This window comes from Piliocolobus tephrosceles, chromosome 2 (genome assembly GCF_002776525.5).
Source record: "Piliocolobus tephrosceles isolate RC106 chromosome 2, ASM277652v3, whole genome shotgun sequence".
Taxonomy (NCBI): Eukaryota; Metazoa; Chordata; class Mammalia; order Primates; family Cercopithecidae; genus Piliocolobus; species Piliocolobus tephrosceles.
In genome coordinates, this window is record NC_045435.1 from 168,972,288 (window position 1) to 169,082,627 (window position 110,340).

Here is a 110,340-nt window from a genome sequence, read left to right on the forward strand (position 1 = left end):
ACATAATCCCATACTTCTTGCAGGCTTTGTTCATTTCTTTTTCTTCTTTTTTCTTTTCGTTTCTCTTCTCGCTTCATTTCATTCATTTGATCCTCCATCGCTGATACTCTTTCTTCCAGTTGATCGAGTCAGTTACTGAAGCTTGTGCATTTGTCACGTATTTCTCGTGTCATGGTTTTCATTTCTGTCATTTCGTTTATGACCTTCTCTGCATTAATTAGTCTAGCTGTCAATTCTTCCACTCTTTTTTCAAGATTTTTAGTTTCTTTGCACTGGGTACGTAATTCCTCCTTTAGCTCTGACAGGTTTGTTGGACTGAAGCCTTCTTCTCTCATCTCATCAAAATCATTCTCTGACCAGCTTTGATCCGTTGCTGGCGATGGGCTGTGCTCCTTTGCAGGAGGAGATGCGCTCTTATTTTTTGAATTTCCAGCTTTTCTGCCCTGCTTTTTCCCCATCTTTGTGATTTTATCTGCCTCTGGTCTTTGATGATGGTGACGTACTGATGGGGTTTTGGTATAGGCGACCTTCCTGTTTGATAGTTTTCCTTCTGACAGTCAGGACCCTCAGCTATAGGTCTGTTGGAGATTGCTTGAGGTCCACTCCAGACCCTGTTTGCCTGGGTATCAGCAGCAGAGGTTGCAGAAGACAGAAAATTGCTGAACAGCGAGTGCACCTGTCTGATTCTTGCTTTGGAAGCTTCCTCTCAGGGGTGTACGCCACCCTGTGAGGTGTGGGGTGTCAGACTGCCCCTAGTGGGGGATGTCTCCCAGTTAGGCTACTTAGGGGTTAGGGACCCACTTGAGCAGGCAGACTGCCCCTTCTCAGATCTCAACCTCCGTGTTGGGAGATCCACTGCTCTCTTCAAAGCTGTCAGACAGAGTCGTTCGCGTTTGCACAGGCTTCTGCTCCTTTAGCTGAGCCCTGTCCCCAGAGGCGCAGTCTACAGAGACAGGCAGGTTTCCTTGAGCTGCTGTGAGCTCCACCCAGTTCGAGCTTCCTAGAGGCTTTATTTACCTACTTAAGCCTCAGCGATGGCGTGCGCCCCTCCCCCAGCCTCGCTGCTGCTGCCTTGCGGTTAGATTGCCGCAGACTGCTGTGTTAGCAAGGAGGGAGGCTCCGTGGGCGTGGGACCCTCCTGGCCAGGTGTGGGATATATTCTCCGGTGTGCCAGTGTTATAGCGCAGTATTGGGGTGGGAGTTACCCGATTTTCCAGGTGTTGTGTGTCTCAGTTCCCCTGGCTAGGAAAAGGGACTCCCTTCCCCCTCGCGCTTCCCAGGTGAGGCGATGCCTCGCCCTGCTTCAGCTCTCGCTGGTCAGGCTGCAGTAGCTGACCTGCACGGATTGTCCGGCACTCCCGAGTGAGATGACCCCAGTACCTCAGTTGAAAATGCAGAAATCACCGGTCTTCTGTGTCGCTTGCGCTGGGAGATGGAGACTGGAGCTGTTCCTATTCGGCCATCTTGCTCCGCCCCACCTTCACTCGTATTTTCGTTCTAATTGGCTGGGTCAGTTTGTTAATTTTGCTGTTACTTTAGCTAATATTTAGTTTGATTGATCTATCAATTATTCAAAGAGGTATTAAAATTTAGAAAGTATCTATTTACATTTAGACTTATTTTCATGTAATTCATTAGGGCAACTAAAAGAAAATACCCTAGTCTGGGTAGCTTATAAACAACAGAAAGTTAGTTCTCATAGTCCTGGAGGCTGACAAATCCAACACCAAGGTGCCAGGAGATTCACTGTCTGCAGAGGGCCTACATTCTGACACATACATGGCATCTTCTCACCATGTCCTCACAAAGTGGAAGGTTCGTGGGGTCTCTCTAAGGTTTTTTTTTTTTTTTTTTTTCTTTCTTTTTTTTAAGAATATTAATCCCATTTATGAGAGTTCCATTCTCATGACCTAATCTCACAAAGGCCCCACCTCCTAATATATCACATTGGTGATTAGGCTTCAACGTATAAATTTTGAGGGGACACAAACATTCAGACAACAGCAACATCTGTCTCAGTTCCTGTCGCAACAGCAAAATAGTATAGTCTGGGCGACTTAAATGACAGACATTTATTTCTCACAGTTCTAGAGTTTGAGAAGTCCAAGGACAGGGAGCCAGTAAAATCATCATCTGTTGAAGGCTCTCCGATTGGCTTGCAGACGGTCCCTTTCTTGCTGTGTCCTCACATGACAGAGAGAGGAAGAGCTCTCGTTCTTCTTCCTCTCCTTATAAGGACACTGATCCCATCATAGAATTTTAACCTTTCCTTAATTTGGCAATCTCTCCTTCTCTCTGGGTACTGTAGAAATAAATTGGATCTTCTTATTGTATCTGTCTAGACACCTTTGTGACTTCCTATGTCTTGCAAAATGATTTGTCACATCTACCTTTTTCATATTCTCAAATTTGTTGAAATCTTATGTCCTGCTATACAATCTCATCTTTCTGTCATCCTTGGCTTATTACAGCTTTGGGTTTTGTTTGTTTTGACTATCTTCACTTTCATTGTATTATAGTCCTGAAGAAAAGTACTAAGTACTATCTTTTATTTTTTTTTTTTAGACAGAGTCTTGCTCTGTCATCCAGACTGGAGTGCAATGGCACGATCTTGGCTTACTGCAACCTCTGCCTTCCAGGTTCACGCAGTTCTCCTATCTCAGCCTCCCATAGTTGCGATAACAGGCGCCTGCCACCATGACTAATTTTTGTATTTTTAGTAGAGATGGGGTTTTGCCATGTTAGTCAGGCTGGTTTTGAACTCCTGACATCAGGTGATCCACCCACCTTGACCTCTCAAAATGCTGATAATACAGGTGTGAGCTACCGCCCCTGGCTGAAAAGTATTATCTTAAACTACAAAACATCTAGGCATAACATAAACACACTGTTGGTTGACTAACCAAAACTCAGTAACTGCTCTTATGTGGTAAAATAGTGGTTTTCAAATTTTAGTATCCCTCAGATTCACCTGGAAATCTTGTTAAAACTCTATATGTGTTCCCCACATCCAGAGTTTCTAATTCAATATATTTGGGATGGGGCTTGAGAATTTGCTTTTCTAATAAATTCCCATGTGACCCTGATGATGGTTTTCCAGGGACTTCACTTTAAGAACCATTGCTAAGGGTTCTATTTTGTTCAGTTCTTGAAGAACAATGTGTTCATAAAGGGAATGTCCTAACCCAAAGAACAAATATTGGTTAGTTGTCAATTATAATAAATCCAAGCTCCTTTCTCTGTTATTGGTATGCATTTGGTTATATTACTTAGATTTGGCTAAAGAAGAATCATATTGGGAATTTCTAGGAAAGAGTTTCCTGCTTACTTTTGTATATGTATGTGAATGTATTAATATGTATCTGTGATGTGCAGAAGTACATGTACACATACAGCCCATGTGTACACTTATGTGAAGACTGACTTGTGGCTATAGAATCTATGAGGATATTTATTTTTGTTCTTTCCACAATTTCATACTCAAAACATGCCTTTGTTTTTATTGTTGTCCTCTTCTGCATGGAGGGTTTTATTTCTTTTCAATAGCTCCAAGACTGCCACAGCACTGAGGGGTAACTGGTATAACACAGCTTTATGGGAAACAGTAGCAGAGGACGATTTCACTTTGCATCATGGTTCTAACATGTGAGTTAAAATTCTGGGTTGGAAATTCTTTTCTTTAAGAATGTTGAATATTGGCTTCCACTCTCTTCTGGCTTGTAGAGTTTCTGCTTAGAGGTCTGTTTTTTATCTGATGGGCTTCCCGTTGTAGGAGACCACGGTGTTCTCTCTGGCTGCCCTTAGTAGTTTTTCCTTCATTTCAACCTGGGAGAATCTGATGATTATATGTCTTGGGGTTGATCTTCTCATGGAGTATCTTAATGGTGTTCTCTGTATTTCCTGAATTTTCATGTTGGCTTGTTTTGCTAGGTTGGGGAAATTCTCCTGGATGATGATATTGTGAAGTGTGTTTTCCAGCTTGTTTTCATTCTTCCTGTCTTCTCCTGGTACTCAAATCAATTTTAGATTCAGTCTTTTTGTAAAGTCCCATATCTCTTGGAGGCTTCGTTCATTTGTTTTCACTCATTTTTTTCTCTATTCTTGTCTGCATGTCTTATTTCAGTAAGGTGGATTTCAAACTCTGATATCCTTTCTTCTGCTTGGTCAATTTGACTATTGATACTTGTGTATGCTTCATGAAGTTCTCATGCTGTGTTTTCCAGCTCCATCAGGTCGTTTTTGTTCCTCTCTAAACTGGTTATTCTAGTTAGCAATTCCTCTAATCTTTTATCAAGGTTCTTAGCTTCTTTGCACTGGGTTAGAACATGTTCCTTTAGCCCAGTGTAGTTTTTTTATTACTCATCTTCTGAAACCTACTCCTGTCAATTCATCCATCTGATCCTCCGTCCAGTTTTGTGCCCTTGATGGAGAGATGTTGCAATCATTTTGGGGAGAAGAGGCACTCTGGTCTTTTGGGTTTTCAGCATCTTTTCATTGATTCTTTCTCATCTTCATGAGTTTGCCTAGTTTCAGTCTTTGGGGCTGCTGACCCTTGGATGGGGTTTTTGTGGGGGCCAATTTGTGGGGGCCATTTTTGTGGGGGCCATTTTTGTTGTTGTGTCAGGTCCCTCTTCTGTAGGGCTGCTGCAGTTTGCTGGGGGTTCACTTTAGGCCCTATTCATCTTCCATTCCTACTTCTTTACATGCTTCATAACTTGTTGAAAACCATATATTTAGAATAATATAATATGACAACTCTGTAAACTGTATTTGCCTCTTCCCCAGGCTTTGTTGTTGGTGGGGTCTTTCCTATTGTGCATTTGTTTGGTTATTTTCCTCAACTAATTATATTAATCTATATTCTTCATTAGGTGTGACCACTGACATCTCTTCAGTTAGCTTAGTGGTCATTCAATAAATGGATATCGTTTTCCTTAAATATGCTGCATAAGTGTATCTTCCAGCCTTTTCCAAAAGGTCCTTTGTGTGTTTGGGGGCACTATTTCAAAGATCCAATAGATGATTTGAAATACTGGCTTAGCTATCTCTCATTGCTTGCACAGAAACTTAAGGTCAACCAGAAGAGAGAGATTATTTCTTTTTCAGATCTTTTCTGGGTATGCGCACAGTTCTGTAAAGGTACATTTCCTTCTAAATTTTCAGGAATATGTCAGAACTTTTAAAAGCCCCAATTAATATCTCATTCTCCAGATTGTCTTTTTAAGAGATTTTGGTCAGCTTCTTCTATGCCCCAACTATTATTATTAAGGCCTCATTCAATTGTCATGTTAAACAATTATCACTAATTATTTCCCAAAACTGTTACATAGCAGGGGTAGGGGAGGGCAGGGCCAAGATGGCTGACAAGAAGCAGCTGCAATCAAAGGCTCTCACCAAGAAGAACCAAGACAGTGTGTGAATCCTGCACTGGGAACCAAGATACCCCCAGGTTCTATCAGGACTGACTAGGCAGTTGGTGTGACTCACAGAGAGCAAGGAAATGCAGGGTGGTGCATCGCCTCACCTGAGAGCCACACGGGGCAAGGGGAGCTCCCATGTCCCAGCCAAGGCAGGTGGTGAGTGATCATGCTACTCAGCCTGGAGATCTGTGCTTTTTCCATGGATCTGTGCAACCCATGGATCATAAGATCCCACTCATGAGCCCATGCTACCAGGGCCTTGGGTCTCAATCACAGAGTTGCACAGATTCTCAACAGCTACTTAGTTGGCATCTGCCTAGGACTGCTGAGTTCCCAGGGGGAGGGGAAGCCTTCATCCCTGCAGTTGCCTGCTGCCTCAGACAATTGAGCTCCCCAGGAAAAGGACAGCAGCCCTCACTGCAGCTGCCCGCTGCCTAAGATACTGAACTACTGGGAGGAAAGGGTGGCAGCCATCACTACAGCTCCAGCCACCGTATTTCCCCTGCTGGTGCCTGGGAGACTCAAAAGGCATTCCCCACAGTGCAGCACACCAGCTGTGGTAGATCATGGCCAGACTGCCTCTTTAGGCCACACCCTGATGCATCCTTCCTTAGTGGGTGGGGCCTCCCTGCAGAAACTTCAGCAACTCCAGCAAGGGACTTAGGGCCAAAATTCTGGTGTCCCTGGGCCTGAGCCACTAGGGGGAAGGGTAGCCATGGTCTCCATGGACAAGCTGACTTAGTCTGTCCCCCTGCTAGCTCTGAGGAATCCAGGCAGACCAGATGATTGGGATCCCCCCCAGAAGAGCACACCTGTTTGACAAAGGGATAGCCAGAGTGCTCTGTTAAGTGGGTCTCAGATCCCGTGCCTCCCAACTGGGTGAGAACCACGACCAACAGAGGTCACCAGGCACCTTATACAAGAGTGTTCGTGGAGTTCCGTTCCAAGATGGCCAAATAGGAACAGCTCCAGTCTGCAGCTCTCAGCGTGATTGACGCAGAAGGAGGGGGATTTCTGCATTTCCAACTAAAGTACCTGGTTCATCTCACTGGGACTGGTTGGACTGTGGGTGTGGCCCACAGAGGGTGATCCAAAGCAGGTCAGGGCATCGCCTCACCTGGGAAGTGCAAAGGGTCAGGGGATTTCCCTTTCCTGCCAAGGGAAGCCGTGACAGACTGTACCTGGGAAAAGGGACACTTCCTCCCAAATACTGCACTTTTCTCATGGTCTTAGCAACCAGCTGACTTGGAGATTCTCTCCCGTGTCTGGCTTGGCAGGTTGCACACCTGTGGCGCCTTGCTCACTGCCAGCACGACAGTCTGAAATCGACCTGCGAGGCCACAGCCTGGCTAGGGGAGGGGTGTCCACCACTGCTGAGGCGTGACTAGGTAAACAAAGTGGCCGAGAAGCTTGAACTGGATGGAGCCCACCCCAGCTCAGCAAGGCCTACTGCCTCTATAGACTCCACCTCTGTGGGCAAGGCAAAGGTGAATAAAAGATAGCAGAAACTTTTGCAGACTTAAATGCCCTGTCTGACAGCTCTGAAGAGAGCAGTGGATCTCCCAACATGGCATTTGAGCTCTGAGAATAGACAGACTGCCTTCTCAAGTGGGTCCCTGAACCCCATGGAGCCTAACTGGGAGACACCTCCCAGTAGGGGCCGACACACACCTCATACAGGCAGGTGCCCCTCTGGGATGAAGCTTTCAGAGGAAGGATCAGGCAGCAATATTTCCTGTTCTGCAGTCTTCACTGGTGATATCCAGCCAAACAGGGTCTGGAGCAGACCTTGAGCAAACCCCAACAGACCTGCAGCTGAGGGACCTGACTGTTAGAAGGAAAACTAACAAATAGGAATGGCATCAACATCAATAAAAAGGACATCTACACTGAAACCACATCTATAGGTCACCAACATCAAAGACCAACACAAAGATGGGGAGAAACCAGAGAAGAAAAGCTGAAAATTCTAAAAACCAGAGTACCTCTTCTACTCCAAAGGATTGTAGCTCCTCACCAGCAACAGAACAAAGCTGGATGGAGAAGGACTTCGATGAGTTGACAGAGGTAGGCTTCAGAAGGTCCGTAATAACAAACTTCTCCAACTTAAAGGAGCATGTTCTAACCCATCACAAGGAAGCTAATAAAAACCTTGAAAAAAGGTTAGATGAGATTTGATGTCCTGAAGGATTTGACTGTGTTATAAGTTGGGTTTAGTTAATTGGCTTCATTTCTGAATGCTTACATAGCGCCAAGGCTTTGATCAGCACTTCTCAGCTGTAAATTCTGACATTACTGACCTGGAAACAGGCCTTTAGTTTTATGTACTGGCCCCTTGAGATCAAGTACTCACTGCATTGGAGAGGCTGAGGTGTTCCCAGTCCACTGGCAACAATACTCCGCAGAAAACTAATGAAGCTATTCAGGACTTAAACTCAACACTTGACCAAACAGATGTGACAGACATCTACAGAACACTACACCCAATAACAACAGAATACAGAATATACATTCTTCTCATCTCCACACAGCACATACTCTAAGATCGACCACATACTTGTGCATAAAGCAATTCACAACAAATTAAAAAAAAAAATCATACTCACCACAGTCTTGGACTACAGTGCAATAAAAATATAAATCAATACTAAGGAGATACATACAAACCCTACAATTACATGGAAATTAAACAACTTGCTCCTGAATGACTTTTGGGTAAAGGATAAAATTAAGCCAGATCAAAAAAAAATTTGAAACTAATGAAAACAAAGTTGAAACACACCAGAATCTCTGGGACACAGTTAAAGAAGTGTTAAGGGGAAAGTTTATAGTGCCAAACACGTACATCAAGAAGTTAGAAAGTACTCAAATTAACAACCTAACACACCTGAAGGAATTAAAAAAAAAAAAAAAAAGAGGAAACCAATCCCCAAACTAGCAGAAGAAAAGAAATAACCAAAACCAGAGCTAACTGAATGAATATGAGATGTGAGAAACCATACAAAAGATTAACTTAGACCAAAACTTGATTTTTTAAAAGAAAAATCAAGCTTGCTTTGATAGACCACCAGCTAGATGAATAAAGATAAAAAGAGAAAATCCAAATAAACTTAATCATAAATGACAAAGGGGACATTACTATGGACCCCATGGAAATACAAAGAAACTCAAAGATTGTTACAAACACTTCTATGTACACATACTAGAAAATCTAGAAGAAATAAATAAATTCCTAGAAATATATGATCTCCCAATATTAAACCAGGAAGAAATTGAAATCCTAAACAGACCAAAAACAAGATCCAAAACTGAGTCAGTAATAAAAAACCTACCAACAAGAAAAAGCCTTGGACTAGCCTATTTCTACAAGATACATGAATAAAAAATAATAACAGTCCTATTGGAACTATTGCAAAACATTGAGGAAGAGGGACTATCTTCTAACTCATTTTAGAAGGCCAGCATTATTCTCATACCAAAACCTGGCAGAAACACTACAAATGAAAATCTTCAGGCCAATATCCCTGTTGTAAAGCCCCTCAACAAAATAAGCAAACCAAATCCAGCAGCACATCAAACAACTAATCCACCATGATTGAATAGACTTTAATCCTGGAATGCAAGATTGGTTCAACATATGCAATTCACTAAATGTGATTCATCACATAAACAGAACTAAGAACAAAAACCACATGATCATTTCAATAGACATAGAAAAGGCTTTTGATAAAAATTCAATATTCCTTCGTGTTAAAAACCCTCAACAGCTAGGCAGTGAAAGAATATACCTCAAAATAATAAGAGCCATCTATGACAAACTCACAGTCAACATCCCACTATTAATAAAAGAGCGAATGCTACAATCATTCCCCTTGAGAACCAGAACAAGACAAGGATGACCATTCTCACCACTCCTGTTCAAAATAGTATTGGTGTAATTCCAACAGTCTGGGAAGCTGAGGGATTGCTTGAGCCTAAGAGTTTGAGGCCAGCCTGGGCCACATGGCATAACCCCATCTCTACAGAAAATGCAAAAATTAGCTAGTATTGTGGCATACACCTATAGTCTCAGCTACTTGGGAGGCTGAGGTGGGAGAATCATCTGAACCTGGGAAGTTGAGGCTACATTGAGCCATGATTGTACCACTGCACTCCAGCCTAGACAATAGAGTACAATCTGATCTCAAAACAATAAAAATTTTACTGGAAATCCTAGCCAAATCAATTAGTCAAGAGAAAGAAATAAAAGGCATTTAAGTAAGAAGAGGGGAAGCCAAACTATCTCTCTTTGCAGATGATGTAATTCTATGCCTATAAAACCCCATAGTATCAGCCCAAAGACTACTAAAACTAAAAAAAAAAAAAAAAAAAAAAAAAAAAAAAAAAGAGTTCAGTAAAGTTTCCAGATACAAAATGGATATACAAAAATCAGCAATATATCTATACATCAATAATGACCAAGCTGAGAGTCAAATCAAGAGCACAATATCATTTACAAATATCCTAATAAAGAATAAAATATCTAAGAATACAGCTGACCACAGAAGTGAAAAAATCTCTACAATGAGAATAAAGAAACTCTGCTGAAAGAAATCAGCGATGACACAAACAAATGGTAAAACACTCCATGCTCATAGCTGGGAATAATCAATATTGTTAAGATGGCCATACTGCCCAAAGCAATTATAGATTCAATGCTCTTCCTATCAAATGACCAACGTCATTTTTCACAGAATTAGAAAAACCTATTCTAAATTTTATATGGAACCCAAAAAGCGCCTGAATAGTCAAAACAATCCTAAGGGAAAAGAACAAACCTGGAGACATCATGCTATCTTACTTCAAACCATATGATAAGGCTATAATAACCAAAACAGCATGGTACTGGTACAAAAACAGGCACATAGACCAGTGGGCCAGGTTAACAAACTCAGAAAGAAAGCTGCACACTTATAACCATCTGATCTTCAACAAAGTCAACAATAAAATGCAATGAGGAAGGACTTTCTATTCAATATAGGGTGCTGGGACCACTGGCTAGCCATATGCAGGAGATTGAAACTGGATCCCTTCCTTTCACCATATAAAAAAGTAAACTCAAAATGGATTAAAGACTTCAATGCAAAACCAAAACTACATGCCCTGGAGGAAAACCTAGGAAATACCATTCTGGACATAGGCCTTGGCAAAAATTTTACGGCAAATGCTTCAAAAGCAATTGCAACAAAAACAAAAATAGACAAGTGGGACATAATTAAACAGCTCCTGCACAGCACAGCAAAATAAACTGTCAGCAAAGTAAACAGACAACCTATATCATAGGAGAAAAATATTCACAAACTACCTTGCATCTGACAAAGGTCTAGTATTCAGAATCTATAAGAAACTGAAATCAACAAGGAATTAACAAATGACCCCATTAAAAATGGGCAAAGGACATGAACAGACACTTCTCAAAAGAAGACTCACATGCAGCCAACAAGCATATGAAAAAATATTCAACATCACTAACCACGGAGAAATGCAAATTAAAACTGCAATGGGATACCATCTCACATCAGTCATTATGGCTATTACTAAAAAGTCAAAAAATAATGGATGCTGGTGAGATTCCTGTACTCACTGGTAATGGGAATGTAAATTAGTTTAGCCACTGTGGAAAGCAGTTGGATATTTCTCAAAGAAGTTAAAACAGAACTTAAAACCATTCGACCCAAAAATCCTATTACTGGTTATATACCCAAAGGAATGCAAATTATTCTACCATAAAGACTCATGCATGCCTATGTTCATCACAGCACTAGTCACAAGAACAAAGACATGGATTCAACCTGGATGTCCATCGATGGTGGACTGGAGAAAGAGGATGTGGTGCATACACACCATGGAGTACTTTACAGACATAAAAAAAGAATAAAATCATGTCCTTTGCAGTAACATGGATGGAGCTGGAGGCCATTATCATAAGTGAATTAATGCAGGAACAGACAATTACATACAGTGTGTTCTCACATGTAAGTGGGAGCTAAACACTGAGTGTACATGGACACAAAGGCAGGAACAACAAACACCAGAGCCTACTTGAAGGGGGAGGCTTGCGGGAGGGTGAGAGTTGAAAAACTACTTATCAGGCAATATACTCACTACTTGAGTGACAAAATCATACCAAACTCCAAAAACATAAAATTTGCCCATGTAATAAACATGCACGTGTACCCCCTGAACCTAAAATGAAAGTTGAAAGAAAAAAACTAAGCCTGTGTTTTCAGCTAAGTAATTTTATTAGGAAATATTCTGTTTATAGAATTTTGGTAGTCCAGCCAATTTCTTGCATTTCTTCTTTCTGTTTTTGTCTTTCAGTCCAAGGTGGCATTTTTTGTTTGTTTGTTTGTTTTTTTGTTTTTTGGCAATCGTAAAAACTTTAAGAACATTGTGTCTCTAAAGTATATGTCACTGGATTCATTCAATTAGACATTATGTTGACATATATGATAATGTGTAAGATAATATGTTTATGGTTTTGGGAAATATGACATACACATCTTTAGGTGGAATTTTTCTGTTGATTACATTATGGCTACTGTGACTACAAAGCTGTTGGTTTGCAAGTCTTCTGTGAATCTGGGGGTTGGGGTATGGAATCAGAACAAGTTGAAATTCCACAGCTCACTGTTCTTATGATAGTTTCACAGTTTTTAAAATGACCTTTAGATTGTTTGAGATCACTGGTTAATGTTCAGAGTTCTAAAATTTTGGTTTTGCCCATTTTTTCCTGGGTTCTGACTGCTTTCTTTGAGGCACAGATTTTTGGAGCCCTTACTCTGAATTTTTTTGTGCATGTGAAATTGTATATAGACAGAGACTATTATTTGAAATGAAAACAAATAAGAACTATGTCAAATCTATGTACATTGGTAAGTACCAAATAGTTCATATACATGAATGACAATGTACTTAATTTAAAAATCCCAAATATGTATTTATTAATTTTTATGTTTAAGTATATTACTGTTTTCCATATTGTCTACATGTGTGCATATATAGTGCATATATGTATACATGTTTTAATACTTGCTAATAAGTATAACTATATTGATTTTTAAACGTACATGTCACCAGACAAAATATATAATTATGCCAGACAAACAGGTGGTCTTCTAGTTGTTTTGCCAAATAATCTCAATGATACAATGTTGTATTATTCATGTCTATTTAATTTGATAATTTAATTTAATTTGATACTGCTGTCAGTGAACCTAAAATGCAAACACTGTTTATAAACACTCATGGTTTAAATACTTTCTAAATCACAGATCTTCAAAGAATAGTAATAATCACATAATTATATTAGTTGGAGAGTTCTCCTGAAGTCTCAGAAGGAAAATGCATTTTGCATTATGCTTCACCCAAATATACAGGTGTCTTAATTTTGGGAAGAAAATTCAGACTTTCCATCGTGAGGTCTCATACTTATGAAACACTCTCTCTTTAGAAGTGTTTCCTAGTGGGTTCACTGTAGAAACCTGCAGATCATTTGTAGGTTAACCTTCATCCCAGTTTTACAGATCAAAATATGAGCCTCAGAGATGTTGTGTTATCTATTAGATTTATACATGGAAGAGCTATAAAGTGAATCCAGGTATCCTAAAGAAGAGGAATAGCAGGAACATTTGACATAGACAATGGATTAGGAAAGAGGGGTATCAATTAGAGTAGGAGAAAAGAGGGTCATTCAGGGTCAGATATATTTCATGTACATGGCGATTTTCAAGTTAGATGTGAGATGAAGTTGGAGGCTTTGTTACACTCCAACTATGGCATTCATTTTTCTTCTCTCTAGAGAGGAACATGAATGTCCTCTTCCTATTTTTGGATACTTTGTACTGAGTGGTAGCTTAGAGATTTGTCCCAAACCTGGAGTCCTAGGCAATGTCTCTAAAAATACATAAAAATATTCTTTTGTATTATATGTGCAGCAATGAAGCATCAGCAGAGTAATAAATTCTGAATACTACAGTTTCCCAGTCCAAAGGACTGAATATATCTCTCTGAAATTAATATGTTAAAGTCCTAACTCCCAGTGGTTTTAGGAAGTAGGGCTTTTGGCAGATGATTAGGTCACAAGGGAGGAGTTCTCAGAATTGGGAGTAATGCCCTTATAGAAATAGACCCAGAAAGATCCCTCCCGGTTTCTGCCCTGTGAAGTTACAGTAAGAAGTTGGTCATCTGTGAGGAAGTGAACCGTCGTCAGACACCAAATCTGTTTAATTTTGGGCTTCCCAGCCTCCAGAAGTACAGAAACCAAGAGAAACAGAAGCAGAAACCCCCAGTTTATGTTGCTATAAGTCACCCAGTCTATGGTATTTGTTACAGCAGCTCAGACTGTTTAACATACTGAGTATGAGTTTAAGGTCCCTATTAGATAGTTCATAAATGGGAACATATACATAAACAAAAGGGAGTACGTAGTAGTTATAGAGACCAACATTTGAAGCACGTTAGTCTCTGGAAACCACATGTCATTGGCTACCTGGGAGGTGAATTTGAAAAGGCTTCATTCTCCATTCAGCCCACAATCCATGGTCTCTCAAAATTACTGCTAGGAAGAATCTAAGATGGGCAGATACAAGCAACCACAACAATATACATTCCATTTAGAACTTTGAAGCTAACTAGTTCTATGGATAATTGTATGCATACCAGGATGTAAAGCTTTTAATTCTCCCATGGTGTTGGAATGGCAGCAAAGGCTCAAAGTAGTGGCCCTGCTTCCTGCAAGCAGTGTGCCACCTCAAAGCAATGTTCACACCTCAAAGCAATATGTCACACCTCCTATATTCCAATAATAGATCAATTGGAGCCAGTTCCACATGAGGTTTCTGATACCTAAGGCTTTACCACTACATGTTAAACAAAAAATGGAACAATAAAATAATTATATGATGGTGCATAAAATGGTTTCAGAGCATTGTACGTTGCCCTCTGTTGTACTAGTTTCATTACTTTGCACTTTGTACAAGAGGACACTTACTGAGAGATCTTCTCAGTCATATAGAAAGAGAGAAAGCCTAAGTGGAAAGTAAATTAGAACATTATGTTTTGTAGTAGGGTTTGAGTAAGAGGAAAGTACCTCTTTGGTATCTCAGAATAGGAGGGAAAAGTATTCACAATGTATGAAAGATGAAACAACTTGGATACATTTCGATTACAGGATCTAGAAGCAGAATGGTAAGGATACTATGGTAAGTCACTCTCTTGTGTGAGCCAATTTGCCAGGTTTAGCTATGGACAACACAACAGCCTTGGGTGTTTGTAATCCCCTCTGAACAAAGTGAAGGGATCTGGACTCCTGTGAAGGTACATGGGTAGGGAGTTACTTCTTCCACTGACCATGATGTCAGTGAAACCCAGGGTGGTGGTGGGGGAGTTGCATTTCCTGTGAATAAGGGCACAGGTTTCGCATCTCACAGCAGCAGCTGGTCAAGACAGATAAGAACCTACTGGCATTAATCAATGGAAACAATAAAGGATAAAGGCTGCCACTTCATGAAAGATGAGCTTGGCCTGTCCAAAATAAATTGTGTAACTTCCCCATGGAGAAACAAGAGAGGTTCAATAGATCACAGGCAAATAGCAGTCTCATAAGCCCTCAGCCAGATTAGCATGTTGGAAACCTCCCCTTTATCTGGATCAGTAAGGAGCAAATTAGCCTCCCAGAACTGGGCCCTCTTGTACCCACTAACTTAGGATATAGGTTACAGAACACTGACATAAAAGTGATGAAATGTAATATGGAAACAACAGTGTCTCACTCCCACAACTAGTATATTCAGATTTTTTAAAGAGAAATAGTGCCTCAAAAGCTTCTTCACCCAAAACTGCCCTTTCAATTTTCTCTTTTTTCAGTCACTGAAAAGAATATTCTATATTCTCTGTTTTTACCAGAATCATGAGGTAATATAGACACCTCAAAGTCCAGAATATTTAACGAGTAATATTAATATAATGAGTTTTAACACTAACTTAGTAACATTAAAACTTCAGTTTTTGTATTTATAAATTATACTGCAGGGTTTCTTCTGGTAATAAAATTCCCTGGTAGTGCATATAATCTCAAACACTCTTTTTTTTGAATTCTAAAGGAAGTGATCATATTTTGATATACAGATATTAAACTGAATTAAAATTGTAAGCTTACGATTTTAGACAAAACAAAAAAACTAAAATTTGGAAATCTAAAACTGGAAAACAAAGCTGAAGCATGTGTCTGTTGTTAAGTAAGTAGATATACACACAAATACTTTTCATTACATATCAAGACCTGAAATTATGTCACAAACATGCACCAGTAGTTGAAGAGAGCTCTTACTTCCTCAGAAGGAAATTGCTAGATTAGATATATCCAATACTAAGAATGAATAAACATTCTTTTAAAAGACTATTCACCAGTTAGAGTACTACCTACATCATACGAAATTAATAAAAAATGGTTTGCAGCATAATGTCATCTAAGTAGAACTGAAAATTAATGGTACATTAATAATAAAAATAAGAATAATAATGGTAAAATATGCTTACTTTATCCTAATAAAAACTTTAAAATGAAGGAGTTATTATCCCAATTTTAGAGGTAAGAAAACCAAAGCTTAGATAACCTTCATTAATGTTTCTGTTCAAATTGAGCTACAAAGTTCAGGTGCCTGAAATCAAATCCTTGTCATATTTGGATTTCAGAAGCAACAATGATTTACTTTTACTTATTTCTTATGGTCGATAATATAATCAAATTTAATTATCCAGCACTTACTTTTGCTACAGATGGATGAAATCAATATATTATTAGAACAGTAGTTTGATTAATAATTTTCAAAATGCTGTTCAGAGGCAAGGAGGTGAACTGGGTACTTATTTCTTCAACTGGAACTGGATCAGTTACAGATTTCACATGAGTTTTATGACCTGTACAATAAAACAGAATGGTGCCCTAAACCAAGAAACTAACAAAAATGGACCAGCTTTTAGATTAATTGGGCTTCACAGTTCTGTTTGTTTAAAGCTGATATCCTGTGATCTTGAATGGGAGATAATCTGGGAACACTGTCTGATGACTTGGCAGAATCCTAGAACATATTGTTTTACAATTTGGCCACATGGAAACACCTAGATTATTTTATGTTCTGAGACATTATATACAGTAACAGTGAAAAGAATTAATTCCTTCTCTTAAGAATGTAGTTGCTTCAATAAAACATACCTATATTTTCAGCAAGATAAGAAAATGTAATATGATTTTATTACATTTGGTGATTTCGTGGGTTTAAATCAGACAATAGCTCGAATCACCCAGTTTTTCAAAGTTCAAATACTAGTTCCCTCTCACATTTATAAAAGAAATAATAGGTGGGTGAAGTGGCTCATGCCTGTCATCCCAGCACTTTGGGAGGCCAGGTCAGGCGGATCACCTGAGGTGGGGAGTTAGAGACTAGCCTGACCAACATGGAGAAACCTCGTTTCTACTGAAAACACAAAATTAGCCAGACGTGGTCACACATGCCTGAAATCCCAGCTACTTGGGCAACTGAGGCGGGAGAATTGCTTGAACCAGGAAGGCAGAGGTTGAGGTGGGCCGAGATCGTGCCATTGCACTCCAGTCTGGGCAACAAGAGTGAAACTCCAAAATTAGAGCATTATGTCCCTGGATATGAGAACTTCACTGCCAGTTTTACCACAAAGGGAAGTTCAAATAAATCTTTCACATGGGATCTTGCGTTTTAACTTATGCACATCTATACGTAAGAAAAACTCAGTTACAAAATACAAGCTCACTCATTAGTGTTTTGATTGGCCCTTGTCTTCCTTACATTATTTACTATTACTATGCCACCAATAGTTATTAAAGTTTTCATATTACATGGCTTTATATTCTTTCTAATTACACTGTTAAAAAAATACTCTTCATTAAAAGAAAATCTCAAAATCTCATATACATACACAATCACGTGCCTGGAAGCCAGAAAAGTTTTCTGTTTATTCCTTGTTTTATTTTTTTCCCAGACCTTTACCAAGGTGAGCAGGGGCCAGGAACGGGCATGAAGGAGGTCATCCAGGAAGGCTTCCTGCCCCAGATGAATAGTGATTACATACATTTCTGTCAGACAAGGGTGAATGAGTTAATTAGTCATTTTAAGAAATTAAAAAATCCCATGTTTATGAAATAAAATATTTTTTAAAACATGCCAATGATAGCAATTTAGAAATGTTACATGAATATTAAACATCCTACATATTGGTACTACATGATTATTTAACGTCTTTTTAAATACATAGTAAATGATAATTTTATATATCTGTTAAATTATATATGTGAATGTGGATGGATGTATATATACATACACAGAGGAGTAAATTTACTGTTTACCTTTTCAAAATTCTTTACCAAACATATATTGGATGTCATTTGCTAAGACAATGGTTCTCAAGTCTGGTCTCCAGATCAGCAGAATCAATATCACATTAGAAATTGTTAACATGCAAATAAATTCTCTGGGAAACTCTGATACCTACTCAGTCAGAAACGCTGTGGATGGGCCCAGCAATCTTTATTTTATCAGGTTCTCCAGGAAATTTATATACACTGTAAAATTTGACAACAATCCCTGTGCCAAAAGATCCCTAGCTTATAGGTCATGTGTCGTGGATATACCTGCTCCAAATTTTAACTAGAAATGATATTTTAAAATAAGTTTTAAAGGCAAGTGGTTAAATGATTTCAGAATAACTGAACTCTGCATCTTAATTTGTTTTGTGTTGTTGTAACAGAATACCACACACTGGGTAATTTATAAACAAATAGAAATGATTTCTCATAGTTCTGGAGTCAGAGAAGTCCAAGATCAATGCATTGGCAGGTTTGCTGTCTGGTAAGGGCCTGGTCTCCACTTCCAAGATGGTACCTTGAACCCTGCATAATCTGGAGAGGAGAAATGCTGATTCTTACGAGACAAAAGAACAGAAGAGAGAAAATCTGTTCCCACAATCCTTTGTATAACAGCATTAATTCATTCACGAGAGCTCCATCCTCATGACCTAAACACTTCCTAGTAGGCCCCACCTTCTAACACTGTTGTACTAGGGGTTAAGTTTCAATATGAGTTTTCAGGGGACAAAAACATTCGGACCATAACATTATGCAAGTATGATACTCAGATATCAAACAGACTTTCACTTTAAAGGGGAAAAGTGAGTAACATAATAATAGATAATGTCATTGTGCTGCTTGCTATCAATATGCCAGACATGGCTCAAAGGAGTTTTCATATCAAAACTCATAAAATTCTTAAAACAACCCTTTGAACTATATTGAAACTATTTAGGAGTGTGGCCTCTGCGGACTAGTTGGTTCCCCCTGTTAACAGGCCTATTTTACAGATGGGAACATTAAGGCATAGAAAAGTTATGTGACTTGCCCAAAGCACAGAACTGCTCAGAGGAAACTGAGGCACAGAGCTCAAATGTGGCAGAGCTGAGATACTAACTCTAATGGGACATTTCCATAGTCTCCACTTTCAATCATGAGAAAATGCTGATGTTTATAATAAATCATTTTAAATACTTAAATTTTATTCATGAACCATTCTCTTCTGAGGAGCATTTTATGGATATGACAAAACTACTGGTAGGTGGGTACAAATGGAGACATTTAGGACTAATTAGGCCAGACTACATTTGAGAATTTGGCCAGCAAAGTAGCCTGCTTGTGTGTTTTTAATTTGAGAGACATTAGCTGGGCTGCAGTTTTGGTTCTATACTGATATGGTTTGGAAGTATGTCTTCTCTCAATCTTATATTAAAATGTGACCTTCAGTATTGGAGGTGCAGTGTGTTTGGATCATGAAGGCAGACCTCTCTTGAATGGCTTTGTGCTATCCTCGTGGTAATGAGTGAGTTCTCACTCTATTAATTCACATGAAAGCTGGTTGTTTTTTATGCCACCTTCTCCTCTCTCTCTCTTGCTCCCTCTCCTACCATGTGACATACCTACTCCCTCTCTGCTTTCCACCATGAGTAGAAATTTCCAGAGGCCTCACCAGAAGCTGAGCAGATACTGGTGCCATGTTAGTATAGCCTGAAGAACTATGAGCCAAATAAATCTCTTTTCTTTATAAATACCCAGGCTCAGATATTTCTTTATAGCAATGTAAAACAGACAAAAGCACCTACCTTCCCTCATTCCTGGATGTCTTATACCTGTAGTACTACGCATTTATCTTACTTGTCTGGCCCAAGCAGGCAGTTGAGTCATGAGTCTTGGTTATCAGGTTTAGTCCTAGTCAATATGAGTCCTAAAACAAAGCTCACAGAGACCTACAAGTTCATGATGGGATATATCTCCTTTATTTTTTTACTGGCATGGGATTACTTTGTTCCCTTCTCGCCCCTTCCCATATGAGGAGTTTCTCTGTGGGAACTTTACATCATTCTCCTTAGAAGTCAGAGTGTAATCTGCTATGAGTTATGGTGAACAAGGAAACAAACAGAAATCTGTAGGAGTTGCCTGATAATAATTCAAATCCCCAGGGTATACATTTTCCATTTGAGTCACATATCAGATAATGATTCAATAAATATAGTTGATGCAAATCTCAGGCAGGTTTTTTGTTTGTTTGTCTGTTTCTTTTTTCTTTTTTAATAGTCTACTAATCTTTGTTAACTGAGACTCCCTGTTCTCCAACTACCCAACCCATAGGTGGCCTGCAGCACCTGGTAAACAGAAAGGATAGATGTAATTGAAGGACTCCTTTTATTGCAGGACAATTGACAAATGTCACCAGAAAATAAATTCCCACCATTCCCAAGTGAATGGATTTCAATCTGGTGGAACAGGCTAGACTACATGGAACTATACTGATTCTGACTAATGTGACTCAACAGAGGAAACAAAAGGCCTGAGATACTTAGAAACTCTAGTGAGTATACAAGTCAAGGTGCTTTACATATCTCAAATTCTTTTTTTACTTTCTCTCCCTTCATTTGTGAAACAAATTTCTCCTAAGACCTTTCTTTAGTGGGGCACCAGTAAGTCCACCGGTGGCTACAACTGTAAATACTCTTGAATTCAGTGCACATGGATTTTCCTTATTATAACATCAGCAGTGTGTGGTTGGTGACTCATTTGCAGAGTCTGCGGGAGTGCAGGGGCTCGTGTAGACTCAGCTGTAACTGAGACTTAAGCCCAGCTTGGCCAGACACCCACTACATTTTTACCTCACTGCACTGTTGTGGGCTCAAGACTGAGTCTCGCTCTGTCTCCCAGGCTGGAGTGCAGTGGGGACATCTTGGCTCATTGCAAGCTCCACCTTCTGGGTTCACGCCATTCTTCTGCCTCAGCCTCCCTAGTAGCTGAGACTACAGGCTCCCGCCACCACACCCGGTGAATTTTTTTGTATTTTTAGTAGAGATGGGGTTTCACCGTGTTAGCCAGGATGGTCTCGATCTCCTGACCTCGTGATCTGCACCGCCTCGACCTCCCAAACTGTTGGGATTACAGGCGTGAGCCACCGAGCCCGGCCAAATGCAAACATTCTTGATTCTGCTTCCTTTCCCTCCTTGTTTTTTGTCTCTCTGACTATATTCTCTTTGATAGCATATTTAATATTTACTCAGTTCAATTAAGCATATTTTAGTTTACTTGTAGGTTAAGTTGATCCCTAGTTTTGTTACTGGAAAGGGGTCCTGATCTAGACCGCAAGAGAAGAGTTCTTGGACCTCACTCAAGAAAGAATTAGAGGCAAGTTCATAGACTAAAGTGAAAGCAAGTTTATTAAGAAAGTAAAGGAATAAAACAATGGCTACTCCATAGACAGAGCAGTGGCATGGGCTACTTGACTTAGTATGCTTATAGTTATTTATCAATTATATCTACACAAGGGGTGGATTATTCATGAGTTTCCCGGGAAAGAGGCGGGTAATTCCCAGAACTGAGAGTTCTTTCCCTTTTTATATCATGTAGGGTAACTTCTAGATATTGCCATGGCATTTGTAAACTGTCATGGTGCTGGTGGGAATGTCTTTTAGTATGCTAATGCAATATAATTAGCATATAATGAGCAGTAAGGAAGGCCAGAGATCACTTTCCTTGACATCTTGGTTTTGGTGGGTTTTGTCTGGCTTCTTTATGGGGACCTGTTTTATCATCAAGGTCTTTGTGACCTATGTCTTGAGATACCTCCTGTGTCTTCCTTTGACTAAGAATGTCTAACTTCCTGGGAATGCAGCCGTATAGGTCTCAGACTTACTTTATCCAGCCTCTATTCAAGATAGAGTTGCTGTGGTTCAAATGCCTCTGACAGTTTCGTATGACAATGACTCTGCCACCTACATCAATTCATTCTATAAAATATTACTTATTTAGGCATCGCTTATATTAGCTAAGTATGCAAAATAAGAAAGTATTCTACAAATTATATAAACCAGTCATTTGTTAGGCCCACAAAACTTCAATACTTAACCCTTACCCTTACAACTTCAGCTTTGTATCTTTTTTTCTATTAAAAAGCTTTAAAATCAAGTGGTTTAAAAACACGCATAGTATATCCTAAAATATTTTACATAAAATTAAAAATGTTGAGTAGGAAGTGTATGTTAATTACAAAATTAGATACATCTTTAAAGTCTTATTTTTCCTCCCATGTTTCTTCTTTACTACAATATAACTAGCTTGTTTACAAACAAAACCAAAATCACTAAATAAATAATATATAGCTGTTAAAATACTTAAGGCTGATCTATTTTTTTCAGGATATTAAATGAACTTTGTATCTTGCTCCTTTCCTTTGCCTGTTTTATGTTCCATCAATAAAATGCAGCTGTTTAAAGAGACCAGACCAGAATAATATTCAAGAGGAAATACGTTGTCAGGAATGTTTGAAGAGAATTGTTTATACAAAAATATTGAACAATAGAATAGGAGAGGAAGCTTGGAAACAGATCTACAAATTTATGAAAAGTTAATGGCTGGCAAAAGTAGCATTACAAATCAGTAGAAAAAATGAACTCTTTGCTGTTATTGGAGTGATTAGATATTTATATACAATAAAATTAGATATCTACTCATAACATACATTTAAAAAGTTCCAAGGAAGGTAATGACCTGTGTATGAAAAATAAACCTGCAAATCAAAAGAAAAAAAATACAAACCTTGAAAAAATTTATAAATATGATGATTTAAAATTTCTCTAGACAACAAAAATATTATTTCACAAATAAAGTGAATTGAAAGCCATATCCTGAGAGAAGATATTTACAACGCATACAAACTTATAAAAGATTTGGTTGTGTAAAAAGAAACTTCTACAAATCAATAAGAAAGTTGACAGCAAACAAATACAAAAATTATTAAAGTATGCAAAAAGATGATTCACATTAGAGGAAACATGAACATCTGATTAACAAATGAAAACATACTCAACCTCACCATTTCATGCAGATGAAAACAAGAATGACATTCCCAATTAAAAATATTGAAAATTCACCAAAACAAAACATAACCCAACAATACCAGATCTGATGGGGGATGTAAAGCTGTAGTAATGGTCAGACACTGGTGTTCAGATAATAAATTGGTATTATTTATTTGGAGAGCAATATTACAATATTTCATAATGATGTTTAGACCCTTAGAAGCAGCAATTTTACTCATAAGGATAATCATAAGTGGTTTTTTTTTTGACATGAGCATAAGGATACATGTACAGAAATATTCACTGAAGTTGATTATAGGGGAAAGTTGGCATATTATTCAAGGTTCTCCAGAGAAAGAGAACCAATAGGAAAAAAAAAAGTGAATGTATATTGCGTATGTGTGTGTGTGTGTGTGTTTAAACAAAAATTGTGGGAGGTCATTGATTTAGAGTGAGCTCACGCACTAGACTCCAACAAACCAGATTAAACCACAGCAGAGTACTCATGCCAAATGTCACGTAATCATACTGCAACTTTAAGGAAGCAGATAGATCCCAAGCAGACCATTTTTTTCCCCCTGAAAACAGGAAATTTCAATCTGATTGAGTCAGCATAATAAGGAAGTCCCTCTGCTTTAACTCTTACAAAAAAGTAACCTGAAGCAACCTAATGTTAACCAATCATTTTTTTTAATTGTTCCATTTCCTTGTTCCCACTTTACAAGGTCCATTGCCTTTTATTGTCTAGTCAATGAGAATGATGAGAGTTTATTTCCTGGTGACATTTGTAAGTTGGCCTACAATAAGAGGAGTCACATCAGCCTTCAATTACATTGCTATCCTTTCTGTTTACCAGGAGCCACAGGTCACATGTGGATTGAGTAGCTGGAGAACAAGGAGTCTCAGTTAACATAGATTAGTTGATTACTAAAAAAAAAAGAAAAAACAACTGCGTGAGATTTGCATCAAGTATATTCATTGACTCATTTTCTAGTCTGCAACTGCACTGGAACTTACTTCATTTTCAGGAGCCAATGTTTCTATAATGATCATAACAAACTTTTTGCTAGAATAAATTATTTAAGACTGAATTCTGATTCTTTTGATTATTTCAGATTGACAGAGCTAAAGACAATGGAAACAGTATCAATAGAAAGAAAGCTACAGGCCACAGTACCACAGTACCAGAACATCAAGCTATTTGGCTGCAGATGTGTACTACTCTTCAAGATAAGAAAAAGCAGTAATCCTGAAGGCAATTCAGAGGTCATCAGGTCTGCCTCCTTGGTTTTCAGTGGGGGAGAGAGCCATTGCCTTGGTTTCAGCAGGCTAGACAGTGGCAGCCTAGAGCCTGGAGAATGAGAATTCCACTCAGCTGAGCCTTGGGAGTGGATGTGACTCTCACATTGCAGAGCTTTGAGGGCACAACCCCCACCCAAAAGAGCCTTGCAGGACATGGGTCTCGAAGACAGAGCATCATACTAAAAAGAATTATTCTTGAGCCTCAAGATCTGATGGCATTTGTTTGCTAGGTTTTGAACTTGATTTGGATATGTTACTCCTCTCTTCCTCCCAACTTCTCCATTTTGTAATGGGAAAGTCTATTCTATGCCTGTTCCACTATTATAATTTGGAAGTACATAACTTACCTGGTTTTACAGGCTCACAGCTGGAAAGAAATTTTGTCTCAGGATGAATTGTACCTTGAGTCTCATTCATATCTGATTTAGATGTTTCTTAAGTGAGACTTTGAAGTTCAGAGTTGATGATAGAATGAGTTATGGATTTTGGTACTATTGGGATAGAATTAATACATTTTATGTGCAAGAAAGACATGAATGATGGGGGCCAGGGGTGGAATGTTATGAACTAAATGTTTGTGTACCTCTCCTGCCAAATTCATATGTTGAAACTCTCACCCCTAATGTGATGGTATTTGGAGTCAAGGCCTCTGGAAGTTAATTAGGTTTATAAAGGTGGGGGTCTCATGATGGGATGAGCGTCCTTACAACAGGAAGAAGAGAAACCAGAGCTTGGACTCTCTGCCATGTGAGAACACAGTAAGAAACTGGCTGTCTCCAAGACAGAAAGAGGTCCCTCACCAGAAACCAGATCTGCTGGTACTTTGATTTTGAACTTCCCAGGCTCCAGAACTATGAGAATCAAACATCTCCTGTTTAAGACAGCTTATGATATTTTGTTGTAGCAGCCTGTGCCGACTAAGACAAGACTGAAGAGATATGGGTGTCAATGACTGGTGACTACACAAAAGGAAGTGAGGAGCATGGTATGTATTTTCTCTAAGAAAATGTCGATCATCTTAGAGAAGATTTACATCAACATGAAGAGACCAATGGTAGAAAAATACAGAATTAAATGCACTGCAGGTGAAGGTTCAGATGAGTGAAAAGAAAAAAACTTGTTTTTGGAAACTGGAGGAATGGAGATCTTTTCCATAGCATGGCAGACAGCTCAGCTGAATTGTATCATGCAGTAAATGTAAAGTTACTTACTATTTTATTCTTTTGAAATTAATAAGTATCTTATAAGAAGCTACTTTGAGACAATGTAAGTAAGTACTGCATACTGCTTTTCCTTAAAGGTTCATCACTAATTTTAGCAGCCACTGATGTTTCCTTGCTGGAATAAAATTATTGTGATGATGACTGTCAAATGGTCATTTCCTACCTTCATCATTTCTTCTATATCTTTTAGTTGACTTCTACTGCAACAAACAAGCAAAAACTCCTTTTCTTCTTTCCTTTTCATCTAATCCCTCCCTTTCTTCTTTCCTGCTTTCTCCTTTACTTTTTGGAGCAGATAAGTTCTTGAGGGAGCCATGAATCATATCAAAAAAGTGTCATATTATTTTAGCTACTGGATTGATGGTGACTATTGTTTTCCTTGTCAGAAAATAATTACTAAAGAAAGTAAATATAGACACTCTCTTAACTGATCTTAATTTACCCAACTCCTTGGGTTGACATTTCCTATTCTGTCGGTAAAACCTAATTATTAGCTCAAATTATGCTGAATACGCTTGACAATTACATCAAGAGAGTCCCTATTGAGTCTCTAGTTCTAGGGTACATCTACTCTCTCAAAAGTTCTACAGCAAATAAAGGTGATTTGTATTTATTTGTAAATCAGTTTATACAAAAGATTATTGTAGTTACAGAAAGTAGATATTTTTACTTGCTTTGATTAAATATTAATATAAAAGATTGTTTCTATGTAAATCATAGTAAAACTTTATTGTTTTACACTAAGATACCTTTGAAAGTGTCTTAGAATTCTTACTCTATTGAAACAAAAATAAACTGTGTATTTTTCTACAAGAAAGACAAGGCAGAATAGTAGACCCACATTTGGCCCTTGCCCCTACTTAAAAGACTGATAAATAAATAAATGATAATAACAAAATAATAAAATTTACCCTTAATTTATTTTAAGTATATTCATCTTTTTTACAGATATGCTTCTTCATCTTTTATTGACTTTTTTACTTACACAACTAATTACTAATACCAGTCTCCTCAGATAAATGAACTTTGGTTATTTTGATAGCTTTCAGGACCTGAAACGTATATCAATTCACACTGTAAATTTGAAAGATAGATAATTCAACAGTTTTAGGCCATCTACCATGTATACAAGTTTTGGTGATGACCAAATCACCATGAGAAAATTTCTGTGTAGATAAAGTAACTTTTCCATCTGAAAACGCTAGACTAGTTCCTAGAGAATAATCAGGCAAGCCATGCTGCTTGGGGGGGAAAAAAAAAACAGAGCTTTAGAGAAGTCCGCCACCAGGATTCCTAGAGACTGAGAGAGAGCTATGAGGAGGAAAGGACACTTGATCTTTCCCACCTCAGCCTCTCAAAGTGGGATTACAGGTGTCAACCACCACGTCTGGCCCCAACCTGAACTTCTTAATGTGACTAGGACACTGTATGATGTAGCCACTCTTTAGATGTCCCACCCCCTGCACGTCTTTCACTCATGAAGGAACACAAAACCAGTGGCCTAACCACATTTCAGACCCCTGAGCTGACTTCTGTTTATGTTCTTTCCTTTGCCTGAAATAATCTTCTCACTTCCCTTTTGTCCAGCAAGCTTTCTTAGTTTAAAAGTTACTTCACCTAATTTCCTGACCATTAAAACTGAGTTCAGTGTCCCTACTAACCCTCTCCATAGTACTCTGAATCCTATAATCACACATTCCATAGGTATAATTGACCTTAAGCACCTTGTAGAAAATAACTTTTGTTGCTTAGTGAGACATCATACCTAGCATAACTCCTGGCCCAGTATAGAAGCTCTGTATGTACTTGTTAAATAATTGATGAGCAGTTTCAGTGCCCTTAAATCAATCAACTTTACATTTTTTATATTAATTTCAATTATAAAGAAAGTTTACAAATACATTTATGTGAATTATTTGAGTGAATCTTATTCATAAAAACCAAAATAGATTTGCAAAAAAAAAAAAAAAAAATTTGTGAGTAAATTATTTTCTGCTTGTGACTTGCGATAATGGGGAGAGAATTCAGACAGTACGATTTAGCAGAAATGTGCTTAGTAGGTGCCATGGTTTAAAGGCATGTGTCCCCCCAAATTCATTTGTTGGAAACTAAGACCCATTTTGATAGTATTCAGATATGGGGTCTTTAGGACGTGATTAAGTCATGAGGGCACCATTCTCATGAATTGGATCGGTGACCTTTTAAAAGGGCTCGGTTGGGTCCCTGTTGACCTGCCTTCCACCATGTGAGAATGCAGCAACAAGGTGCCATCTTGGAAGCAGAAAGCAGCCCTCACTACACACCAGAATCTGTTGGTGACTTGATCTTGGACTTCTCAGCTTCATGAACTATAATTAACAAATTTTAGTCATTTGTAATTACACTGTCCCTGTCTAAGGTGTTTTGGTATAGAAGCCCGAGCGGACCGGGTAGTAGACTAAGATCTAATTAACTCTGTAAAGTCAATATAACTGAGAATTTCTCTAAGATATCTCCAGGTGGTTGCAGTCTATTGGCAATGCCTGATTAAAGCTGAAATTTTTCCTAGCAACTAACTCCTTTGCTGAAATAAATAGGTCAATGTTTGTTCCCTATCACTGCCAGACAGAATAACCTCAATGTGTTAATGATGGAAAACTCCCAGAATCCACAGGTAGAAACAAATTGTCCTTAGTAAGCAAACAGATCAATTTTCCAAATCTAGTCAGAATTCAATGTGGGTAAATTTATAATCTGCATTTTGGCATAAATCTGACGTTTCCTACCATATAAACATTAACAGTAGATTAACGTTAACTTGAATGCTTGGTGTGTGGTGTATGTGTTGGGGGTTGTTAAGTACAGAGCTCTGTGACCAGCTGTACTTGTTGCTTATCATTCTATGGCCCTCTCAGTTTGTAAATCATGAGTTCAAACCCTGTATTGTCAGTGGTTTCATCTGGTTTCAGGGACCCAGATTATTGTTCCTCCCTCTCTATTTTCTTGAGAAGCAGTTTCACTCTTGTCACCTAGGCTGGAGTGCAATGGCGTGATCTCGGCTCATTGCAACCTCCGCCTCCCAGGTTCAATCAATTCTCCTGCCTCATCCTCCCCAATAGCTGGGATTACAGGTGCCTGCCACCATGCCCAGCTCATTTTTGTATTTTTAATAGAGATGGGGTTTCACCATTTTGGCCAGGCTGGTCTTGAACTCCTGACCTCTGACCTCAGGTGATCTACCTGTCTTGGCCTCCCAAAGTGCTGGGTTACAGGCAAGAGCCACTGAGCCCAGCTACTGTCCCTCTCTTAAAATGGCTTGCCACATTTTGACACTATAAGGCTAAGAAAAAAAAAAAGACTCTAACACAGAAGCCAGAGACTGTGTTCGCCCCTGTGCCTTAATTTCCTTTAATCTACACTTCTGTGAGATGAACATCATTCCCTAGCTTGGCATCTTGCATAGACATCTTTTTTTTTTTTTTTTTTTTTTTTTTTTTTTTTTTTTTTTGAGGAGATAGTATTCTTCCTAGGGTTTAAATGAATTTTATTTGCTATTCAAATCATAATACAGAAATTTAATTTAGCCCAAATCTTCCTCATTGGCTTTGAGACACTTCCCTGTGTTTCGAAACCCATTGATCTTTATCAACACGTAGCCCTTTTCATTTTTTACACTGGTTCTACTGCAGGAACCTGCTCATGTCACTGAACCTGCATTAGAACACGGAATCTTCACATTGACCTTATAAGGTAGATAACATAATCAATTGACAATGATACTATTGATTATTGAGGGAAATGAAGGCACAAGGAGGAACACAGGGCTTGAAGGAGACAGTGCCAGGTGCAGAAACGTGGTCCTAGGAAACTCAGGCAGTGTACGCTGGGCTAGGGACAGGAAAGGAGAGAGGCAGGATATGCAGGGAAACCCTGTACACTTTTCTGGCACTTTAAGCACTAGGAGCACTTCATTGTGTCCAGACATTTTAAATCATTCCATTGTTACTGATGGCAGGGATTCTCTACAGAGTCTTTTCTAGTTACCCTAAAGTTACAGTCATTCTTTTTGAGCCCAAATGCAGTTAAAGCTTTAGTACTTATGCCTAGAGTAGCTAGCTAACTTGATGCTGGGAGCCCTGACACTGATTTTCTGGCAATTTAATTGCCTGTGGCTGGTGCTTTTTGTTTTTTCCTCTCCCAGCCTTGTCTCTGCTTTCACTTACACTCCCCTCACTCCTCAACCCTCCCCCAAGAGGTACATAGGAGAAGTACTGACATCCCTTAAATCTTGTCTTCCTCCTCCCTCCCCATTCTCCCCCTTCCTCACTGACCACCTACCTAGAACTTTCTTCCCAAGACCAAAAACACAGCTCCATGCCCCATCCATTGCAGCTTTTCCTCCTCAACATTTCCCCTAGTCAGGGACATGCAGTTTGACTTTCCATTCACTGTTATAACTCACATAGCAGAAATAAAAAAATAGGCAACATTTCCTCAAATCTCATTAAGATTACAGTTAAACTTTGAAAAACAATTCCTGGTATTTTATTAAATGTCGAATTTTTCATGTGTGATTATTTTTCTCTATGTAATTATGTAATGAGAAGATATTTGTCTAGTATTTAAGTAGGTTCTGCAGAAAATATGTGTTTTGCTCAGATGTTCTTTGCAGAGTTGAAGAAAGAAAAAAATGTTTAGATCAGTTTAGTTTTATTTTACTTAAAGATTCAGAATCCTGTTCAGAGACAGACAAATAATGAAAGTAAGATGTAGCTGTCACAGAGATAATGTCAGTACTCTAAGCCTTATTCTGGGTCAGTTTTGGCACATTATGGCCAGTTTGGAAATCCTATTTCCACCCTCTTCTGTAACTGGCATAACAATGCCATTGGGATTCAGCTATGCAAGTACCTCCACTTTTCTTGACATGCTATCTCTACCAAGCACACGCTCTGAGTGAGTTCCATGGGTACACTTCATCATTGGAATTTGGCATCTGGAGATTTGTTTAGGCTTGTGGGAAATCATCTAGACTTGGCTTTTCTTGAAGATCTCCTGCATACTAATGTTCTCACCACTTACCATTTGGAGCTATTGAGGTCTAGGGCACTAACACCATGAGGAGAGCTGCTGTTGTAAGAACTGTGCTGAACATGAAAGAGAGACTCTTCCACATGCCCTTATTGCTTAAGCACACTTTTCCATTGCATGAGGAATATTGTGGGTTGTTCTTGTCATCTTTCAACTCAATCTTCATTACAAAAGAGATTACTAAATTCTTATAAGCTTCTGACAGGTGGAAAACTTAGTTTCCAACTCTGGTACAGATTTTACTACAAAGTGTCATGTACTTGCTCCTTTTTGAAGATTTGAAAGGAAAAGGCAGTTAAACATGATGGGGACAGGAGGCAGAGAAATTCTAGGCAGAAAAGGGTGAGTCCCCAGTGAAAACCCTACCCTTAAGCTGAAATGCCTGAAACCCCAGCCCAAAGTGAGAATTTATATCCATGTTTTTCTCCTTGAATGTTGCCTTTTCCTAAACTGCCCATGGCCCTCCCTGCCTGCAATCCTGTGCCTATAAAGACCCCAGACTCAGTCAGAGAGGAGTGGAGACTATGGCTGGACGTTGGAGAGAAGCAGCTTGACTTCAGAGGGATAGCTTGACAGTGTAATTTCAGAGAAGAATCCAGCTGGAGATGGCCAGACTTCAGGGGAAGATCACCTACCCCACTGTCCCCTTTTCAGCTCCTTTTTTTCCACTGAGAGTCACTTTCCTCAGCAATAAAGTCCCTGCATTTACCATCCTTCAGTTGTTTTTGTGACCACATTTTTCCTGGACGCCGGACAAGAGCCTGGGAGCCATGAGTGAAGATATAAAAGGCACTCACACTCGTCCTTTGCCCTTGCTGGTGGAGGGCAGCTGTCCCACGTGACAAGACAAAGGGCTCACTGAGCTGTTAACACTTAAGCCGTCCACAGACAGCAGAGCTAAAAGAGCACTGTAACACACCTTCTGGGGCTTCAGGAATCACAGGCAACCGCACCTGGTTGCTACCACAGGGCCTGCACGGAGTTTGCTCTTGCCCGTGCCACAGCGGTCAGCCAGTTCCAGTGCTTGTGCACTCCAGTTCCTGCCTTGTTTGCCTGCGCACTCCCTCCCAGGAGGAGTTGACAGTGGCAGGCTGAGTAAACAAGACACCGCTTCTCGAGTCCCAGGAAGGGGTCAGGGAAATATCCTGCTTCAAATGTACCATCATTTAACTGAATGAGTGTTCAAAATACCATCTGAACACATTTTGTTTAAAAAACAAAAGTCAAATATATAAAAAAATTGAGTTTTTATCTCAAATATTTGAATCTAATAGATCATTATTTAGGTTTATTCTCTGTGAATATATATATCTAATATATTTCATTAACATCTGAGTAATCTCAATTACCATTTTCTAGAAAGGATAGAGTATAAAAGCTATACATTTCATATATAAATATTAACTTTCAAAAGTTATAATAGTACGAGTTTTAGAGTGAAAGAGTGTTGAAAATGTGCCTTTCTTTGGACAAGAATCATTTTGTTCTTTACTAACAATAATTTAAAAATTGGTAATTTAATATCTTGTGAATATGAATGTATCATTTATGGTACAGCTTAGCTTCTAGGAGAAGTTAAGTGTAGCATGATTTCTTGAAGATTAAAAAAATACATTTAACTTTTTAAAGATAATATACATATTGAATATTATTTGAATATAACAGTAAAGAAAATTATCTTTGAACTTTTTTGAATCTATGGCATTTGCAAAATAACATTAGCTCTTATGCATGAAATAAATGGTAACTAGATTTAAGATATAATTTATATAAAAATTAATAAGGCCTTAGTTAATATTTGGTAGTAAAATGGACAGTGGATCAGAGATCATAATTCAAAGCAGTTTTTCATAGGAAGTTTCATTAATAAATGCAAAAACTCAGATGTCCTTTTTCTCAAATTCACAATGAGTATTAAAAAATGTACAAAAACCTTTATAAATCAGTTATACAGAAGATAAACTATAATTTGAAAAGCAAAAGTATACAACCAGAGCTACAGGTATTACAGCTTAATTCACACAGGTATTTGTTTAGATAGTCTCAATCAATTTACGGACTTCAGATTTCCTGAGGAGACTTTCACTAATCCACTACCACACTCCTGATTTTTGTTCCTGGCTGCCAGTGCTTTCAAAAAACATGAAATCCTAGATAAAAACAAAAATACACAAATGAATTTTCAGCAACAAAACAGAGATCAATTATCAAATGCAGAAATACTAAGGGATCTAGTGAAACACAATAACATATCTGTTAAAAAAATTAAATGTAATAAACACAGAAAAGCTCTATAATTATATAAGTTCTACCTTTAGCTCTCCATTTTAATAATAAATTTTATAATTCTATTAATGTATTGATACCTGTATGAATTTAATTAATCTTCCGGTCATTTTCTCCAAATGTGACTTTTTCTCTATCCCCATAATTCTCATCTTTGGCTGCATATTGGAACCACCTGGAGCACTATATGAACTTCGAAGTTTGACTCAGTTGAACTGAGGTATGGACTAGTACTTACAGTTTTTAAAGGTCCCTAAGTGATTTTAATGTGAAGACAATTTCAGAATCACTGGTATATCCAATTATCTCCTGTAATTTGGTAGTTAGGTCTACACACTTGAGTGAATGCACACTCTTACTGTAGTTCATACTCCTATATTAGATGGTTTAATTTCATTACTATGAGTCACGGTAAAGTTTCCTTGTTTCACTAAATTTTTTCCACATATGCTCACTTTCAACTTCTTCCTCAAAACATCTAGGAGATGGCTGATTTAAAGGGAGTCTAAAATCTCTCCTTAGTACGCCTCCTTAGTCCCTCTCTTGCCATGTGAATATTCATAGAATCATTAGACAGAAACTAGTCACCTGTGACCCCAGAGTGTCAGGATCAAATAGAATTTCAGAGCTAGGATTAAATGGGAATCCTGATTTAAAATCTATAAATTTTAAAACGTCATTTTGAAATATACACTTTACTGAATCATTTCAGAATGAACCTAGAGAAAGCATCTATAATCAAGATTAATAAGAACAGACTTACAATGAGGAAACAGGCACCAATCATTACAGCTTTCATTTTAACATCAAGGTCTAAAGGGAACTGGATTCCAAAGTTATCAGCGTCTGTAAATGCCTCTCTCAAAATTCCAGTCCAGTGCTTGGAAATTTTGCCAACCACACACTGTTCATCAAGAGATTTAATCTAAATTGAAAAAAAAGTATTACATATTTTTAGGAAACTTACAGCAAAAGTACTTTCAAATTTGAAGATGAAACAAATGTGGTATTAAAATTATGTACCATATGTAACCATGAACATGTAACCCTCATTAGATAACTAGAGGCTCTGGTATCTATGTATAGATACATGAAAAAAACTGTTTCATTATATAGAGAAATTATATGAAAGTAGTTTTTTTGAAATATATAACAATTTGTATTTTATATTAATAGACATTAATAAATTATTTGAATTGACCCAAAATAAAACTTAGGCAAAAAAGGATATAAATATGAAATGTTTATGTGATGACATTTCTAGAAGCCATCAGGAAGGTAATGAACAAAATTCTTATTAGACTTCTGCTTTAGGAGAAGCACAGTTTACATAGACCGAAAGATTAAATATGATGAAAAGGCTTATTACCACCCACTGTGAGTTACCAAACATGAAATGCTAAGCGCCTAGAAAAGATTAGCAGTTTGGAGTAAAGGCAAATACCAGTAAGTAACTTGATGAAATGCCCCACACTGAAGTAACAGTGGATAACTAGTGGGGTGTGAATAATAAAAGACGAAGAGTGTATAAACAAATGAGCTCCAAAGTAGCAATTTTCTAATTTTACAATTCTGCCTGAGGAAAGTTCAGGGCCATCATATAGGGCTGAATGGACTGTGCTCAGACTAAGGCAACTCCTCTAGGAGGGCAGGTGGGGACTGAATGTAGCTGAAATTCACAAAACTATGTACATCTATAGTTGTGTTAACAGAGGAGTGTCTTTTCAGCTAAATAAATGTGGGGAATCTAAAAACACTTGACTCATTTTATTTTAGTACAAGTGGGTAGTTTGTAAAATACCAGAAATAAACATCTAATATGAAACTGATAACATAATACTGTTTTAATAATGAATAATCAAATATTCATTTCATTCCCTCTCCTTCTGTATGGCCAGTATACTTCCTGTTCCTTCATAATTAGGCTTGGCCATGTTACTTGTTTGAACAATGGGTGTTAGCAGATATGACATGAGTAGTGTCCTTAAACTGGGCTAAGTGCTTTGGCTTGGTTTATGATCTTCAGTGACAAGCCACTAGAAAAGCATGACTCAGGTAGCTGCTGCTGCTACAGCCACAGAACAAACATACCTGGAGCAGACTGAGGTTAACACGCAGCCTAAATCACTGCTTAAATACATCTACTGAAACACAGTTGACCTGCACACCCCTAAGTATGAGCATAAACGCTTGTTGCAAGTGGCTGAGTTTTAGTGATTATGTGTAATGAAATACTATGTGGAGAAATAAATGAATACAAATCCTTTCTTGTACATGTTAGTATTTTTCTGCTAATAGCTGTCATTGAAGCATTTGAAGCTAGTAATGAAAACTCTGGTTTATTTTTTAATTCTGAAATTCTGACTATTAGAAGGAAAACTATCAAACAGGAAGATTCATCTTTATATAGCTGAGGTCTGACAGAGGAATCAAATACTATATGATTAAAGAAGGCAGACAGATCACGGAAATGAATGACACTGGATATTGAAAAACCTCAGTAAGGGCTGGAGACAGTGATAGAGTTCCCATGTCATTATTACAAGGGGCAGCCCCACACATCTTTAGTAGATTTTTGCCCTTTCTGTGGAAAGGTGGGCCCAGTTAACCTAGTTTTCTGATTTTTCAAGAGAAACAAGAAATCAAGATTAAGTCATAAAACCTTCTGATTTTTAAACATTTGCAATGAAAAAATTTGGATTGTAAAAGTAGACTATCTGTTGTTGAAGAACTACTGTAATGAAATTCTACAATATATTACAGTAAATACACAAATATTAATATGTTGCAGCTTCCAGTGACCTAATTTAATATAGGAAAAACGAGAGACCACAGAGAAGCATAATTGGGTAGTATATATTATACTAATTTTCTCAAAACTATCTTTGCATAATTGGGTTTCTTGAAGGAATTCAAAGATGTCAGACATTCTAAACATGGCCTTGAGCACTGGCAGCTGATATTTCAGATTTAAGAAGGATCCATATGCTTTGGCAGTCAGACTGAGATGACAAGGTTAACATTCTGTTTAAACTGGATAATATACAGTGTCATCACACAGAAACCACCACATTTAAGTGTGAGATGATTTGCTTATTTTTATTTGACTACATAGGTCTGCTTCTCTTTTTTCCATTTATCATGACCAACAGTGACCTTTAATCAGAGTGATAACTACCACTCTGACCAAAGTTAAATATATGAGCAAATTATCTCTCTATTGAGACATTGGCACACAATACTTATTTAATGCATTTATAACATCCTGCAAAATTACATTCTTCTTATATTAGGAAAGCAAATCTTATAAACATTATGACATCTCTTACCTCAAAATCAACATCTCCACAACAGCTGCACACAACACATGGACCACTTATTTTTAGTACATCCTCTCTTTTCTCATTTTGAATTGTAAACTTTGGTAGACATGGGTGCCAGGTCTGAATAACATAACCTACTGGTACACCAGGAGGAGCTTGGATTTCTATCTACAAGGCAAAATAATATATGTAAATGTAATAATCATAATGCCTACATTTGATGAAAGGTTCAATGACAGGGTAGAAATTCTTGCTGAACTACTTTACAAAATGCCCTGGTAATTGCTCACATACCTCCTGAAGGCAGCAGGGACAACAACAGCTGCTACATCTTAGTGGTCTCTCCAGAGTTATGACTTCTTGACCCATATTGTCAATAATCCTCAAGGTAAAAGGTCTAGATGGCCCACAGCAATTTCGGGTACAGCAGTCAGTATCTTCTGCTGCAAAGTAAACCCTCTGTCCAAAGCTGTTCTTAATTTCATATTTGTTATTAGTTTCAAAACCTGTTAAAACTAAAAACATAAAAGACGAAATCATAATCACCTCTATGTTAAAAATATTGAATTTATCCAAAGATATTATAATATCTAGCTATGCCAGTTTTAGATGATACTCCAAGTGGCATAAGGAGAAGGAGAAGAAATGATGTTCAGAGATGATCCAGGCAGAGAAAAATGGCAAAAAAAAAAGGAGGAGGAGAGATTACCAATGTATAGAGAAATTAAATCCTTATATGAGACACAGGAAACAAGTTATATTTTCCTAATTCCATAAATGTCTGTCAGAAGAGAGACTTTTCTGCTGAGGGTTGGGACAACGCTGTGGGTGGGCACAGTGGTGCTAGGTGCATAGATAAAATGTCCACTAATGCACGATAGTTTTTGTGTAATGTGGAGGGGAATACAAGAGGATTGTTATTTATGTGCTATGAAATTTTATATTAAATCAATTGGTTTGAGACTGTCTTATAAACCATACTTATGTCTTATTTTTTGCAATGCTTTTGAAAGAAGGCAATGTACATGCATAAAAACCGAGGAAGTGAAAATGAAAGGTGAATTAGAATGTCACAGTGGACCCAGGGCATCCTTATTCAACTCAGCAGTAGTTGTTCAGAAGTGGGAGGTGGGTATTAGACAAAGGGTGTTTGGCAACCAACACTTCAACTCACAGAATATCTAGACCATGGGAATCCTAAGTGAACTCTGCACCTTAGCTGGGCTAATCTCTTCATGAGGGAAACAGATGGCTGCAAAATGCTGATGCTCACATGCTTTTGTATCAAGGGCTTTCCATATCTAACCACACACTTGAAAGCTCTCCGTATTTAAAGCCAGAAAGGAGCAATAACTGTCCCACTTGTACATAACCCTCAGTAACTGGGGTCATAGATGTCAGAAGCCTGACTAAAATGATGAGTGATTAAAATAAATATATGGAGGAACAGTCACTCTACAATGCCTATGTGGAAAGACTGTGAGTCAGAGAAAGATGGCCTTCACAAGTCTTAGCACCACGAACGCCTTTAAGAGTCCTTGGTGGGACACAGACAGACCCTGTACTCTGCATTTATAAGAACCACCTCTGATTTCAACATCTGAAATACTCAAATATTTAATGAGAAAAAAGTTAAGCTGATTTTGACAGGGCATTTATTATCTAATTAATTGTTTCATTAAGTAGCTTAATCTCAAAAATCTCCAGCTTATTTGTAAAACAACATTGCTTTACATAATCTTTAAGTTTCTTTTCATTTACTTAAAAATACAAATTGTTTATGTCTTTATTGTCTTCTGTGTTTTGAACTGAGAAAAAAACCTATTTTATGCTCAGATTCTAAAAAACTGAGTAATCTTTGTCTTTTTTATACTACTCATGAAAAAATAACATAGACTTTCAATTTTGGAGAAAAAGAAACAAAAAAACCTTGAGACATTTCTTTTTTGAAAAATAAGCATAATTAAAAACTATTAGATTTGGAACTTTCTATTTCATAATTAACACATTATTTAACAAATATTTATAAAGTCCATAAACCTACAAAAAAAGATATATAGTGTGCTGTGTAATGTTTGGTTATATCTGTTTGGATTTTATAGCCTTATTAATATATACTATAAAACATTTAAAAATTCAGAATACAGGCCGGGCGCGGTGGCTCAAGCCTGTAATCCCAGCACTTTGGGAGGCCGAGATGGGCGGATCATGAGGTCAGGAGATCGAGACCATCCTGGCTAACATGGTGAAACCCCGTCTCTACTAAAAAATACAAAAAAAAAAAAAAAAAAAATCTAGCCGGGCGAGGTGGCGGGCGCCTGTAGTCCCAGCTACTCGGGAGGCTGAGGCAGGAGAATGGCGTAAACCCGGGAGGCGGAGCTTGCGGTGAGCTGACATCCGGCCACTGCACTCCAGCCTGGGCGACAGAATGAGACTCCGACTCAAAAAAAAAAAAAAAAAAAAATTCAGAATACAAAGCTGTCTTCCAGAGAAAGCTTTGTTTACATACACTAAAAAAAAAATCAAGTAAATTATAAATATCTAATAATGTGCTTTATAAATAACTTCAATGTAATAGATGACAATCGTATATTTTAGCCAAATCCATTATTTTGCTTATACAATCATGTTCTAATTTTTACCAGTGGAAAGAAACTCTGGAGACAGATGAAAACGAATTTAACAGACATATTCCTAAAAACTGGCAGAGTTTTTATTAAACCTTTTATATCTAGAAGGAAAACACTATTGTTGATAAATCTACCCGGGGTCTTCTTCCCCTGGCAGCCATTATAAAACATTAATTGGCTTCCTAAGTTTATTCTTGCACCTAAGGAGCCCTGGACCCAGGGAAATGCCAGGCCATTCAGCAGGAGCAGGAGTGTTCTTCTATGGAGCCAAGCCTGCAGGCTAGTTGGTCAGCATCCTCCAACACTGCAGTGTCCTGCATCCAACCTGGTATACAAAGGTTTTATAGGGTTCATCTTAACTACCAAGAGAAACTGTGGGCACAAATGATAATTTTCCCAAACCTCCTCATCCGAATAAAAAAGACAACTTACTTTAGAATGTGGCTCTGTGCCATTCTTAAGCTGATCACAATTACGGAGAAAATAGCTTAAGTGGTAGAAGTCAGATAAAAAGTGATGTATGAAGACAGGAGCAAAATAAGGGTTTTGATTATTTTCCTTCTAAGTTAGTGTCAATATCCTGAGGGCAGGTGCCCAACATAATAGCATTTTACCTTTTGATTCCTAAATTTTAGAAATGAATTGCTGATGTTTATTATTGTAAATAACCGGCTTAACTGTCCCATATAAGTGAGAGTGTTGTATTTGTGGAGGTTGATGTGCCTTTATCTGCATAAACTTCTACTCTGTATAGAAACAGGATTAAAACAATGAATACATACCTTCCAGAAGTTCAATTTGCTGATGAATCAGTATCTGATCTATCTGTCACAGGAAAAAAAAAAAAAAGTGGTAAGCATATGTCAAATGAAGGTTTTTATAAGCTAACCAAATTAAAATTCATGTATTTATATTTTTTAAAGTACATGTAATCAGTTATCAATATTTAATAGCTTATATTACTTCTTAGTATAAAACTGAAGTTAATATTTTTAATTAATAAAAGATTTATTGTGTTCATTATCAATGTGGAAAAATTCAGGTCAAATAAAATTGATTTACACTGGAGTATCTTTAACAATTAGTAAATTGAGGTGGCTCATGCCTGTAATGCCAGCATTTTGGGAGGCCAAAGTGGGCAGATCACGAGGTCAGGAGAGCGAGACCATCCTGGCTGACGTAGTGAAACCCTGTCTCTATTAAAAATACAAAAAATAAGCTGGGTATGGTGGCAGGCGCCTGTAGTCCCAGCTACATGGGAGGCTCAAGCAGGAGAATCACTTGAACCCAGGAGGCAGAAGTTGCAGTGAGCCGAGATTATGCTACTGCACTCCAGCCTGTGCAACAAGAGCGAGACTTTGTCTCAATACATACATACATACATATATACATACATTCATTGATACAAATGGCCAGTAAGTTTATGAAAAAATGCTCAACATCACTAATCACCAGAGAAATGAAATCCAAACCACAATAAGATATTATCTTTGTCCAGTTAAGAATGACTATTATCAAAAAGACAAAAAAATAACAAATAATGGTAAAAATGTGGAGAAGGGGAAATCTGTTGGTGGGAAAGTAAATTAGAGCAGCCATTATGGAGAACAGTGAAGAGGTTCCTCAAAAACTAATCTTACAGCCACTATATGATTCAGCAATCCCACTACTGTTTTTTTTAAACAGTATTTTTTCAAATTTTTCAAAATTTTCAGAACAAAAATTTTAAAGGACAGGAAATCAATATGTCAAAGAGGTATCGGCAGTCTCATGCTTATTGCAGTATTAATAGTCAACATATAGAATCAACCTAAGTGTTCATCAAGAGATAAAGAAAAATTCATTGTTAATACACACAATGGAATAAAAATCAGCCATAAAAATGAATGAAAACCTGTCACTGGCAGCAACATGGATGAGCCTAAGGGACATATTATGTTCAGTGAAATAAGCCAGGCACGGAAAGAAAAATACTGAATGTTCTCACTCATATGTGGAAGCTTTAAAAAATTGATTTCTTAGAAGTACAGAGTAGAGGCTGGGCACGGTGATTCACGCCTGTAATCCCAGCATTTTGGGAGGCCAAGGCAGGTGGATCACAAGGTCAGGAGTTCGAGACCAGCCTGACCAATATGGTGAGACCCCGTCTCTACTAAAAATACAGAAATGAGCTGGGTGTGGTGGCGGGCGCTTGTAGCCCAGGTACTTGGGAGGCTGAGAAGGAGAATCGCTTGAACCTGGGAGGCGGAGCTTGCAGTGAGCTGAGATCGCGCCACTGCACTCCAGCCTGGGCAACAGGGTGAGACTCCATGCAAACAACAAAAAAAAGTAGATAGTAGAATAGTGGTTACTAGAAACTGTGAAGGGTAGAGAGGAGAGGTATAAAGACAAGTTGGTTAATGAATACAAAATTACATTTAGATAGGAGGAATAAATTCTAGTGTTCTACAGCTATGTAGGCTGACTATAATTAACAACAATTTCTTGTATATTTTCAAATAACTAGAAGAGAGGATTTGGAATGTTTTCAACACTAAGAAATGATAAATATTGAAAGTGATAGGTATGCTAACTATCCTCATTTTTCATTACACATAGTACATGGGCATTAAAATGCCAGACTGTACTCTATAAATATGCACAATTATTATGTGTCAAAAACAATTTGAAAAGTAGAAAACAGTCTTCCCTCTAGAGGAGGCTCAAGAAATATTGATAACTTCTTTAGCCATCAAAGAGATTTTTTTACAAGTTTCAAATTTGTATTAAGCATACTTAATATCAACCTTTGTCATATGTGATAACATCCTTTATGTATTTCATGGGACCTTGATTTTTAAAATATCTATTTCTGTGTATTTCTTGCATAATACAATAATGACCAAAAATTCCTATGATTGTGCCACTTAAGTACATTGTGGGAAATTAAGTTACTTAAGAGAGTGCAAGAAAGAAGTGATTTATGAAATGAAAACTGGCTGGACACACGGAGTTTCTTGTTTCTATTTGATCTACCTGATTTCTAACACCACATAAATGTTAAACCTCTTATTGCTAAGATTAATTATAATTTAGTGCAACAAAATCCAGGACTTTTTACTCCTTTATTAATGGCATTTATAAAATTGGGTCTTCCAAAGAACAAAAGCAGCATCATAAAAATGCAGTTTTATTAGTTACAATAAAAAGGTGAGTTGTATTACACATAAAATATTAACCCCTTGTTTGGTGCCACTTATTGAAACTCAAAAATAAACTTTATTTAAATTTTCTTTCAAATTATAAAGCAATTATTCAGTATTGAGATTAAAGAGCACTTTGCTCAGTACCAAAGTTTGGGGATTAAGAAAACAGTCTCAACTCTTTAGGTTCTCACCCCAGAGCGAGCTATATAACTTCTCTGGACCTCAGTTTCTTCTTTTGAAAAATGGAGAGAACTGTAGCACCTATACATCATAGACTTTCTAGAAGGACTAAATGAGTTAACACATGTATCAGGCACACAACACAGACAGGAAAACAATGCTAATTAAATGTTTGTTATTGGCCATTATCATAGATTGTATTTAAGATCACAGAAAATACAATTTTCTAAGGCATTTGTATTTTGCTTTAAAACTGAACCTGACCTAAAAGAATGAGAGTAATCTCTTAGCAGAAAATATAGTTTTGCCATTTCAGACTTTGGTGAATTATTCATTTGTTAATCTGGTTAAGCAAGCTGGAAGCACAGTTCTGTTTTTTATGAGTATTTTGTGTCTTTGAAATTACCTGACTTAAATATTCTAATCCAGGTGGACAGTTTAATGGAGGCGGTGGTGCTGGCATCCATGGTATCCCTGCAGCTCCACCTGGCTGATTATATACTGGCTGATTATACATTGGCTGATTTGGGACAGGAAAGCCAGCTGGGCCAGGACCTGAATGGCCAGCTGGTGGGGGTGGGTAGCCAGCCTGGGGCCCAGGGTAGCCATTATATCCTGGAGGTCCTGAAATACAAACAAGTGAAATGATTTATAACTGCACCAAAAATGGAATCATCAACCATTTTAGGGTTACGCCATCTATCTGTAAGTTGACATTTCAGCATAGAAATCTGTATCTGTGATGTTTAAGATATGCTTTTATCTTTCTGAGATTTTTCAATGAAATATCTGTGGTTGCACATCCACTTCTGTTTTGAGGATAGCAGGCAGTGAATAGCCTTACCCTTACCATTCAAAACTCAGATGGAAAATATGCTTTAATATCTGAGAAAATGAAAGTAAATAAGCATGATCTACAGTCACCTACATAAAGACTCTGGCAAGCCTCAAGGGAAATAGACATGGCATTGGTAGAAGGCCCAAAATAATGGCTTTGAGTCAGCATTTCTAGGGCCAAAGTATCTTGTGAAAAATGACAATTCTGAAATTCTAGCAAATGACTTATAATATATGTATAGAACTGGGGGTAGTTTTGCCCCCTCTCTGTCAGGGATATTTGACAAGATCTGCAGACTTTTTTTGGTCACAACTGGAGGGGAAGATAATACTGCATCTGGTGGGCAGAGGTCAGGGCTACTGCTAAACATCTTCAAAGACCCAGAACAGCTCCATAAAAATGAAGAATTGTCCAGCCCAAAATATTATAGTGCCACTGCTGAAGGTGAAAGCATGTCATTTCTTTCAGTACATTCCAGATATCTGCTTGGGTTAATCCTTTGCGTTATGTTTTAATCCATAATGTATTGCTTTCCTAAGTCCTTCATTAAAATAAAATTTCATTGTAATATTTAGGTTAGAAATTTAAATTTCACAATTTAACATCCTTTGGTCTCCGGAAAATATAATTTGAGAAACAAGGATGGCAAAAAATTGTAAGAGGCAGAGTAGAGGCAGAAATTTAATAAGAGTAAGTGTACTTCATATTCTCTATGAATGTGTGATTACGATGAAGATTTATATACCTGTTTGTATGGTCCACAGAGTAGCAATTCCATAGAAGTGGAATATAATTTCAAAAGACTGTGTTTCTCAATATTTTAACATTAAAGCCTATGCAAAATGCAATACTTAGAATAGGAAATGTATACATTCTTTTAAATGGAACATTTATGACAAAATTCATTTGCCTTTAAAAAATAAGGCTTAGAAAAACAGATTAAACCTCACAATAATGCATCATAAATATAGTTTTTATAATCTGTTCCTTTATGATGAATGAATATTTACAAATGATCCATAATGTGACTGGCTGTGTTGTAGAATATGAGGACACAAATCTCAAGGAGGCATCCTGCAGCCAGAGAGCTTACAGTCAACTTCTGAGAGAAAGAAAACACATTTAGAACAAAAAAAATTCATATGGATGTGATGGAGAGAATGTATGTCAGGGAGGGCAGGGCATGAGGCAGTTACTTTAGGTAAATATAACTTAAATCAAGGTCTAAAAGACGAGAAAACCTTTATATGAAGATCTAGTGACAAATGCTTCAGGAGGAAAGAAAGGCAAATAGAATACCTCTGACTTTGTAATGAATTTGACATGCTTGTAAAAGAGAAAGGAATGTCATAAGAAAGAAGACGACTAGGAAAGGCTGTTAGCAAAGTAATAGGAAGCTGTTCATCAAAGGAGGCCTTACTAAGGAGTCTGGATTTGGTTCCAATTATGATTGGCAAGTACTGGAGGATTTTGAGCAGAAGAATGAGTCCCATGGTCTTATTTATATCTTACAAAATTTTCAAGAGTGGAAAAGTATTAGAATTTACAATGGAAAACACAGATGCAATCCCTGTCCATCATTGTTTAATGAGAGACAACTTTATATCCCCACTTATTCTAGGGAGCTATAATATCAGAGTAATTAATTGATTAATTAGAATCAGAGATAAATGCTTTCAAGTAAGAGACCACGGTTTTATGACTAGAGATGCCAAAGGTTGCTATTGAGATGGGAAGAGAAAAAGGGAAGGAGTAGGAACAGCTGCCCTGAGGGGTCACCTTTATGCTGAGATCTGAAGGATGCACAGGAGTTCAGGAGGCCAGAGTCATAGAAAAAACATTTCAGAGCAATGTCCTGGGACAGTAACTAACATAGGTCTTTAAAAATCTGAAAAATTGCCAGTCTAGCTGAATAGCAGCAAGCCAGGCTCAAGAGGAGGTTAAAGAGAGAGCATGGAAAAGGCCATCCTGGGTTTAGTGTTAGCCTTTATTCTAAAAGTAATAGGATACTAATAAAATAGGGGTTATACACTCTCTGTAATATGAGCAGATTTACATTTTTAAAGATCACTGGCGTCAGCACAGAAACCAGACCACAGGCAGACCAGTGGGTATGTGGAGATATGATTTAATTTCTTACATTTTTAACATCATCATAATTTCCCCCAGACTCTGAAAATATGATCAATTACTCATCAAATGAATGAATTAAGCATAAAGAATTACCTGAAATTTGAACATTAGTATCATTTATGTAAAGAGTAATTGATTTAAAATATTTTAAATATGTTAGCAAATACTTGTCATTTCTTATTTGCAAGCATTGTGCTCAGTGTTTTACATACACTCTCATTTACTCTATAAAGCAACCTACATTGAAAATATCACCCTCATTTATAGATAGGAACACTGAGGCTTCGAGGTACTGCAACTTGTTTAAGACTACCACATAACTATTAGTACAGAAGGCAGAACCTAGCTTACCAGCACATTTACCTATACAACATTTTTTTTTTAAAAAAGCAGGCAGAACCTGAAGCCTGATCCAAACTCCCTATGCCTCAGCTTTCCCACATACACAATGGGGATAACTAACAGTATTTACCTCATAAGAGTATTCTGAGAATTAAATGTGTTAATCCACATTAATTCCACATTTAAAACAATGACTAAAGCATGCTAAGCTCTCAATTTTAAATTATCCTTACTGTTAGCATCATTGTTATCTTAAGACTTGTGCTATACATAATCCTGGACTTGAGAAACAAAATAAAGCTGTAGAGTGATATATATATATATATCAGCAAACTCTCAAGTCTGATTATATCTGAACTGTATCATTTATGTATATCCACTTTTAATTTAGTGATAGGGTGGATTAAATAATTCTCTTGTGCCTTGGATGACTATTATAGACTTACTAATGATTTTCCAAACAGCAATCCTGTAAGAATTTAGAGCAGAGGTTCTCAATCCTGGCTTCACATTAGAATGACTTCGGGTGTTAAAACATTACTATTCCTTGGGTCCCACCACCAGAAGCTATGATTTAGTTTTTCTAGAATAGTGCCTTGGCACTACTATTTTGAAGTGGTTCTGGGTGATACTTCAGTGCAGACATGGTTGCCATGAGCCACCACCTGAGAGTCTTTGAGCTTATCTAGCTGATATTCTTTTAGTTGCAAACATCTGGATGAGATCCAGGACCGCAGGGAGGTTTCTTGCTGGCAATTAAACATGACTTTCAGCTCCTAAGCACATTTGTTTACTCAGGGAAGAGCATACAATGGGTACATCCTTCTATCCAACTCACATTCCCTTTGATCTTAAATCCTCAGGATGCTCTTTCAAGATCTGGGTAGCCTGCCTGCTTGTAAATCCGGACATGCCATGGCCTTTGCTATTTTTAAAGTTCTAGTAGTTTGGATAACTGCATTTGCCTAAATGAAAATCTCTGAATTCTTTCAGGCATTGGTTGAAAAGAAAAAATGTACTCAATTACATACGTAGTCAAATGACTCAATTATTTTTCTTAGAAATACAGGGCTGAATCAGTATATATACAAAAATAAAGCTTTCATATATATTATGAAATTAAAATGAGAATTATTCCCAGGTAACTGAATTTCTATTACTTCCAGTTTTGAGCAGTCTTACCATTTTGATGTGACTCTCACTGAACACATGCCAAGCTACTACATGACTCAATTTATCAGAAATAAATTTCCTAAATGTGATTAAATGATCATAATTTTCAGAACAGATGGAGGATCAATAAAATATTTTACTTAACATTTGTGTTTTGGGATGTGCAGTCTTGTATTTCATTTGCTAAATTTAAACCTAATGCTGTTTTTACTAGCTTTCTTTATACCTTTACTGTCCTCTATAAATAAAAATTACTTCTATGGAAAATGTATAGCCAAATAAAAATAATCAAGAACTAGGCTGCCAAAATTTCATTAATACAAGTTTTAAAAAAGAATGACTAAAATAAAAACAAATGCACAATTCTCTCTCTCTAGAGACAGAGAGAGATCGATTAACTTTCATCTTTCTTCTTTAATCAACCACTTTACCTTGGAATGCTGTCGGTGGATACTGAGGAGGATACCCAACTGGCAAGTTTGTTTCCGGGTGAGAAGCATTCATCTGTGTGTCTGCAATTCAAGGAGAGGTAAATAGGTGTCTGATTAAATAAAATATATATTAGAAAGAAACAATGTATTGTACTTAGATAATAGTCACTTGTGTGGTCTTATGCTGTACTGAAATAGGGAAAGTAAAATTTTCACTTAACATAAGCTGTGCCTATCATCAGAGCTAATTTGCGATTAGCAAATTTGTTTCAAACAAATTTCCCTTTAGATAAAATGAGACAGCTAAGTTACTGGGGCTGAATTACCAGTTTTTGAAACATCCCTGATAAATGTTCAGTTCCATGTTTTGTTGACAATAAAATAAAGACAGCTTTAAAATTACATATAGACTATGAAGAAAGAGATAAATGAAATTAATGGGATGTGAGGGTGGTAGAATTATGGATGATTTTAAAGATATCTATCATCACTGCGATAAGAATTATTATTTTAAATATTTAAAATAATGAATATACTTCAATATTTATATATTTTATGCTTACTCTGGAACTACACCAATAAAGTTGAACCATATGAAATTCCCCAAATATGACTGTTTTTGACCCACAAAAATCATAATGTTTAATTACAATACACTAGCATATTAAACTTTGTTACTTGCTAAGAAGGCTTGAGTAACCTTAACATATGCACAAATGGTTCAACCTAAATATTAATATTCATGTCTATCTAGTCATTCAGTTACCTACTGCACCCAGTCTCTAAATATTTACTGAGCATGTCCTATGTCACCCTTGAATTAGGCTCTATGGCTACAATGGCTCTGCTTTCATACAGCTTAAGGTGTCGTAGACACTACATTTATCTCCTTATCTGTTTCCTGATGAATTACTAACTCTAAATCCAAAATCTTTTTTTTTTAGAATCATGGAGGCATGGCATCAATATAGAAGAACATATAGGTCAAATTTTCACTGTAACATTTTTTGGTATGTGTCTCTATTATGAACTTTGAAAGACCACTCAACTTGCTAATCATGTGGTTTTATCAGGAAGATTGGACTGTTCTCCTCACCCCCTGCCCCGGCCTTTCTCCTTCATAAATGGCTTCATCATGACTTCAGCAGAATGCAGTCCATGGTGATTGTGTAAAATCAGGCAAAAAAACCGCTCTCCTACTCGTTCAAGACTAGCCTGGCCAACATAATGAAACCCCATTTCTACTAAAAATGCAAACATTAGCCAGGCATGGTGGCATACGCGTGTAGTCCCAGCAACTCAGGAGGCTGAGGCAGAAGAATCACTTAAACCCGGGAGGTGGAGGTTGCAGTGAGCCAAGATCGTGCCACTGCACTCCAGCCTGGGCGACAGAGGGAGACTCCGTCTCAAATAAATAAACAAACAAACAAACACAAAACAACAACAAAAAACAAATAAGGGCTTTTCCCTGGACAAACACTGCAACATACCCTTTGATTTCTGAATCATTACAAAATCTCTGAAACTTCCCATCATTCTTTCCCATCCATTCTCTTCTATTTCTCAGCATCAAATGACTGACCTAACTCCCTAGTTCTCTAGCTAATAAGGCCTTGCCTGCAGCCCCTACTCCAAACTTAAGTTGGAAACAACAGCATCAGACTCAGAATACATTTCAAGAAAATATTCTGCAAGTCTGAAGTAAAGATCTAGCCTTGACAGGTATGTCACATTGTGATACCTCTTAATAAGCAACATTGTTTGAATACTAGAACACAGAACACACACACACATACACATATCCAGGAGCAGACAGACTCAAGAAGTCATGAGCTCACAATCTCTGGGCTTTTGGCACCAAAGCAATGATTCTGATTTCAGGCATTCCAGGGGGATTTCATACAAGGAGAATGAGTGAATGGGCAGGTGTTCAAATAGAACAAAGAGTATGCTAATTATGGTGTGATTTCTGCGTTTTTGAAATGCAACTTAAAATGGCTTATAAATAGTACAAGTCTATCGCATTGTCTTAAAGATATTTTATTTTTATGTCTACATGTATGTATATATACACATATACACATTTATTCACACACATATACACATTTTATTTCTATTTCGGCAAATACATTCATACATACATACAATTATATACATACAAAACTGAAAAGTTATAAGTTGACTATGACCATGACCAGATACATTTTTGTAAATTCAGTGCAATCAACTTAAAGCTTGTGGCAAATAAAACAGTGTAATTCTATACAAATTTACATTTAAAAAGCTTTGAGTTTTGTAAGTAAAAAGAAAACCATAAAACTTCACATGGGAAAAGCGAGGAGTCTAGTCCTGGAGATTATTTCATATATCTAATAAGGCTGACACTGTAGCAACAGATAAATATTTTTTTGTTACTTCAACAAAGATGAAAGAGAATAAAGAAAAGCATTTCAGAAAAACAGGATTTAATTTTTGAATTTAATTTTCCCTATGTAGTGGGAATTTTGAACATAATTTTCCCTCTGTAGTGGTGTCCCTCTTCAGAACCTTAATATCTTAATAAGACAAAGTTTTTATTACTTGCTTGATAAATATCCATCTTACTTAGAATTTTCTTGAGAGAAAAAAAGCCAGAACATAATGACTGATATTTATTTAAACATACAAACATGTGTCTGTGATGAAATATATGTTGAGGTGTGTATCTGAGGAGTTTATTACAATGAACTGAAATCTTATTATCTGTTGATTAGTATGACTGAATAATCTTTATACATATAAAATACATAAAGAAAAAAGAATATTGTTCTGGTTTGAATATATGTTACAGAACATATTTCCCAATAAAACTAGCATTTCTTAGCTTTCCAAAAGGTTTTCTTATTTTTAATGAAGAACCTAGTGGTAGTGGTATTTTTGTACATCTTCTCTATAGTCAAAATACTGAACTAGACATTGTATTCTGGAGCATAAACAACAGAAAGCAAATTATATACTTTCAGACACTGAATAAAATATTATGACAAATAACAAGTTACCAACAGATTAACATTACAGGGAGGAAAGTAAACATTTAAAATAACTTACTTTGTTTGTCCATGATTAAAACAGTTCTGAAAAAGAAGATCTGATATTAATACACTGTCGACAAGGCCACAAGTCAAATGTAACAGTTGAAACAGGATACTCCAAAACTACACAGTCACACTCATAGGACATTCTCTTTATTCATCCAGCCCAGCCTTACCTGGTCATTTAAGCCCTTTGTGCTTGACTGCATTCCCCTTGCTGTGTTTCTGAGCAGGAATTTAGAAATTGTTGGTCAGCTCATGATGGTGAACACATTCTAAAGCCTTTTGGGAAGAGGGTCCAGTGAGGCAGAAAGCCATAAAGACACACTATGAGCTAAGACTCCAAATAGTAACCAAGCTAATAACATCAACCTTCACAACTTGCACAATCTAAAGGAAATGCGTGGTTCAATTCCCAGTCTCTGGACTTGGGCCCCAGGAATGTTCTAGCAGGAAAGCAAAAAATGTTAATTATCAGGTTACACTACTGCAATTTAGGTCTTGTGGACCTGTTCTTTGCAAATTTGAGAAGGCCTGAGACTACTCTGTGCATTCGGATATTTTTTTTTTTACTAGAAAACCCACTCTCAGGAGTCGTCACAGCCATAGCACCTTGACCACCCAAGTGAAACGTTGTACTCGGTATTTATACAGAAACTTAAATAGCAGCAGACATTTTACTCAGTATTTCTGCCTTCCAGTGCCTTGATCCGATTCTAGTTTTTCCCAGTACTATCCAGTCACTACTTTTTCCATCTCCTGTAGATCCTGATGCCCTTTATCCCTTTTAGCAACAATGCATTCAGCAAAACTCTGTTACCCAACATTTTTATCTTGGACCCATGCACATTAACACAAACTGCCCTTCCTCTTCCCAGGCCCACTCCTGTGCTGGCTACCCTTTAACTAAATTCTCTTACTGTGCAGTCCTAAGTGGTTAGTAAGTCAACCGATCCCTTTACATGCTCAACTAAAATCTAGACTTCCCGAGAAGAAACCACCTTCCTCCTTGCTGTTTCAGAATTATTTTTTGGCCAGGTGTGGTGGCTCTTGCCTATAATGCCAGTAGTTTGGGAAGCTGAGGCAGGAGGATCACTTGAGTCCAGAAGTTTAAGACCAGCCTGGGCAACATGGAGAGACATTGTCTCTACTAAAAAAAAAATTAGCCAAGCATGGTGGCATGTGCCTGTAGTCCCAACTACTCAGGAAGTTGAGGTGGGAGAACTGCTTGAGCCTGGGATATTCAGGCTATAATGAAGTATGATGACTTCACTGCATTCCAGCCCGGGTGACAGAGCAAGACTGTGTTTTAAAATAAAAGTTTTTGTTTTGCTTTTATTATTGCCAACATTAAGCACAAAATTTTATAATCAACTTAAAGTCTTAAGAACATTTCAATTATAGTTACGTCTTAATTATACATATTCAAGATGTTGAGCAATGGTTGAATAATTCAAAATGGGTTTATGTGGTCCTGAAATAAATCAAAAGATGTGTTTGTGTTACTGATTTAACTTCCCAGATTTTCTTAGGACAACAGGAATCCCAGTTTGCATTAACCAGTCAGAAATTAATGTTGTAGACCTCATCAAGCCAGAAAGGTAGAAACATTAAAATTTATACTCTTTGCCATTAATCTGTAAGGTGAACAATAAGCTAATAAACACATGTAACCAAAGTAGACTAAAAGTTTTGAAGACATTTGTGTTTTAGATTCTATCATAGGAAAAACTGTATAAAGAAGACTAAATTCATACATATAAGAGGACATGATTTTTGTCAACCTCACATTTCTACCATCAAAGACTATACTTTAAAATGCCAATTTTCTTAAAATATGCTAAGAGTACTTTAACAGATATATCAGAAAAGATGAATAATTCTGGATTAGAAATAGGTAGTACCCTCTAATTAACATACTGGACTACACCTCTCTAAAATCTTTACCTGCCCCTTACTTCTTACAGGATACTTCTCTCGATAACATGCTTAGCTTAAAAAAAAAAAAAAGTTCTATGGCCTTTAACCAATTTTAACAGAAATTTTAAGAAACTAGTGTTTCAGTTATTCTCACTCTCCCTACAATGTCAGAAAAGCACTAAATAATGTCTAAGGGCAAATCCTAAATAAAATGTACGAGAAGAAACATAGGCAAGTTTTTATTTATTTATTTAATTATTTATTTATTTATTTATTTATTTATTTTTTGGCAAACAGACTACTCAACTGAAAAAAATTCATAGTTCTGGACTGCAGATCTATGTATCTGAAATAAAAAAATTTTGTCATAATTTTAAAAATAATTTTTCTTAGCATTTAGTTGTTTTAGGCTTTCAAGTCCCATGCAAGCCAGAAATAAAGGATGTGCTGCAAAGATAGGGAATAAACCCATGCTATGTATTCTGGTAAAGAGTGGTCCCCAACCTTTTTTGGCACCAGGGACCAGTTTTGTGGAAGACATGGACGGGTGGAGTTGGGGATGGTTTGGGGATGATTCAGGCACATTACATTTATTGTGCACTTCATTTCTATTATTATTATATTGTAATATATAACAAAAGAATTATACAATTCATTATAAGGCAGAATCAGCAGGAGCCTTGGGCTTGTTTTCCTGCAACTAGACAGTCCCATGTAGGGGTGATGGGAGACAGTGACCAATCATCAGGCATTAGATTATCATAAGGAGTGCGTAACCTAGATCCCTCACACACGCAGTTCACGATTCGGTTCTTGCTCCTATGAGAATATAATGCTGCTGCGGATCTGACAGGAGGTGAAGCTCAGGCAGTAATGTATGCAAGCGATGGGGAGCAGCTGTCAATAAAGATGAAACTTTGCTCACTCACCAGCTGCTCACCTCCTGCTGTGCAAGCCCAATTCCTAACAGGCCACGGACTGGTACTGGTTGGTGATCCAGGGGTTGGGGAGCCCAGCTGTTAAAAATAGGTGGAGGATCTTAAGCAGGGAACTTCAAGTCCTTGCCAAATGAGTACCAACCATGAATATACATGGTATTTGCCTTTCACAAGGTCAGAGATGATTCTCTTCTTGCACAGAAATACAGGAAAGGAAAAGAAGATTTCAAAACAACGACAATTTCTTCATATTGGCTCTTTTTCTTCCCACTTGGTTACACTGTTCTTCATCTTAAAAGATAAGTTAGTGAGGATGAGACCTACTGGCAAAACTACTGTAGTATAAAATCTGGGTCTTTGCTTTACTACAGGTTTTAGAATTTTAGCATTTATGTAATACCTAAAGCATTAAAAAAGGTATGTAACAAGCTCTGTTGCAAAATGTTAAGTGTTCCTTGTACCTGTACATGTGCCAAGTAGATAAAGCACTGTGTGCCAGGTCATTAAAGTCACCCACTATGTGGATGCCTACATTCTTGTTTGCTGTTATAATGATCCTTTGGGTTTTCTCAAGGTTAATGAGTCTATTACAAGTTACATGTCACTCAGTTTGGGGAATAACTGGGTGTGCCCTGAATAAATTAATTAATGAGTTAATTAATTTAGCATGATAATTCATAAATAATGCCTTCTACCCCACTTATTTTGTTTTCATTTTCAGAAATACTTCAGAGAAAGAGAAAATCTTTATGCTATACCAAAAAATGCATTAAAGTTATGTTGTATATTGTACCATTGGAATAATAATTACTCCAGGATGAACACAGAACTTCAAATACAATCTGATTTTTTTCTAACTCTGTTAACTAAGACTTTGGAGGAAACTGAGGCATCATACATTATTTGCATACAAGTATACCTCTTAAAATTTTTCTATCAGAAATCCTAAGTTCTCATTGTTTCTCTGGACTATTTGACAACTGTAACCTCTACTGCCGTGAAGAGGAAGAAACAGCACAGGGGATTTCCAGTTCTGGCTTCACAATTCACATTACAGTGAAACTCTTTTGACCCATCCCTTGAGGTCCTGAAATTTTTATCTTACTGCTTTCACAAAGTATTAACGTAAACTCTGGAACCCAAAGGGGAAGCATACTTAATTTTGACAGTTCCTAAAACTAAAATTTGTTAACCCACACCAGATTTGGATTATTTATTTAAATTTACTTGTTAATTGGCTAAGAACAACCTCCTTCCCTCATTCCCTCAAAACAGAGGATAAAGCATTTCACATTCTCTTCAAGTCCCAAGATAGGAATATACGTTTTGAATTATTTTAGCAAAATGCTACTGCCCTGAAAACAATCACAAGAATTCTAGGTCCCTAACTTCCTCCCAATAACTGAGAATATAGATACTAGGCTAGAGGGACGGGAGGAATTTCAAGTAGGCCAGGAGATTACACAGGTAAGTCATGAATCAAATAACTTTCATGTCATTTGGGTTATGTTTGTATGCAAACTTTGTACATTTAAAAATGTTTAGTTAACATCTAAGAAGGAAAAATATTCATCTTTTGAACTTGGGTTTTGGCAAATGTTAAGCTTAGAAAAAACCGATACATTTAAGCAAATGGGTGGGGCAGGCAGGTGGTGAGGCTTTTGAGTATACAGCACATCATACCTGTAAGCTATGGAATGAAACTGAGGTGATTGAGGCTGATTATAAATGCAAAGTACCTTGTAACAAGGAGTCATTCCATAAAAATCCTCTTGCACATTTTATGCTTAACAAACAAAATAAATATGCTTAAAACCAGTTTAGGATAGCCTTTTATAGCATTTTATAGTAAACCTTGAATAAAAATGTAGATGATACATCAACTAGGACCAAGTGAGATGGTAGTGATCTACAAAACTAAAAAGTAAAAAAAAAAGAGACAAAGGAAACAGATATTGAATCAGTTATTCTCATTTGATTGCTTTACTACTCTGAAAAGCCTTTCCTGACAACCCAGAGCTCCCTCACAAATTTGAGTTGTTTCCTTTCCTCCTAATAAATGGTGAAACTAAACCCATAGAAATAAAAGTGACTTTAATAAATGTGACACAGCTATCTAGCTGAATTAAGATGATCAATAATTCATATTCTTTGCACCGATGTCTCTAATTCACTGAAAAAAGGAAGACTGACACCTTTCAGTGAAATTTGTTAAAAGACTCTTTTAAGGTATCTTTCTTATGTAAGACAGAAAAGGCTTGAATTTCAATTTACTCTTGTACCACTTAGCTTTAACTAGGCCAGGTGCTAAGTTCATGTGTTGGAAACTTAATTTCCAATGCAACTGTGTTGGGAAGTGGGGCCTAATAAAAGATGATTAGTTCATAAGCACTCTACCTTCATGAATAGATTAATGTTGTTATCTTGGGAGGGGGTTACTTATTGCCAGAGTAGTCTTGTTAAGTTCCACTCTCTCTTGCTGTCTTGCCCTTCCACTTTCCACCATGGGATGATGCAGTAAGAAGACCCTCACTAGATGCTGGTGCCTCCATACAGTCATGCACCACAACAACAGATCACATATATGATGATGGTCCCGTAAGATTATTTTTACTGTACACTTTCTATGTTTAGATACATAAATACTTGACACTGTATTATACTTGCCTACAGTATTCAGCACAGTAACATGCTATACAGGTTTCTAGCCTAGGAGCAATACCTTATTCCACACAGTCTAGGTCTAGTAGGCTATCTGCCACCTCACTGGTCATTCCCTTGCTTGAATGAGCCAAGTTCCCCCCAGCCCAGGACTTCTACCTGTGAAGTTCCTCTGTCTATAATGCCCTCCACACACACACACACACACACACACACCCCTATAGACTAATTGATTTGAGACTTCCTTCAGCTCTCAATCTGACTCTCCTCAACACCCCCCACCCCACCACCCTAGCCTAAATAGAAGGCTGGCTATACCGTCCAGGATTGTGTAAATAAATTCTATGATGTTCTCACAACCACCAAATTGCCTCATGATGCATTTCTCAGAATGTATTCCTGTCCTTAAGCAACACATGATTTTGCTGGACTTCCTAGCCTCCAGAACTGTAAGAAATAAATTTCTGTCCTTTATAAATTACCAAGTCTCAGGTATTCTGTTACAGCAGCAGACAACATATGGAGACATCATTTTTTTCTAATGACTTATTAAAAGAACATATGGAAAACTGAAGAGTGCAACTGTTCTGATTAACTAAAAAGTGTTTTGGCTTTTTAATTTAGCACTATTCAGGGTGGTGCTATAGAGTGTGTATATACACAGATACACACATATACATATAGAAATACTTCCTATGTAAATATTCACTAAATATAAAGCTGGTGTGGTTTTTAAGGAATTAATTGAAGGCACAGAGCATGCAAAGCACTATACCAGGCACTAGAGCACAATACCTAGACACTAGGGAGACAGACAATTAAGAATGAAATAGATTATTAGAAACACTCTAAGTGCTATAAATAAAATTAATGCTGCTACAAGAAAGGGTTATGGGACACTAACTTAAACAGTGGTAGGGGGTTTAAGAAAAGTCAGACAGCGGCCGGGCGCGGTGGCTCAAGCCTGTAATCCCAGCACTTTGGGAGGCCGAGATGGGCGGATCACGAGGTCAGGAGATGGAGACCATCCTGGCTCACACGGTGAAACTCTGTCTCTATTAAAAAATACAAAAAACTAGCTGGGCGAGGTGGCGGGCGCCTGTAGTGCCAGCTACACGGGAGGCTGAGGCAGGAGAATGGTGTAAACCTGGGAGGCGGAGCTTGCAGTGAGCTGAGATCCGGCCACTGCACTCCAGCCCAGAGTCTCAAAAAAAAAAGAAAAGTCAGACAGGGAGCTGAAGGAAGTCTCAAATCAACTAGTCTACGGAGGTATGGTGGGTGGGGTGTTGGAGGGCATTATAGAGAGAGGTAACTTCATAGACAGAATTCCTGAGCTGGAGGAACTTGCCTCATTCAAGGAAAGGAAGACCAGTGAGGTTACAGAGCAGAAGAGGGAGACATTCTTAGAGATGAAGATGGAGAGGTACATAAGCGTCTGCTCACACACATTTGATGTCTCTCCACCTGTACTCTAAGCTCCTTTACAGATCTAAAGGCCGTTTGATCTATAAACCAGCTATTTTACATGCCACTTTGCTATCCAACTGCAGAAATCCACTCATTTCCCTTTATATGTCTTTTTCATTTCCCTGCATTTTCTCGTTGTTCAAAGCCCTACTATTGTTGTAAACAGGGTGGCATTAAGGGAAAGGTTTGCTCTTAGGAAAAGTTCAAGAAAGGAGGCCCCAAACTTCCTGACACGTTTAAGTGTCACTTGTAGTAACCATGTATCTCAATGCGATAAGCCAGAAAAAACAAAGACTGCCTATTCCTGGAACTGGGAAGTGGCCATGCCAAGACTTCCAGGAATAACAGTGCATGAATGAAACCACATGGGAACCAGAGAGTCAGCTTGGAGAAGCAGGACCTTTGTCAAATATTTAAAATAATAAAAGCTAACTTTCACTGAGTACTTTCTGTGGTGCCAGGCACTGCTCTAAGAACTTTACATTAACACATATAATACTTTATGGCTCTTTTAATAGTTACACAATTTCAGAGATGAGGCAATGGAAAGAACATATATTAAGAAAGTGGCTGACAGTCCACAGATGTGAAGCAGTAGAGGCCGAATTTAAAGTCGGGGAGCCTGACTGGAGCTAATGGTCTTAGGAACCGTGCCAGATACCGCCGCTATCTTTTCTAAGCTTGTATTGTAGAAGGTTTAGCATAGATGTGGGCTCCAGGCGGACTTCAGTGAATACTTACTGATAAATGACAGCTTGCAGGCTGTATTAACCGTCCCTTCTAACAGCCCCACTATGCTGGCACATGCTCCCGAGCCCAGTCTCTGCCCAGGCTTCAGGGCCGCTCCTCTGCCTGTAAAGCAGTGTGGCTAAGGGGAAGCCGAGCCCCGCCAGGCGTTTTCAGGCAGGACACCCCTTGTCATTCAAATGGTTCTGGGTGAGTCCAGGTGCCGCTGGGCCGCCTGGGGCCCCTTGCCGTGCATCTGCTCCACTTACAGGGTCCCTTTCAGAGACCTCTTGCATTTCTGGCCCCAGCCTTCACCCCACATCCTCCACCCCGAGAGCAGCAAACAACCGGCTGGCCCTCGCGCCCGTTCCCTGTAAGTTGGTCTCCACACCTGACCCCGGCCCTGGCCCCAGCGCAGACTCCGCGCAGTTCCCGCGCCCGAGCCCCCCGGAGGCGGCAGAGAAAGCCGCTAGCGCACCTGTGGCTGCCGCTGTTTCCGCTCCCGAGCGAGCGGAGTTCCAGAAAGCCGTGGCCAGGCGGTGGCTTCCTCTCCTACGCGTCTAGACTACCAGGCACAGCTGCTGCGCAACCTTCTCCGAAGTCAGCCGGAACAGGGTCTGTGAGTAACCCTTGCGCCAACACCCGCGGCTCCTGGTTTCGTTTCCTGGCTCTTACGTACACAACGCGGTTTCCTTTTCCTGGTTCCCGCGCTGGCGCCCGGGGACCTGCGGAACTACTGCAGGATGAAGAAACTGAAGGAGAGACTGCACCCACCACCAGGTGTGAGGCCCCTCCCCTACCCCCGACTTGCTTTCTTGCTCATTGGAGAGACTCTAGAGACTTTTGTCCGGTGGTTAAGGAGAGGAACTGGGACTCCGTAACTAACAGGAACTGGAAAGTCATCAGGTGGGGAGTGGCCTCCCCCGGGAACTTTCTTTACTCTGACTTTGACCTCCATCCCTCGGAAGCTCGTGACTTTTCAAGAAGAGGGAGCAGAGGCAGCTTAGACTACAAATGAGGAGGGGTCAAAATTGTTTTTCTTTATGGTGCCTTTTCTTTCTTGCTGTCTTTTCTTTCTTGCTGTCTTGCTCTTTCTTTCCTTCTATTAAATTATGTGATATTATCATTTTTTATTTTTAAGCAGTTATTTGAATGTTTTCAAGAACTCACCTTATTTTTAAATAAATATTGTTCCATTTTAAACTAATATAGTTTTTATTGTCTGTATTTAAGTTATGTGTATGACATATCCGTCAACTCCTATAATTACACATTTCCCCCCTTGGGGCAAGAGCAGCTCTAATTTACTCATTTAGCGTAAATCCTGAATACCACTATCATTAACTATAGCCCTCATGTTGTACATTAGGTCTTCCCATTTGTTCATCCTACATGTTTGTAACTTTGTATTCTTTGACCTAAATTTCCCCATATCTCCTGACCCTGCTCCAATCTGGATGACCCTGGATAAACCGGTGGTCCCCAGCCTTTTTGGCACCAGGGACCAGTTTCACGGAAGAGGATTTTTCCATGGACCAGGGTCGGGTGGCAGACGGTTTCAGGATGATTCAAGCATATTATATGTATTGTGCACTTTATTTCTATTATTGTTACATTGTAATATATAATGATGCTGTCAGTGCAGACATATTTGAGGACATGGTGGCCTTCAATAATTGCTTCTATGTGTTCTTTGTGTTCATGTTTTCATGGTTTCTGTTTTTTTAAAAACAAAACAAAAACTCCAAAGGCTTGTCTTTTAACGCAGGGCGCTTGGTCTCCATGTGGCAAAGCAGTTTTGCAGGTTTGGAGGCTTCATTGGATAGTCGGTCATCACATATTATACAAAGCAGGGTTGGAGGATGTGAACCACCTGTTGCAGTGAACCTGTAATTTAAGTAGGACTCTTGGCATTTTGCTTTAAATGTGGCTTTCTTTTTGTTGGCAGTCTTAGAGTCTTCTGTTGTCTCATCATTGGGTTTTTGCCCATTTGCAAAGAAGCTGTCCAGTAATGTGTGTTTTTCACTCACTTTGGCAAGGCTTAGCTTGTGGGCTTAGCAAAACTGTGACTAAGACAAGTGCACAGTGGGAAAGAGGTGCGGATGGAAGTGGTAAAATAATGGGTGGGCCATGCACAGACTAAAATAAGTGTTGGATTCTGACTGAAAGCCTGCCACCAGTGCAGCTGTACAATTGAAGTACATCAATTTTCCACTATAAAGCCTGCCTCCAGACACGGCTTAATTGTCACTTGTCACTTGCCCCTCACTGATAGGGTTTTGATATGAGTCTGCAATCAATGTGTTTATTATGTTCTCTGTGCAGTCAAAACTCTCTGCTAATGTTAATCTGTATTTGCAGCTGCTGCCCAGTACTAGCATCACTGCCTGAGCTCTACCTAAGATAACCAGGCGTTAGATTCTCATAAGGAATATGCACCTAGATCCCTCACATGTGCAGGTCTGTGGCCTGCGGCTTGGGGACCCCTGCTATAAACCACCGCTGTATATATTTGACCTTTTCTTAATTTCATATAAATGAGAATGTACAAAATTTTTCTTTCTGTGTCTGGTTTATTTCATTTAGCATAATGCCTTCCAGGTCCATCCATGTGATAGCACCTGGCAGAATTTCCTTCTTTTATAAGGCTGAGTAATATTCCATTGTGTGTTTCTGTGTGTGTGTATACACACACAATGGAATATATGTATCTTTCTTCATACATTTGTCCACTGATGGACACCTAGATTATTTCTATTATCTTGACTATTCTGAATAATGCTGCAATGAACATGGGAGTGCAGCTATCTTCAGGAGATGGTGATTTCATTTTCTTTTGGTATATACCCAGAAGAGGGATTTCTGGGTCATATGGTAGTTCTATTTTTAATTTCTGTAGGAACCTCCATACTGTTTTCCATAATGGCTGTACCAGCCTACATTCCCACCAACAGTGTACAAGGATTCTTTTCTCTACACCCTTGCCGACACTTGTTATCTCTTGTCTTTTTGATAATAACAATCCTAATAGGTATGACATAGTATCTCATAGTGATTTTGATTTGCATTTTTCTGATGAATAGTGATGTTGGGCACATTTTCATATACCTGTTGGCTATTTTTATGTCATTTTTGAAGAAGTGTCTATTCAGGTCCATTTCCCGTTTTTAAATTGGGCTATGTTTTCTTGCTATTGAGTTGTAGAAGTTCTTTATAAATCTTAGAAACTAAACCCTTCTCTGATAACATGGTATGCAGATATACTTTTATCCAAACTATAGGTTGCCATTTCATTTTGTTGATTGTTTCCTTTGCCGTGCAGAAATTTTTGGTTTGATGTAGAAATAATATTGTTAAACTTTGCATGCTACCCAAAGTAATATATAGATTCAATGCAGATTTGTATGAAACCACAAAAGACCTCAAATAGCCAAAGCAATTCTGAGAAAAAAAATTGAAGCCGGAGAAATAACACTTCCTAATTAAAAATTATATTACAAATTTATATAAAACAGAATGGCACTAACATTAAAACAGATATGTAGACCAATGGAACAAAATAGCTCAGAAATAAATCCAAACATACATGGTCAACTAATTTTTCACAAGGGCCCCAAGAGAACACGATGAGGAAAGGATAGTCTCTTGAATAAATGGTGCTGGGATTACTGGATTTTCACATACAAAACAATGAAATTGGACTGTTTTCTTACACCACACAAACAAATCAAAAACAAAACGGATAAAAGACCTACATGTAAGACCTCAAATCATTAAAATTCTGCAAGAAAATATGAGAGAAAAGCTCCTTGACATTTACCTTGGCAAAGATTTCTTGACTATCACACCAAAAGCGCAGGCTACAAAAACAAAAATAAATAACCGGGACTATATCAAATGATATTTTAAATATGTTTTGGAAATCAAACCAACCAGATTTGCTTAGAATGTTTAATTTTCCAGCCCTGCAGCTGGCACAGAGACATGTAATAAATAAATATTTATTGAACTGAAGTAATAATTATTTTCCTTTAAAATTTGTTACTTGCAAAAGTACTGTGATTTTTCAAACATTAAAGCTGCAAATGCAGAAAAGAAGTGAAATCTTGTCCTTTTCACTCCCTAGTTTTATTCCCATTATCTTAAACCCACGTTTGAAGATTTACTAAGAGAAGTGAGAGGAGAGAACAGAAAGGTGGAAAAGAAATTGAGAAAACATGATGGAAAACGGTAGAAGGAAAACTGAACCACCTAGGTTTGATCTCTTTCTCTTCAATTTACCATCCCTGTGACCTCATAAAAGTTACCTGACAGCCTCCGTGCCTCTTTATGAAATCTATCAATGAGGGTAGTAATAGTATCTACCTTATAACATTTTTTGAAGCTTCAGGAAGTTAAAATACATGGAAGGTTTAGGGTGGTGCCTGCCACAGGGTAAGCATTGGCTTTGGATTTACTGATGAACTTCTGCTGCAGAAGGGCAGGAGGCTGTAGAATTCCAGTAGCTTTCATTTTCTATATTTTTCAACCTCTCCTTCCCTGATGAATAGTGTATTTTTGACCCAAAACTTTTCTGTCAATTTTACACAGAAGAATTCTCCTATCCTTTGCTTAGGGTGGTACCACCTTCTCTTCGTGGAGGTAGTAAGTTAGGCTGGGTGAATTGGCTTGTGAATAGACCTTCAAGCATCCTCGATTTACTTTCTAATTCATAAATTTGTTTTTTTATTTGACATCACTAAGTCCTCAACCTCTTTGGATTTCTGTGGCGTTAAGGTGGATCTCCTGAATCTTATGTTCCTTTTTACACACTTTAGGTTGTGATTTTCTGAGTCTTGCAAAATCAGTTTCCACTTTTGCCTCTTCCTTCCATTTTCTCAAATTTGTTGCAATCTCACTCATTATAGTAAATTCTCATCTTTTCATAGTCTTTGTGGCATTTACAGCTTTTGGGTTCTTTATTTTGTTTTAACTGTCTTCATTTTCATTTTATTATAGTCTCTGAAGAAAGGTACCATGTTTAATTAGAAAACATCCAGGTACCATATAAATTATTGTTTGCCTAGATAAAGTTCACTATTTGCTTTGACATAGTAAAATAGTGGTTCCCATATTTTAGCATGCATAAGTATCACTTGGAAATCTAATTAGAACTAAATTTGCAGAGTCCCGTCTTTAGAGTTTCTGATTCAATGAGCACAGGTTGTGCTTTGAGAATTTGCTTTTCTAACAATTTTCCGTATGATGCTGATGATTCTTTTCAACAGACCACATTTTAAGAAGCATTTGCTGAAAGAACTCTATTTTTTTCAGGTATTGTGGAACAATGCATCATAAGAGGAGGGTCATAGCACAAAGGATGAATTTTGAGTAGTAGACAGTCATAGTGATTCTATTCTCCTTTGACTGTAACTTGTATAATTGAGGGCATATAATTTATATTTTCTTTCTTTTATAGTATAATGAAATAAAGCCAAAAATTAAGATTCTGTTTTATTTTCTTTTACTAATGCACAAATCTGGCTCCTAATTCTTGTGCCAAAGTGCACAGTGACTGGTGCATTTATTAAGCATATGTAAGCAAAACAGTCAGCAACTGATTACACATTTGTTTATGTGAAATCTACATGTTTTGATTACTTTTTCTTGTTTTGGTTAGTGATGTCTTTATTGCTGATATTTACCTTTATTTGAGAATAAAAAGACATAATATTTATAATTTGTAGATTATGCTTCTTACTAACACTTATATTAAAATATTTCCTGGAAAGGGAGTGAAAACTCTTAATTCAAATAGAAAATAAAAATTTTCTTTGGAGTATACTAAATCATAGCTGTTCCAGGAACATAGTAATATGTTTATATTGCATGTGTAATTTACATTTCCTTTTATTTATTTTTCAGACCCTTCTGTTCTTCCTTAATGGATGTATTAATTCTTCAAATTCCTCAAAATACAGTAAAATTTTGCTTTTAAAGTTTTTTTATGTTTTTTGATTTACATTTGTTTCTTCATTGGTCAGCTATGTTTTGGTTATCTTGGTTTTCTATGCTTCATATATGTAGTGGTTCTTAGTTCACTTATATTTAAGAATGGAAGACTGGTGACTCTTGTTATTTTTCTCTGTTGTATATACTGTTGTCCCTTTTTCTATTAGATCTCTCCCACTAGTAGGACTAGGATTGGGAACCAAGGTAGAGACTGCTTATCGCAATTAGGGTGAGCAGATGAGGAAATCACTCTTTGGATGCTAAAATGAGGAGAACTTCTTCCTTTGGCATGGGAAGCCATTCCAGAAACTTCAAAATCTTAGTTCTCCCTGTGCAATTAATTAAGATTCAATAAGAGTACTAATTTGGATTCCTGAAAGTATAATGCTGGGCTGCTTAGGCTTAGTGTTCATTGAGACAAGGAGGAGGCTAGCAGTGAGGTCGGTGTGGGACACCTGACTAGCATATTTCATTAGGCAGACTTTCAGTTAACTCTGTTTTTAGCTGTTCTTCTTACTCCCACCTTGCATGGTATTGCTGTCTTTGAGCCAGGTAGCTCCCTGGGATAAGGACTTTTCTCCATCATAGACTGTTCGCATGTACACATTTAATCTGACTGATAGGTTCACATATTCCTTGATCCATCAGTGTTCCAATATGACTTGGAACTTCAGCCTATAATTTATGAGTATCTTTTCAAAAATATCCTGTGCTTGCTTTGGCAGCACATATACCAAAATTGGAACGATACAGAGAAGATTAGCATGGCCCCTGCACAAGGATGACACACAAATTTGTGAAGCAAATTTGAGAGGTTGTTTTGTCTATCATCATTTGCATTTGCTATCATTGGACTGGGGACGTAGGAGAGAGGAGAGACAAGTTATTTTCATTGTGCCATTTTGAACTTCAAAAGGCACTTTCAGACACTTGGTTTTAAAAGATCAGTCTACGCCAGGTGTGGTGGCTTGTGCCTGTAATTCCAGCACTTTGGGAGGCTGAGGAGGGCGGATCACCAGGTCAGGAGGTTGAGACCATCCTGGCCAACATGGTAAAACCCCATCTCTACTAAAATACTGAAAAACAAAAAACAAACAAACAAAAAACCCCAACAACAACAAAAAAACAAAACTGTAGTCCAAGCAACTCAGGAGGCTGAGGCAGGAGAATCACTTGAACCCGGGAGGTGGAGATGGCAATGAGCCACTGCACTCCAGCCTGGAGACACAGGAGACTCCATCTCAAAAGAAAAACAAAAAGAAAAAAAAAAAGATTAATCTAGCAATTATATGGAGAATGGATTGTAGGATAGACTGGATGGTGTCAGGGAGAATAAGCAGGTTTAGGAATAAGATAATGACAGTTGTGAATACACAAAAAGAAATAATTTCTTCCCTTAGAATGACAGATACAATTTTAACATAAATACAATATGTGAATATCCAGACTACATTCTGCTCTAAATTATTTTCTAATTCTATAATTAGGTTCTACATAATTAAAATTTTAACTGCTAACTTTAATCGATAAATTATATTTTCTAAAATCTAATATGGAACCATGACATCTGGGTTTGCATGCAACCCATACAGAGGAATTTATTCAAAGTTAGAAGCTCTAATTCTTTATCTAATTCTTTATTTTTCTTTGTGTTTTTTCTATAACCCCAGAAAAATTATATCTGAGCTTAATCTTTTAACTCATGATTAACAGAATGTACAGGCTTTTGATTCTGGAATAAGCACCTCACTCTTACCAGAATAACAGGTTTATTGAGCTGTTTTTATATTATTATTCTCTGGACTTTGTTTATATTTCCAGTAATTCCTTTGCAGCAAAATAAAATAGTCCCTACTTCATTAGGACCTGGCAGTGCTACCCTCTCCCAGATCATCGTGGTTGTTAATACCTTTTTATGTTAATTCCAAGTTATTTTTCTTACATTTTTAAAAGTCACCCAGTTTATCTGCTTTCTTGCTTTTCATTTTGCCCAGATGCATTAAATTAGGACCCTCAACTAAATAAATTTAAACCGCCTTCTCCAAGGCCCAATAATATTCTAAGATCTAAATCCAAAGGAAATAACTAAATCCTATCTTTTTTGTTAACTTGCTGTAGCATTTAGCCTAGTTAATCACTGCCCACTTTATAGAAATCTCTCCTCTCTTAATTTCTAAAGCATCAGACTTTTGTTTTTCCTGCTATTCTCTAGGCAATTTTGCTCTGTCCCTTGTGGACTCTTCTATTCTTGAAAGTATGGTGTCCCAGGGCTTTCTTCCACTTGTGACACTTATCTTTTCCTGCTTTATAGCTTCAAGGTTTTATGTCATGCACTCATGGTTTAAATTTCTAAGTTCAAAACTTTAAGCTAGAGCATTCTCCTGGCAGGTACTTGCAAATTTTCTGGACTTTAATGTTCCATAAGCACCTCAAGACCAGTACATTAAGAAATGAATTCCACCTTCTCAACTTCTCTTCTTACTGCACTTAAGTGCTGTAAAATAAACTAGTAATGAAAGTATTACAGTATGCATTGATGGTAAATTAGATACTAAGTAATTTCAGAGTATATATTTTGTCCTATTTATTATTTTGATGAAAGGATACATACATCCTCATAAATTATACACCTACAATGCACCCATAAACATAACAATTTAAAACACTTTTTAAAAAGGATGAATATATCTTTCCCACCTTGAGTTCTCACGTTGGATTGATGCTATATCAAATCAAATAACCACTGAATTTTGTGAAATAAAATACTAACAGCTGAGATTCTAATATGTTGGGTAGTATGATAAATCCCAGGAAAACTTATCCATCTTTATGAGTTAGACATTTTGACAAATAAATCAATGAAAAAATGAAATAGATATGTACCAAAGATGGATTCATTTAGAAACAACTGAAAAGAAAGGTTGACAGTAGTCATATAGAAAAGAAACATTAATTTTAAAAATTTTATTCTTAACTTTTTTCCTATGAATTCAAATGTCACAAGGTTTTCCTAATGAGGCAAATATGAATAATTATTTTTAAAAATAGTTGTACTTTAACGATTGTGTGTATATGAGCCGTGTGTGCTTATATGTATTTTTTATATCCATATATTAAATGGGTTTATTGTTCAAAAATTTAAAAACACAGAATTATTTAAAGTAGTATTTAATTTCCCCCATTATGCCTGACCCTACATTGAAATAATTACTGTCAAAATTTTGGTATGTATTCTAGATTTTTGAATTTTAGAATGCCCTTTTTTAGTGTACATGTAATTATTTTTGTTTATTAACATTTTAAATGTATTATTTCATTTCATTCAATTTCATTTCAGAGTTCACATGCTCTGAAAAGGGCTTGTTTTTCCTTTACCAACAATATTACAGATACTTTTCATCCCTGCTTCCTTCCCTTTCACTCCCATCTACTTGGCTACCAATCTATTTCATTTTTAAGAGGAGATGATTCCATTCTATGTTTGAACAATAATTTATTAACTAAGTCACCATTGGTGAACATTAGTATGTCTTCATTTATTTTACTGAGAATATTAAAACAATGTTGCAGCAAGCACCCTGACACATCTTTGAAAGCTTTTGTGATTACTTAGCAAATCTACAGGCAAAGTTGCTTACTCCACTAAAATATACATTTATAATGAATGCACTTGAAACAAATTTTCTCTCCTGATTAGTTGTATCAATTTACCCTACTTCCAAGAGTATATACTTTCTTGAATCTTTGATAACAATGGATAATTCAGATTTTTGAATCTTCTATTCTGATTCATTTCTTTAATAGATACTTTGAACATAATTTTATTTTTACTGGCCATTAATACTGTCTTTTAGTGATTTTTATGTTCCTGTGCTTTTCGTATTTTCTTTCAGTATATTTGTCTCATATATTTGCAGAAGCTCTGTCCTCATTATGGATAAGCACTGTGTCTTCTTTTATATTGCAAGCTTTTTTTTCAATTATCTTAGTTTTCATTTGCCTTAGTTTTTTTTTTTTAATTCATTGCATAAGAGGAATGTTAATGTTGAATTCTATTTCTCTAATTTTATATCTAGATTTATATTTGTATGTGGCCTAAAATCATATTTTAGCTTTTCTAAATGGTCGTATTAGAAAACAATCTTTTCAGCTTCATGTTACAGTGTGCCTGAACACTTGTGACTTAAGCAATAACACCACTAATGGTCTCAGCTAAGAATTTTGGAGGTAGGTACTCCAGGACAGGGAAAACAATTTCATCGTATTATCAAAGACCTGTGTTCCTTCTATGTTTTTTAGTTTACACCTTTAGAGTATTGGCTTGTTGACTTGTTCACACAAGATCAATGCTCTGTTTTCAGGTATCACATTGTGTTCCCTGGAGGAAGAAGTAATCAGAAAAATAGAACCGGCAACATCTTCCCCTTTTCACAGAAAAGTAAATGCTTTACTAAAAGTCCTAATACAGTTATGATTATGTTTCATTAACAATAGCTGACTACAAGGGGCCCCTAGATACAAGGAAGCTGAGAAAGTAATAGATGTAGGGCTATAGAGTAGACCTATAATCTGGCTATCATGCTTTTAAACATATATCAAAAACATCTTACATGGCTTTTAGATGATTGTGTACCTGTGCTTCTGCTGTAGCAAATAAGGAACATAACATTTTCATATTCCTTTCTCTCTTTCTTTCTCTCTCTATCACACACACAGACCACACATTTAGCCTCTGAGATTGATATGGACAAAAGGGAGTCTGGAAATGCACTAGCTAAACAAAAGTGGCTCCATATTGGCTAAGGTTTTCCTTACAAGAGTTTATTGAATGATTATTCAATGAATAAATAGTCATTTATTTATTGACTTATTCCTTTGAAAACGTCCTTTTATCATAAATTAACTTTCCATATAGAGTAAGCATCATTATATTTCTGGACTATGTATGCCATTTTTTTTTTTTTTTTTAATTTCTACTAAGAACCAAACTATCTTAGTTCCTGTAGTTCTTCTTATTTGTACTGAGAGGCTGTGAGAGTCAGTAACTGTGTTTCTGGAACTTGGCTGCCAAGAATCAGGAAGACATTTATTCCTATTTATGATTGCATGTCTATTTCTATCAGCTGTGTTTCATAGGCCAGAATAACCTCGCTCATTAAGGTTGTCTGACTAAGTTAAATTTATGAACAGCCCTCGGGAATAACTTATTTTCCACAAAAAAATATGTGTTGTTCTGAATTTGATCACAATCATACGGGTTCCCCAGAGTTAGATCTAGGAGCTTAATACTTCTCTCAAATCTTTACACTATTTCTGTTGATCAAAAAAGTTATCTCATGGTTTTGAAAGGTGAGCTACTAATTTGAAATACATTAGAGCAGATCTATGTTTTGGCTAGCATTCTTTTAAATGTATATATTAAATAAATCAATATGACTTATAGGTGATTTGCATACCTGTGCTTCTGCTGTAGCAGTTAAGAAATTTAACCTTTTCCACTTCTCTTTCTCTCTCTCTCTCTCACACACACATACATTATATGTAATTATTTTTTAATTTTACAAGAATTGAATCATAGTTCTGCACACATGCAAAGTAAATGCTTTTCCTTTACCACCTATATTATAATTTCCATCCTGTCTATCTCTGTATATATTTTATCATCTAAAAATCTCATTCTAAGAAAAGATAACTCCATTCTATGTATGAACTATAATTTATTAAACAATTTACCATGGCGAGCATTTTATATATTTATGTATAGTCTTTTTATATAGTAGAAAGACTTGTGGGCACAAAGTAAAACAAAGTAATTTAGTTTTTATATTTCTAATTTTCTAAATCTTCAATATACAGAGGTTGTACCTGGTCATCTCTGATGTTATGTACAACTGAAACACTCTGTTTTCTTGTGAGGTCCACTCATATGTGTGGAAGTGCTTTGAAATATTCTAAAGAATTCTAACAAATAAGATGATATCATTGTTATTATTGCTTAAAGATAATAGGCTAGAGATCTATAATGGGATTCCAGAGGGGCATTATAGTGCTATAATATAAAGTTTCAGGCTAAAAGAAAGTCTATGTAAGTAAGCCAGACACTGATTACTAAAGCATTTGAAAACCAAATTTTGGATCTGAACTTAAAAATAGAAGTTATACTATTTTGTCATCATTAGAAAAGAAGTTGTTTATGACACTGATTGTATATTAGAATTACTAGTCATTTAAAAAAAAGAATTAAGTGACTTAAAAGATACTCTTGGGGATTTTGACTTAATTGGTACAGAATGAGGTCTGGGTATGGATATTTTTTAAAATAGTTATGCTATTTAAACGTTTAACCTGGGTTAAAAGTCAACATAGAATAAGTTGACTTTTCTACATTTATGTTGCTTTTCCCTGCTTCTGACCTGGACCCTAACCCTAGAGAGAATATTTATTATGGCTTTGTGTTCGTATCACTTTGTTATCTTAAAAGCCTATTTAAAATGGTGGGGCATTCGTATCCATTGTTAGACCTACTCACACTTGCTCGATGACCTTGAGTCACCAAACTGGGACTTGACTCTATGGATGTGTCTTGGCTTGGCCTACAAATTTCCTCTGAAGGTGATCAAGATGCAACATACAAATGGCCAAAATTGAGTGGATTTTCTGCATAACTTTAAATAATTTTAGATTGTGTATACTGATGATTTAACTCTTAAGTGACAAATAGAAAATCAGAGTTGGGACTCTACTTTCAATTATATACTTGATTTTATGGTGCTTTATTTAACTATTTGATAAGCCAATGTTACTGTTTCCTCAGAAAAATAGGAATATATGCGTTCACTAAATTGATGGAAATTGTCCATCAATTCAGTCTGCTCATTAAAAATAATATTTACTAAACTTTCATCATGTGCATAATACATCAACAAATATAGTGTTTCTCAGTTTATTAAAAATATAACATCAAATTTCACCCTTCTACATACAAAATTGATGTGTTTTATTTCCCAGATTACAGAAAGAGCAAAATTAATGCTCAATAGAAATTTGTATTTTCAAGATTCTGCTGGTGTAGCTAAGCAATGTCATCACAATGTGAAGTGTTGCTGCCATCTGCAGCATGAAAGACTTATTAAACGTGTATATTACCTAGGCATACGTAACTGGATTTTAAAAAGTTAAGAACTGTTTAATTTCCCTATTAGTCTTTCTGTGTATTTTCTACAGCTAACCTTCAACGTAATTAAAAATATGGTATAGTTTAAAACATTCGATGTACTTAGGTATATAATATAGGTGCCAAAATGAATACTGACATTTTATTTTATTATTTGGTTAAGCTACAATTAATACTGAAGAGGCAATGAAGTGGTAGACCAAAACCACGTTTATGACCTATTGGTATTGGAAAATCTTTTCCAAATCTTTTATGTTTAATAAAGTTTTTCAAATTAAATAATCCAATATAATGCAAACTTTTTCTCAAAGATATTTTTTCAGGCTTACACATTAGCTACTTCATCGATTATATGGAATAATAACCAAAAAGATATCCACAGAATAACACCGCAGATATACTATCAGTGGATGAAAGATTTAAAGTTGTTCATACGTTACCTTTCTAAATAGAAACAGCACATAATATTGATGAGAATATTATTAATTCAGGTCTTAAAGGAATAAAAGCACCTCTCCCGTAGGTTTTTGGATTCTCATTTTATTTTATTTTGACAGTTATTTCATCGTGCCATTTCATGCCCACTCATATTCTTCATTCTGGAAGGTCGACAAAAAGCTAACAGTTTTGTAAAAACTGGCAAGTTACTTAACCTTACTGAGAATTGATTTTTTTCATCTGTACTTTTGGGCTTATAATGTGTGGCACTGGAATCAGATGAGAAATGTATGTAAGAAGTCTAGCCCAGTGTCTCATAATGCTCATTAATGCTAGGCTTTACATATTTGTGAAACAAATAATCTTACTGTGTTTTAATTTTGTTTCAGGCAAAATATCAAATTTTAATATTTGAAATCTCTTATAGTTCCATTGTAATTGTTTTTAAAAAAACCAATATATTTACAATTAAATCAAAAATGCCTTGAAATGCATTTTCAGTAATGCTGATGATAATACGTGGCAGGCAGTCATAAAATAGAGGCTCAGTTAGCAAAACTAGTTAGTTTTTTCCATTTCTTTAACAAGATTTTTAACAAATTTTTTTTTCTTTTTAAGATATATTATAGATTCCTTAAATTATTCAATTCAAATTATTTAAATAAGTGATGCCCAAATTTAACACCTAGACAGAATGAACCGCAATACATGTCACTAAGTACAATTCCCACCTATTTTTAATGGTAAAAATTTCACAGCATAAGAAATAGACAAAATCCATTTACATTTATTTAGAGAAATTTTATTAAAAAGAATTTTTTCTTCTAAGATGAGCAAAACACAATGTAAGGAGAAATGATAAAAATCAAAGTATAGAGAAAGGAAAAAATGCTTAATTTGAAAAGTCAAAATATGATAAACAATAATTTCATTTCACCTTATTTTAGCAATTAAAGAAACAATAATATAAAACTTACAAAACAGGAGTGAAAGTAAATTATGAAGTAGTAAATGTTTATGTTATTTCTTCAATTCGTTTTCATTTTGAAAATAAAATATAACAAATCTAAAAATAATATGTCCATAAACCTCTAATTAAGGCTCAAGTGAATTAGAATTTCAGTGTGCAACCTGCCTGGGCTATCACCTGAATTCTTCAGATCATCTATCCAAACCTAGGGAAGTCTGATTTATCTAACAAGTTTTAGCTTCCTTCCTTCAAGATATTATGGCTTCGGAAAAATACTGTTTTGTTCCCCCTTAATAGTTGTCTATTCGCTCAGATTCAGTTTCCGAGTTTCAATACAGTTTCTAAACAATTTCCAAAGCCCCTAGAGGATGCTTTGGCCAAATACAGACAAAGTACATAAATTCAGAAGAAAATATTATTTGAACCATTACTTGGAGGATACCTGGGGCACAGCTGAGTGGGAAGATGTGGCCTAGCCCAAGAGAATCTGACCTCATTAAGCACATTCTGATCCTATGCATCCTCTTCATTCTTCATTTTGACTACTATATTTCTACCTCTTCTGTGCCTTTGTTTGTGCTGAGCTCTTGGCTTGGAATGTTCTCCCAGCCAAACACTACCTAGCTTTGACACCACCTAGCATGGAAGACACATATTCAACTCATGGGTTATTTGTTAGCTACTCTCCAGGGGTACTAACCTTCCACCTTAAATGATATTGGATGCTTCCATTTTTTGTGCCTTTGTGGTATATTCTCTTTATTGTAGCACTTGTAACACTGAATTGAACCTGTTCTTATGAGTGTCATGGCCATACCTTCAGTTTCTAATGACAAAAATTGGAATGAACTGATTTTTTATACTAGAATTCTTAAAATCCTTTACATTCCATAGCTAATGAAATGCCAAGTTTTGTCAATTCCTCTTCCTAACCTTGTCTTGCAAGACTGTATGTGATTTAACCCCTGGCTACTTTTCCTACAGCAGTTCATTTTCTCTCTCTCTTGTTTACTGTACTCCATACTGGCTTCCTGTGCTTCTCACACTTGCCCAGTTGCTCTCAACTCAGAGCCTTTGAATTTGCTTTTTTTTTTTTTTTTTTTTAATTGAGATGGAGTCTTGCTCTGTCGCCCAGGCTGGAGTGCAGTGGCGCGATCTTGGCTCACTGCAATCTCGGCCTCCCGGGTTCAAGAAATTGTTCTACCTCAGCCTCCCGAGTAGCTGGGACTACAGGCGCATGCTGCCATGCCCGGTTAATATTTTGTATTTTAGTGGAGATGGAGTTTCACCGTGTTGCCCAGGCTGGTTGAGAACCCCTGAGCTCAGGCAAGCCGCCCGCCTTGGCCTGCCAAAGTGCTGGGATTACAGGCGTGAGCCACTGCACCTGCCCTACATTTGCTTCTATATCTGCCTGGTACACTCTTTTCCTAAATATTCTTAAGTCTTACTTTCTTCTTTCTGGTCTATGCTCAAATGTAACAGCAGTTCTATTTCTATTTTGTTACCCTGAATTACTTTTTTCATGGGTTTGAGGGTGTAAAATTCTCATCCTCCTAGGAAAGAATTGATTGTTCACTCCTTGCATTAACAATCAAATGAGTAACAATCAAAACTAGTATTAAACCTGTTTAATCAATCAATGATTGATTACAAAAGTACACACACTTCTGAAAGACAATTGGAAACATCTTCTTCACATAATTTCTGAAAATCAGATAATCAGTAATAACTTAGTCCAGTGAACAGATTCCTAAGGGTCAGCCAGTCAGCAATTAGTATGGTGAACATATTTACATAGCTAAAGTCAATACTCCATTATTTAAACTCCACACTTTCCCAAAACCCTGTATAATTTACCTTCTTTGCTTATAAATTGTGTCTTGCAAAACCAATTCTCCCTTGCCTGAACACATAATAAGTTTAGCTTTTTGTTTTAGATATTGAGTGGTAGATTCCTTGTCAATATTTGTGATTATCTATGGTAACCTTATCATGTTGTTACCTGTTGGTTTATTATCAACTCTATTCTACCTAAGCTCCACAAAGGCAGGCACCTTGTTGCTTTTGTTTACTGCTATAACTTAATGCTGGCATTGATGCCTAGTACAGTGTATGCATTCCAGAAATATTTGTTGAAGAGAGTTTAAAGCAGGGACAATGTACCATTGAGTATAATATCCCCATTGCCTAATATGGAGCCTAGTACATAGAACTGGTTTCAAAAACATTAGCTAAATAAGTGAATGAATAAGAAAAAGTTCAGGAGTGACTCTAGAATACAATGTTTTGTATTCTTGAAAATTGCTAAGAGTAGATTTTAAGTGTTCCCAGCACAAAAAAAAGCGAGGTAATGCCTATGTTAATTAGTTCAAGTTAGCCATTCTACAACGCATAGATGTATTTCAATACATCATGTTGTATATGATAGATATTATATTTTATTGGTCAATTATAAAATAAATAAAAATGAAAAAAATGATTGTGTATTATTTAAAACATTTTTAGGAACATCCTTGAAGTAAACCAGAAAGTATTCAGATCTTAATGGGTCCATATAGTTCTCATAAACTCATTTCTCTTTTTAGAAATATTCTAGTTGAAAAGATACCCACTTTCCTTTTTGACATCTCTTTTTGAAAGACTTAAAGGCATTGCAATTTCCATGACTAAAACTGAACCCATGCTCTTTGCCCTAAACCAGATCCTCTTTTAATATTTCCTCTGTCAGTAAATGGCAAAGGCCTGAAATCCTTTCTTGCTCACAGAGAGTAGGTAGGGAGAAACTGGTCAGGCAGTCAGTTAGGGTGGGTCCTTGGTTGAGTTCTTTCAAACAAAAGAACAGCCGGCAAGCATAAATAAGGGAACTTGCACAGGAGAGCTTGTCTAAGACATGGCCACACTGCATAGATAAGACTTGCCCAGACATGTCTGCAATGGAAAATTCCATCCCCTGACACACGTGCAGTAAGAGGAACAAAGCAATATGGAGTAACTCAAGGTAAGGGCCTGCATGCACACTAGGAGGACAGGGTAGAGCTACCAGAAATTTGCACTTTATGCAAATTAGATGCCCAGCCCTCATTGGTTTCTTATAAAAGCCTCTGTATTCAACTGTAAAATGGCAACCCTTTTCTGGGACCCTTCTCTGAGGCAGAGAGCTTTCTCCCTTTCTTTTGCTTATTAAACTGTTGTTCTAACCTCACCCTTGGCATGTCTCATTCTTGATTTTCTTGGCTATGGGACAAAGAACTTTAGAAAAATTTAGTTCGTAGTTTAAAAGAGAATAGCCCTCCCCAGAACAAAACTGCCTCTATAAATCTAATGAAAGGCCACCAGGCTAAAAGGTTGAGAGGGGCCTGAATTCTGCTAAGACGCAGGTGTAATTAAAAGATTACCAGCCATTATACTGCACGTCACAAGATTTACAACTTTTCCAGTTACTCCTGTAAATACCATTACTATTATAGAAACTAAGATTGGCTTTTTGAAATGTCTTTTCAGGCTTTTGCATTTCAAATAACTGAATGGTCCTGCCTAGACCAGCAATTCCTCTGTGGTTTCCACCCAGAAGTGGACTCAGTGCACGAAGACCATTTTCCACACCCCTATGTTTGTATCCCCAACCAATCAGCAGCACCCATTCCCTAGCCCCTTGCTTGACAAATGATTCTTCAAAAACCCTAGCCTTCAAATTTTCAGGGAGACTGATTTGAGTAATAATTAAATCCAGCATCACTCCCTCCTTCTCTGACCAAGTCAAATTGCCATACCTTAACATCTTGTCCATCTCCATTAAACACTTCTCATATCTGAAATGTAATATGTATTCTTGTCATTATTGGATTAAAAGCTATCTCTTCAACTAAACTGTTACCACTATAAGAGAAGGGTCTAGATATTTGGCATGTAAGAGCAAGTAAATAAATATTTATTTAAATGAATGAATGAATGAGAGGTGTGTGAATCTGGTCAAGTCTTTCCCAGTAAACACAGTAAACAGAGTTGGAGTAAACAGAGTTGGAGCCTGTGTTCTGGGGTTGTTCTGGGGACAAGAAGCAGTAGGGCACTAGGAAACACTGTTGTACAAGTATCAGTCCTGTTCTAGAGACTAAAAATCATAAGGTCTTGCTAGTCTCTCATGGACTCACATTTGGTGGAAAAGGGAAAAGTAGAGCATAGAAGAGATAAGATCAATTTTACCTTTAATAAGAAAGGAGAGACAGAATGGGTCTCAGTTTATTGTACTATGCCAACTTGGAATCAAAACACTACATCAGGTTTTTATTTAAATGCAGCCAATTTAAAAATGAGTGATATATTCTAAGAAGGATTTTAATCTTTAGGGAGTCTCCCTTAGGTGTAAGTGTTGAATATCTCTGTCCAATAGTTTTAGGCTTCATTTAATATTAAAAAAAAAAAAACCCTCCAAAGCAGTTTATCATGGTAAAATGCTGCACTTACAAGTGATACTTTCTTTTTCCTATTTTTGCCCCATGGTGAAAATCTCAGCTGTTGCTGTTGTGACATCAGTTATAAAAATCTTATATTTTAGAAATCAAAAGTAAAGGACAAGAGAAGATAGGAAAACAAGATTACCTTTAGGAAGGAAATTTGGGACATGAAGCAGGGGTGCCGGGTGGGAAGGGGGGAAGACGATTTCCCACGCAGTCATCCTCATACTGCCTGATTTTCCTTTGCTGTCATTTCATTTTGTTACCCTACCAGAAATTTCTATAAAGCAAGGTGCCTGGCATGTTATTTGTCCTCCATTTTATTAGTTAATAAGCATCAGTTTTAAAAGTGTAATTTACTTTAGCTGATTATAAGAAAACATAGATTAAGAAAATTAAGATTATAAGAAAATAGATTAAGAGGAAAGGGAAGAAATGCCGAGCTCTCCTTCATCATCACCAGAGTTCTTCAAGGTAATACGAGAATCTCAAGGAGATCCCCAAAGATCACAGTTTAAGTTTGCAGTACTGGCAACGAGCGAAACTAGATTCCAGGTTATGTCTATTGCACATAAGACTTTTGTTCTCTTCTATGACTGCATTGCTTCCAGCATGAAGGTGATACCAGTTACACTGAAAAAACAAATGGTATGACTGGGAGAAAGGTTGCATGGGATTTTAAAATATAGTTACTTTTTGGCAGTTAATACTTAAAACCACTCTGCCTCAGGTACAAGATATGTTACGGTCGATTGAGGCAATGTATAGTCTTTACATGCCAAAGGAGGGGTGGTGGTTGTCAGAAAAGGTGAAGGTGTAAATAAGGACAAATAAACTGAAGAATACTGACCCAGAATATGGGGGAAAGAAGTTTTTCATTTTTATGTTATACAGCATAAAGCCCTTACTCCAGAGTCTAGAACTAAATTGATATTTGTGTGCTCTTTGGGGAATTTAACTACCACCCATAATGTTATTTCTAGGAAATGATCATCTCCTAATTTCAAATGACTCTAACTTGACTAACTTAGTAAAAGATGTTTAGCATGCATTCCCTTTTTCTAAGTGAAGAATTGCCTGGAGTTTCTCAAAACACCATTATATGTACATAAATCTGTAGGTAGTATTTGTGTAAGTCTAAAATAGAGCCTACATGGCTACATGGTGCCTTGCTTAAAAGAAATCTGTTCCATTTGGAAAAGGGAGAGAATAATTATTGTCATTCATAACAAATTTTCCTTTTGTGTGGGTTTTGGAAATATGTTGATAACTAGTGGATAGTAATCAGGAAAACTCCATAAATGTTGAAGTGAAAGGTACTAATTTAATTGAATGTACTGTACTCTTTTACTTCTGCATTTGACTCATGGATTAAGATTTTATTTATTTGGTTTCCTTTGCTTGTTTTTAAGTCCTTGAGTTGTCTATTTTTCAGATCCTTAGATCCCTTAACTGACTGAACTTTCTCTGCAAATAGATAAAATTCCTGCCAGGCAACGCTGTGGGACTTAGAGGTCTGTTTATATGCTTATTTAAATCTCTGGCATGAGTAGGTATATAAAGCATTCTTTGGTTTGTAAATACTAGTTTCTTTATGGAATATAACTGTGCCTCTTACCACTAGAATGAATTGATACCATCTATCTTCTTCTTCATCTTTAGATGTATTATTTACCCAGCTTTTAACTTTTCCAGTGTAAAGTAGTAATATCTCACTACAATAAGAAAATTAATAAACAAAGTATAAAGGGACTACTTTTGAAAAAATGTTGTAGAAACTCAGTCCTTTTGATTAGTAACCAGCCTTAGTACCAGAAAAACTTCAAAGTGTTCTCTAAACATTGAACTTTCATCAGTGATGCTGCAAGCCTTAGTTCTCATCTTTCATGCTTACCATTGCAATAACTTCAAAAGGATAAAAAGAAAGAATGGTTATCTCTCAAAGCAACCTTGTGCTCAGGCCAGCAATCATGTATTTAGCTATCATGCATTCACAACTAGATAATTGCCTCATTAAACTGTTTTAATAAATACAGTAATTAACATTTTTTTTTTTTTTTTTACAGAAAAGCAAACACTCAAATCATTCAGAAATGAAATCCAGAGCCCAAGGGATTTCTAGAAGAAAATGAAAAAGAATTAGATAGCGTCAAATATAGACATCTTCAAAGGGAAAGAGATCATTTAAACTTGCTTTTTACTTACTGAAATATGTTCTGCATATTTTATTGTTTTCATTATCTTGGTTATTATAATCCAGCCAGTGAATGTTCAAAGAACATAAAATCCTGCAAATAAATAAACTGAATATAAGTGAATTTACAAAAAGAAAACAAGATCAAAAGTTTGACATGCAAGCTTTGATTCTGTAAAGCAATTATATTTCCAACAGTGTTCCAGTATTATGATTTATCAGAAGAAGAAAAATTTAAAAGGTTTAAGCTTTACAACATTTTATTTTCATGCTGAATTTTCAGAGTATAAGTAACTTGCAAACCTTATCTGAATCTGCATAGTATTGTCAAAGTGTTCCACTATTATATGATTTATCAGGAGATAAAAATTTAAAAGTTTTAAGCTTCATCACATTTTATTTTCATGTTGAATTTTCAGAGTATAAGTAACTTGGAAACTTTATCTAACTCTGCATAGTATTGTCAAAGTTTTGGGTGATAAACCCTTTGCAGAATTAGACAGTAGGCATTCTGGGTCAGTGTAGGAAGTTATAATGGATACCAATATTTGAACAAAAATTAGATTTATTGTCACAGATAATGTGGTCAGCAAATAGGTGGTTGAGGGAGTACTAAAAACTACACCAGAGAGAACTTGAAGAGTGAGTGGTGAGTTGGAGGAGTGGTGGGTTGTGAAGTGGTAGCCTGGAACTAGAGGAGACCAAAAATTAGATTTCATTTGTGAATTTAGATTTGTATTTAAATCAGGAAATACCCTTATACCAGCAGCTTTCTAAAGCTTTCACCTGAATAAAACAGAAACAGCATTTAAAAAATAACAACATAATTCTTTCTATAAAATTATATATAGAACAAAGTAATTTACCTAGGTAATACATGTAAGAAATAGTTTTAAAAGCTATATTGGCTAGCAAAAAAAGGCAAGTATTTTACAATATGATGATAAAAAGAAATAAAGAGAAATGAATGGGAGTCATTAACTATTCTCAGTGAACATATTTCTCCCTTAAATGCTGGAGCTTAAAAGTTATCCTTTTAGATGATTAGGGTATTATCTAGATCAGTGCTTCTTAAATTTATAGTGCATAGAAGAAGCACGTGGGCATCTTTTTCAAGTGCAGGTCCTGATGCATCTGGGGTGGGATCTGAGATTCTTTGCTTTGAGCAAGCTTCTAGGTAGTGCAGATGCTTACACTTTGCACCACACTTTGAGTACGACCTAGATCAACCTTTATGGAACCTACATCTCATCAATCTCTCAAAGCATATGGACTAAGAAATACATGCTTTTTCAAGAAGAACATATGTTTAGAGGGTTCTGAAACAATAAGAAAAACTGGTAAGGTTTAAAATACAGAGAACTGTAGTTCCAATTTTGGTGGTACATTTTAACCATCAGCTTGTTAAGTAAAATAGATGAGTAGGGCAGATTAAAATTGATTGGTTTCTAAATATCAACTTTAAGTGAGGGGCTTAATCAGAAAGGCCTAATGAAGATCTTGGGAAAAGGGTGTGTGTGTGTGAATGGGTTGGTGTTGAAGTCAGAATGATCAAAGATGGGAAAATAAGCAAAGGAAGGGTGACAAGTTAAAAGTACTGTCCAGTGGATAGAGGAGAATACGGAAGAGATGACATTAGGCAACAGGCAAGGTGGACTGAACTGCTTAGATTTGCAGATGAAAATGGGAGTTGAGAGTGACAACTTAGTCAGTTTAAAAATCTAGCACTATATAGATGTTACTTCCACCTTCTACCAATAATAGGAGACGGGTAAGTTAAAATAATTCCTCCAAAATCCTGGAGATATGTATATATGCATATCTATCTAATATACATACATGTATATATATGTGTATATGTATATGTATATATGCATATGTATATGTATATATGCGTACGTATATCTACGTCTGTATTAAATTCTGAGTTTCCATCAGTGAAGTCATCTGGAATAATTTTTAGTTCATGTATTTTCCAAATATCATTAGAAGAGATTCAGTAAGTAGGGCATTAATGTAAATAATCAGATTTAGCATTCTGAAACCCCAGAAAACAATAAAACATGAGAAAGAATTTAAGCTTTATAAAAATTTCTTGATTACCTAAAGTGCATAACCTGAATCTAAACATGACACAAACTGAAATTAGACCACAGTTTACAAAATAATTGGCTTATGCACTTAAAAAAATGCCAATGTCGGCTGGGTGAGGTGGCTCACACCTGTAATCTCAGCACTTTGGGAGGGCCAAGGCGGGAGGATCATGAGGTCGGAAAATCGAGACCACCCTGGCTAACACGGTGAAACCCCGTCTGTACTAAAAATACAAAAAAAAATTAACTGGGTGTGATGGCATATGCCTGTAATCCCAGCTACTCAGGAGGCTGAGGCAGGAGAATCACTTGAACCTGGGAGGCAGAGGTTGCAGTGAGCCAAGATTCCGCCACTGCACTCCAGCCCCGGTGACAGAGCGAGACTCTATCTCCAAAAATAAAACAAAAACAAAAATGCCAGTGTCATTAGACTCAGAAAAATGCGCATAAGTGTGCACATGTTCATGCACACACACACACACACACACACACCCCTTAAGAACTGTTCCAGGTGAAAGGAAGCTAATGAGATATGACAGAATGGACATACTTCATGATCTTGGATTTTCTATTATTAGAAAGGACATCATTATGGGAAATCGGTGCAACCCGAATAAAGTCTGTAGATTAGATAATAGCACTGAATCAGTGTTTAGTGCCTGACTTTGACAATAGCACTGTGATGTGTAAAAAAATTCCTTGTTTTTAGCAAATGCACATTAATATAATTAGGAGAAAAGGCATAATGTCTGCAACCTACTCTCAACTCTTATGCTGTTTTAATCACTTATGTGTGTGCCTGTGTATACACATATTTTTCATGTATTTATAAAAAATACATGTGTTTATATATAAAAAAATAAAAACTCCGTAAGTCTTTATGGCTGCATTGAAAGCAGTAGGAAATTAGGTAAATATTAGAGGGAAAACTAAGAACAGGATATAGGTCAAGCATTTTGACACAGTTATTAGTTGACTTCTTTTCTTCTATCATCAATCTCCATACACCAAAGAAGAAAAAGTTTTCAATATAATTGTAAGTTGGAAAGTAATAACAAGAACATAATATCTTAGAAATAATGACAACTGGTACCTATTAACTCATCAAATCATTTCATGTATCTATGTTCATATTGAGAAGGCAATATCCTTAATATCATCTAGCTCACTATCATGCAATGAACCAGTCTGGAACTTTACCCAGGATAAATCATGTGATATTTATGTTTGCATATTTTTTAGTTAAAGTGAAAATAAGCCAAAAATCTAAATTGAACATAAAAGCAAGGGGAAACTCGGGTTTTAAGGAAATGATGAAGAGGATGGGATAGCGTATTAGCTTTTGAGAAAGGGGATGTGAGATCACTGGAGAGCGGCTGCCTAACAGAAATGCAGGGTTCTAAATTCTAATTTTTGAAGAACATTGGTCCTAAGCTATCCTTCTATGAATAAAATATACTCTTGGGGGATAAAACTGTGTGAATGGAATAGGCTATATTGTAATTAACAAGCAAGAAGGAGAATAACAAATCATTCATGCTTTCGAAGCCTATACTTACAAAGAGAAAACAGGCACCGATCATGGCTGCTTTGACTGTTACATCTAGATCTGCAGGAACATGAATTCCAAAATTGTCAGCATTTGTGAAGACATCATTTACAAATCCTGACCAGTACTTTGAAATCTTCCCAATTGTAAGCTTTTCATTAATGGTTTTCACCTTTAGAAAGATAAAAAGGAGTATTAAATTTGAAAGTGAAAAAAGTTGGTTTTGTACTTCCAAGGGTGTTTACTTCATGAGAGATTTGAATTATTTTATTTGTCATCTCCAAATGACACTTCCATGTTACTCATTCCATCATATAAGCATAGGTTTGTAAATTTAGATTTTCAGTTTACTTTTTAGAAACTTTGCTTTTCTGACAGTTTTCTAGCCCATCATAATTCTTTCTTTTTTTGTATGCAGGATAAATAATTAAGGCTCAGCCACCACAAGATGGCAGCAGGTACATAGTTCAATTGTATTATCTAAGCATGAAGGCAATTTCTTTACCTGCGCTCCAGATTTTAAACCTGAATTCTGTATCTTAAAAATATAAAAGAAGATATGTTTGAAAAATATTTCAGAAGGAATCAAATTAATTTCTAGGCATAATTTGTAAACTTTCAAATTTCAGTTGCTAAAATTTTGTAATTATTAAAACATTTAAATATTATTAGCCATTGTTAAATCACATTTTTATATTATACTCAGACATTTATTAGGTCAATCCTTTCTAACAAATCCTAAATCCAATTTTACATTAAAAAAGTCCTCCTGGTTAATGTACCACATAGGAAGTTAAGACCAACTGGACATGAAAGTCTATCAGTCCTTCTCAGCTAGAAGGGGTTCACAAATCAACTTTATCAGTTATTCGTTTGTTTACTCTGCTTCCCATCCTGATGCTGAAAGTAATTCAAGAGAAACTATCACTTTTTCAGGGTAGTAAAAGATAGAGAATAGAGAGAGTTACTTAGGACATTTCTATAGCATGAATGCTAAAACTCATGTTTAAAATCTTCCTCAATCATATTACTCTTAGGAAAGTCATGTCAAATCCTTTGGGAACAGGGTAAAGTTAGAACAGCTCAGTTTGCAAAATTTGCATGTTATTCTATGTGCATAGTGTTTCCCGAAGTCCTGAGAACTAAATGCCCTTGCTGAGATATTTATGTATGAATGCATGAAAAATAAATATACACTTTCAATTAGGCTGTCTCCTCTACCTAAGATGTATGTCCAGGACAACCTGTTAAGATAGTTCATATTGCTACAGATCAAATTTGCAACTTTCCATTTTTTAAATATTCAATTTATACACATATAAGAATAAGGTTTTTTTTTTTTTTTTTTTTTTTTTTTTTTTTTTTTTTACAAAACTAACTTAGCAGGTCTCGGAAACACAGCTTTTGAGTTATTGCTGTTTTAATGCAACGTGCTGCTGAAATGAGACCTAAACTGAGATATGTGATCACAAAGGCCATAGGAAAGAAGATACATAATTTAGGTGATTCTAAACTATATTTATTGGCTTTATGCCATGTGTCCTGTGATTCTACATAAATAAAACATACTGAAAAGAGAATGAAGTGCTAATTTTGAAAATGAGGAAATATTGGTTATCTTAAAAAAGCAAAGTTATATGTCCAAAAATTTTTGATGTTCAAAGTCTTGGACACATTAAAATAGCAACACATTTACTATTCTAATCAAAGAGATACAGTAGCTTTGTTCATAAAACACATAGAATTATATTTAGATAAATATGCTTTTGTTATATTAAATTTATTAAAATTATTTTGAATAATACTTACACTGGTCTATGACATATGATACGATGGCCAAGGTGATACATTTTGTAATATTATTTTTAAAAATTCCTTGGACTTTATATCTCTAGATTTACATATTCCTATTCTTAGCACGTACAATATGGGCTGATTATATTATATTACAAATATGTTATTTTTCTGAACTTATTTGAGATGAAATTAATTTGAAAGTATAAAAAATTGAATTATATTGCAAAAAAAAAAAAAAAATCAGGACCAAAATGAAAACTTCTTCCATTTTGTCAATTGTACCTCAAAATCCACATCGCCAAAACAGCCACATGTTGCACAAGGACCAACAATTTTCAAAATGTCTTCTTTGTTTGCATTTTGGATTGTGAATTTAGGGAGAAAGGGGTCCCACTTCTGTGCAACGTAACCAACTATAGTACCAGGAGGGGCTTGGATTTCTAACTGCAAGAAGAGATAATGACAAAATAAGATTTTCTTAGGTTATCATATTTTAATTTTACTATAATGTCAATTTACCTGTAAACAATATATTGTTATAAAATTATTTTGATATCCTATAAATCATTCTAAATATCTGCTTTTAAGGATACAGATTTTATAAAATATTTTACAGAGAACAAAGAAATTCACTGTATAAACATATGTTTAGCACTGTGCACTAAAAGTCTTTGTCTTATTTCCCTAAAGAGAATCTACCCAATGACTATCTTCTGACCCTGGGATGGTGGCTTTTTTGCCATTTTATCCCAAGCACAACAGTTGTTCAACCACTGAAGCTGTTCTTATGCGGTAACTCACATCTACTCCTTCTAATTGTAGCCACAACACACATCTCTTTTAAGCCTCCTTTATCAATTATTGAGTATTCATACTTTTTTCAGTCAGGTTATAAACTCCCAGATTATCTGCATTTAATTGAAAACAAATGCTTCTTGCAGAGTTGTAGTCATTAAACACCAGTTTGATTGCTGGTTCGTGGCTTCCACAGTGTTGGAGACTAGTAGTTGAATTTCTGCATTATCAAGCATTACTTTAGTATTTGACTCCATTACCGTTACATATTTATGTAATCAAATCAAATATTTTGTAAAACAAATTGGGGGTGGGTATACATTTTTAAAATGTTTGCATTTAAACCAAGTCATCTCTCCATCATCCGATCTCATTTTGACTTTTCTTATTAAGTTCATAGTCTTATGCATATGTCTGTAATGTTCTTGGATAGATAAAAGTGATTTCAACTAGACTGCTTAGAATTAATATAGATTTGTTCTGGGGTCACTTTCAAAGTTATTAATTTGCTATTGACCAAATTTTTTAAAAAGTTACTAATAGGTATCAAGATATATACTATGTTTAATTTATGACCCTGGACTACCATTAAAGAAAACATTAATTATCAAAAATTTTTAAATGAGCATAATTCTGTGATCATAATGACTACACTCTCTTGGGGCATATTAATATTAAATATCCTCAGTAGACGGATGGAAATTCCTGGGCTCCATGCATGAGCACTTCAGTCATCTTATCACTTAGTCAGATGCTTGCCTGAAGATAGTTGGAGAATTAGCTTTGATATATGTTATTAGAAACTTCCCTAAATAACCATCTTTCATATTAATATTTTCCCATCATCCTAAGGCCAGTACTTATCCACAGGTTCTAACAGAGAAGGTTGGGCTTAAGTTAGGACACCTGGATCAAGTCCCATCTACGATATTTCCTGATTTCTTGAATGCATAGTCATAGGCTAGCCGCCTCCACTCTCCTTCCTTGACTACAAAATGTAGAGAGTAATTATTTCTAGCTCCTAGAGATTTCATGACTCTATTCTTGCTCATAAGTAGAATATCCTGGTATCAAAGCCAGCAAAGTAAGTAAAAGTTCTGTGTCAATTGAACTGCATATGTCAATGAAAGTTATTATTACGGGTCTACTAAATAATAATTTAAATCTATTATACGTTAAAATAAAATAATTGAATTATTTCCTGTAGAACAATAACATTGTCTTGCCAAACCTTGGGTTTTGTCATAAACGGGTAAATGCATTGTGAGATTCCATAATACATAATAATACCTATCCAAGAGGACACCTTAGAGGAGTTTAGTATCACTTAGCACTTCCTGGACTTTGCTCCAGTTGGAGAAGACAAAGGGTATATATGCCCAATGGTGGAACCTGTAGATATTACAATTACATGACTACTGTAGAGATTCCAGAGGTCTATCTCATTTACATGATGCATGAGCTGTTCTCAACAGTTTACATCATGAAAGCCACCATAGTTTTTGGTTGGAAAGGAAAAAAAATTTAGTGAATCACCAAATCCTCAAGCTGATCTGATCCTAAAGGAACAACATACTATTAATAATTGAAACAACTGACAGGTTAATTGCCTCATTGCTCCACATGAATTTCTTTTAAAGAAACAAATGCTAATCTTAAAAATCAAAAAAGACAACCACAGCCAGTAACTAACCTCTTGTAGGTAGCAAGGGCACCAGCAGCTGTTACATCTCAAGGGCCTATTCACTGTAATGACCTCTCGACCTGAGTTATCTGTGATCCTCAGGGTGCAAGATCGCAGAGTGGAACAGAAAGTACGATTGAAGCAGATGCTTTCCTCCACTGCAAAGTAAATTCTTTGTCCCAAGCTGTTTTTAATCTCATATTTGTTGGAGGTCTCAGTACCAAGTATGACTGATGGAGCAAAAAAAAAACATTTTTTATAAAAACTTTTTTTTGTTAGTATTGATAACTTTAAATAAAAACTTTTTTTTGTTAGTATTGATAACTTTAAATAAAGCGAAGATGTCATTAAAAGAATACAGTGTCTGATCACTTATTAAGTATATGGTATCTTCTTCACACAAATATATTTCTGTGCTCTAAATCTGTAGGACTTAGCCATGGAAATAAAAGTAAATGGTGAGAATAAAGCTATACAATTAATTAATGTTTATTCCAGATATATGACCTACTTGAGAACATATAGTGTACCTTTTCACTAAAGGAAAAATGCTTTAAAGAATAATTTATAACTCAAAAAATAATTATATTATTGTTATAGAACTACTGGCACCATACGGTGATAATAGTGATTTTTGTCTAAAATATTTGCTGGTAATATATCTAAAGTTGTATGCTATCTGGCTATTTCAATTTTCACATATATTTAGGAATAATATAGAGCACTAAAACCAGAAAATACTCAAGTAATTTGAATCCAGTTAGCCATGCTTGTAAATTTGCAGATTCTTAAATAATTTTCCTATTTGTTAAATCACTGATACAATGATAAAACAGTAACATTTTATTTTGATAACTTTTTGTTATTTAGTCAAAACCTTGACTTCCATTTTTGAAATTATTAAGAAATTTAAATGATTAGCATCCATGGAAACAATCAAATACGTTTTACTATTTTAAAGTAGATGTAATGTCAGAATTTGAATGGCAATATCACCAAAGATTCAGAGTTTTATGCTTCTATTTTATCTAAATAAGACTAATAATTTTACTTTTAGCTTTTAATTAAAAAAAGAGCTAGTACTCTTTTTGATCTAATTCTATTTTACACATTTAACTTTCTCGTTTATAACATATTTAGATGTAAAGAAACTTGTGAAAACTAAAATATTTTCAATAGTTTTAATAAATGCATAATATATATAATGCACTTACTTCCAAGCAGTTCCACCTGCTGGTGTATAATTATCAGGTCTAACTGTAAAGGATGACATAAAGGAAATAAAGTATTACATCACATCGAAAACCTTTGGAGATACTACTATTACCCTATTTACTACGTTGCATAAAATTAGGTGATTTTCATGCTTTCTATTAGGAAAATAGTTGAAAATATCTCACATTTTATAATGCAAAAGAATGTAACTTTTTTTTTTTTAATTTAAGTAAAAATTTAGAAGAACCCTGAAAATTCCAAGGCAGCATTGAGCAAGAATAAGAATAGGAACGGAGCTGGGCGCAGTTCCTATATTTACTCCAGAAGTAAATCCAGTACTTCTGGAGGTCAAGGTAGGCAGATTGCTTGAGCCCAGGAGTTCAAGACCATGCTGGGCAAAATGGCAAACCCCAGTCTTTACAAAAAATACAAAAATTAGCTGACTGTGGTGGTGTGCGCCTCTAGTCCCAGCTACACTGGAGAGGCGAAAGATGGGAGCATCATTTGATCCTGAGAGGTTGTGGTTGCGGTGAACCATGAGCCCAGTACACTCCAGCCTGTCCCCAGAGGGAAACTCTGTCTCAATTAAAAAAAAAAAAAAAAAAAAAAAAAAGGAGGCTGAGACAGAACTACATGTTAACTCTGCGATAATGAGAATTCGAGTTGATCTTGAAAACAAGAGTTTGTGAAGATTTTTAAACAATCTCTGAATTATAATGTTTAAGATGTTTTATAATTCAATCTTTTTAAAATAAAGGAAACAACACAATAATGATTTGAATGCCTGGCCTCTCCTCTTAACCTCTGCCTACCTCTACTATCACTCTGTCAACTCATTTCTTTCAGTGATGGAATATACTTGTTAAACCTGAAAGGTTGTTGTATATATTTTTCTCTCATTCACGCTTTCCTATGGACTAAAAATAAAAATGAGTTCCTGCGGATGCCAACAAAATACCAATCTAAGTCAAATAAATGTTATGGCACTAAATACATTACAAAATTTGACTTACGTAATTAAAAATAAAGTTAATTTACAGAGATAAAGTATCCACAGATAATTGAGAAATGACTATTAAATTAAAAAGTCTGCAATACAAATTGTTTCTTAAAGGAAATATGAAAGTTCTGTTCTTATAAATTTATTTGTGCTTATTTTATTTTTATTTTTATTTTTATTCTTTACAGCTTTGTGGCCCAGGCTGGAGTGCAGTGGCACGATCTTGGCTCACTGCAACCTCCACCTCCGGGGTTCAAGCAATTCTCGTGCCTCAGCCACCTGAGAAGTTGGGATTACAGGTGCTCGCCACCATGCTTGGGTAATTTTCATATTTTTAGTAGAGACACAGGGTTTCGCCATGTTGGCCAGGCTGGTCTCAAACTCCTGACCTCAAGTGATCCACCCACCTCAGCCTCTCAAAGTGATGGCATTACAGGTATGAGTCACTGTGTCTGGCCTATTTGTGTTTATTTTCAATGTGATATTCAGTACTTGAAGATCCAGTAATGCAAAAGCATGAACATTTAATATGATGCTGATCACTGTATTTTCTAATGCTTCATTTTTCATTCCACCTTAAAATTTTCTTCCCCATATTCTCCCTTCACATTAATAAACTCATCAGTAACTTTTAAACTAACTAGTCATTGCTAAAATTTGGTATTGATTGGACATTACAATCTCAGAACATTTGAAGCTACGTGATTTCCCTCATTCTCCTTGTATATCCTAAGGTGGAGGTAAACTAGTATCATTTTCTCTATTTAAATCTTATTGTTGATAAAATAATATGTGTGGCCACTTTTTTAAGATTCACAAAAAATATTTTTCCAAAAATAATTTATGATTGAAGATATTCTAAAACTTAAATTAACAATAATGACAAAGCTTTTTATTAGAAAAAAAATACTTGACCAAGTCTTTAGTAATGTACTGCATTAGTTCTGTTATCTTCTGAGGAGAATGGAGTGGTAAGCCTCAACAAGGATGTACATTATTATTTGGCAGTTGATCTATGCACAAGTAACTTAGAAATGGAGATCTGTGTGGTCAAGAATAAAGTGGGAGTTTAGGTAATTTGAATACTGATGTCGTGAATCAAGTTTTAGTGTTGAAATTTAGAAACTATTAATTGAAATCCACCTGACAATGAAAAAGAAGTAGTACCTCTCTAATATCCAACAATAGTAGCTTTTTAAATTGAATAACTACCATAAGGTAGTCACTGTGCTAGATGTTTAGACAGTGTCTGATTTAATCCTCACAAAAACTCGGAGAGATAAATCTCATTAATTTTAAATGTGAGGAAACAAGCCCACAGAGATTAAGTAATTTGCCCACGATCACAGAACTTGTAAATGGCCATCAATTCTGCCATGCATTCTATTCTATTTCTTTACTGACATCACTACGCTAAATTTAAGGGAAATAAATCTTAAGTGACAATATGAAACTTGAATACCTTTCATATTTTCCTTACTTTTAGACCCTCCCCACCCTTTGTAATAACATTTGATTTGCTCTCTCTGTGAAAAAGTCTCCTGGATTTGAGGGAGTTGTTTTTGGTTGTTCTTGTAGTTTTCTTTAAATAGCACATAGCCACTTATAAACCATGGCCCAAAAGTGCATTTTTCATTCTTTTTCTATTGATTGATAGACTAGGAATTTTGAAAACTTTAAACAGATTGAATTATACATTTAGGTGTCATGGCAAGTAAAACTTAACTCCTTCAGTATGAAAGCTGTAGAAATGAAAATACAATGAGAGGGTTAGATGTATGGCTTAAGAATTAATTTTCTTAACAAATCAAGTTGACAGGTATCAATGATTCCATTTGATATACGTATTTCAAAATAAATTGGATATTTATATGTTTTGTAGACTTTACCTCATTACTCTTACATATAGGTGACTAAATTGTAATAATTATTCTTTGACACTTTGACACTATACAATAAAATGTTATTGACTGTATGAACATGTAAATCTAATCTGTAATGAATCTATCGATTTTATTCTTAGATTGAATATACATTATATAGCTAAACACTCATATATGTATATTTTCAAATTGTTTATGGAAACAAGATTCTCAATAGTAATTGGATGGACTTGATTAAAAGAGAATAATGTTAAAATATTTTATTTGAATTTTTTAATTTAGAAAGATATTTATTGTATATTTCCTGTTTATTCATTGATTAATGTACTATTTTCAAATTTTCATTACTTTATTTGATTTTTGTGACTTTTAGAGAAAACGTAGCATCTAAAAATTCATTTTGTATTGTGCCTCTTCCAGACTCATGGCATAACACTTTTGAAATGCTCATTCATGGTTTTATATGTGCACAGCTTTAAAGTAAATAAAATAAATGTTCTTTTAGTATAAAGTGAGGAAATTGTCTTTCTCTTTAGAAGTAGAATATTCAACAATTGGTGGCACATTTTTCTTTTCTTGGAACGATTAACAAAGGTATATTTTTGGAAAATTTATTCCATTTTAGAACCAAAGCCAATGGGTTCATATCTCTACTTATTGAACATAACAAAAATGTATTCATGTCAAGCATCTGGCTCCGGGTGTGTCATCATTCATGAATGGAAGAAGAATATGTGATGACCATATGTGATCATCAAACCTCAGCCCTCTGGCACTGGTATATCACTTTTATACTTGGCAAAACCTTGTCTGACAACATTCCCAAACAGCTTGCAGCAGTTAATCAACTCTAGTCAGCTATTACAGCTGATCCTTTCTGCAGATGGAAGATGGTAGGTTCACGTTTCCAGCTCTTTTACATATCTCCCTGAGCTCTCCAGTCTCTAAAGTACATTTGTCTGCCAGTGGGTTTCTGGAGAAGGCATCCGCAATTATAAACATTTTACCAGGAACATATGCTGCATGCAGCTTACACCCTATCAGGCATAACAGAAATCTCTTGTACCTTAAGGGAATTAACACAGAGATTTGATTTTGATGAAGGAGATAGACTTTATAGTTTGAAAGAATGCCAAACAAGCTGAAAATTGCAGCAGATGTGCTGACATCTCAATATTAGTGTAATTGTACTTCTAATCTTTTTTAGGATAAAATACAAAAGCAACAATAATATACATACACGAATAGCAATAGCTATTTATATGCCATAAAATTCAGATAGTGATATTTTGATTGATTTATTATAAGGTTTGAATCCTGCCTACTCTACAATGACTGGAACAGTGACTATATCCAATAGCAATATGCTCTTTTAAGCAAATTGGCCTGGAGATGCTGTGGTATCAGCAGACAATGTTCACTTTATAACTGCTTTCTCTTGGATTTGTGTCCTCCTTTTGAGATTCAGTGGAAGACATTGAGCTCTCAGCTCATTGCTGAAGTCTCTTTCAAGTACTTTGATCCTTAAGAACCTCTCTCTCCTCTATACACCTGAACAAATTACAATAGTGTACTTATCAATCATTTGTATATAGGCATGCACTTTGCATTAACTTTTTTTTTTTTTTTGTCTTGCCATTTAGGTTGCAGAAAGTTTGGGTGACAGGGGCTAGGTTTCATGCTTTTTATATGTCTCGAGTATAGCAAGCACTCGACAAATATTATTTAATTAAATAACTAGGTGACTAGATACATTAGAAAATTTCTTTTCTTTTCTTTTTTTTGTTTGTTTTTTTTCCAAGTCAGAGTCTCACTCTATCACCCAATCTGGAGTGCAATGGTGTGATCACAGCTCACTGCAGCCTTGACCTTCCTGGGCTCAGGTGATCCTCCTATCTCAGCATCCTGAGTAGCTGGGACCACATGCAAATGTCACCATGCCCTGCTAATTTTTGTAGAGATGGGGTTTTATCATGTTGCCCAGCCTGGTCTGGAACTCCTGGCTTATCCACGTGCCTTGGGCTCCCAAAATGCATGAACCACCATGCCTGGCATATTAGACAATTTCTTGAGGAAAAATTTGCTGACACCTTGATCAATGAACAAGTGGATAAACATGCTAAACAGCTCCATCAAAAATATTTAGTCTCATCATTCTGTCAAATAAATAAGGAAGATAAAAGTAGTAATAAGACACACTTTTAAAAATAGTATAAATAAATAAAATTAATATTTTACAATTTTATGATTTATAATGCTTTTTTCACTTCAGTAAATTATTGGTTAAAGTCTTTCAACCTTGATTGAAAAGTCAGAAAGAAAGTTTGTATTAATTTTAAGGGTAGAACATATCTGTAGGAATAGAAAGATAAGAACACCTGGCTTAAATATTCTAGACCAGGAGGGAGACTGACTGTTGGCAGGAAACTGCTTGGCAAAGGGAGACTCAGCTGCCATGCTTGGTTCCCTGGATTGGAAGATGAGGCAGGAAGGCTTTGGTCTGGGTCTGGAGCTCCAGGAAGAAAACTAGGCAGACCTCTTCTTTGGTTCTGGGCATCTGCAAGAGAATGGAAATCCCAATCCATATTTAAATTTAGGCCATTTTATTTAGTCCATCTTAAAATACTTGTTACTTCTTGATTGATAGGATAGTTTATCTCCTGCCTCTCATTTTAATGCCCTTTTCCTTATTTACACACTCACTACCATTACCACTTGTCCCCTAAGTTAGAAAAAATGAAATGCAGAAGACTTCTGATAGTAGTTGTGAGAAAAAGTTGAATTTAGCCAAAATAAATGACTTTAGAAAAAATATGCATATGTGTATATGTGTGTGTATATATATAATTACTTGCATATATATACACTTACTGCATATATATTTATATGCATATGTAAATTATATATTATATAAATATACAAAGCAAAATGTGGAGAGTAATTATTGGTTACTTTATACATATATAAATTATATATTATATAAACATATATAAGTCTATACATATAAATTGATGTTACTTGAATATATATGCAGTAATATATGTCTATATATTTATATATATACTTATTTTTATATATTTATATTTATATAAGTCTATATATAACCAATAATAGTTTGAAGCTATGTATCCTTTTGTAGCTCACCCAATATTACAAAATATAAAAGATATCAGAATCAAATAATTATATAAAGTTTGACTAAAATTTTTAGAGAAGATACCTGTTTTCTAAATTATTGCCAGGTAAATATGTTACAATTTAATCGTCTTTTATTTTGAAATTTGGGGGTTTATTATTTACTTTGCATTGCTCTGTGTAATTTTATGTATAACCTCTAATACAGTAGTATATGCAAAGACCTTTTTGTTTAAAAATATAAATGATAGCTTTTCTATGATTTTTTTCTTCTCACATAACTACCATTTGGATATCTCTCTCATTAGATATCATTTTTTTCAAAGAATATCAGTATTTTTACTTCACATGTTTAGTAATCAATAAAGTGTTAGAGCTTTCACAAGTGCATTCAGTTAGTTTATCCACATTATGCTGTTTTAGATTGGGTATAGATGTGAAGCAAGGTTTGTGACAGGTATTTTCAAATATAAGAAGGGCCATTACAAAGACAAGCAACTCAGATTGTCCTAAAGACATATAAAAGAGAAAGGCAAGGAAATTGCTTCTGCATTGACAACAAGTAGGAAATTTATAACAGCTACACAAAGATTGGAATAAGTATTCTCATTACTCACATACCAAAATTGAAGTGGAATCTATATAATTAGCAGCAAATTGCAATGTTCGCACTTCAGCAATGACTCTCAGATTCATGAAGGTTTGTATGTGTGTGTCGGGGAGGGATGGGGAAGAAATATCTTTATCTTTTAAATCTGTGAAAAATAAATTCTAAAAATGAATTTGGGTTTCCTTTGGTGGTAGTAAATTTCTCATCATTAAGAAAACTCAAGCATATTGTGAATTCATTCATTCATTCATTTATTTATTCATGAAGTAAATTCATTCATTTATTTATTTAACCTTAAGATTATTAGAATAAACTGAGTTTATTATTATTAGTGTAGGGCCATTCGGTTTGTACTGGTCTGTGATATATAGAATGTAGACATGCTTTATGGTTAGGGTCAAATGGAATAACTTGTCAAATGGTCCCACTAAAATACAGCCTCCTACTGATAATACTATAGCAGTTTGGTTTCCACAAGGAGCCCCATGCTGAACTTTGCATACATCTGGGGCAGATACAAAGGATATAGGCTTTAGACCTCCCCTTGCTCTTGAGAACGTCTCCTCAATGGGATCCTAAGAAGTAAACCCAGAGAAAGACTATGTAACACTATGTCAGATTTGGGAGAAGAGCTAATGGCCATTAATATAGCAATAATGACTCAAAAATATTAAAAGGTAATAAACAATAAACATTTTTTCTTTAGCATTAGTGCAAAATGTACCGTTATCACTTTCAGAAAAACATAGAGGCAAAATTATGATCTAGGGAAAACTAGCTCACAATAATAAAATCCAGAATAGTGGTCCATCTTGGGAAAAGGAGGATGCATGGCTATTGGCTAGAAAGAGAACTTTATAGAATCTAGAAATATCTGTATCTTGATCTTGGTGGTGGTCATGAGTGTGTCCTTATTTTAAAAATCATGGAGCCTAGGTTTTGTGCTCTTTATGTCCTTCACTGCACATGTTATCTCTCAATTAAAAACCATGGGTAGGGATTAATTTCTAACAATAGCTGGTATAAGATTATTATTTTCTCTCTCACTGTAAACTTAATTGTTAAAGGGATGCACAGATTACCCCAATTTTATCTTGTAAATTGTGTTTGCTATAACAAAATGCAGTAGGTTATGGAGGGTTTGGCAAGTCGCTCTACATTCCCACCCAGGCCTGGAGGGCCTTAGACTTCACAGCAGGTCCAGAGGCATTAATGCACTGAGGCTCAGAGGATATTATGTCCAAAGTCTTTGTTTAGGAGTAGAGTATGGGTGAGTCTCTGCCTGAGACTGTTGAGAGACATCAGTATTCTGAGCTCACCTGCTGCTTCTTCTGTGATTTTAGTTCACTTCGAAGCAACCTTTGGAGACAGCTCTTGCTCAGTTCAGATCACCCTGTTTGAGAGCAACTTGCTCTTAAATTGTGTTAATTTCTACCGAGTCAGGGGGTTCCAGATCACATAAATGTCTCTTCAGTTCTAATGGCAACCGGCATTTAGACTGTCTTTTGGTTTAGTAGTGCTAATTGATCTGCCTATGAAATGTGTGAAATGTACAATTAGTCTGCGTTCGCTGGGAAAATGGGAATTGCCAATATAGTTACTGGGCAAGAAAACATTATGTTATAAATTATGTCTTTATATACAGTTGAAGAAAACTATCCGCAAAAGTATTTACTTAGATAATGGTGATAATTTGACTTGTCCTCTTAAACCAGGTATCTAATTCACAAGAAAGCTTCGTTGTCACTTATATTCTCCTAGGTAGTATGAAGTCTCTAATAGGTGTTTTATCCACTCCATGTATTAAAGATTTTGAGCCGGTTGCAGAAGGAGGGTCAGTTTTCCACCTGAAGTTTTGCTTCTGAGTTTAGACTTGGGTCTTTATCATTATGGGACATCACTGCTTCCTGATAGATTAATCATATTTTGACATAATATTACTTTCAAGTCACAAGTTTCTTCAAAGACTCAGACCACCAGATGAAGAAGGAACTCCTTTGAATTTCTTACTGGCTTTGAATTTCTATCTACTCTTTTAAAAATGTATAACTAGCTTATAAATATTTTATACACTCTGCAACTCTTTACCTTGCAGGCTACAGTATTGCTGTAACTCTTATTTTATAAAGTGACAAAGTATTTTGGACTAAATGTTAGTGTCAGTCTTAAATGAAAGGAAATATTTGTCAATGTTTTTTGTTTGTCTTCAGACAGAAAAAATGATGAGACATATATCAAATTCACGATTTTGCGATTTCACATCTATATTTTACAATTTGTGTGAGCTTTCCCAGTGATTCTGAGGGACCGAGGGACTGGTCTACATTAAAGTTTGATAAAAATGGAAAGATTATCTCATTTGTTTCATATTAAACTGTGTCCAAAAGTATGTTTTGATAAAGGCAGAAAGTAAGCATACGTATTTGTTTGAATGGATCACTAATTTAGGATACCACAAACTGATGGGCCCTATTATCCTATTTGTAATTAATTTTAAAGGTTTTCACCAATTATACTAATCATAATTCTTCATGCTAAAACTTTTAATTATAGCTTAGGCTTTAATCGTTCATTCTGACAATGAAAGGAGAAAACATTATAATTTTATTTTTTATACAGTTTCACAAGTGTTTTTAGTGAGATTGCAGCTTACTTTAAAAACAACGACATCTCTTGTCTTTTGAGAATTTCTTTAAAGTAAGATAACAGTTATGATATTTTTGCAGTTTTAGGAATTTGAGAAAAAACTCATCAGTCCTACTCCCAAAAGTCTGCTAAGTGATCTGCGTGCTTAAAGTAGATATTTTCTGTTTGTTTTCTATCTTTAATTTACCATAAGGAAATTTCAAGATATTTTTGCTTTATAATTCAGAAATACTTATTTCTAGCCAATCAAATTTTAGAATCAATAATAACACCTGTCAGATTCTTTATAATAAATGGTTATATCACATAATTTGAATAACAAATGGAAAATTAAAACTTAGAGAGTGTTACTGGATTGTTTGTAACTCAAAGGATAAATGGGATGGATTATGTGATGGATATCCCATTCCCCTTTATGTCCTATTTCACATTGCCTGCTTGTATCAAAACATTTCATGTATCCCATAGGTATATACACCTACTATGTACCCACATAAATTTTTAAAATTTTAATTTTTAAAAAATTATTAAGTCACACTTTAACACTTTCTGACTTATGTGTGAAAAGTTTTCTTCAAATCCTTTTAAACTTAAAATATCACCCTGTCCTTGTGTTTAGCATTAAAGGTTCCCATTCTAAACTTTGCCATGCAGCTTTTCTTATTAATTCACTATGTTTGTATTAATGATAACTAAAACATCGTTTACATCTGAACTTCTACAGTCTGTCAGATAGAGTGTTTTTCAATTTAACTCAACATGCTCCTGGGATTTAGGATTTTAAAATCACAATATTCAAAAGTGACAAATGACAGCTTTTAAGATACCAATCTAACTGGTTGTAACACATCCACAATTGTTTGTTTTTAGTCATAATATATGAAAAAAATTATTATTTGGTTATATTTACTCTTACCTTTAGAGGCCATGAAGATGTCTGAGTCACTTCTTCAAAGGCTGCCAGGTTGGAAAACAAAGGCTTTTCTTGTTGCAGCAAGGAGAGAAAACGCAGCATGCATAAAACTTCAGAAGGTGTTTGTCTACCTCTTGTCGGCTTACATATAACAGAGGAAGGGAGTCCCTTGCTGTTTCTAGACTTCCGGATTTTATCAGTTTGGACAACAGAGTGAGATGAAACTGTCACAAAAGTAAACACTGTTCAGAAAACATCATATAACTTTGGTGGCTGAAGGAACAATTTAAAAATAATAAAAATCAGAAAGGAAAGCACACAACAACTCATTTTAAGTGTCTTTTTTTTTTTTTTTACCAAGTTGTTTTTATATTTCTTAGAATATACACGTTTGCATTCAGTCTTATATCAGAAATATCCTGTATTTCTTAATTTCTAGAAGTCTCCATTCCAGATTCTGTGATAAAACCTCCTATCGTGTAAATTTTTGACAGTCCTAAATACAATTCTTTACACGTTGAAAATGTTTGAACATTATTATTCTTATTTTTCTTTTGGCTTTATCTCCATCCCTTCAACTCCAAACAAACAAGAAGAGGATATATTCCCTACAATTATAAAAATACATCTTTATTTTCATTTTCAATTGAATTTGATTAATCAGAGGCATTGGAATATACAAACCTTCAATAACCTTGCAAAACGAATCAAAACTTAGATGATATTTAACTGCACTGAATTCTAAGGAAAGAAAACAAATGCTATAACCTTGACTAGACAGCTCGTATTTCTAAATGCAGCTGCCCAGGTGACCATGCAGATTTTGCTCACCAAGTCAATTGCCCTAGATGGTATGATTCAACAAAGGTTGAACATGCAGGGTATATTGCGTTATCAGCAATAGTGTCTATTTCTAAAAATAGTTAAGAGACTTCAGAGACTTAGAATGGGTGTTGTGAGACTTCAGAAGGTATACCTGGTGATGAAAAATTATAAAGTCAATCTCACAGTTTGCAGACTGCTAAAAGTTTGAATTTTCCTTATTTGACAAAGAGGAGTGGTTTTGTTGTTGTTGTTGTTTTCTTAGTGTTTGGAGTTGAAAAAAGCTACCATTATTTAAGTTGTCGTTTGGCAGAAAAGATGTGTAAATATGATTAGTATTTTTAAATTAAACTGTGTGTTTCCTAAGTTTTTGTAATGTTTGTCATGAGCATTTGGAAAAACGTTAATGCAAAAAATTAAGTTATTAACACTATCAAATAAGATGTTTTGAAATGTGGTCATAATTCACCAGTCAACTTTGACTGCTCTACACAGCAAAAATTTTGGAATAAAGATAAAAATCTAAGTGATTTAAACATATTTGTGAACTCTCCAAGGACAACCATATATGACATGGGCATATGATGACATAGGCATATGACTGACTGATGGGATCTTTTAATATTTAATCTGCAGTGTAGGCTTTTAGATCATCGAACCTGGTAATGCTACTGGTGAGGTATAGTCAAAGCCTCTTTCTTCCCCTATGCACTCTCCCTGTCTTGCCAAAGACAATACCAATAGTGTATTTTTTTCTTTTTAAAGGCTCAGTGTTTGCCAACCTGAGATCTCCCTTCCTTCATTCCTCTCTTTTTCTCAACTTTTCTCAAGGAGAGGCTCACAAGCTCTGTTTAATAGGACTCTTACATGTTTCAAGTGTTCTAACACTGTGTGTTGACGCAGCTGAGAAATACTGCTCCACAAGCTGGCCTCTCTCCTGTTGCTATTGCTGCTGCCATTCAACGTTAACTTCATAGTACTCAGTGCTCTTCTCCAAACACCTATTGCCTTCCCAGAAGAACCAGGGCAACCATTTTTCACTCAAGATGGTCACACCATCCTTTTGGCTCTGTGCCATGAAGCCCTTGACCTTTTCAAGAAGCATCAGTTTCACTTTGCCACCAGCCTGTGGTTTTTCTGGCCCCCTCACTTGATGGCAACCCAAGGTGGCATGTCTAACAGACAGTACGCAAGGCTTGAGATCACATTGAGGGCATTGCTGTAAGAAACAGGAAACTTGAACATGAATGTCAGAAACCGTAGGGTCAATGGGTTTTGCCTCTTCCCAGGAAACTCCCTATTGGTCATCGCTGTCTCCTGAGCCACTGGTCTGCTGCTCTGCTGTATGGGCTTGCTCATTTACTCAGGATGATCTGCCTTTCTGGTCCTGTCCCTCCTGAAACAAGAGGAGCCTCTGATATCCCCCCTTCTCTTCAGTTTCAGCCAAAAGGAAATGGAAATAAACTTCACCATAATTCTTGCACAATTACCTTCTGCCCATAGACTATTTTCAGGACATATCATAGCTGTTTCTAAAGAGCTGTCCATTCAGTATTCCAGTGATGTTCATAACTTTACTCTTTATTTAGTGTTTAGTACTTGACTTACATTTTAATGTCTCAAAGATGCATCAAAATGCTTTCTCTCAGCACAAGGTGAGAGAAATGTCAATTAAATCTAAAAGAAATGTTGTCTGTTATGAATCAAAACAAGACGAATATTCTCTAGAATGGAAAATGGAGTAAGATATAATCTTACAGGTCTGGGGAAAAACCAAGGACAGGGATGAACTGGCTTTAGAAATATTTTACTGGACTTATAGTTATTATGCCTCTGGCTTTACTATAAAGTGTATATATCTTAAAAATTATATATGTATATACATATACAAACTTATACATATATATGCAAATATATGGAGTGAGAGATAATTTTTTTTGAGTTATATAAATATTATTTTAGGTATAATTCTAAAAAAATTTTATTCACTTAAGATTATATCTTTTAAAAATTCATGTTAATACATAAAATTACATTTATTTTAAACCACTGCATGTAATTTCATTTTATAAATATAATGAACATAATTTTTGGCCATTGCCTTTTTAATGGAGATTTAAATTGTTTCCATTATGTAAAACAATTATTCTTATGCAAATTTGTAGCAGTCTGTTGAAGGCATATATTCAGAAATAAAATTTCTGGTTTACGGGGTAGGAAGAGCTTCATTTTTACCAGATAGCACTGAATTGTTCTTAAAGTACTTGTGCCAGTTTACATTCCTAACATTAGTGGATAAGGGTTCCTACTGCCACGTGTCAGTTCCAATACTGGTTTGGTCAGTGTAGTAGAGGATTAAGTAAGGGTCTTTCATTTATGAGAAGGCAGCATTCAGAGGTCTTGATTACATTATAATCTGGGTAACATAAACACTTTGTGTTTTTTTAGTCTTTTCTTATACTGCATCATATAAGAATAGTAGCACATGTTGTGAATAATTTGTTATAAAAGTGACTGTAGAGGTGGGGAATGGTGTGTAAATTAACTATACTTCAGTGATAAATAGCTCCTTTTATTCAGTGATGCTACTGGCATGATCTGCTAAAATATGAATCCACATAAGAGTTCAACCAGGTAGCACCTAAGGCATGCATTTCTATGCTTAAGTCTTATCATTCCTGTATTTATAATTTTCTGTAGTAAAATTCATTGTGGAGCAAGACAGTGTATGTGTAAATAAAAACTAATAGAAATAAAACAAATATGGGAGTAAATACTATAAATAGTTTTTCCAGAGTCATGTGATTTATAACTACCATATTAAATATGAAACACCAGTTTCTTAATGTAAATTGGATGTTTCTGTTCTGGGAATGTGCTTTTCTATTAGCCAGTTATTCACCCGTTGTAAACCTCCTATCAATGTGCATTTTTAGTATCTGATTTAAACCTGCCCTTTTTATTCAGTGCCTCATTCATTTATTCATTCAGCAAACATTTACTAACTTTTTACCATGTACATGACATTGTGGAGCATACTGATGTTTAATGATGTGAACTCCACTCTAGGGAATATGTACTCTAGTGAAGTATCATAATACAAAGATGCAATATTGCAATTTTTTTTTTATTTTTTTAAATTGTAAGTTAGTTACTACCTCCAGAAAATAAAATGATATAACTCATCCTCCCTAAAAAGCAAATGAAATTAGAATGAGTAATGTATCATCCAAATGAGAAATTCATTGTTTCATACATATGTGTCAGATTTTTCCTTAATCTGTTACTTTAAAACAGGAAAGTAATAAGTATTAAGATATTCTTTCTTTCTTTCTTTCTTTTTTTTTTTTTTTTTTTTGAGGCGGAGTCTTGCTCTGTCACCCGGACTGGAGTGCAGTGGCCGGATCTCAGCTCACTGCAAGCTCCACCTCCCGGGTTTACGCCATTATCCTGCCTCAGCCTCCCAAGTAGCTGAGACTACAGGCGCCCTCCACCTCACCCGGCTAGTTTTTTGTATTTTTAGTAGAAACGGGGTTTCACCGTGTTAGCCAGGATGGTCTCAATCTCCTGACCTCGTGATCCGCCCGTCTCAGCCTCCCAAAGTGCTGGGATTACAGGCTTGAGCCACCGCACCCGGCCAAGATATTCTTTCTTACATAATGAGGATAATAAACTGTATCACCCTTCTTAGCTTCTGATAAGAGATAATTTTTTAATTCCCTCTTTTTCTGCCTACATAAAATTATATTGATCCAATATCCATTCTTTAGAATGAAAGAAAAAGAATCCTGGATACATGGTAGAATCTGTCTGAAACTAAGAAAAAGATAATTCTGGAGCAGATATATCTAGGTCTCCATGCACCAAGGTAACATGGAAAAAAACTTTTAATTTGGAGTTCTGTGCACAGACACAACATGGGACAAATTATATTTCATTATCAGTAGATTATAAAGTCCAAGGCAGAAGCAAAAGTTTCGTCTATAGAAGTTCTTTTTAAATGTTCAACCTTATACATTTTCTTGGAGCAAGACTAGTGCCTTTGTCTTCTGGCATTTGCGTGATTTGTTACCCACAATATGAACTTTTAATAGTTCATGATGATACTTTCCTCTAAAGAGTCTAGAAAGAAGAGCAAATATTCTGAGAGGTTCTTGCATGTAAACATTCTAGGCTATGTTACAAGACAACGAGATGGAAATTGCAAGCAGAAAACTGCCCTCTACAGAGTCGTGAAATAGCAGCGACTATTTATCTAGATATTCTTCAGAGTATATGTTTATGTATGTGTCTGAGAGAGAGAGATGAAGAGAGGGAGGAAGGAGAGAAGAGAAGAATTTGGAGCTACTAGGTAGATGAAGGGAAGAATTAAGAAGACATTAACAATTTTCAGAGACCCCAATTCTTTCCACCAAGAATTGCTTTACTGTTTTTAAAATCTCTTTATTTCTACCATTATTTAAATTATATTTACCTTTGCCTTCGTTCTTGTGTTTTGCTCAATGTAGTCACTTTGTCTTCCCAACATCTGTCTGCATCTTCAGATATCACCAAAATACTGCAATGTGCCCTTTGGTAGCTGCAGCCGACAGCCCAGCAGTGCTCTGCATACAACTGCCTTCATTGACAGCAGCCATATCATGCACAGCCAGTGGAGCTGCAATTCACTGCCAGCAAGTGTGTATAAATTGTTTCTGCAGCACATTTTCTTTGCATTTCCAGCAATGAAAACAAGTTTCTCTGAGGTTGGATCCCCCAAGAGCAAAGTTTTCAAGAAATTGAGATAATTATTGTATTAAATATACATTAAATATATAGGCAAAACACATTAGAGTTAATTTATGCTTAATAGTTCATGTTTAGTGTTTACTTCTGGTGCTATTTATAGGCTAAATCACTGAGAAAATGTTACTGCATTTGAGATGCTTTGCTAAGCAGTGGCTAACAGCGTGGGATGTGTCCTATATACCATGTAGAATCTTGCTTCCCTGAAGGAAAGGTTAAAGTTCGGTGGAAGAAGGTCTGTTTGTGCTCTTTGTGAATTTTTTTTTCCTTGTTGTTGCCTAATGGAGAGAGGCTGCTAATGCAGGTCCTGGCTCATTATCTGCTTTCCTGAAATGTTCATTGAAAGAATGATGGAATAGATGTCACTCTAAGCATTATTTCTGGCTTGAGTCTTCCTCCTTAACAATTTTGATACAAGAATATATATATTGAGACAGGGTCACACTCTGTCACCTAGGCTCGAGTGCAGTGGCGTGATCAAAGCTCACTGCAGCCTCAACTTCCTGGGCACAAGTAACTCTCCCACCTCAGTCTTCTGAGTAGCTGGAACTGCAAGTGCACACCACCACTCCCAGCTAATTTTTTTTTTAAGAGATGGGGTTTCGCTATGTTTCTCAGGCTGGTCTGAAACTCTTGGGCTCAAGTAATCCTCCAGCCTCAGCCTCCCAATGTGCTAGGATTACAGCATGAGTCACCATGCCTGGACCTTGAACTTTGAAAAATAGATAGAAACTATGGTCTGGCTCCTGACTTCAAATTATAGTCATAAATAAATAAATATATATATATATACACACACACATATAATATATAACTGCATTTTTGGTATGACTAGAAATATAGACAGCTATAATTTTTGGAAACCATGTTATTAAGATATTTTTGCAGAAGTAAATAATGATCAAATGGACATGGCAAAAATTTAGGCTTTGAGATTTTTAGCTTACCTCAGATTCGTATTCCTACTGTACCTTATTTACACACGCAATTTATATGAAATTTTTGACTGGGCATTTTGACCCATAACTCTTAAGAGGTATCCATCAAATGTCAATTCAAAAATATTTATTGAGTCTTTTGGAATTACCATGTACTGTACTATGTTTTGAGGCTAAAAGATCAAATAAAAAATGCAATGAGTAGTCCAGTGAGAAGCAGCTAAATAAACAAATAATCATGATGCAAAGCATAACATGTACAAAGTCCTGTAATTAAAATATGTATAATATAAAGAAAAGGATAACACTCTCTCTGGTGTTGGGGTTTTTGAGACTTCTTATGGGATGAGATATCTTACCTTGATTCTAAATAGTACGAGTATTGGGCCAAGTAGAGTAATAAAACACAAGCACTCCAGGCTGAATGAATGGCATCGATAATAAATATAGACATGAAACTACAGTGGGGTTATTGTATAAAATAAGCAAATTCTTAAAAAGATGCATGTAAAGAGATGCATGTAAATCAATTTAAAATATATTAAATACTCAACTAAATTATCTTTACCTACCTTATTTACAAAATAATTCATAAATTCATATTTCACTTTCTGTGAACACTGATCAAATTCTGTTTTGTTTCAAGTGAAGTAATTTTTGTATGTACATGTTTTTTTAACTGCCTCAGTCATTCCTTTCTCAATTTACTAAATAGATTCTAGTGCAATGCTGTCCCTAGAAATACATTCTAAGCAATGTAGGCAATTTAATATTTTCTAGAAATCACAGTGAAAATAAAAAAGAAATAGGTTAAATTAATTTCAATAATATATTTTATTTAACCAACTATTTTAAAAATACTATTATTTCATCATATGGCCATCGGCACATTTAAAGTGTTCAGTAGCCACATGTGACTATTGACTACTGTATTGAACATGAAAATCCTGGTGTATTGATCTAGCAAAAGACTTGGCTGGTGACAGATTACATGTTGTTTATTAACTTTATGTGTTTGTTTAAATATAAGTGTTTGAAAATAATTTTGAACTTCAATTTTTAATTTATATTTTAAAAATAAAAGTAGCACATTAATATGAAAAACTAACTTTAATTATACTGTAAAATGAGAAATAAAAATTGAAAATATTATCTCCCCCCTGCCATCAGTTCTTTTCCCTGGAAATAATTGCTTTAATTATTGTGTATCTATTTTGGTTCAAAAATGTGCTTATAATTATATATGGAATATATATATTATAATTTCTACACATATGAAATCTTATATGATTTTGTCTGTACACTGCCCAATTCAATAGTAAATAGAGATATATTAGATAAGCTACCATTAAATACTAGATGGAGAGGCAAAAATTAAGAGGACTGACAATATCAAGTGTTAGAAGAATGTAAAGCAATATCAGCTCTTATATACTCCTGGCAACTGACTGTATGTCTACAATACTGTTGAAACAGTTTGGCAGTATTTAGTATATTTGAAGAGATACGTACTCTATGTCATAGCAATTCCACTTCTACGTGTATAGGCTTAAATCTTGCGTAGTTTTACCATGAACACTATGTAAAATTATTTGTAGAAGTATTGGTCACTATTACCTCAAACAGAAAACAACCAAAATGTCCATTTACCAAACATGAGACAGTTGTATACCTATATAATGTACATAATGAAATATTATTCATCCATGAAAATAAATGACCTATGGCTACATGCATATAACATGGGTATTATAGTCATGGTGTCAAATGTAAAAAACAACTCAGAGACAACTGCTTATAAGTATGATTCAATTTTTATATAATTTAAAATGGCTTAAACCAATGGCATGCCTATATACTAAAACTATACTTTAAAAAATAAAACAGGCATAGACTAATACAAATATCAGACTGATATTTAGTTACCTTAGTTGGGAAGAGAATGATATATGAACAGGGTAGGGACCTACAATTAGATTCTTAGTTCCTGGAATATTCTAATTCTTACTGGTGTGGTTTGTAGATTGGTGTTGCCACTTTGGAGTGTAATCTGGCAGTATTTGTGAGTATACAGAGGGTGCATACCTCAGTGAAATTATTCCATGGGCTCATAGAGGACACTCAAGATAGCTAGCGATAGTGAGAAGTTGTAGGCAAGTCAGGTGTTCATAACAAAAAATGGATAAAAGTAAAATGTGATGGAGGCCCACTGTAGAATAGCATACAAATAGTAGAAATAATGAAGTAGATGTGCATACAGTTACCTAAGTAGATACTGACAAAAGTGTTTAGTAAAAAAGTAAGAATACAACAAAGTTCATTCTGTTGCTGGTATCTGACATTCCTTTTTTACTTCTTAATGATTTTAGATCCTGACTTTCTGTCACCATTTGCAATACAAGAATACCTTGTTTTACTGTTGTTTGTAGATACGTGTTTTTTTGTTTGTTTGTTTTTATTTTTTTGCTTTTCACAAATTAAAGTTTGTAACACTGCATTGAGCAAGCTTATCAGTGCCATTTTTCTATGTGAACACAAGTGAACACAGCATGTGTTCACTTCGTATCCCTTTTTGGAAATCTTGACAACATTGCAAACATTTTCATTACTATTGTATCTGTTTTGATAATATGTGATCAGTGATCTTTTATGTGAATACTGTAACTGTTTTTGTTGAAATACATGAACCATCAACTTATAAAATGGCAAACAATAAATGTGTGTATTCTGACTGCTCCACCTATTGAGTGTTCTCCCATCTCTCTCCTCATCCTCAGGCTTTCCTATTCTCAGGGACACAAGCTGAACAGGCCAATTAATAACTCTATAATGGCCTCTAAGTCTTCAAGTGAAAGTAAGAGTCACATGTCTCTCACATTTAATCAAAGCTAGAGATGATTAAGCTTACTGAGCAAGGCATGTCAAAAGCCATTATAGGTTGAATGCTAGCACTGGTTAGCCGAGTTGTGAATGCAAAGAAACATTCTTGAAGAAAATTAAGTGAAACAGCATTATTGCTGACATGGAGAAAGATTTAGTGGTCTGAATAGATCAAATCAGCCACATTATTTCTTTAAATCCAAGCCTAACCCAGTACAAGGTCCTAACTCTTCAATCCTGTGAGGGCTGAGAGATAAAGAAGCTGTAAAGAAAAAGTTTCAAGCTAGCAGAAGTTGACTGATGATGTTAAAGAAAATAGCTATCTCCATAACATAAGAGTGCAAGGTGAAGCACCAAGTGCTGCTGTAGAAGCTGCAGCAAGTTTTCCCAAAGATGTAGTTCAAATAATAGATGAAGGTGGCTACATCAAAAAATAGATTTTCATTGTATATGAAACAGCTTTTGACTGGAAGAAGATACTAGATAGAACTTTCATACTTAAAGAGGAGAAGTCAATTCTTCCAGAAGTCAATCTGGGCAAAGTAAATTGAAAGCCTTTTGGAAAAGGTTCACCATTCTACAATAGATGCCATTAAGATCATGATTTATGGGAGAAGGTCAAAATATCAACATTAGCAGTTGAAATAAAGAACTCGCATGGATAACTTTGAGGGGTTCAACACTTTGGTGGAGGAAATGATTACTAATCCTCTTGTGGTGGAAATAACAAGAGAACTAGAATTAGAAGTGAAGCCAGAAGATGGGACCAAGTTGCTCCAATCTCACAATAAAATAATCTAATGAATGAGGAGTTGCTTCTTATGGATAAGCAAAGGAAGAGGTTTCTTGAGATGCAATTTACTCCTGGTGAAGATGCTGTGAACATTGTTGGAAAGACATAAACATTTAGAATATTACATAAAAGTTGGTTGATAAAGCAGCTGGGATTGAGAAGACTGACTTCACTTTTGAAAATTCTACCATGGGTAAAATGCTACCAAACAACATTGTATGCTACAGATAAATCTTTTGAAAAAGGAAGAGTCAATCGATGTGGCAACATTTATTGTTGTATTATTTTAAGAAATTACCACAGCCACCCCAGCCTTCAGCAACTAGCACCCCTGACCAGTTAGCAGCTATCAATATCAAGGCAAGACCCTCCAACAGCAAAAAGGCTTTGGCTGGCCAAATGCTCAGATGATTGTTAGCATTATTTAGCAATAAAATATTTTTAAGTTATGTACATTGTTTTCTAGACATAATGCTATTGCATACTTAATAGACTGCAGTATAGTGTAAACATGACTTTTGTATGCATTGAGAACCCAAAATTATTTGTGTAACTTGCTTTATTGCAGTGGTCTAGAACTGAACCAGTGATCTCTCTAAGGTAGGCCTGTATCACCCTTATCTTAACTGTTAGAAAACTCCATGTACATATAAATGATTCCAACATTTGCATGTCCTCTTAACTTTTCTCCAACGATCTTGTCTCTTCTTCTACCTTGGCCTGATTTAAATAAACATAATTTTATAGCTATAACTTAGATTTGTTGTAACTTGTAAATGCAGTCCTACTACAATATGAAATTCAGGTATCCTATTGCCCTATTTTCTTCCTCTATTTCTGGCCCACTCCCTCTGGTACTCCCACTGAAATGAGCTTTTGATGCACCAAGGTCTTTGATCTCACTTATTTTTTGCCTCCTTGATGTCCTCATTCTCTTAGTCACCCAGCCTAAATTCCAGAAAGAATTTTTATAATTTCACTCCCGAATATAAGCATATCTTGTTAGTTAGTACTTACTTGATCAAAGAAAAAAAAGAACAATCCTGGTTTATTCTGACTTTTCTCCTTTTACAAGTTTGTGCCTAAACACATATAAAGCAAATAAAATAATACTTACTGTTCTCACTTTCATATTCAGAAGCCTAAAAATCAAGCGGGCCCTCAATGCTCAAGATGTCCATGTCACCCAGTCTCCTAGATGACTATTTCAAACTTCTTTCACAAGAACCCAGCACCTCCTATTCTATGCTTGTTCTCAACCAGTGACTTTACATAAACTGATAAATGGAAGCTATCAGAAGATGACTTTTAAAAACTCCCCCCACCATGTCTCCCCACCATTGTCCAAGTCCACCCACATGTAGTATGCTTTCCCCCATGTTTCCCAGGATGATACAGCCAGCCTTCTCCCTCCACGGGTGCACTAGGTCTCATCCTCTCTTCTTATACTCAAGTACAGTGCACCAGCAGTTCTCTCTTCTCTCCTACTTCATCAAGTTTTCACTTTCCACGTGATCATGTCCATAGTAGGTGTACATATTTATGGGATACATGAGATGTTTGGATACAGGCATGAAATGTGAAATAAGCACATCATGGAGAATGGGGTGTCTATCCCCTGAAGCATTTATCCTTTGAGTTACAATCCAATTACATTCTTTAAGCTATTTAAAAATGTACAATTACCTTATTATTGACTATAGTCACCCTGCTGTGCTATCAAATAGCAGGTATTACTCTTTTTTTTTCTATTTTTTTGTCCCCTTTAGCCATATCCACCTCTCTCTCTTCTTAAATGTTTTTTT

General features: G+C 36.0%; 3 protein-coding genes, 1 long non-coding RNA gene and 1 other non-coding gene across 9 annotated transcripts in view; 2 read left to right on the forward strand and 3 right to left on the reverse strand.

The window, feature by feature from the left end:
* PLSCR2 (phospholipid scramblase 2) overlaps nt 1–14,047 on the reverse strand; it is a 57,854-nt gene extending 43,807 nt beyond the window's left edge. Inside the window, exon 1 of one of the 2 annotated variants that reach the window (XM_023215376.1) lies at nt 13,951–14,047. Coding sequence is in view for 1 of the 2 variants with exons in the window: in XM_023215375.1 (XP_023071143.1) it covers nt 13,951–13,978 (28 nt within the window). In the remaining variant the exon portion in view is untranslated. The remainder of the gene's footprint in view (nt 1–13,950) is intronic. The other variant, XM_023215375.1, reaches the window with a different exon arrangement.
* The window catches only part of LOC116418724, a 36,264-nt gene extending 8,894 nt beyond the window's left edge, over nt 1–27,370 (forward strand). Inside the window, exon 2 of the long non-coding RNA XR_004228866.1 lies at nt 23,996–27,370. This is a non-coding gene — a long non-coding RNA (uncharacterized LOC116418724). The remainder of the gene's footprint in view (nt 1–23,995) is intronic.
* A 1,495-nt stretch (nt 27,371–28,865) lies between these two features.
* PLSCR1 (phospholipid scramblase 1) lies at nt 28,866–58,511 on the reverse strand. Of its 3 annotated transcripts, XM_023215373.2 has the most exons (10): nt 58,258–58,391; nt 52,917–53,003; nt 50,084–50,109; nt 46,997–47,077; nt 42,486–42,703; nt 39,497–39,539; nt 36,379–36,599; nt 36,091–36,252; nt 33,525–33,686; nt 28,866–32,625 (listed from the first exon to the last, which is right to left on the reverse strand). In XM_023215373.2, the coding sequence occupies exons 3-10, from the start codon at nt 50,094–50,096 to the stop codon at nt 32,569–32,571; spliced, it is 957 nt and encodes a 318-aa protein (XP_023071141.1). In that variant the 5' UTR covers nt 50,097–50,109; nt 52,917–53,003; nt 58,258–58,391; the 3' UTR covers nt 28,866–32,568. The 3 variants fall into 3 exon arrangements, with proteins under 3 accessions (XP_023071141.1, XP_023071142.1, XP_026309981.1); XM_023215374.3 differs by lacking the exon at nt 52,917–53,003 and having other exon boundaries at nt 58,258–58,511; XM_026454196.2 differs by lacking the exons at nt 42,486–42,703; nt 50,084–50,109; nt 52,917–53,003; nt 58,258–58,391 and having other exon boundaries at nt 46,997–47,065.
* Nucleotides 58,512–64,479: 5,968 nt separating this feature from the next.
* LOC111544775 lies at nt 64,480–64,590 on the forward strand. Its single transcript, XR_002732280.1, has one exon. It is a non-coding gene; the product is annotated as a U6 spliceosomal RNA (small nuclear RNA).
* Nucleotides 64,591–69,625: 5,035 nt separating this feature from the next.
* PLSCR5 (phospholipid scramblase family member 5) lies at nt 69,626–98,354 on the reverse strand. Of its 2 annotated transcripts, XM_023215379.1 has the most exons (8): nt 98,321–98,354; nt 93,428–93,570; nt 88,130–88,172; nt 86,925–87,145; nt 84,719–84,880; nt 82,650–82,811; nt 79,009–79,091; nt 69,626–69,731 (listed from the first exon to the last, which is right to left on the reverse strand). In XM_023215379.1, exons 1-7 carry the CDS (start codon nt 98,331–98,333, stop codon nt 79,053–79,055), a joined length of 783 nt encoding a protein of 260 aa, XP_023071147.1. In that variant the 5' UTR covers nt 98,334–98,354; the 3' UTR covers nt 69,626–69,731; nt 79,009–79,052. The 2 variants fall into 2 exon arrangements, with proteins under 2 accessions (XP_023071147.1, XP_023071146.1); XM_023215378.1 differs by lacking the exon at nt 69,626–69,731 and having other exon boundaries at nt 79,053–79,091; nt 93,392–93,570; nt 98,321–98,333.
* Nucleotides 98,355–110,340: the final 11,986 nt, after the last annotated feature.

Excerpts from the sequence above, each read along its gene's own strand:
- PLSCR1 (XM_023215374.3), bottom strand. Across the intron at positions 42,704-46,996 it reads TCCACCGACAGCATTCCAAG|GACCTCCAGGATATAATGGC; the intron begins GTAAAGTGGTTG and ends TTTGTATTTCAG. Across the intron at positions 39,540-42,485 it reads GATTAGAATATTTAAGTCAG|ATAGATCAGATACTGATTCA; the intron begins GTAATTTCAAAG and ends TTCCTGTGACAG.
- PLSCR5 (XM_023215378.1), bottom strand. Across the intron at positions 87,146-88,129 it reads GCAGGTGGAACTGCTTGGAA|TCATACTTGGTACTGAGACC; the intron begins GTAAGTGCATTA and ends TTGCTCCATCAG. Across the intron at positions 84,881-86,924 it reads GCCCTTGCTACCTACAAGAG|TTAGAAATCCAAGCCCCTCC; the intron begins GTTAGTTACTGG and ends CTCTTCTTGCAG.